Source organism: Archocentrus centrarchus, chromosome 4 (genome assembly GCF_007364275.1).
Source record: "Archocentrus centrarchus isolate MPI-CPG fArcCen1 chromosome 4, fArcCen1, whole genome shotgun sequence".
NCBI classification, from domain to species: domain Eukaryota; kingdom Metazoa; phylum Chordata; class Actinopteri; order Cichliformes; family Cichlidae; genus Archocentrus; species Archocentrus centrarchus.
In genome coordinates this window covers 4,362,235-4,470,612 of record NC_044349.1, presented here as the reverse complement: position 1 = coordinate 4,470,612, position 108,378 = coordinate 4,362,235, and the positions used below count along the sequence as shown (strand labels likewise).

The following is a 108,378-nucleotide window of genomic DNA, read 5'->3' as shown; positions in this document are numbered from 1 at the left end:
CAGTCGCCTTTTTCAAGCTCCAGAGACTAAAATTCAGTTTGATTCAACTCGGGCAAAATTTTAAGGGACACTGAGCCAGTGGCCTCAGTTGTTTAATCCCCACTACCAAAATTCAGATTTTTTTTCCAGTAACAGATACTGTAGGCAGCATATGTACTAATAAGGGTTGTCTAAAAATTTATACTAGTAATTACTATCAGATTAGATACTCATTTTTTAAAAAAAACCTTTATTTTACCAGGTAAAATGTTTAAGAACTTGTTCACTTTCAAAAGTACCGACAGTGCCGTCTTCGCCACTTCCAGCTTATACACAACTTCACACAGCAACTCTGCACACAGGCAGGCACTAGCCCCCCCCCCCCCCCCCCCCCCCCCCCCCACCCCCCCACCCCCCCTAAACGAACCGGCAACATTCATGTCTTTATTTTTTTTAAATTATGCCTCTTGCCATTTTTCCCTTGTGGTATCAAAAATGGCATTGACTACTGATTATCTTCCTGGGTATGGGTATCGAGTCTGATTGTGACAACCCTGGCCTCTACTGCTGTTTTACAGCATCCTCTGTTCTCTGTTACAGCCATAGACTGTATATAAAAGATGGACATAAAATGCACCATTACATCACACATTGGTTTCTTTTTCTTTTTAAAATTTTTATTTTTATTGATTCCCAAGGAAGCAAATTTTACAGAACATATACTCACAGTATCATAATGGCAATTTCAATATATAAAATGAAAAGGTAAGTAAGTCTGTGCCTCATGATAGATAAAACAACCGTTACAGCTCTGTTTCCCAGGGAGAGATTACAATGTTCTTAATACAAAATAGAACAGTATAAGGGTAAAAAACAATTAAATGGTAAGAAATACAAAGAAATAAAAGAATACACAGACTAAGAACATAATATTAAACAATGATAAAGTGTATCTATTATTGGGGAGTGGATTATCAGGGTGGTTTTATCAAGCTTGGTCTCTAAAAATAAAATCAGATCTTCTGAGTTTCGCATAGTCTACCCAACTTTGCCACCATAAGTTAAATTGTTTGGTCTTGTGGTTGAGAGAGGCTGTTATTTTTTCCATTTTATACATGTTAAGTGCTATACCCATCCAGTCATCTAGGGTTGGTTTGTCCTGTGATAACCACTTCCTTGTAATGGTCTTTTTACTTGCTGTTAATAAAATGGTCATTAGATATTTGTTTCGTTTTGAAACTTATTGAGGTATATTTCCAAACTTGAGCTTGCTATCTAAAGGAATGTTCCGATTGAAAATATCTTGTAGGGCATTATTTATCTCTTTCTAGTAATCTTTAATAATTGGACAGTCCCAAAAAACATGATAATGGTTAGCAATTTGATTTCCACATTTCCTCCAGCAAGTAGGAGGATTTCTATAATAATGGCATTTCTGGGCAGGTGTGATAAAAAATCTTATGAGTTTTTTCCATCCAAATTCTTGCTGTTGTAGTGACTTATTATATGTCCACTGGTATTTCCATATTGTTGCCCATTCCTCCTCGGTTATTGTTAAGTTGCCCTCTCTTTCCCACCTTGCTTTGATATGAAGGGTCGAATTGTTTTTAAAAACTAATAGATTTTTATAGATAATTTAAATAATTTCCTCCTTAATTTTTTAATTATAGGCTTTAATAAAATTTTACATTAGATTTATATTATCAGAAATTGGCTTCATTTTTAAGTTAACAAAATTTCGCATTTGGAAGTATCGATAGAAATCCTGTTTGTCCAGAAGATATTTTCTCTTGTGTTTCAAAATCACTTAAAGTCTCGTTTTTCATTATTGTGCAGAGAGCAGTAATCCCTTTGGACCTGATATGGAGTTTGTTTGGTGTAAAGTCTGAGTCATATGCAATCCACTTTAGAACTGTAATATTGTTCTCTAATGTATTTTCTTTTATGATGGTTTTCCACACTCTAAGGGTTGTTTTCATCCACTGATTATCTTTATTTATGAAACTTTGTAGGTTTGCGTCAGCCAGAGCTGCCTGTCAATATTTTTTCATTGAGTATTATATTTTGGGTCACACCTGTATATCAATGCTCTTGCTTGTGATGCTAAATAATAGTCTCTAAGGGAAGGTAATCCCCAACCTCCCTTTTTCTTTTCCAATTGTAAAATCTTATATCCAGTTCTGGGTCTTTTACCCTGCCACATATACCTTGATAGTAATTTGTCTCATTCACACACATTGGTTTCTTGAAATCAGAAAGCTTCTAATCCGACCACTTTCATGTCCACATCTAAAATTTCACCACAAACCTCAAACTTGCAATGGCTCAGCATTGGTGATGAGCACTGGGTCCATAGCTAAGACCCAGCGATAAAACATCTGTTTTCAATGGAGCACAACCAAGGTTAGTTTTATTTATTTATCTATTTTTAACACTATGCACCTTGAATTAGTCCTACAGGATTGGACTGCAGTTCAACTGTAATGTCCTGAGTCATCTGAGAAATATTCCACACAAACACAGCTGTGGCACATGCCACTATGCACCCACTCACAGCACAAAGAGCTCTTGAAAGTTGCCATTGTGATATAGTGGAGGAGATCCAGCATGCGTATCAGTTACAAAAGTGTCGACCTCGAAAGGAAAAGTGGCCAAATTTTATTAAGGTATGGTTACGGCACAGTCGCATCGCACCTATCTGAACAACAGAACAAAGTGGAGGACTTCTCATCAAATACCAACTTTGCTGGAAAGGCATTTCTGTAATTCAATGTGATATTAAATTTTGACCAGCAGGAAACAGTTTTAAGATACAAACCCCAGAAGTTAGAACTGCAATAATTTGCAATGATTTGCAAGTCTCATAAACCCATATTTTATTCCCAACAGAAGATAGAAAACACGTCAGATGTCTAAAGTGAGACACTTTACTATTTCATAATAAATATAAGCTTATTTTGAATTTGATGGCAGCAACATATCTTTAAAAAGTTGGGACAGAAGCAAAAAAAGGCTGGAAAAGTAAGTGGTGCTGAAAAGAAACAGCTGGAGGAACTTTGCAAGAATTTTACATCTAATTAGGTTCATTTAGCAACAGGCCAATATTAAACTGGATATAACAAGATCTTGGAGGGGCAGAATGTCTCAGAAGTAAAGATGAGCAGAGGTTCACCAATCTGTAAAAAACTGCATCTACAAATTGCAGAACAATTTCAGAATAATGTTTTTTGAGACTTTGAGTATCTCATCATCTACAGTACATAATCACAAAAATTCAGAGAATCTGGAGAAATTACTGGATGCCTGTGAACTTTGGGCCCTCAGGTAGCACTGAATAAAAACAGGCATGATTCTGTCATGGAAATCACTGACTGGAAATATTGTCTGTGAGCACAGTTCGCCGTGCCATCCACAAATGCAGGTTAAAGCTCTATCATGCAAAGAAGAAGCCACATGTGAACATGATAAAGAAACGCTGCAGCCTTCTCTGGGCTGAAGCTCATTTAAAGTGGAAAACTGATCTGGGGTCAGACCAATTGAAATTCTTTTGTTTTGAAAACATGGATGCTGCATCCTCTGGATTAAAGAGGAAGGGGCGGGGGGGGGGGGGGTATATGAGTGCCTATGGAACTGGCAGCTTACACTTCTGGAAAGGCGCCATCATTGCTGAAAGGCATATACCAGTTTTAGAGCTCCCATCCAGATAATGTCTTTTTCAAGGAAGGCCTTACATATTTCAGCAGGACAATGCTGAACCTCATACTGCATCTATTACAACCCAGACTCTTCTTTGTCCTGGTGCTGAGTTAGCCTCCCTGCAGTCCAGACCTTTCACCAGCTGAGAACATTTGGCACATGATTAAACAAAAAATACGACAAAGAAGACCCGGGACTTTTGAGCAGCTAGAATCCTTATCAAAGTAGCCTGGGAAAACATTCCTCTCCCAAAAGTCCAGCAGCTGCTCTTCTCAGTTCCTAAATGTCTGTTGTTAAAAGAAGAGATGCTACGCAGTGGTAAACATGGTCATGTCCCACCTTTTTGAGATGTGTTGCAGCCATCAAATTTAAAATGAGCTAATATTTTTCTAAAATAATACCTTTTCTCACTTTGAATATTTGATATGTTTTCTATGTTCTGTTGCTGATATGAACTTTTATGAGATTTGCAAACCACTCCAGTTTTTTTGGAATTATAGTTTTTAATGCAAAAACTAAACAGCCAAATCCTTAGATTGTCTTTTAGTTCAGTTGAAGTTGAACAAGGCCAAACAGCATGCTACCCAGCAAACATGTCCCCTTGGGGCCCATATGGGGGCATTGTGGGCAGACCCACACAGCCCCCTGTGGGCCACAGTACACGGAACTGTAGGGCACAACTGGGCCCTGTACTGTGGGGTTCAGCAGAGAGGGGCCCACTTTGGACCATTGCAGTGTACCCACAGTATGCCACACAAGTGTGGACTAACCTACTGTGCCCCCACAGTGTGGGGCACAAACATGCCCCATATTTCACACTGGTACCAAGGCCCATAATGAGCTTCTCACCTGGGCCCCACAGTGCATGGTCCACATGTACCCCTTGGCCTATTACTTTTAGCCACTCAACTCAATTACTATCAAACAAGTTAATCTGACTTAGTAAATGAAATATGACCTGATAGCTTTCACTTGTGAATGAGATCCGGTTTCACGTCCATTTTTACTGAGGTTTTGAATCAGTCACCTTGCCTAATCTTTCTGGCAGTGTAATAAAACATGTTCTATGGTGTCATCTTTTTCACAATAGTCACGTTTTCCTGTAAATTGTTTCCGTATTATAAATGATGTGCCAGCAAACATGCTCATGTGGGCCCACAGTGAGTAGATGTGGGTGGACCCCGTACTGTGTGGGCAGGGCAGGCCTCAAGTGTCTATACATGCCTACACAAGTCCAACATCAGTTTTGCCCTTTGGGGTCTTTATATGATGGGGGACCAGAGGGGTAAAACTACTGTGGGGCCTGCATGGGCTAACCCAATGAGAGTTTTCCATGGGCAACCAACTGTGGGTCCACAGAAAACCCTCACAAAAGGGCAAAATTGCTATGGGCCCCACATGGGCTATCCTACCCCACATGGGTTTGCCCATAGAAAACCCATATAGGGAGCCCAAAAGGCAAAACTGCTGATGGCCCTGTGTGGCCACACCCAGTTGGGGCCAACATGGGATTAGTGTGGGTTTTCCCTGGCGACACAGCCTCACTGGGGCCCCACATGGACATGTTTACTGGGTAGTTGTACTAAAACTGATCAAGCTCTAAAATATGCATAATCTTTAGCTCTAATATAATTTAAATGGGTCATCTAAAACAATCAGCTCCTGTATAGTTGCAATTAACAGGGAAAAAAAGCTAAGGCGACCGTGTGTGTCTGCAGTTCTGAGAAAATGTCTGGGTTGTTAAATAAGAAAGCATCTGTGTGAGCATGTCACAGGTGTGTAGGACTTTTCAGTAGAAACCAATGGTAGGATATCGGCTAGGAAAGGAAAAGGTGTTAAAAAAAATGTATGATAGTTTTTATTGGTTGGGCATCGATGCCAATCACCAAGAGTACTATGAGCAAAATATAAATTCTGTGATATTTGTTGTTGTGTATTTTGTTTTTTTAACACCATGGTGTGCCTTGCTTATCTCAAACCCTTATCTGTAGGAAAATGGACTGACCTTAGTGACACTCAGAGACACAACAAAGTAAACAAAGCATGCCTACCCCAGTGTTAGATGCTGAGATGGAAGAGTTGAAATAAAAACACAGATTGCACCAGGATTATCTCCTTTTCCCGCAAACAAAGACTTATATCTCTGGAATAATTTGAAAGATGCTATGGGCTTCATGGATGGATAGACATAATCCTATAAAAGACTACAGCAAGGGGCTTTAAACCATGTGAATACCCCCTGCTCTGTCAGTCAGTCAGAGATAGAAACCAGAGTGACTTCCTTCATAAAATAATGTTGGTTGCTTAAACTAGAGCAAGCGTCACAATGAAAAGACAAATTACAGTGTCTTCTCCTCTTGAGCCAAAATCAGAGCAAGGTTACGGTAAATATTTCCATCAATGTCACCATGTCACCAGCAACCACGTCAGTATGGTTACATTCCTTCCCGCTGCAGCCCCTCTCGACAGGTTTTATGAGCTATGTGCCCACATGTGACCTCTAATGCACAGGGGCTTGTGTTTGTCTGTGTGTCTGCCAGTGGCCGAAGGATGGAAACAGTGTAGCTGATTTCCCAGAAGTTTGTGAGCTTTATTTTGTCCAAACATTTGAAAATATTTAACGATTATTTGTTCAGAATTATCACCTCTGGCCGCGTGTTTGCCTTTCTGTATTTCTGTAACCGTCAGGGTCATTAAAAGTAGAGAACATAAGATGCCAAATAACAGTGGAGACCAGATTAGGTTGTGGAAATCTGTATATATAAAATAATATTTAAAAAGCAAATGATTGCAATAAGGCAATTTTGTCCTATTTAGATTGATGGAGATGTTCATATTCCCACATCCCCGAGGATGTAGCTTAATGCCAGCCCCTTGGCTTACCTAATGGACCAACTTGATTAAATGTACAGTGTGTGTGTGTCGTCTATGTGTGAATAATTTGTCCTCCCACAACTTCTCATTCAGCGGACAGAAATTCCAATTAGAGAATCTTTCCCCCTTTTCTCCTTCTTTGCAAACTGGAGCGTCATATTTTATTCATTGGTTTGGCAAACTGTGAAAGTGAATTAACTTTGAGCCACGATTCCACAGATGCCCAGCCCTCTATCCACTGACATACCTGCAACTCTCGAAGCTATCGATTTTTAATTCACACTCAGGAAAACTTATACTTTATTCATTCTAAAGAAGAAAAAAAAGAGCCAGAGGATCCACAGTAAGATATATCCAGTGTGTGTATGGAGTGTTAATTTATTTTTACAGTTCTCTTCTTGTAAAGACCTCAGGTATATGCACTTGGAAAGTCTTTAAGGAAGAAATATGTGGTTATTTAACACTTTAAAATCTTTAGAGGTACAGGTTAATGTGAGATGTAGCCCTCAAAGGTAGTAATCAGTGCATCTACTCATGTATGTGTGCATTCATGTATTGATAGGCAAATGTATATACGGTACAGGAAATGTGATTTCAATTTTTACTCCTTTAAAAAAACCCTCATGCATAAAACTGTCGTCATTTTTGCAAAAAAAAAAGTTTTTGTTACAAAATGTGTCGATCTAGATAAATTTTCTAAAAGTTCTAAGTAATCCACGGATGGCATGCCTTTAAAATGTCAGAATGGTAAATAGAGTGGTTCTTATATAGCACTTTTCGACTCTACTTGACCACTCAAAGCTCTTTATACAACATGCCTCATTCAGTTATTCACACAAGCACCTTTTTGTACACCTAAGTGCTTTTTATCTAACATTCACACACAGTCACACTCCAATGAACATAACTTGGGGTTCAGTATCTTGCCCAAGGATACTTTGACATGCAGACTGGAGGAGCCAGGAATTGAACCACCAACCTTCCAATTAATTGATGATCTGCTATATCTCCAGAGCTACAGCCAGCTCCCCCACATGAATTTTAAGCTATTAATTTTGCTCCAGGTACAAACCCAATTTAAAAAAAAAAACATGGTGTTAAATTAAAAAAAAAAAAAAAAAGCAACATTTTGCAAATCTCACGAACCCATATTTGATTCATAATAGAACACAGAAAACATATCAAATGCTTATAGCACACATTTTACAATTTCATGCATCTCTAAGGCTGAGTTTATCAGAATTAAAGATGGGTAGAGGTTCACCAATCTGAAAAATACTGCCTGTAAATTGTGGAACATTCATCCATCGATCCATTTTCAACTGGTTATCTGAGAAAATGGAAAGAAGTTTAGAATAATGTTCTTCAATGTAAAATTGTGAAGCTTTGAACACCTCGTCATCAACAGTACATAACTGTCATGATCCTGGGTCTGTTGACACAGTGTTTTTTGTTGGATTTTGATTTGAGTGTTGTGTTCATTGTTCATTCCCTGCCATTGTTTCGTGTTTATGTGTCCTAGTCTTGGTTACTTCCTGTTTCATTTTGGTATGTTTTGGTCCTTGTGCTTTGGGTTTAGTTTTGCTTCCTGTGTTTCCCTCCCAGCTGTTTACCATTTGCCCATTACACACCGCCTCTCAAGTCCTGCACTGGGGTCCTCAATCCTGCCTGCCACAGCGGCACATGACACATAACTGTAAATTGACTAGTTCTTACAGCGCTTTTCTACTCTAGCTGAACACTCAAAGTGCTTTATACAGCACACACATTCATATTCCAATGGTTGCACCGGAGAGCAACTTGGGGTTCAGTACCTTGCCCAAGGATACTTTGGCACACAGACTGGAGCAGCCAGAAATTGAACTACCAACCTTCCGATTAGTAGGTGACCTGCTCTACCTCCTGAGCCACAGCCACCCCATAATATAATTACAAAATTTTGAGAATCTGGAGAAATCTCTGTGCACAAGGGACAAAGCTGAAAATCAATATTGGATGCCATCAGGCAACCCTGCAATAAAAACAGGCACGATTCTGTTATGGAAATCATTGCATGGCCTCAGGAACGCTTCCAGAAATCACTATCTGAACACAGTTCGCCATGCTATCCACAAATACAGGTTAAAGTTACAGTGTATAAAATCTCACCACTAGATGTCCGTAGATTGCAGATTTCAGTCAGCTAAGTTCTGTTCTCTTACCCCTCCCAATCCAAGTGCATAATCCTAGCTGCGGAGGCTGCCGTAGGACAAACATCTCTGGACGCCATTCATCTGTAGTTAGTCCACTGTTTACCTCAGCTGTCAGTGTGTGTCCACGTCTATTTAGTCTGGAGGAGGCTGTGAAAGGAGTCTGATGAGTCAGTGAAGCTCACTTTTGTTCAGTGACAGTGATACTGAGATGAGCTGTTGAGGATTTCTTGAACTTTTCTGTTGGCAAGTGCTGCTGTTAGCGGAAGTAGATTTAACATTGTTGGACTTGTACACTTTCATATGACGTGAGCATGTAATCAAACTGTTTATCTGAGGGAAAGGGATTTTTTTTAGGATACTCAAGCCTAACATTAGCTTAGGTGCTTCAATTATCTAACATTCACACTCCAACAGTTGCATCAAAGAGCAACTTGGGGCTAAGTATGTTGCCCAAGGATATATTGGCATGCAACCTGGAGTAGCCAGGAATTGAACTGCTGACCTTCCAATCAGTAGGTGACCTGCTCTACCTCCTGAGCTACAGCCACCCCAATCAAGTATGGATCTGGAACAAATTTTGTTTTTTAAAGACACAGTCCTACAAGTTTTGATTGCATGTCTTAAGTAAGCATTAAGAAAAGCACTCAATATCAGAGCAAAGACAATAATTTATGTAAGAATCTTTATTATGATCCATTGTTGCTTTTCATTGTGACATTTCCCTCGTGGTTATTATTCAAATGGTAGCAAAAAATGGTAAGAGGTGACCACAGATGTATATAAAAGATTGATGAAGTCACAAGGACATCACCCAATGGTTTCTGCGCTCACATTTTGAAGTCTCAATCTTATTTTTCTGGCTGCTGCCAATTTGAGTTTTTGGACTCAGACATGACTATATTTGGAGGATGTGCAAATCCAACAGCGAAGGACAGCAAACTTGGTTAACAAGCTGGATACATAAGCTCATGAACATAGATTGTTACGTAACAAAATATAAAATATGACCATTTTACTCATTAAAACTGAAGCAGACTTCTTAGTCTACACCTCACAGCAGGTCAGGTTTTTTAATCAGATAAAAATGTTCATCATTGGTGTATGGGAAATGACTTCATTTTCAGATCTGGTTTCCTCTTGATGGTGGTGAGGTGGAGTTGGGTGTGTTTGTGTAGGGGAATGGACTGACTAAAACTAAACTGACTAAACAAGTAATATGAGTAATACAAACTATTACTGTGCTACTAACTATTACTAACTATTACTCGAGCTACCCCTCATTCCTTTATATTTTGTTTCCAGGGAGCCAGACTTTCTTGTAGTTGCTTTTAAAGTGATCCTGAGCTGTAGTTCTTCAGGCTTTCTGAAGGTCTTTCAAAGATTTTTTTTGGATATTGGTTGCTTTTTCACTCATTTTATTATAGTCCTTGTACCTGACAGTTTCCAGAGCAATGTGTTTTTTGTTTGTTAAGCCTCTTAACACTGAATGATGAATCATTCAAGCATACAAAAGGCACCTAACTCAAAGGATGAACCAGTGCTGTGTCTATACATAACAGACAACTTAGCAAATAACCAGTTTTAAATTGTATATTTAGGCACTGTCACAAAAACGCACAATTTGTTCCCATTTCTCTAGTTAAATCTATGAAAAATGCCAAAGATAACATTGTTTGACAGACATAAAATAGTACTTTTGCATTAAAAAGAGTTATTAGCTTAAAACTTGGAATATCTTGGCACGGTGTGCAGTGTGTCTTTAAAAAACCCTGGATACTGGATGAGTGGAGAATCTACAGCAGATGAACAGTGTCTGAAAGCAATGTCCTTAAGAAAAAATCCAGCAAAGACCTGAAACGGGACCAGAGAGATAGATCTGGAACTTCAGTTGATCCACCTACTGTTTGCTAAATCGTCATCAAAAATAGTGTCAGTGCAAGAATGGCTGTCACAAAGCCAATCTTTATTCAATTCTATTCAATTTTATGTAACACCAAATCACAACAACAGTTGGCTCAAAGTGCTTTACATTGTAAGGTAAAGACCCTACAATAATACAGAGAAAACACCAACAACAGAACAATCCCCTATGAGCAAGTACTTGGTGACAGTGGGAAAGAAAAACTTCCTTTTAACAGCAAGAAACCTGTGGCAGAACAAGGCATGGGATCAACTGAAGGCTTTTAGGACAACCTGATAGTAATGAATTACAACAGTCCAGCCTAGAAGTAATAAATACATGAGCTAGTTTTTCAGCATAACTCTGAGACAGGATGTACTTGTTACATACTTGTTTAATATGTGCACTGAAGGACATATTCTGGTCAAAAATTACTCCAAGATTTCTCACAGTGTTACTGGAGGCCAAGGTAAATATCTGGTTAGACACAATGCTTCTAAGATTTGTAGGGCCAAGTACAATAACTTCAGTTTTCTCTGAATTTAAAACAGGAAGTTAAAGGTCATCCAGGCCTTAATGTCTTTAAGACATTCCTGCAGTTTAACTAATTTATGTCATCTGGCTTCATGGATAGATAGAGCTGGGTATCATCTGCATAGCAATGAAAATGTGTGCTATATCTTCTAATAATACTGCCTAAGGGGAGCACGTGTAATATGAATAGAATTGGACCTAGCACAGAACCCTGTGGAACTCCATAATTAACCTTAATGTGTGAAAAAGACTCTCCATTTACATGCAAAAATTGGATTTGAGTCAAACCACTTCAGTGCAGTACCTTTAGTACCTATGGCACAGTCTAATCTCTGTAATAAAATATTATGGTCAGCAGTCCTGAAGGCTGCACTGAGGTCAAGCACGGACAAGCACGGTGATGAGTCTACCGTCAGAGGACATATGATCGTTTGTAACCTTCACTAATGCTGTTTCTGTACTGTGATGATTTCCGAAACCTGACTGAAACTCATCAAATAAACTGTTCCTCTGCAGATGATCAGTTAGCTGTTTTACAACTACTCTTTCAAGAATTTTGGAGATAAAAAGAAGATTGGAGATTGGCCTATAATTAGCTAAAACTGTTGGGTCAAGTGATGGCTTTTTAAGTAATGGTTACTTTACTGCCACTGTTGTGTCCCCAAAATGAGGTCAATATATTTCTGTGGCCCACACTATTCACTAGTAGCAACCAAAACCACACAGCTCTGAAACAACAGAAACTCCCTTGTTAATATATTACTAGCAAACTGCACACTGCTCTCAAAAACAGCCACTTGAAGCAGTCACACCACTGGAGCGCTCCTTCCTTCACCACTGCACACACTGGCTTTTGTAATATTTGAAGCTGATTGCTGAGTGAGCCCAGGTGCAGACTGGAGAAAATGAGGGACACCTGGGTCCTGGAGAGAGAGAATGAGAGAGTGAGCGAGGAAGAGAAAGAAAAAGAGAGCCCCTCCGACTCACACACACACACACACACACACACACACACACACACACACACACACACACACACACACACACACACACACACAACTCCACAGCATGTGGTCCGTAGCCCATTAATAGAGATGGATTGATCATATTTAAGATTCAAGTGTTAATTAAGGGTAGGACTTCTTTGACCAGTCTTGTATGAATGGGGTCTGATAATATGGAAGCTTGTTTCCACCACTAAAAAAAAAAAAATTCCCATCGTGCAATACCATCCTGAAAGCATCAACAGCTTCAGTTGGCAATGGCTTCAGTTTTCAGCATGATCACAATGATCCCAAATACACTATCAATGCAGTAAAAACATACCTGGATAGAAAAACACATAATGGAATTCCCCAGAGCCCGGACCTCAACATTATTGAAGCAGTGTGGGATCGTCTCTATACAGAATGGAACAAAGGCAGCCAACATCCAAAGAACAATCTTGGAATGTCCTTCAAGAAGCCTGGAGACTGCTGAAGACTACCTGAAGAAATTACAATAAAGCTTGCCTAAGCGAGTTCAGGTTGTGCTAAAGGTCACGCTAAATGTTGACTTTCAAGCTTGTTAAAATTGTATTGCCTTATTTACTGTACTTTTCATATATGTTTGCACCTATTTCAATATAATACCGCACCTATTTCCCATTTTTTGAACAAAATATAAAGAAAAGGGTGACAGTATTGTACGAAAAAAAGTTTTACAATTTTCTATAATATTCAGTTCTCCAATATTGAAGATGGATGAATAGACCCATGTATCAAGCCCCATAATTTCTAGTGATTGCAGCACGCATGGAAGCACACACAGCAGCTTCTGATTAGAAAAAGATTTCTCCACAGCCCACATTATTGCTTGCCTTTCAAAAGCAGCCGACGTCTTGTTAAAAAGAACCTCTTGGATTCAGTAATGTTATCCAATGTTACCAGTTCTTGGAAAAAAAAAAAGGTTTATCAGCTAAAAACTCTGCTAGGACACTGGTATAGCTAACTTGCTTGAGCAAGTGAACAATATGCCAAAAGGCTTACTGCAGAGGCCTGGGTGTGAGTCTGTGTTTCATTCCCTCCTTTCCTGTTTGCTACTGTCTTGTCAATAAAGACTAAAAACCAAAAATATCGCTGCTAATTTTAAAGAAGCAAAATTGAAACAGCAGATAAACTATGACATGCAGGTGGAAGCTGGCATTTTTAAAAAGGTAAGCTGATCTGAATATAATGTCAGTGTTACTTTGTGTCAGATATCTTTCATATTGCTGTTAGAAAGAATGAGTAAGTTTCAGAAATAATGGCAACCATCTAAAGCTAACTAAATACTACCATATTAATGTCATCTAATGATTATCAATCGCTTCTTACCTATAACCACTCAGTGAAAGGTATTTCATGAACAAGTGAGTGAATCATCTTTGTTACAAGTTGCTGCTCTTTTAAACAAATACAGCTGAAAAATGTCTGTGCTGTAAAAATATCTGTGCTATTATTTACTGCAGCCGGTAAGGCTTCCATTTTAGGAGCTTCTATGAATTGTATGTCAGGGAAGGAACATAGAACAGCCAGTGTACTATCATTCAGGTTGGAACAATCCCATCAAATTGCTGTTGCTTTACAAACACATCCTTACTTAGGAGGAATATCTTCATTTTACAACATGCCCATTGCTCAGCTAAAACTTCACTTTCAGTGTTCATATTTAGATATATTTCCTCATTCCTGCTACATTCCCCTCAATTCCCGAGCTGAGTGACTCAAACAGTCCCTTTGAAGATAGAATTTAAAGAGTGCATACATGCAGATTGTTTATTGACTTTACCATGGCAGAGTTGCAGCTAATGTGTTGCTGTGGGAACTGAAACGTGTGGAGCACTTTAGCAGAAGGAAGCCTGAAGCACTTATACTCTATACACATTTCTCAAATGCTGTTGAGTAGCAAAGTCCTAACATATAGTACTTTCAAGTTTTTTGGGATGATGCAAGTTTTTTCTGGAGGGCTTTACCAGTTAGAAGAACTGAAAATGTTTTACGGGACGTTGACTGCATGGTTTCGTTTCAAGGTCTCCATCGCCTGTTTTCAACAAGCAAGCCGTCGTAAACCCACCTACACCACCTGGTCAGCACCAAAATGATGTGTGTGATTAGTGTATTATGTTTGCTTTCATCAGTTTGAAGCCTGAACCCTGACAAAAGCCAAATTTACCCAGCACGGTTCATCACACACAGGCCGGTGTGATGCAGTTTTAAGATTTTATTTGTGATCACTTAAGACCACATCCTGAAAATTAAATAAATAAAACCACATCCTGGGGTGGTGACACATATATTAAAATGAGGTTTTAACGCCAAGTAGAACAACAATCTTTCCCTGCATTATGTAAACTACCCTTTTTACATTTTACAATTACAATTTTTTGCTAAATGACTTTTACCTTTAAATCCAGATCGATATGCCACAAACACATGATGTATTCTTAGAGGTTGTTGTCATTTCATGTATTTCATGTGCGATCTGGTTGAACGTGAGAGATTTTGCAAGCTGTTGTGACCTATGGTTACCCATGAAATCCTTCAGTGCATTTATCCGTGGAGACATTTAAAGCCTTTTTGCTTGAGGTTAGTATTACCAGTGTGATTTAAAAATGTACCCCCTTCATCTGCGTTTCATGTGGTATGTTTGCACAGGATGAACAATGTCTGTGTTTTACCAACATTATCTCCAGATATGATGAAAAATAATGATTGGAAAGTGTCTGGCTGCTAGTAACTATTAATAGGGTGCCATGTGATTAATATTGGGCCTGTTGAAAGGCACCAAAATGTTCCTTAAATGCTGCCAATTATGTCATCCAACTTATCATCCTTTAAGATTTTGCTCTCAGTGAATTTGAGATTGATATGTGTGTGAGTGGGTGTCCATGCTGTACAATTAGATGGAGCCTTATAATTTCACTAGTCGTGATACTTCATTCAGCACACAATCAGCAGAATATGAGCTGTGTAAGCAGTAGGTGAATCGTGCCAAAGGCTGATATCTTGTGTAAACCACCACAGTATGGAGTCACTCTAATACTGTAGGTTTATTTTTTCATGTCTCCTCCTAATGAGGGCATCCTTTACTTGCATCCACATCTCTTTGAACCTCATATTGAGAGTTCCAGGGAACCGATACCAAATACAACACTCGGAATCACCTCCGGATATTTTGTCTTCTTAATATTTCATGGAGTAACAGAGGAATAGTGTTCACCTGGCAAAGAAACTCTTCATTCATAAGCTTCTGAAAATGGGGAATATTTATAAAAATGTCTGTAATTCCTGAGCTTTTCTTAAATCCCTTCAATTAAAGCTGAAAATTTGCACTTCAATCACATCTTGATTGTTTGATTTAAAATCCAGTGTGGTGGTGTAGAGAGTCAAATGTCCAAAGATGAATGGATCTCAGTGTGTTGGTGTACAAAATATGCTATCAGAAATGCATAAATCCACTGTTAAATGGTTTTTTTTTTTTTTTTTAATTTACTCATTGGGTCATTTTTTGCTGGAGCAGCAGTAGATCAGAAGTCAGCATCAGAGGCGTACACTACAAATAAAGTCAAACACAGCCAGCTGGACTGACAAAACCTAAAACCCCCAGCTGAGTGTGACAGCAGTTATCAGCTTTCTCTGTTACCTCTTAAGAACCCACACCCATTTCTCCTTGGAGTAAATTATGGGGTCATAATTCTGAATGAACAGATCACAAAGAAAATATTTCTGACATTTTTTTCAAAATACCACCCCCCAGTGTCAGAGCTCTGAAATGTGACGATACGTCACGCTGGGCGTTAAAGGTAAATCTTATCCTCAATATAAAATTAATTTGCTTGACAGCCTTTTCTCGCTTAGTAACACATACTGTCTTTTTTATTATCATTTCCACAACAGTGTGTCAAAATTAAAACTTTAGCTCCTAGATTCAACAACAGAATCCGCCTTAGAGTTGCTTTACAACACAAAAATTTGCGCACCGTTACATATTAGAGGTCGTCTTCACAAATAATTGTAACTGTTAACAAAACTGAGAAAGTGACCAATAAACTACTCTTGGTCAAAACCAAAATGCATTAAAAGCACAAAAACATTAACTTTTATGTCATCTGCATCATGTTCGAACTGTTGTTAACACCACTTTTGGCACTTTAGCCTAGACTGGATGGTAACACTTGAAGCAATTTCTTTCGTCTGTGAAGTAAAGACGCACATCACATTTCTCACAGAGGGTCGTGGTTGCATTTATCTTGTATAATTTGCAGCGGCCACGCTTGTCACATTTCACAGGCCAGTGTGAAACCTGGTCTAAGCGAACATTTTCAAGAAGTCCAACTCGAACTCTCTTCGGTGGCGGAGATGTGGCGCCGAGTGATGGTCGACCCCTTTGTGAGTGCGAGAGAATTAAGCTTGATGCCACCTCTGCCTGGAAGCTCCTTTGTTTCACTGGCTTGTTGACTTCATGTAGTTTACAGTCACGACGGTAGAGCAGCCATGCATTTACCATGGGCAGCATTATGGTCTGCCAAAACAGGTACAGGTACCACCTCCGAGACCTCATCTGGTACTTGTGGCTACCAACACATGCATCTAGGAGGTCTACCCCTCCCATGTATGTGTTGTACTCCTTCACAATTTGTGGCCTGTTGACTTCCACAAAAGCTTTGTCTGATTTGCTCCAGTGTTGATCTTTGTCTTGAGGTTCTGTGGCATGGTAAGAGGAGATCAGGGTAACACATTTGTTGTTGTACCACTTGACAATGGCAACCTTCTTTTTTGCCATTCCGACAACAACAGCCCCTCTGCCTCTCTTGGCAAGACTTTTCTCATCCTCAAGCTGACACCCAGCCAAGCGATTGCTTTTGAGTGTTCCTACAAAGTCGCTGCTGCTGTAGAAGCTCAAGAACCAGCGCCGCTGAAGTGAAAAAGTTGTCTGCAAACAGTTTGTAGTTTTGGTTTGAGTTTCACACAGCTTGACCACAACATCACCTCCCATGCCAAGTGAGGTTTTCTTTCTGGTTACACCGTCATAGACTAGAAAATCACAGTAGATTCCAGATGAAGAGCATATAATTTGTTTTATATCAAATATTTGAAAGAATTTGATCAGGACAGAATAAATGCTATCAAGGACTTGTAATTGAATGAAAACAACTGATAAATGGCTGAATCTTACCTTTTGAAACAAAAACAAGCTTTTTAAAATTAGGTAGCTCTGTGGTATGAGCCAGTCGAGGACATCTTGGAAATGTTGTCATCCATAAACTCACATGACCTGTCACATGACCACATCAGGTTGTTCAGTACGTGTCACTTAGGGACTCCATGGGTTAAAATAGGGAAACAGTTTGAAAAGGAAAATTTCCAGAACATTTAAAGGGGTGGTGACGCCTGTGTCACAGTGGGTTCTTATGGTTAAACAGGGTTTTCTGCTTCAGGCTCTGTGTATGCCGCATTTCACAGGTCATGTGACTCCTTCCATACAAAATGATCCTTATGAGTGACACTGTTGGATGCCTGTTTATCGACCCGAGTCTGAGAAAATGGTTGTGGTCTGATGTTTGAAGAGATCCACTGGCAGATGAGGCAAAACCATCACATAAATGTAGTAAATACCACAGGGCTGGAGTCAGGATTTTAACTAAGTTAACAAACTTCTTAATGCTTTTCTTTTTCTGTAATTTCTCTCTCCCAAAATGCTGTTTTTAAAGTGGTCTTTCTTTGAGAAATGCTAAACTGCTTAACTTCACTCGAGTATATTTGTTGCACTGTGTAACATGTAACATTTCAGTGGTCTTTTGAAATACACTGCACCCTGGGCACGTCAGCAGTTGATTGCAGGATCAGGTGCTGAGTACAGTAATCTTCTCTCACAGCTGTGTGTGTGTGTGGCACATGTACATGTAATATATATACCCAACATCCCCCATACTTTGCTCTTCTGCTACCGTATGTGTATTTGTATTTACTGTGTGCCTACATGTATGTATATGCGTGCAAACATAAATAGATCTATGTTTTCTATCTGTGCTCGGTAGGGTTTAACTGAATTAAGATGACTGAGGCTGGTGCTCTTCCCAATCGCCCCAGATTGGGCTTTTGGAGTCAAAATCCTCCAGGGAAGCCACTAATCCCTGACTGTCGGGAGCAATTTTTATTCCGTAAGCAAAGCTTTCTCACTCTATCCCACTCTTGCTTGCTCTCTCTCTTGCTTCATTGCTCTATTTATAGCCCTCTTAAGCTGCTCTGTGTTCCACTGTTTACATTTAGAGCCCCCACTCTTAGATTCAGAGCCCCCCTCGCCCCCACCTTCTCCTTTTGCTTGCGGTCCTCCCTTGGTCTCCAGCTGAAGAAATAAAGGCAGGAAATCTCTACTGACTAGCATGCTCAAAAAAGTAGGGGATGAGATGGACAGATAGAGAGATTATGAGAAAGAGTGCTAGACAGACAGAAGTAGAGAGAGGAGGAGGAAAGACAAAGACAAGGAAGATGTGAAGTGACAAGCAGATCTGAATGTGTATTCAAGGCGGTTAGGCAAGCTGTCTGTGTTGAGTAGACGGACTGTGATATAGAAAGGAGGAAGAGGAGGAAGAGGCTGTGTTTTGAAGGGGAAGGGAGGCAGAGATTGTTTATATGTTTATGGAGTGACAGGATAAATGAAAAAAAAGAGGACGTTGATATTCTCTTTTATGGTCTCTAGGAATTGGAAGGCTTTGACCGTTATGAAAATGCTCGTTTTGCTTTTGTGCTGGCAAAGAGTAAAAAGACTGATTACTTCTGCAGGGTCTGTTATGGAGAACATTAATGCAGCTACTCTGTTTCTGTTCAGAGGTAGCAAACTCCCCATTTCTCCTTGTACTTCTAAGGACCAGTGTCCAGGAGCTCCCAAGAAAATAAGGATTCCTCCAGGCCTTTGGTTTTTTGCCCACAGCAGCTTTTGTGGGCAGTGGAGAGAGACAGGAAACAGGCAAATTGTCGACGGGCCGGGACTCGAGCCACCCGCACTGACACGCAGCATGTGCATGTGGTCGCCGGCTTCACCACTAAGCCACCCAGGTGCCCCTCCAGGCCTTTGTTGCTATCCATCATGGTATACTTTAACTTCTCAGCTTAGACAAACAGGTCCAACCAGAAGAAAGCATTCTAAAAGGTACAAAATGGAGACGAAATTAATGCAGGAGTGTTTGCAGATGTGTTGCAGTGCCACCTCAGGCTGCCCTGTGGTCATCCCCCTGCCTTAATGACCTGTTAAGACTGACTTTCAAAATGTGAATTTAAATTTGAACTTAAAAATATTGGACACATTCACAGTCTGGACAATAGTGAACTGCTTTAAAAAACCTTGTTTAACATCAGAATGACATCCCAAGTGATGTAGAAGAGGTTTGAGAATCTGTTGGGAGTGGATGCCCGGCAGATTAGAACACAGACGATGTCTAAATCAGACTTAGCACTAGTGCTGCATCAACCGCTCTGTAGGCCTGCATGCCTGGGGCCTTATACATGCTAGTTGGTGGGTTTTGTTACCTCTGGAAAGAGCTGGGTTAGATGTTTCCTCTACATCTGTTACTTATGCTAAGCTAAGCAGTTAGAACAGTAATCAGTCTTATTGCCTAACAGGCTGGCAGGAAATCATATGGGCTGCCAAACAATGATTTGGCAATAAATACTTAGTGTTCGGTGGCATTTTCAGGGCTTTCAAGCACACTGAATGATAGTCCTGAAGATGAGCTCAAATGATAGAAATTCATCCAAACTTGTCATTTGAGGCCTTCTAATAATGCTTTCATAACCAATTATCTGTTTTAGAATGTTTACTGCTGCCTTGTGAAAAAATATGTATATTAATGAATCCAAATATATAAAATATAAAATGGCCTAAATTGAATCTAGCACTATCAAGGTGACGGTGACTAGGCATTTAACCACAAAAGAAATATATGTACTTCACACTGAAATTCTGGTCATTCTAAAATGACACACATTTATTTTGCACTGTTGCTCTGTTGGTTAAAGGATGAGGCTGGCTATATTCAGTATTTTGTTGTTGTCGACAATTCCCAATGACAAACATGTGTACTTCTGACCTCCCTAATCTGTCTGTGGCTCTGATTCTTATGCTCTTCTATTCACGCAGAAGATGTAAATAATAACAGCGAACAACAGGCACAGAGAATAATTATTCAAAAACAGCTGATCACTTTAGTTATTTGTAAAACTCGACTCAATCAGGAAGATACCAATCTAGTCGGGGAATACTTTCACCAGCAGATTAATCAGCATTCATGCTCTTTTTAAGTAATCGGGGCTGCAGGATGGTCTACGTGAGGAAAGCAGAGCAACGGGTAGTTCATTAATGTGTTTTCAATATTCTGTATTTCCCTGTGAGACAAAAGACTAAGAACATCAGGCTTTAGTTGTTTTTAGAATTTTTTGATGTGTTGGTCTCTCCCTGAATTTTCTAAATAATAAAATTAATATAGTATATATTTATGGATACATTAATATAAAAAAAACTATTTCCCTCAGGACATCTACTATTTTGAACCTGAACATTGTCCTGCTCTGTCTCTGCTTATTCCAGCCCCTTCATGGTGCCTTTGTGTTCGTTTCTGTGGAGGTCAGCTTGCCCCCCACAGCTGAGGAGTAGCAGTTTAAGGCAGCAGCTAACATTTAGCTCATTATGTAAATGCTAATCATCAGTTGTAGCACAGACCCCGGGGCTTTAGAGATGCTCAGACACAACTAAGGCTGGCAAACCAGCACGCTGCATTAACAATTCTCGTGCAGCAAACTGATTTATGGATTGCAGAGATCCACTGTGCTAATCTGTCAGTTTTGTTCCCCGCACACAGAAAAGCAGCAGTGATGTAAACCAGTTATGTCATTTAGTATGATGGAGCAGCCTCGTCCTCTGTGTATTTTACACTCAGCTGAGGCACGCTTCCACTTGTGTTTCCTGCCCAGTGTCAATAACGTAATCAGATGTGGTGCTCACAGCTGTTCTACCGTGTGAGGGTGTGTGTGTTGTGTGTGTGTGTGTGTGTGGTGTGTGTGTGTGGTGTGTGTGTGTGTGTGTGTGTGTGAGGGTGTGTGTGTGTGTGTGTGTGTGTGTGTGTTCAGGGAACAGACAGAAGGATATGGTACAGTATTTGGACAGGGAGATGGCTGTATTAGCTCCAGCACATTAGACTTGAAGTGAAGCTGCTTTTCTGTAAAGATCTTTAGCTCACATTGGCTAAATTGTTTGGGAACTGTAGCGCCGACACTGTTTTGCTGCATTGTCCAAAGATTAAGGGCTGCTGTCGTCCCAGAATGGATGTAGATACCCTGAGACACCAAATTGGTTTCATGTTTCTGTAATTGTTTTCACTTTGGACATCTGCACAGCTCACAGTTTATGTCCACTGCCACTGTATGCCAACCATGGTTGTGTTGGGTAGTAAATTAGAGATGGTTCAGTGGCGGAAATGAATAAGCACACAACCTGCGTAGGAAAAATATATAGCCAAAGTATCTTCCCAAGAAATCATTAGAGATGAGGAAGGAGTTGTGTTTTTTGTTTTTTTTTCATCTAATTTTGGGTCATGCAACAGATTCTAAACTAACATTTTAATGTACTGTTTGGTAAAACCAAGCCAAAAACCAAGGCTAAAGAAATGAAGCTGACATGAAGGTGATAAAATCAAACTGCAGTTCCTCTAGCGGCCACCTGAGGGTGACCCCCGAAGTGAATGAGTAAGTTTCTTTATATAGCACTTTCAACATAAAATCAGAAGGTGCTTCACATCAAATAAAACAACCAAATAGGAAATCGACAGTAAGAAAAAAAAAATAATAAAATGTCAAAGAGATTTTGAAATTTAAAATTCTAGCATTTCATTGGCCTGTTACCTTGCACTAACTAGTAGATATGTCTCTGTATGTTGCATCAGCACAACCAAACTAACCAGTGTTAGCTGAGATTCTTGTCCAAATGTAGGGCTGCATAAAACGATTATTTTAGTAATCGAGTATTCTATCGATTATTCCAGCGATTAATCGAGTAATCGGATAAGAAATACTTTTTTTTATTAACAGTTTATCTGCATATTTTAACTTCCGTAATGCAGTTTCTCGCCATGTGAACAAACAGCGGTGAATGGAGCAGCTACAAAGTTCTCTTTTCTTCACCTTAACACTTGCTGATCAGGTGCTTGATGAAGGACCTCCAGCTGTTTCACAGATTTAATGGTGGTTACTAAAAGAAAAAGCTGCTGTTTTGGACGCTGGAAAAACGTTTCCTTTTTCACTACTTGAGCTCACCGTCACAGCTTCGCCTCTTTGCGCTTGCGCAGTTAAAAACCGCTGCCTGCTATGAGTGTTTTGAAAAACTAGCCATGGTGCATGTGTGAGTAATGGTGAATGCTTTGTATTCACAAGCATTCTCGAAAATACGTTTCTACTGCAGGTCTATATTTAGTCACTAATAAGGGATTAAAGTATAAAAAATATTTGAAGGAGCCCCTCGGTCCTGGGGGCGGGCCTTCCGGTACCGAACCATCGCTAGTGCGACACAGAGAGCAGTGAGGCGTGGAAATGCATGTCAGCAACAGTTGCCACCCGTCCCGTAAAGTACGGAACACGGCATGTTACGGAGCCGTATTCCACAGAGTCCCGTAACATACGGGTTCTGTATTTTACGAGACAGGTGGCAACTCTAGTGATGATCCACTCTGTGTTAAATGAAATCCATCGCAGCGACGGAGAGCTTTTTAGAATGTGTGCTTGTGTATACGTGAGTGATTCACACTCCAGTCCAGTAGGTGGCGGTAATGCAGTTCTATGTTGGTTTGCCAGCCCCCAATAAACCCACAAAAAAAACGTCAGCACTAATGCTGCTAATGCTAGTGAGGAGCGCCGCTTACACCGAGACAGCTGAGTGCTGCAGAGTTTAAAAACGAAGCATCGACACAGTAAATTTGTGTCGATAAATTTTTAGAATCGATTTAATCGAGTTAATCGATGAATCGTTGCAGCCCTATCCAAATGTGGTCACTTTTGGCTCCAAAAGTCAACACAGCAGTGACCTAAATGCTAAAGGTTAAGGCTTCAGAATGTGAATGTGAATGTGAACTCCAAAACATCATGATGCCCATGTCCATCTTTTATATACAGTCTGTGGGTATGGTATTGTGGAAAAATGGCAGGAATTATGGACATCCGATTTCAAATATCTCAAGGGCAGGCTGATTTTTAAGCTAATCCTTGCAACATGCTGATCACAAATATATCATACATAATTTAAATCTATTGGTTATAAGCCTAAAATACACAAGCTGTCGGCATGATCACCATGAGGTTAATCATAAAGGTTAAATGTATCAGTACCTCTGTACAGCAGCAGTGTATCCTAGGCTCCACGTGCTACCTACTCAGCTGCCTGTGTAGCACACACTCATTAGTTCTCCTTGGCGCTGAGAGCTCTGATCTGCAATCATTGATTGGAATCAATAATTCACACAGCTGGTTTAATATTTGGATGTATGGAGCTATAATCTGCTGGGGATAAGTGTCAGCATTAAGTGTTAAAACACACAGCTCCTCGTGATAATGAGTATTTGTGATTATGTCCCTTGCTCTCCCTCCTCTCAATCCCAGTGTGAGCGGTTTCACGGTGCCACCGAGGCCGCTGCTGAATATTTGATGCGTCAGGTTGATTGGTGGAGTTGACCCCAGACCACGGTCACTGTGAGCTTCTCCAGCTCCTGCATTGATCCAAATGGCCACCTGCTACTCCCGCAACCAAAAATTATTAAACTATTGAACTGCACTCTCAGTACAGGTGGTACAAAATAAAATACTTTCAACTCATGTAAAGATCAGGAATGCAAAATCTGAGCTGCTGTTGCAGTCATTACTGCTTTATTAGCTCTGAGTATTCTTTTGACTTACAGGGAAATTATGAGATGTGACAAGAAATTTTGACACCCTTAAAAATCAACAACCATTCCCGATTTAAATTTGGCCAAATTTTCCTGTCAGCATCATTTCCATCTGCACCTCTGGACAGCTTCCAGAGCTGATGCTATTTTTTTTTTTTTTTACAGCACTCCATGAAGGTCTCTTTTGACCACCGCTTCACTTCACCTTGGATATCAAACTTATTCTGGGAGAAAACATCGAGTTCTGTGAACTTCTAAACTGAACAAACCTTCAAGTTGGAGATCGTCACTGCTGATGAGAGCTGGCTTTGAGTTTATAGTGGAAATGACTTTGAAATGAGCAAACTTTGATGTGTGCGCTGTGTATACTGACAAGATGCGTTGAAAATGTGATTTTTTTGGGGGGGGCCACAAAAATGAGCAGAATCTTTGCTCACCATCCACCTTACTTCTCAGTTTTAGCTCCATGCGACATTGTATTCTTATCTGAAATTAAATTCAAGTTGAATGGTTAAAAAAATTATTTTGGATAAAATTAAAATTCATTTGGCGGCCCTGAGGTCTCAGGTGACCCTATATAAGTGGACGGAAGCTGAAAGGTCACTTTGTTGACACTGTTGATGTCACAACAGTGCCTTTATTTTAAAGCCTTATTAATCTTTATTTTAAAGCTAGAATTTGCCAACTTACAAAAACACAGTGTATTTATAGATTCTTGGCCATCCAGTCAGAGGATGTCTTTATTAAAGAGGTTTACCTGCCTCCCCCTGGCCTCTCTATCATAAACAGGTCCCTTTCATTTGGATGCATTCTAGATAGAGTCCCCCCGGGATCGATCCTTGGACCACTTCTGTTTTCTATATACATTCCTGCAGCAAGAGCAGCATGGAGATTGGAGGTGTCCATCTTTTGTGGACACCTCCAGTAGTCCACAAAAGATGGCGATTAACTTGTCCTCCATTTCTTCCTGTGGGTTTTGGTTAGGGTTAGGACAACAGTTTGGGTGCTGCAACAAGAAGAGTTTGAGTTCTCTCTGGGGGCTCCAGCTTCATCTCACATCCAAAGACATGTTAGGTTCATTGGTGATTCTAAATTGGCCGTAGGTTTGTCTGTGTGTTGGTTCTGTGATAGACTGGCGCCCTGCCTATGGTGTACTCTACCTTTTACCCTATGACGGGTGGGATTGGTTAAAAAATGCACTGATGGAGTTGGTACATTCAAAGGGTGGGTTTGAGGTAAAAAAAAAAAAAATACAGAATTAACACAGCACTTTATAAAACATAACACCGCTTAGAAAAATGAAAAAAAATTTGGTCTTTGGCAACAGGTCAGTGTAACCTTTTGTTTCTATACTACATGGCATTACACAAAAGTAAGATATTGTTGTTTTCAATTTTTGTTATATTTTACTGTGTATTTTGTGCATCAGGGCCACCGTTACTGAATTTTTACAGAATCATTTAAGGAATCATACTTTCCCGCGAGTGTTCAGCAGCCCTGATGCAGTGTGGATGAAGTGCTTGTGCATTAGCAGACAGAGGAAAATGTCATGTTGGGGTTTTAATTCAGATTTTCGACTGCACATACACTGTTTCATGTCTAGATAGTCAAATAGAACAGGATGTCTTTCCTGCTCGGGGGAGGGGGAGCCACATGAAGTGAGTATGCATCCCGCTGTGCTCTGTGTGATTGAGACAATTGTGCTGTTTCACAAGCTTCACTGAAAATAGGAGTGTGAGCAAAATCCATTTACCTTCTACTTGAGAGAAATCCTGTAGCGTATTCCACCAGGATGACCTTAATCCTACTTTGGAGTCCACTGCGGTTTCACATGCACCTAAAAGCAATGGCATGGAAGAAAGTCATTAGGTTGATGATGGCTGCTCCACAGGGAATTATTATTGTCATCATCTGCCATATGGTGAAGTATTATTTAGTCACCGGGGCTCTGAGGTGTCAGGGGAATTGAAAAACCTTACTTCTCTTTCTAAACACCAGAAGTTGTTGATTTCTTTTATGGGTGACGAGGAACAGTTAGTCTGTTTAATCTTTTAACGCCTTCAGTAGCAGATTGAAGTGTGGCTTTTTTGTGTGTGTATGTGTGCGTGCGTGCGTGCGTGCATGCATGTGTTTGTGTGGCTTGACAGGCAGATTTTGGCATTCACTTGGATTCATGAGGAATTGTATCCATCCGGGATTGCATTCATGTTTTAATCTTGTTCATGTAAAAATTCCCTCACAAGCACTTGGAGGGGAAATTGAGAAAAAACACTGACAATCTGGCAGGCTTTTTTTTTTTAACTTTCAAAAACGCAACTGGTGCCATATGAAAGACTTCTGAAACTGTACGTGTTTGCACCAGTGTGTGTGTGTGTGTGTGTGTGTGTGTGTGTGTGTGTGTGTGTGTGTGTTTAAATGATAGTTGCATTGGAAATGTTTTTCTGCTTCCCTCCGACGTCTCTTGCTGAGGGAGATGAGAGGAGCTGACACACAGAATTAAAAATATCTCTCAATAACACTCCCACACACACACTGCAACCCAAGAGACCACACACACACACACACACACACACACACACACACACACACACACACACACACACACACACACACACACACATACACAGCCTACTGCTGAAGACTCTCTTTTTGTGTCTCTCTCTCTCATCTTTTTCATTTCCTCTCTTGTGCATATGGATGCATATGTACAATCTGCTGGCTTGAAAAAGACATTAAAGCAACAAGACTGAAGTGTCAGTGAGATCTTTAGATGCCTTTTTTTTATTACTATTTAAGCATGTTCCTATTATGTAAAGATGGAAGAATAAAATCACTTAGGATTGCAGGGAGATTATGCGGATGATAGTGTTCACAAGGTCCTTCAGTGCTTGTATAAATGCCGTCATTTATGTATGAGAGCAGGCTTGTGTGTTCATCTATTTCTGTCTAGCACATGAGAAGCATGGAGCTAATTGTATTTGTATGAATGACAGCAAGCAGGTTTTTATTCATGAATGCAAACAGCACTGAAGCAGCAGCAGCAGCAACCGCAGCCCCGCTGAAGGGCTCCTATTCATGAATTTACTTAAGAGCCCCATTTATATGTTCCTATGTCTCCCTGCCAACTGGTTCCAATCACACACACACACACACACACACACACACACACACACACACACACACACACACACACACACACACACACACACACACACACACACACACACACACAGGGCCCATTGACCAGGAAATCACCTGTCTGTGATTACTGGAGCACCTCACAAATCAAAGCAACAATCTCTGCCTCACCTGGTTTGAGGCAGTGCTAGGTTTGCTCTGGTATTTTCAAAGTTAACATCAAATTTATGGATTTTCCTTTGCACATATGTGCACACAGTTTCCACTGCATGCCTGTGTCTTCCCACACTGCCTGTGTGTTTTTTTGCTTTGTTTTGTTTTTTTTTGCAGTGGTCTGTGTGAAGGTTTGGGTGGTTTGGTCACCACTGAAGCTTCGTTCTTGCTGCCCTGTCCTTCATGTCAGATCCTCAATTTGGAGAAATGTCAACAAGCACAATGAGCCAGCAGGGCACGGTGCTGTGTCACCCCCGTGCAGACGGATAGAAACACAAACACATCAGCTGTGCTCATCAGCTCAAATCACCTGACAGAACATCAGACAGGAAAAGAGGGAGAGGGAGAGGGGGAGACAGCAACACATGGGAGGCAAAGGGATTGGGAGAGGGAGTCAGAGTGTCAGATTGGGAAACACCTCAGCAGCATATCAGTCACAACTGCTAGCCTTACTGCCTCTGTTGCCATGACAACGGAGGACTGTCAGGCATCCTGGAGGGAGGGATGGTCCAAAAAATCTGCAGCTGTCACTTACTTCAGGAGAGAGAAGAAATGGAGCTGGTGTATGAGTGTATGTGCTGCCTGACTGCTGTATCACTTCCCAACATGGAGAAGATGCTAAGCAGGAAAAATTAGACAGTGAATGAACCAGTAGGGATGTGAAGATGGAAAATAATTCTGCATTTTATGCTCTAAAACGACCTCAAACAGAACTGCAGCATGGGCTGGTTAAATAATATAACACTGCATAGGAAGGGGATGTAGCTCAGAGTGCTGTTATTAGAGAGTGCATAAAGGATCAATGTAGCCGCCATGATGTCATCTATTGTTTTTAGATTTTGCATTTTGAAGCCTCAGTCTTAGCGTTGAGGTCACTGGTTGCTGGTTTCTTGTAGCCAGAAGTCACCATATTTGGAAAGGGTAATGCTACCAAGCTTAGTTAGCTAGCTACAACCATGCCACCACCTTGGGCGCTTTGAGCCTCACAGCAAGTCATCTTATTTGTCAGATAATCCAATAAAAAAATGCTCCAGTAGAGACCAACGGCACAAACATTGCAGATGGGTCCAGTTCAACAAATTGAATTAGTGAAAGTGAGGCATAGCAGGCAACAACTGGCTACAGCTGGCTGTGCTAGGACATCTGGCAGCGGCAGACACCCCCCAACTCCAGCATGCAGGTGGATGAGTTGGTTATTTTTGGGTCCTCCGGTTTGGCTTCATTTTTGGCCCTGGGGGTTGACGCTCGCTTTATACCAGCTGACAGTTAGTCAGTTAGTAAAAGAACATACAGAAAAAGGAAAAAAGGAAAGGAAGTAAAAAACAAACAAACAAAACAAAAAACAGGCCAAGGCTTTAAACTGTAAAGAGGCGCTTAGAAGTATCTTAAAACTTAGTACAAAAAGTAAGGAAATTTGTGTTTTGGTTGATTAGTTCTTTGTCTTCTTTCTTTGCTTCTTGACAATGAATCTTATATCATTGAAAAGCCTGTTTATTTCCCCTTAAATGCCACATTTGTAAGGAAAATGCATTTGTGGGTTGAGCAGCAGAGTTGAGTATGTGGGCTGTGCCCATGAAAAACTTTTCTCTGCCAATGCCAAACAGATTATTCTCCAGTGTGGGAGGAGTTCAGTGAAGCCATGGAGCAAGACTTTTGGTCAGCCTTCAGCATAACATTTTTTTTTTATTATTATCAATTAGCACACAAAGTAAGGAAACGAGGATCAGTAGGAGTTTTTGCTACTGGTAGAGACACACTCCACTTGGCGGTACCTGTCAGCTGCCTCTGGACTCTCATGAGCCAACCAAGCTTGACAGGACTCCTTCTTCAGCTTGACGATCGCTTTGCCTCCGATGTCCACCATCTACGCTGCTCAGAAAGATTAACAGAACACTTTGAAAACATATCAGATCTGAATGGGGGAAAAATCATGCTGGATATCTATACTGATATGGAAGGGGTAATGTATTAGGAACAAAGGATCCTACCTTGATTTTCATTGGTGTCTTTGAATTCAGCCCTCTGTAGGTTAATCTTTTTAATTTCCATCAAACAAAGTAAAAAAAAAATCATGCAGCAGGCTACTCCATATTGCTAAAATTTCAGCGCAGCAACTTGCATGCATGCCTGACATCGCTCCCAATGAGATGACCTCCCTGATCTGGACCAGGACATCACTTAACTCCTGGACAGTCTGAGGTGCAACCTGGCAGCGGTGTTGTGCAGAAAAGCCAAGCCAAGCCAATTTTATTTATAAAGCACTTTAAAAACAGCAAGCACTGACCAAAGTGCTGAACAAGGAAAACAAGACAACAATACACAAGGGAAGTGCAGATAAAAATAAATAAATAAATAAAAATAACAAAGGATAAAAGCAACAATAACATACATAGTTTATCAAGAATCAAATAATAAAACAGTATAAAATAACTAGGTAAAATAAAATACAAAATAAATACACAACAACTAAAATCAGCATCTCAAACCTGGTCAAAAGCCAGGTGAAATAAGTGGGTCTTAAGAGAGGTTTTAAAAGTTGTCAGTGAAGAGGCCTGTCTAATATGCAATGGGAGCGAGTTCCATAGATTAGGGGCTACCACTGCAAAGGCTCTGTCCCCCCTAAGCTTCCGCTTAGTCCTCGGCACGTCCAAGAGCAGTTTATCAGCTGTATTACCATAATTATGGACAAATAAGTTCTTGAAAAGCTTTATAGACCGGTTTGGATCTTAGCAGAGAATGAAGAATCAAAAGCAGTGTGTTTTTATTCTGTTAGCAGGGCCACTAGACATAATCTTCCTATTCTCGCCTTAGAAGACAGTCAGATTGTCTCTCTTCTCACTATTGATCTCAACTCTGCAGTCTATTGATTACAGGCGTGCTGGACGATAGTGGATATTGACCATGTAGTAATTGACTGTGTGTATGTAGAGACTTTTTGTTAAGAGGGCCCAAAGTGCTTCACATTGACTTCTTTATTGATGAGCCAGTTGGCTGACTTCGGCAGAGATCTTGGCAATCTAAAACAAATGTTTAACAGCAAACAAGGTCATCACTGAAGGCACCAAAACACCTGCATTTGTCCTCTGAAGATATGTATGTGCACTCAGGAGCAGCTTTTTTTAGATTTTAAAAGCTTGTTATTTTTGGCTTTGTCTGATCTCACAGTTGCTGAGAAGAAGCCTCACACTGCCGAGGAGAGTTTATGTATCATTGGAAGGCAGCCACATACAGATTTATGTTTCCTTTGCTTAGACTATTTCTGAATGATAAATATAACCATAGACATCAGCCTTTTCTGTTGTTTAAGGTGGAAGTGTATGCATATAAGAGCAGAAGCTCATGTTAGAAGCTTGCTTGATAGGAGCCTTAAGGCCTGATGCAGTACAATAATGAAAGGAAAGTCCAAACCCAGAAAAAGTGAAGAGTGGGAGTGGAAACTGCACAATAAAAGAACACTATAACAATACTCTACAAATAAAGATTTTATTTTTTTATTATTATTCCATATGCTATACTCATATCTCTAGTTTCAGACGCATTCAGTGGGCATTTCACTTCCCACTGAATGAACTGCGGGTGTCTCGTGGTGTCTGGCACTGGAACTTTGGTGGCGGATCCTTTAGATTGTGAAGTGGGGCCTTTGTGGATCAAGCTTGTTCAGGCACATGTCATGAATGTTCAGTGGGAGCAAAGACTGTATATAAAAGATGGAGCTAGCCACCATGATGTCACTAATTGGTTTTCAGATTTTGCCTAAATCATCGCGTTTTCGCCACCACCATGTTGTTTCTCTTTTGGAGCCAGAAGGTACCAGCTTGGTTAGCATATATTATAGCAGCAGAACAATAAATACTAGAATAAAAAATACTAGATTTTATCTCTCCAAAACATAACCATTTACTTCTTGGACAATCTGTACCACAAAGGAAGTCATATCATCAGGTATTTCCCTTAGAAATGCTCCAAAAGGAAACAAAGCCCAGCGCAGTGACTCAGATCAGGGGCGGTGCAGCCTAGCAGAAGGCTATTACAAACCGAATATTCAGCAGGATCCAAATGGCTGGGAAAAACTCAGTCACTGTACTGTTGTTATAAAGCAATGAATGTTTGATGGGCAATGTGAAGACATATAATTTACATATCACTAACATGCATGTACATAATGTTTTATAGCAAACCATTCATTGAAGACTCCTGCTGAGCATCTGCATATTTCACTCCAAATTCAAATATTTCACCTCTTTGATATGTAATTTTCAAACCCTGCATGGTTTCATTTCCTGCTGCTAATCTTTGAGTTTTATATTTTTACATATTCTTCTTTGGCAGTATTATTTTCACTAATTCAGGCCATTATTATTTTTGAAATGGTTCTGCAACATGAAAACTGCTATTAGAATAGCTTTATGCACATAAAAACTGGCTTCTGCTTATGACTGATCTCAGTTTGGACATAAACATATTTTTAGGTGTCCTCAGGATCTATGTTCACTATATTCTTCTTTCATTTTTTTTTTTTTTAAAGAAACTTGTCATGTCAGAGCGTCAGAGTGTGTTTCTGCTTCGGCAGATGCTGCTGTACTGCAGACCTTTTAGTCTCACTTTCTTCACTCCAGTTTGTCATAAATTAATACACAATTATTCCAAAGTTAAGGGACTTTTACTTCTCTTCTGAACTGGAGGGAAAGATATCCCCACATGTACACCATAAATTAAACGTACTGCATTGTTATAAAGTCTGGAAAACGCATTTGCTTGTGCATAGTGATAAGATACTTTATGACATAGCACACACACATATTAGTAATATGTAATGACAATGTAAGAAGGGGAGATTATGATACTCTATAATACAGCCCACATCCTTATTAGTAATGTGTAATTATAATGTCAGAATTGGAGGTTAGGATCCTCTATAATACACCCCCAAACTTAATGATACTGTGTCATTACAATGTTACAATGTATTTATTGTCCTTTCTGCTAAAATATCTCCAAAGCCCTCTTTGCATAAATATACCGACTCCACAGTTTGCATCTCTCTTTTTTTTTTTAAAACATTCTCCAAAGGTAGGCTGCTCATTAAAAAAACACACAGTATAATTTGCCTTTCCTTCCCTTGTTCTACTTTCGCTATATTTTAAGAATCAACACGAACCAGCCCTAAATTTAGAACAATTCCACATTAAATGTTGGTAAATTATTTTTGTATTGCTTGTCTTCAGCAGTACTGATTTATCCAGGTAAGCGGAAGTTCCAAAACTTGAAGTACAAACTCAGACTCACATTAGATAACCTGCAGCACAATGCACCGAGATGCAAATATCAAGGTCAAATATTTTAATTTCTGCAATATAAGCACGTATGCAAACGTGAAAAAAAAAATGCCCTCAACCGCAACGGTCGGTGCGCCACATTTTGAGGAGCACGTCATCATTGTTCAGTTTATATTAAGATTGTTGTTAATTCGGGCTTTTAAAAATAAAACCCTCTGCACGATTATCAGCTCATCTGCCTAAGCACATTTTCTCCTATTAATTGTCTGTGTAAAATGAGCGCTTGACTGCAATAAAACACATGAGGTGTTGAGCTGCGGGAAAGACCAAATTGTTGCTATATTGGAACATCCACCGGTGCAGCTGGTCTATTTATAGCAGGGAACTACATCAGCTATGACTGCAGACACTGTGAGGGGAAATCACCAGCGCTGTTTTGCCGCTGTCTTCACCCAGTCACTGACATTTCACTGAAGCAAATGAAACCAGGAGAAGGTCGCAGTGTAGAATACAATAATATTTACTCTCTGTCCCAGATGGGAAAACGAAAGGAAAGTGCACACAGCAAAGGGATGACTAATTTATTTTTGTGTTGAATGATGTCCGCTGAACCTCGTGGTGGTGTGTTTTGATTATCACCGCAAGTGTGACCCATCCACTGAAACCTGCTGAAGCGCAGGATCGCTGGTGACCCAGTGTGAAGCAAGGCAGGTGGTCCGAGAGAGAGAGAGAGAGAGAGAGAGAGAGAGAGAGAGAGAGAGAGAGAGAGAGAGAGAGAGAGAGAGAGAGAGAGAGAGGGGCGTGCGGCACACACTGGTCGGGCTACCCGACAGATCAACAATCGTCAACCTGTGGATAGAGCGCGCGGTGCTGTGCTGTCTCCTTCACCACCCCCCTCTTCCCTCCGCCGCCGACCCCGACTCTCGGACATCCAGGACGCATGAACTGGGAGATGGTGCCGGGTCGATTCCCTAAAAGTTGAGCGGCTCGTACGCCATCCCCGTTTCATGAATGGCCGGAACATGGAGGAGATGCCATTCGAAAGAGTCAAGACGCGGCGGAGGAAGGGTCACTGCCCGGCCGGTGCACCTTTGGGTGCCATCGCCTGCGAGGACGAGTTCAACAGCCACGAGCTGGAGGCTCTCTTCCAGAACTACAACCTGAAACTGGAACAGACCGCTACCCTCAAAGCGCTGGCGGTACTCATCGTGGCCGCGTCGTCGCTGTCCCTCGTGGAGTTGCTGTCCAGCCCGCGTCTCACCTTGTCCAAGGGCTCCAACCCGGTTCACTGCGTGGTGTTCCTGTCGCTGTTCATCGTCACCAATGTCAAATACCTGCAGGTGACGCAGCTGCAGCAAATAGCGAAGCTGGCCCTGCTATTCAGCTTCACCTTCGCGCTGCTCTGTTGCCCGTTCCCGCTGGCGTTGGGCACGTCGGAGCTGGTGAACGCCGCTGCCCCTGAGCAAGGTGTGTGGCAGCTCATGCTGGTCACTCTCGTGGCTTACGTGCTGCTGCCGGTGCGGACCCTGCTGGCTGTGCTGTTCGGGGTGATGCTGGCTGCATCCCACTTCATTGTCATAGCGACGTCGGTCACGGGGAGGAAACAGAGGCTGTGGAGACCAGTAAGTGCTGCACTTGCATCCCGGTCAGTCACTCATCCAACTCAGTTGCTTGATGAATTTATAACAGTTTCAGCACTTAAGCAACGACTGGTAGTGGGTTTGATTTCCAACAAGTTCGTCAAAGTCTGTTTAAGCAACTTACTCCAGTGCTGTGTGGGAAGCTCCCATTTGGACTCTGAAGTAACTGCATGAATGTACAGTGGCGCCGGGAGGCAGCATGCTTACTCAGCCGACTTTCCCAGGAGAAGACAAGGTTAAAAACCTTCTCTGCGATCGATTTTAGCTGCAAGGTAGTGTAGTTGTAAAGCTGGAAACGAGCAGTTTCACTTTCGCGCACCAGCAGTAATGAAGTAGACGAGGAGCTGTCCAACTGCCGGTGCTGAAACAAAGATACTGCAGAGCCTCCTATACATCTCAGTGCGAGTTCCTGCAAATCAGATTGTAGATAGAAGTAAAAAATAAAACAAAAAACAAACAAACATATCTTTAAGTCTTAGATCTCACTGACCTCTTGGCTTTTGACTTCTTAAAGTGAAGCTGGGTCAACGTGTGCAGTTTACAACACAAAAAAATGGTCAAATCTTTCTGTGGCGATCTACAAGCACGCAGTGTTCACCAAGCAAAACGCATGGGATAGAAAAAGGTTCTCAGAGGCACCACACTCTCAGGAAAAAATGTTATTGTACCTTTAGAGGTATGAACAACTCATCACTGGGGAGGTACCCTATAAGATGCCGACCCTGTACTCTTAGTGGGGTACTTATTTGCACTCTTGTGGTTTATTCCATACTGAGGACCAGTCTTTAACCACTGGTACTCTGAAATGTACTACATTTGTAATGTCTCTTAATATAATAGAAGAAAAATGAGCAGAATTAAATACATGATACCCCTTTCATTTATACAGGTACCTTGCAATTTATATACTTACACAGTCATTCATTCATGGTCTGGTGTTTGGTGTCTGGTGTTGTATCTGAACCTATGCAGAGGGAAAACAAAGACGGACTCAAACCCAGAACCTTCTTGATGTGAAGTGACAGCGCTAACCTTTGCACCACTGTTCTACCAATGTACAAGACAGATACAGAATAAAACCTATCAAAATGTATTAAATGCTTTTCACTTGTCATGGAACAGTGGAAAGGTGCATATACAGTAAGGTTCATATACAGTATGCACCTTTTGGGTCTCAAAAAATTATATATAGTTAGCATAAAGGGGTGCTTATTTGTACCCTTTTAATTTGTACCTTACCGAGACCTATTTTGGACCTCTGGTGTTTGTACCTTAATGCAATGGCACAAGCACTTTAAAGTATTATATTTTCTATTACTGGAAATGGACTGGTATTTGTATAGTGCCTTTGTAGGTTCACTGAGCTTTGTTTTTCCTCACATCTGAACCTTGGCACCACCATACCATCAATGCACAACCCTGATATACTGTAGAATGAATGTTAGGGTTGGGGTCATAGACCTCAGAGGTTTGAAGGAAACAGTAAACCTTCAAATCTAGGGGTAAAATGAGCATTGTGCTGTATGTAGTTTCTTTTTATTTGGTTGAACACAAACTGAATGCTGATATTGCACAGTTTACTATCTAGAAGAAACGGTGCAAATATGTAGCTTTTACTGCTTGAAAACATATATGAACCTATTTTGGCCTTTAGAAAGTTACACGTAATTACCTTGAGGTCCAGTAATTAGCTCTTGGAGATGGGGTGGGGGTATTCGTGCACCTGCAGTGACAAAAAAATGGACTTTTCTGTGCTCCTTCTTAAGAAACTGCAGAATTTCCTATGTTAGCAAACACAGTTAAGCCTGTGTGACACATTAAAGCAGTTTTTCCTCAGCTTTTTTGGCTTGTGACCTCTTGAACTGTAGCATTTATGGCCTAATGAACACATATGACCTGGTCAACCAAAAGGCAATCTTTTTCTGTTTTCATATTAGAAGCCTGAGGGTGGAAAATCACCCAGTAACCAGGGAAAACTGAATTTACTGTTGATCATCCCTAACACAATTTATCTTCTGTCTTAACCCCTTAATTGTAAGCTATCATGCTAAAGCTGTTTGGTTATTACCTGGATTAAAGTGGATTTTGCTTATGAGTTGGTAATTTGCTGGTCACAGTACAGAGAAAGTATCATTCTTGTGGCAGTGCTGGATTACACTGTGTGTCTGAGCTTTCACCTTTGACCCTATTGAGAATCGAAGACATAGAGTGACTATAGGGCTCATTCTCCAAATTAGGTGTCTGGCAAGATCAATAGCCTATAATGCACTTTGTCTGCCAGCCATTCCTCTGTAGAGCTTTTGATGCTTAAATCATACCTAACATTCATTTTTTAATCCCACGTTGACCTTCAAGTTTGCCGTTCAATTTATCCTACCATCTAATCTAGCAATATGCAAGACAGACACACACAAACCCACATGCATGTACAAAAAAGCATCTGGATGCTGCCAGCTTTGTTTGGCATGTCTGTTCTTGTCTGTGTGCAGCTGGTGGCCAATGCCGTGCTCTTCACCAGTGTCAACTTGTCAGGGGTGTTTGTGAGGATTTTCACTGAACGCACCCAGAGGAAAGTTTTCCTGCAAGCCCGCAACTGTATCGAAGAGCGGCTGAGACTGGAGGACGAAAACGAGAAGCAGGTGAGGCAGCGCACAGGGATGCACTGATGGACAGTAGCCATATGTTTTAGCTCATCTTTTAAGCGTGTGTTTATAAAAACCTTTGCAGTCTTTGAAGAGTTTTTTTTTTTTTTTATATGACGGTTTCAGGTGCCAATGCATTCTCACAGCCTGCCCACGGGCACGCAGTAACTATGACAGCAGCTATTTAAGGAAAGAACAATTACTGTGGCACATGCACCAGCGCCACACATTCCACCCCCTCTGTGCACACCTACATGGATTTAACTGTGGAACCATCAGGCAACTTTAACACACCAGAAACACTTTCTTTTGCACGGCACCCTCCTCACCCACCACAGGCACGAACCCCACAGGCTGTTATAGAGTACTGATTATCTCATGTGCAGTATAAAATATGCCTGAATACGAATCTCACCTTTGCTATAAGTAACATTTGTAAGTGCACATGCACAGTTAGCACCTGTGCTTTGTAGATCAGGTGATGATATGCTGTGTTTTCCCCAGCAGTAGCAGCCTCCCTTCTGACAGGTAATTACACAAGCAGATTGCTTTCATGGCCTTCCTACTCCAATAAAGGTCACGGTTTATCTGGGTGAGAGAAAAACACACAGAACCCTGATTTGGATCTTTCAACAGCCAGCAACCAGGCTTCTGCTGATGTGCCCATGAACAAAAAGTCTCCCATCACGTGGGTGAAATGAGCTTTTAGCTTTTGCTTTCAGGTGTGTCTACCAGTGCATCTCGGACACGTGTGGACAATGTGCTGCACTTGGTGGCGAATTGATTTTCCCGTTCAATAGTGAAGCTTCCTCTTCCTTTGCGTAAGCCAGGAGAGGCAGAATATTTAATTTGCCAGTGACTGCAACAAACCGGTCCTGACACAAGGTCCACTCATGAGAATTATCTGAAGCATTCAGCAATATCCCACAGCCTTCATCAGTCTTCATCAGTGGGCTCTGTTGTCAAGGAGATGGATCCGTTATGGGAACTCAGTATCTGTTATGACTTCATCCATTGAGCACTGAAAAGCACTGAAGGGCATTCTTGACTTTGGAAATTGTAGTTCAGTAAGGCAACGACAGATTGGATTATCATTATTACACTCCATGATATCAGTGAAAATTCTGTTTTAAGATGAAAACTGTGAGACACTGATGGAAGGGCCACAAAAAAACTATCAGTGGAATTGTTGAATTTCAGTTGAGCTGGATCCAAATCCAATCTCAATCCAAAGTCAGTCCGCAGACTCTCATGTTAAAATGCCAAACTTTACAACATTTTAAATCATGTTATATATATATATATATATATATATATATATATATATATATATATATATATATATATATATATATATATATATATATATATATATATATATATATATATATATATATATATATATATATATATATAGGCTGTTAACAAGTGTAAGGAGGCTCTACTTTTTTAGAAATCATCCATCTGGATAAGACTTAAAGTTATTGGCGTGGCTGCTTTGATTGACAGGTGAACTGTAAACAATAGCTGTCTGTTAGGCTTCATCTCCACTATTCCAACTCTCTGAAGCGGACCCCTGTACTCTGTTTGCACTGTTGGTGCTTTTTAGAGCACGTTTAATGGAAGTGTCTGATAAATAATACAGCCTGTTGGGTGGTAAAGATCATGGAAGAAGTTTGTGCTTCAGTTTTGAGTGATATTCCAAAAGGCTAACCACAGAGTCTATAGTTGAGGTAAGCTTGTTAAAGTGTCGTTACCAAAGTGAAGAATGATCAATAAATGCCATTCACATGAGCAGTTTCTAATCTGAAGCTTCTTTGATTAACATTTGGTTCCGTTTTTGGCATCTAATGCTACTTACTAAGGGATTGTGGCCAAAAACCATACAAAGTGTCCACACTTCCCTTTTCTCTAAGATGTTTTGAGTTTCCATAACAAAAACAGAATTCTGTATTTGGTAACTTTCAATAGACTGCCAAAAATAGTAATTTATTTGTTTTATTAATTTGTTGCTTTCCAGAGTGTTCAACTGTATTTGCGGTCATGTGATGTGGGTAAATGAGATTCTTTCCTTCAGATTTTATAGTCATATAAGCTCTGCCCGCTTATCACATGACTGTGACAAGCAAGCAGAGATTTCATAGGCTGCAGAAGATATGGCACACTTAAATTTAGGCTGGATTTTAGCATTGTTTGTTTTTTGAGGCAGAGGTGATCATATTATGATGAGACAGTGGAGTTCTGAATTATCAGGTAATGGCTAACAAGCTTGGTTATAAAGGTGGTATAACACAGATAATTAGTGCTGAGAAACACAAAAATATCATACTAGAAATTCACTAAAAACTCAGGTCACACCACAATAAACATGGTCCAGTTGGTTTCACAGAGGTGGCCTCTCACAGTCAGCGACCACCTTTCAGTCAAAGCAGTTACACTGCAAATAATATGTCATTTTTTTGGTCATTTTTTTTGTGTGAATAGGTGACTTATTAAAAACCCAAACCAAATATATATGGTTATCATAAAAGGGAAAGTCAACTATAGACTAATAGAGTTTCTTATACAGGCTGTAGGCATGTGACCCAAGTTTCTGCTTACTCAGTTCTGGTTAAAAAAACAAAACTAAACAAAAACTAAACAAAAAAGCCCAATAGAACCTATTAAGTGAACCTTGAATAATGATGCTTTTGTCATGTGCAGCAACAGCACAGCAAACTAAAACACACATTTTAGTAAGTGGTATTTTAAATGCTAAGTGTGAGTGTTTCCTTATTGCAGTATATAAGATTGTGGTTAAACTTTGGTCATTCATGCACTGAATGTGAGTAAAATTTGGATCCAAATATTTCTCACAAGCCAATAATTGTTGTACTTCTTTCTGTGATTTCAAGGGAAGCTATAAGTAAACCCCATTACAGTCCCCATACTGAAATCCAATAAAATCCAACATCTTCATAAAGGAGAATCTGTTACATTGAGGTTTAGTTTATCATTCAACATGATAATCAGTAAGCTGGTATTTTGATGTGATTTGTGACCCATTTAATTCACTGGACTGTGGTTGCCTTCTGAGAAAAGAGAACCATGCGTTGTTATAAAGCATTCTTTATTATTATTATTACAAATGCTTATTTAATACATTATTATTTATTAATAGCTTCCACAGAAGTCAAAGATATTAATAAAGCAAGCAAATTCATTATTATTCAAATGACCACACACTCACACTGTGGTCATTATGATCTGCACACCTTGCATAATAGGAAAGATGGCACACATGCACACACACAGACACAATGACAGACTCACAGTCTCATGGAGCATGATGGCTGTTTTTAAAAGCTGCTCTCCGGTGTCCCTTTTTCTTATTCTCAGGTGAGGAGCAGTGGTATGAATGGAAGTATCGTGTGAAAAAGAGTTGGAGGGAGACACGGGAGAGCCCCGGCTGCTTTTATAACCCTGCCTCTCAACAGCTATTCACTATAGCCGCCTGATGATTCATTGTGCATTTACAACCGCTTGACATCCTGCTCGAGTTTCAAGCGTACTTCATGCTGCTGCAACTGAGACTATTCACACAAACAAATACAAATATGCTTCTTGCTGTAAATGCCTGTGCTGAAAGGATTCATTGATGAAGACATTGTTAGTCTTCAGATGTTTTCTGAACTGCAACCTGGACACACAGGGACATAGAATATACTCTGCAGAGTGAGAATCAGGCAAACCATTTGAAGAAAGTGCTGCCTGTGATCTTGTAATCTTTTTTGCAGAGTCAAAAACTAATCAATTCATAAAAAAATACTGGCAAAATAATTATCTACAACAATTAATATATTTTTTATATTAGTGATTATCTGGAACAATTGTTTAGTCTATAAAATGTGTAATCAATATCTGTCCCAAGAGTTCAAGGGTAGAAGCCTGTTTCTGTTTTCTGTCACTCCGGCACTCTTAAACTGATACTTCTAGGCCACTAGTGGATACATTTAACAAGACTGATTTAGCTGGTGGCTAAGCTATCCACTAAGGTAATCTAGATCCTTTTTAAAACCCTTAGTCTGATTTCGTGGCTAATTTAGTGGCTAAATTAGCCACCATTAAATCTTCTTCAATAAAGGATGTTTCTTCTTCTTCTTCTTCTTCTTCTAAGTGCCTAGCTTAGCCAATTAGCTAGTGGCTAGCCTAACCTCTTAGCCACCTAGTGCTTGGTGTTTCCAGGTTTGTTTGTACAGTTGCTGACAAACTTCTTTGCTGTAAATTGAATCTGATGTGGAAGGGGGGGGGGGGGGGGGGGGGGGGGGGGATTTTAGCCTGGTGGCATGCTGGTGCCAGCAATGGAATAAAGATTTATTGAGGTTTTGCAGTCATGTGATCGCTAACCACATGGCATTAACTTGTCTGACATTTTGAACATGTGACAATGGGTGTCAAATAAAAAAGGCCTCAATCATACAGGCCTATATACTGATCCACAACCACTGGGCAACAATTGGTCATGAGGGAAAAATGTAAATTCCCCAAGAGGTGACTTGATGCAAACTGTAAACGGTGACCATTTGTAAAAGCAGCAGAAGCTGCTTCTTTTGTTGCAGTGCTCAGGCACAATGCTTACCTTGAAAACAAACATTCTTTTGTTTCCAGTTTGTGCCACACTTCTTCAAGTTTGCAGACAAGTTGGCATCTGCCATGCAAACTACAGGTGACCACAGCAATCTGCCAATAACCAAAGCAATCACAAGAAGGGTTATTTTTTTGGTGCTTTTCAACCGATTTCACCTGGTGTCAGCCAGCAACCTCCGGGAACTACTCACCAACCATTCGAGGAATATACGTTTTTCCTTCATGACCGAGGGTTGTACCACGTCCGACATAGCGGACAACCCTCGAGCAATGTGTGCATGGTGTTGCTGTACAGGAAAAACATCTATAAACAGTCTAAACATTGATTCAATTTTATAGCCTGTGGCTATTACAACGAACAAACACAATAGATTCTAAAAAGTTTAAGCAAAAATGCTAATGTCTCTTAGAACGTCACAATCTCCTAAAATCCAAAATTCAGTAATCAGATTGCTTGTTGCAGTCTGCCACGAAAACACAAATGAAAAATCACTATTGATGAAGACAAAGCAACTTCCAAAGTCTGAATGTTTGTGCTGTATGACTAACGAAATCAGTTCAGCCTTAATTCAGTTTACAGTCAGAAAATGCAGAAATGACTTGTTAAAGCAATGCTTTCTCATCCTGTAATATAAAGCCATTATGCCAGATGCCTCCCATATCTCCCCATTACACACATTATGTCCTCTGCCGTGGCAATATTGGCTGCCACAAAATAAAAGTCTCCTTTTAAAGACCTACAAAGTTTGCATTAGAGGTTGGAGAGGTGGTAGTTGCATAAATCACTGGTGTGTCAGTCACACAAGACACTTTGTGCGTAAAATGGCACTAGTTATACACCAGGGATGAATATGACCTGGCTATTCAAGAACACAGCATTTTGTATTTAGCTTGACATTTTCCCATATTAGTCTCTCTTCATTGTCTCCCTGTCTCTTACAGAGACCGGATCCTCGTATTATCCTAATAGAGCAGTTTGCTCTCAGAATGCAGGCTTATTTGTGGTTCCTAGAGTTCCTAGAATGGGAGGCAGTCTCCTCTCCTGTGGAACTGGTTCCCAGGGTTTCCTTACATTACATCCTTACATTATTTCCTCTCCATTCTGATGCTCACAGCAAGAGACAGAATGCATTATTGTGCTTGAATACAAAGATACACTTTATGAACTCGCAGTTTAAAGTTCTAACATGGCCTTCGTTCCTCTTTTAACCCTTTCTTCTTCAGGAGCGTCTACTAATGAGCCTACTGCCCAGGAATGTTGCCATGGAGATGAAGGAGGACTTCCTGAAGCCGCCTGAGAGGATCTTTCACAAGATCTACATCCAACGTCATGACAATGTCAGGTACGGGGGTGTCATGACAACTGTGGACCTCAAAGGTGTGCGGAGGGGCTGGAGTGTTTTGATCCTGGTCTCACTGGCTGTGACGTCAAGGTCAAGAATAGAAGCAGAGCAATTAAGATTAGCCATTAACGTAGACGCAATCAGGCAGCGTAAAGGTTAGAGAGGGCAATGGGCTGGAGCGCTGTTGCCACCATAAGCAGATTAAAAATAATTGTCTCCCCTGCCTCACACACCCTATTGAAAATGCAAAAAATGGTTTTGAAAACAGATTTTCTTTGTTTCTGCATGAGAAATGTATTTAAATAAGTGTAATTAATTGAAACCCTGAGCCTGTTTTATTAGAAGCCCTGATGAGATCAATACATGTCATGCAGGAGATATATTGGACACCGAACCTTCTTAATTACTCTAAAGCTAAAGTTCCATTAAGAGTTAGACACAAGTTTATTCACAGTCATGTGAAAAAGAAAGTTTTCATGGGATTCTATGCAGTCCTGTGAAAAAATAAGTACATCAAATGATTCAGTAACTTGGAGAACCACCTTTACCTGCAATGACTTGAGTATCAGTCTTTCACATCATTTTGGAGAAAATTTGACCCATTCTTTTTTACTTCAGTTCACTGAGGTTTACAGGCCTTTGTTTATGCACAGCTCTCTTAAGGTCCTGCCACAGAATTTCAGTCAGGTTGAGGTCTGGACTTTGTGTTTGGGATTGTTGTCCTGTTGCATGACCCAAGTTTAGCTTTAGCTGTCAGACAGATGGCTTCACATTTGACTCTAGAATACTTTGGTGCACAGAGGAGGTCATGGTTGATTCAATTGCTGCAAGTTGTTCAGGTACTGTGGCTGCAAAATAAGCTCAAATCACCACCCCCCCTCCACCACCGTGCTTTACAGCTGGTATGAGGTGTTTGTGCTGATGTGCTTCAAACATGGCGCTGTACATCATGGTCAAACATAGCCCATTTGGTCTTGTTTTGGTCTCTTGTTCTACTGGAAGCCCTTCCAAACAAAACATACTTGTTCAGTCTTTTTCTAATTGTACTGTCATGAACTTTAACATTTAAGGCCTGAGTGTGAATGGCTGTCTGTCACTCTGTGTTGACCCTGCGACAGGCTGGCAACCTGTACAGGGTGTACCCTGCCTCTTGCCCTATGACAGCTGGGGTAGGTACCAGCCCCCCACAACCCTGAAAAGGATAAGTGGAAGAATGGATGGATGGATGGATGGATGGATGGATGGATGGATGGATGGATGGATGGATGGATGAGATATAGCTTTGGGGTTTTTGGCAATTCTCTGACCATTGTCTGTCCTTGGGTTAAATTTGCTGGGACGTCCACTATTGGGTTAATATACACCTGAATGCTCCAGACCAGTCCCTGAAGAAAACTTCTTTTTTTATAGAGCTGGTCAGCAACACCTGGCTGCTACTTACCCTCTTAATACTTGTGTACTTAGTTTTTCACAGGTCTGCATCGGATCCTGTGAAAACCTTCTTTTCACATGACTGTAGCTTGTTAAATTACAATTTCAAGACAAAAAAGTTTGAGAAAGCAGACTCGGTCAAACCTTTGTTTCCATTAAACATAAACTGATGAAAGCACAGAGTTTTTCCAGGTTCCATCTCACTTTTGTTGCTTTAGAGTCGGTTTAAGCTCATTATTTTTGCTGTTTTGTTTCACAGTCACTGTTTTCATGGGACCATTTTTAAATCAGCATGAAGCTTTTTTTTTTTTTTTTTTTTTTTAGTGAAAGAGCTCTAAAACCTGTTGTTTCAGTAGGCAAATACTGTCAGCAGCTATATTTTAAACACAGTGGTTCCACTGAGCAACTGAAAGGGCTAGATATGTAACATTTTGAGCTGATGATCAAGTGGTCCCTATTGCACCAAAGGAGACAAGACGACAGTTAAAACACTTCAGTTTAAAAATTCACTCACTAAATAAAAGGTGCTGCAAATAATAGGCAGGAGGCACACGGTCCAAAAGTGCAAACAGTGTTGAAACGAACTCTGGAAATAAACTGGAAACATGAGCGTGTGGGTTCAAGGACACAAGTGAGTCAAAGGAGGAAAGTTTAAAACATAGAAAGCTACACAAGGAACTAAACTTAAAAAAAAAAAAAAAAAAGAAACAGGATGTTACTGCAAACCCCCCTCCCCAAAAAACAACAACTCAGAAACAAGAACATATAGACCATTTAATAATAATAATAATACCAAAATAAAATCTAAGGGTGAGTTCACAGCAAAGCAAAAAGAAGTTTCGTTTTGTGTTACTAAAGCAAATACAGTCATGTTGGAAATGGATTAATATTTGACTCTAACTGCCAACAAAAGGAGGAAAAGTACAACCAATAGATGCAATCAAAGTATAACAAAATATTTTCACAGCTTACTAAGAAGGGTCTGTGGTTTCTCTCACATTTCTTCAAGTCTTTTAATTTTTAACCTGACTGTATGAAAGTGAAGTTGAACCATTCAGCTGCAGGTAAACTTGCCCTCTGATTGTCACATGCATCTATTGGATAATCCATATGACGGCCTTCTGCAAAGTAGCACTAAGCTAATTCTTCACCAAAGTTGAAATATTTTTAGCTCACACCAACACAGATTTGCCTCTGTTCATGTTGTGCAGTGTAACTTGTTGCCTTAAAGTTGGTATTGTCAGCAGTTAGAGGGCTCCTCCAGTTTGGGCTGGAAGGCAGTCATTCAAGCAGTTTATCAAGAATAAAAGTCAATATAGATATACAGTACCAGTCAAAGCTTTGGATACATTTACCTATTCATATGAATGGGCAAGTGTGTCCAAACTTTTGACTGGTACTGTACACATTGGACTTATCAGAGGCAAAAAGCCTTGTCAGCTGACTGACAAAATTCAGCCAAATATTCAAGTATTTGGCTCTCTGATTTATCATTTAAGTTTATTTAAAAATTCAAAGGTAAATATGACATCTTTGGGCTTTTTGACTATTGATTGTGCATAAAAAAATCAGTCTGAGCACGATTTGATTCTAAGAACTTGTGTTGGGCATTTTTTAACATTCTGTAAATCAAACAATCAATAAGTGAGCTACCAGTCGAACAAGGATTAATCAGTAATATTCACAGGTATTCTTAAAACTATTTAATAGGTCACCACTAATGGGCTTGTAATGAAAAAATATGTGTGAGAACTTGGCTTGACTTTGAGCTGATCACATTCCAACGAGGCAGTAAAAAAGAATAGGAGAGCTGTATTAGTGCTGCTGAGTGTAGGAGTCAAGGGCTAGGTAGCATATCAACAGCACTCCTGTCAAGAGACAATCCTCCCCACTCTCTTCTTGCTCATACTGTCTGCCTGTCTGTCTGCTCGGCTCCCACACTCACTCACGGCTCAGGAACATCACCGCCCGTTCACCAGCCTCGGCTGGCACTCCGCCAAACATCACGGGGCTGCTCTCAGTGAGCACGCTCCCGCTCCTCTCAGGGGAGCTGCTAGAAGCACACACATACACACATAGCAGCAAAAAACAAACAAACAAAAAAACACCTTTATGCTCCCGAGCAGGGGTATACAACCCCCCCAGATTTGGTCCTCCCTTTGATGTGACCCTGAGAACGTTTGATCGCATGCCTATTTAGCTGCGGTGCCACCGCCACCTCCTCTTTCTCCCCTGCTGTCCCCCACACACCAACACGACCTGCAGCACAGCACCATTCAAAGACAAATGGCACAACAGAGCTCTTCTGTCGAGCGACAGTCGTGATCCCAGCTTTGCATACATCAGACTCCTCAAGAACTATAGTGTGCTGCCAAAAAAGAGCGCAGTGCCTCAGTCACGATGCAGAAAATAGGCCCTCCTCATGCTATCAAACCTTAACTCTTTTTAGTGACTGAGAAAAATGTGTCTGCCTGTGTAACAAAAACAGTTTGTCATCATGTAATTGGTCTGATGTGTAGCCTTGTTCATTTATTCTATGACTATTTTGCAAGCTCTTGGACACCATTTGAGAAAACAGAAGCTACAGCACTGTCATTTGTTCAAATCAAAAGGATAATCTGTGCTTAATTGCACCTCAGAACAATCCCTGGTGCTCAGGTTTGAAGTAATTGTTCCCTGAGCCTCCCCTCCCTCAAACAGAATTAATTTAGAACATAGCTTAGCAACTGTAATCAGGCAAGATTTATCCACAGGATGAAGAGGATTGCCCAAGAATCCTAACACTAATGGCCTAGTTCTGCTGGAGGTCTCCTCCTGTTAAAATCAGCTTCTTCTTCTTCCCCACTGTCACCAAGTTCTTGCTCATAGACGATCGTCGTAAGGGTTTTCTCTCTAATACTGTGGTCTCCAGCTTCCAATATAAAGAGCTACAGTATGAGAAGGCTTGTTGTAAATGGTGAAAAATGGTAACATGTAGCATTATTGGCTCTGCCTTCTTTATTTCATCTGGGAAGGTGTGCTTTCCAGCAAAAGATAGTAAGATGTGCTGAAAAAAATGAGCTCTGTCTTGGAAAACCTGTACAAACTGTGCACCTGAATTTGCCGTACTAAGGATTAAACCTTCTCACATCACACAGAACCAAGAGTAAAAACCAGAGGCCTCATTATTTGGAACTTTCCATGTTTAATATGATGATCCAGTAACAGTAAATATTTGATAGAAAATAAGACTGATCTTATAGATTAGTCAACTGAAAATTTAAAAAATCTGCAAGAAAAGTATGTTAATCAACTCCTGGAGCTAAAATTAGCTTGGTCTGCTGAATGATATGCAAACAGCTGTTGTTTGGCTATAAATCAGATGCCTGATTATGACTGCCTCTGTCTAAAATCAAACAGTAATCTGTCACTATTATCCCTGTAAAAGGTGTCACACAAGAATGGAAGGCTTAACAGATGCAGCATGATATCGTTATTACTACTTAAAAACTTTACAGGCAGGAGGTTATGGGGAAAACATGTTTCATTATTTCCTCAAGAGGTATCTAAAAAAGTAAAGCTCTGCTATTATGATCAGCTTCACACAGCACACGCCAGCTCTGAGCCCTTTACTCCACTGAGAGCAGTGATTTTTTCCACTGAGTCAATAAGATCCATAACACCTTGTTTTGCTGCCATCTGGCCTGCCTCTGAGCAAATGAATGAGGGGCTAAGTAGCTTTCAACACCTTCCTCCACCCCACTTCAGCATCTAGCCAGCAGCAGGCAATTTAGCACCGTAATTGATTTAGTGGTTGGCCTAAAAGATGCTTTCACTTATTAGAGATTGGATTATAGCATTTGCTGTTTGCTCACTATTAGCCAATTTGTTGCTCCTATGTGATCTCTTGGTATTATTTTGCTAAAGAAAAACATTGCTCTCTACAGTTAACATATCCCATCACTGTTTGTTTGTGTGTTTTTTTCATATAACTGAGAACCACAGCATGTTTGGTTGCTGGTGAACATTGGGAGCTGGGCGAATCAAAATCAGCTGTCATCGTGAATCGAGCGCTTCACTTTAAATCAAATCGCTTTATCATTTTGTCTTCACAGCATCCTGTTTGCAGACATCGTGGGTTTCACCAGCTTGGCTTCTCAGTGTACTGCTCAGGAACTGGTCAAGCTGCTCAATGAACTCTTTGGGAAGTTTGATGAACTGGCTACAGTAAGTGCTCTCTCTTTTTCTTTTTGGCTGCTACCGCTCTATTCAAATTCAGACAATATGACAATAACAAAGTGTCACTGACATGCAAAAAAAAAAATCTATAATTAATTCATTGCATTGATCGTTAAAAAACAGAATAAGCCATTTTTTCCAGCAGTAAAAATAACGGTAATTTAATAAGTAGGAAGGACCACAGTTGCAAGTGACTTACTGATAATCATACAACTAGTTTACCGCTCTCAATAGAACACCCAACCACTGAAACTCTGTATATGGAAAAGAAACCCAAAAAACAAAGTAAATATTTACAGATTATGCATCTTTGAATATGCATAATATGTGTAATTTACTCATAGAGGTGCCTTTTTCTTATGCAACATGGTTATAAGAATTGCTCTAAGTAGAAATCAACTAAGCATTATGTTGCGTGAGAACAATTTGAAAGGCGCTAAAAACTGCTCCACAATGTGAGCGTACCCCAGTCCACACTGTCCCCACAGCACAGAGGCTAAACTTACATCAACCCTGTAGCTTCCAGGGATACAGGGAAATAGCCAAGCCAAAGTAACAGAGTATTACTGGGGCTAGTAGCTATAATTTATTAATGGACGTCAGCCTGGGAGCTAGTTGAAGCAGGCAACTTGAGCTGCACACACACACAACATGCCTCAGTCTCCAATTACAAAATACATCCTTCCAATTTTGGTGGCAGGATTTTCCATCTCTCCCTCTGACATGTAGACATGTAAGTACTGCTGTGCCCTGCATTGCTGCTGTTCATCAACATCCACCTGGAGGCTCTGGTGAGAAGGTGGGGGTATGTTTCACTAATCACTCCCTAATTTAATATATAGCAAAAAATGATGAACACGGAGCCTAGAAGCAAAACTCTAACTCTATTCTGCTGCTGTTATGGTTTAATCATTTTGATCACGACTTGTTCGCATTAACGCACAGCTGGTGACAGTGACGAGACCTAAAATGAACCAAAAATGGTGAGCTGAAAGGCATTAGTGATTATTCACTATTCACATTCACTTCTGATACTCATATTTTAACCCTTTAGAAATTCCTGTTGTCAACAATTTGCTCACAAACTCCTCCACAGCTGGGATGTGGAGGGCACTTGGCTGTTTGCGGTCTCCAGTGCAGAGAAGTCCAGTCTCTCATCAGCCTCAGCCAGTAAATTTTTGAAAGAAGAATTATAGGTGAACGACTGGATTGGCTTCTTTGCTCTGGCTCATTCAGTCTATACACACAGTACAGGGTGATGTTGTGATGTGTAGGTAATGCTGTTCTCTGATTGGCTTTTCAGTGAGATCCACGAGCGAACTCAAAGTAAGGAGAACAAAACATGAGGAAAAGGCCTGAAGGGCTTGTTCAGTCCATTACACCACTAAATGACACCATACAGCTCAGAGGGAGATTTGAGATGTTTTGAGATAATTGATGTTTTGTTGTTCAAGTATGTACTGAAAGTCAAGCTCTGACACAATCCCAGCCGATTGTATCACCCGAGTGCTCATACTTGCTTTTGTCTGCGCACGCTTGCTGTGCATCTGTAAGCTGCTTTGCAACCCCCAACCCCCAAAGTTTGTAGTGAAGCACCTCTTAACCAAAATGTTGTTAAAGCCGAGTCTACACTGAGTCCAGGTGAATTTTTTTTTTCAAATTATTGGAGATTGAAATTGAAACTGTGTAAATTACTTAAAACATATTAGTGGGAATTCTAAAAAATTCTTCTTACTCATCAGCTGACAAATACAGTACAGTGAAGCCTCACATGCAGGATGAACGATCCTGTAAATACCCTTTGAATATTAATGCACCATTATACATTTTACTTTATTGTCATAGAATCATCCAAAATTCAAACACTGTTTAGAGCATGAGCAAAAGTTCATTCTGCAGAGGTGGATTTGTCTCTTTAAAAATCAATAAAATGAAAAATCTGCATACAAATGTTATGCTTATGAGTCTGTTTGGCTTTAGTTACAGTGAGAAAAATATATGGGATGGTGAAACTTACAAAACAAAGTTGGTTTAAAAAGTGAAATTCTAACTTCTGTTTTGAAATGATGTCGCTGAGCCATCACACTCAACCTACAGTGAGGGAGGAAGGCTGGCTGCAGTGACTCCACACAGTTGGTGAGCTCCTGATTCAGCATGTTGTTCCGAAGAAGCCTCCAAGAAAACAAAATGTATTATTTAGTCCTGGAGCTCATTTATTATGCCAAGTCATATATTGATCTAAAAAGTGAAAGTAAAGCTGGAGAGGTTAACTGACATGTAGGAGGAGGAGGAGGAAGTCAAGAAAGAGAAGGAACAGGGAGGTCGAGAGAAGAATAGATGACAGGATCGATTTTTAGGCAGAGAGGAGATAAGGAGAGCTGAGGAGGTGGAGTGTGTGTGTGTGTGTGTGTGTGTGTGTGTGTGTGTTTGTGTGTGTGTGTGTGTGTGTGTGTGAGAAGAACTTCTGGGAACACTGAGAGGGTGTATAGTAGCATCCACTGTCTGTCAGTAAGCCTGTGGACAGTAGTGTTGTTCTCTGGCAAAGGCGATTATGTGAGTGATAGGTTATCTGCTGCCAGACCACTGTAATCATATTAATACTACATGAGCCACGCGCGCGCGCGCACACACACACACACACACACACACACACACACACACACACACACACACACACACACACACACACACACACAGCCATGTTTTTTACCACTTTAGAGGACACTGCATTCACTTGCAATGCATTCCTTTTCTGGACAGTTTAGCTAAAACTCCCCATAGTTAATATCTGCCTAACCCAAAGAATAACCCTAACCTTAAAACCAAGTCTTCACACTAAAATGAAAAGATTTACATTATGGCGACTTGCTTTTTGACCCCAGAGGAATGCCAGGTCCCCACAATGTGACAGAAAACTTATTCATGTCTTAAAAACATGCAACAATTAATTCAAGCGCAAAACACACAGTAGTTGCATTATCATCACCGCTTAATCAGTATCGCCTGACCTGTGTAAATTTGGCCACACAGTAACTGTCGTGTGTGGTGCTGGATGAATATCAAACCATTCATCTTTTGAGACTCAATCTACCGATGAATGCTGTAAGATGCAGCTGGTGGAGCCCAAATCAGAGCTAAAAAAAAGAGAGTGACTAATTGACTCACATTTATCCAGTAGACACAAACACCCCTCCAGGTAAATTTACCAGCATGTTAATCATATAACAAACACTCATGAATGTACTGAAGGCCTGCACTTTTCTACAACTTACTTGACAGATGTGCATGTGAGAATGAAAATGGCCATTGCAGTAGTTTTGGACATTAGCTGGTCTTTAATGTGCCAGTTTCCTATTACAATGCTCCTGTGATGTGGAATTGCACCAGTCTGTGACTAGAGCAGTAGTGTATTCATAGTGAGCATTTCATGTGCTGTCTCCTGCATGCTCTTTCAAAGCACCTTCCTTGCTTTCTTGGCAAGAAATATCCTGACCCGATTCTTCTTCAGAAATTAGCCCAAAGTTCACGTGTAAATGACTCCAGTTTTGCAGCTGACCACTGGCCCAAAAAAATCCCCTTAAAATGGCTTTAAAAATAACCCAATTTAGTAATATTTGATTAATTATAAGATTTAAAAAGCTTTCCTTCTGCCTAAATAGTGGTTGAAAATCAGTAAATGCAACTGTAAAATTTTAAAAAAGTAGTGAAGTAACAACTGAAGCTTACTCTAGCTTTCCCTTTTCATGTTTTACTACAAAAGATTTGCTGTTAAATTTTAAATGGCAACTTCAGATCCTTTATTTTTTTTTATAAATTCCATTTTTGTAACAGTTTATGTGCTGTTTCAAGGACCTTTACTACATGTAAAAATGTGAAAAAATATGTGAAATACTGCAGTGTGTTCTACATATCAAAGCAGGGGTTATTTTTTCATATGACATAATGTGTACTACAAAGGTGTTAGTAGAAGCAGTGGTCACTTTTATGAGTAAATGATAGTATGACACAGTTTTCAAGACAAACTCATCAAGTAAAATGTTCTTATTTTTTAGTTATTATTCAACGATTTCTAAAGATCAAATACAATCATGTGAAAAAGAAAGTTTTTCACAGGACGCTGTGTAGTCCAGTGAATGGCTAAGTACACCTTTACTGCTTCCACAGGGAGTTAAGAGGGTAAAATGCACTTGATTAATTGATCATCCGCAGGTGTGAGCACCTCTATCAAAGCAGAAGTTTTGGCAGTTTGGAGCATTCAGGTGTGTCAACATGTCACAACTGTACAAAAAACCCAAGAGCTCCACCTCAGACTTTGACGGCCTCAGTTATTGCAAAGTCGCATCTCAACAAACTACAAAACTTTGGAACAAACAAGTGGAGACATTTGGCCAAGCACAGCACCACATTTGGAGAAACTCAAACCCAGCAGATCAGCACAAATACCTCATACCAACTGTCAAGCAAGGCGGTGGAGGGGTGGTAATTTGGGATTTTGATTTGTTTTACAGCCACAGGATGTGGACACCTTGCAATCATTGGGTTGACCATGAACTCCTCTGTATACCAAGTATTCTAGAGTCAAATGCGAGGCCGTGTGTCTGACAGCTAAAGTCTGCACAGCAGCAAACCTACAACAGAATGATTGAAAAAAAAGAGAAAAGAATCAAAGTGCTGCAAAGTCAAAGTCCAGACCTCAACCTGACTGAAAAGCTGTGGTGGGACCTTTAAAGAGCTGAAGCAATGCTGTGAAGAAGCAGAGCTGCAAAGATTCTTCCACAACAATGTGGGAGACTTAAAGTCATACAGTAAATGATTATAGTTTCATTAAAGGCAGTTCTACAGGCTGCTGAATCACAGGGTGTACTTAGTTTTTTGGAGGACTGCATAGAATCCTGTAAAAATGTTCTTTATCACATGACTGTATACAGTCATGGTAAACATGCAGTGTTAACATTATGAATCTTGATCTTTTCTTTGAACTAACCAAGATGCATTGGTCGCTGCTCCTGCCTGTGATGTTTGCTGCTTTTTTAAACAGTACTGTTGTTAATGGTCAGTGCTGCTCTGGCCCTTGTGTCACTGCAGCAATACAAAAGGCCCCTTTATATGTATCAGAGATACAAAGACACTGTGGCTTTGAGAAAACAGTAATATGAGAACACACTGTACCATTAGAACTCTGTCCAAGATGTCACAGTCACACCCAACCATCACTTTGCCACATGCTTGACCTCTTCCATGAAGCCAAGAGTCAGTTTACTCCTGCTTTCTACATGCAGACACGCACACAAGTCACATGACCAGCAGGATTATCCCTCATGAGCTCATTCTGCATCTCAGCAATCAGTTGTGGCTTAACGTGGAGAGAGACCAAGGGTGAGAAAAAGCAAGATATTAGTTGATATATGGCTTGCTATCAGCGCTCCAGCACTCAGCAAGCTATCATATAGAAACCTTGTGATGGGGATATATTGGGTGCATGCGTGTGAGCGTGTGTGCGTAGCTGCAGCTGCATCCTAATTGAGATTTATATCCCGTCGTGTTAGCGAGGGAGAAATTCACTTTCAAACCAGCTCTTTCACAGCTGCTGAGCTTGTCTGGCTGCTGTATGCTACACAACACATTAGTTCCCTGCGGGCTCGACTTAAACTTAACCACAACAGACACATGCCTAACACCAAACTTCACCTAACCACAGTGAAGACAGCATCAAGCCAAACAGGGAACACTGATTTTGCCCTCAAATCAGGTGGCTTTAGTCTCAAACGTGTCTCCCAAAGCAAGCACAGACACCTTTTCTCTTGAGACATGGCTTGCTGTCAGCAGAAAATTTCTGTTCACACACATGTGCGCACATGCACACACACACACACGCACACTTCTCTCTGTTCCGAGTGCTGGGATAATCATCCACGTTCTGAATTCTCATATCCTCCCACGCCAGAATCTTTCTGCTCCCGTGAGCAGAAAACCAGAGCACCCCATCTTCTCTCTTCTCATCTCTGCCTCTTACCCCGCAGTTGTCATGAATCTTCTGTATATATGAATGTGTGTGTTTGTGTGTGTGCATATGTGTTTGTCACTCAGAGGCTGCCTGCAGGCTAAGCTTTGTAGGGTCTACCATTACAATTTTCTGATGACTCTGTGTGATACAGTGCCAAAAGGAAACCCTGTGTATGCTGCTAAATCTTGTGTGGTACAGTATGTTTGCATGTTACCATGCAGCTGTTTTTTTGCAGGTATGCGTCCGGGTGATGATTTGCGTGTCTGCAAAGGTGTCTGTGTGCACTAGCAATTGTGTGTGTGGCATCATTGCTGAGTTTGTGCACAATGTGCACTGTGACAAATAGCGGATCTGTCTGGAAATGTGGGGGCGGGATTCTACTTCAAGAGCATGTCGGAGCAATTAGAGTTGGCCTGAACTACAAATACACAAATAGTTGCACAAGCACACACATCTGATTAAAATGAGTCAAAATGCAGCTGCAGCTTCCATGCAGTTTCTGCAGAAGAAAGGGTTTAAAATAGCATAGGCCTTGTCATAATTAGCAATTTGCGGGGCATTCAACTTTATAAAATCTGTGATCCAGATGGAAATAAAAGGTAGTCACACCAGCACATGCCAAAGAAGAACTAGATCATGCTGTCTAAGCTGGATTATTTCATTGCCTATAAAAGAGAAAGTAGTGATAACTATGCTAGTCATCATCACTTTGGCCCACACTCTCTGTAGTGGGTAGTTTTATGAACTCAGATTTTGAACACTCAAATAAGATCAGGCCAAGTGTCAATATTTTACAAGCCCAAGGACTCTCCAGGCCTTAGCTGATCCCCCCCACCAAGCTTATCCCCTGGGGATTTTTATTATGCATTACACAAATGCTGCAACCCTTAAGTTAGCCTACAGCTAATGTTAACTGTTTTACACATAAAATACACATAAAAACTATGAAGAAGGAAAAATAGGATTAGAAAATAAGTTAAATCAAAAGAAATTCTACTTTCAGCTACTCCGTTATTCACAAGGGGTCAGCGCAGCGGGTAGCTCTGCATCTTTGATTAGGCAGATTTCTCTAATCTCACTGACACATTTGGTGGACTACAACTGGTTGTTAAAGATGCTAACCTTTTTGTTTCTCATCGTGTCTGTAGGAGAACCACTGCAGGCGTATAAAGATACTGGGGGACTGTTACTACTGTGTGTCAGGGCTGACCCAACCCAAGGCAGACCATGCCCACTGCTGTGTTGAGATGGGGCTCGATATGATTGACACGATCGCGTAAGTCACAAACTGACATGCAGACAAAAATGTCTTTCTATTGATGGATCTGGGGAAGTACCAGACGTCCACAGTTTCCCTACAATATATGGGCATCTGAATGCAAGTTGTTCTAAGAAGTGAACAATTTTATCCTTTTAATTTGCTTTCAGTGTAATGCTTCTATGACAACAGTTTCTAGGTAATCAGGAAAAAGCTCCTTCTAGTTCTGTTTCATTCATTTGGCATCTAAAAACACTCAGTTGCACAAACCTGTAGTCTACATCCCTCTCTCTTTAAGCATGTTGACACCACATACACAGAGCACCTTTACCTCACTTTCTTGTGTGAACCCTTGCCTGTCATGTTCTTTACCCCACCGCTCTGTCTGAGCGGATGGATGCCACAGTGGTAGTCCTTTATCTCAAAGGACAGGTGCTGCCACACACACCCAGCCCTCAGTATGTGTGTGAGTGTAAGATGTCCCTTCTTCAACCTTATGGGAAAGCCACATTTTCTTTTCTGCTATCCTGTAAACACACACACACACACACACACACACACACACACACACACACACACACACACACACACACACACACACACACACACACACACACACACACTTTGTCAACCATTGGCCATTCTCAATTTCCTTTCATGGCTGTGTCCATGACTCTGTCTCACATCTGAAGTGGGTGACCTCCCGCTGGTGACCAGGTGGTTTACCAGAGAGAAGAGGCTCTGGAAAAGTTCTGCTTTATCTTCATTGTCCCACAGTACAGCTGAGTGAAGGCGGTCCACACATGTACACACACGTGAACATAAACTCATACAGCACACACTCATAGTGCTTAGGTAAGATGTGAAATGAGGGTGCATTTCAGAGTAGTTTGTGCTTTGGGGAAGCATGGGGTCACAGATGAGCCTTTTTACATCAAAGATTTTGTATTGGAAAAAAACAAAACAAACCTGAATCAGGTTTTCCACATGATTCAGAACTTTAAGATTCAAGATTCACTTCATTATCATTATACAGCACAAGGCAGTACAACAACATCCACAAAAATAACAATAAAAAGAGATTTTGTGCTGAAATGTGATTGTACCAGAGTAGATGCTTCCATTTGGAAGATGGCAGGAAGGTACACAGGCTGTGGCAGGGGTAGGTATTGGCCTTTATTATCCTTTGGGCTCTACTCTAACATCTAACCTCACCTTATGGATATTACTGATGCTTGGTATGCTTGGATGTATGGGATGTGTTGGAACAGTTAGTGACATTTCCTTCTTGGAAACAGCTATTGGTTCTTTTGTAAACATTAATAAGAACTTGGCATGAAAACTTATCTTCCTTAACTTTCCTTAGAGTGGAGATATGTGAGGATTATGACAGATTCTCTGTGATATTGATTTTCACTGGTGTAAATCAGAGACTGTACATAAAAGATGGACATAGTCAAAGTGACATCACACGGTCCTGTACCAATGCGTGATGTCACTTTTTAGTATCACTGCTCTGACATGATGTCAAACAAACAAACAAACAAACAACCAAACAAGCAAGCAAGCAAGCAAAAAAACAAACAAACAAAAACACTTATTGTACAGTTGTTAGGGAAACTATCCATGGAGATCAGGCTATAATCATGTTTGTTTTCTTTTTTTGTTTGTTTTCTTTTGTTTTGTTTTTCACAGCACTTCAGCTTTGGCCATTTTAACATGCACTATATTGCCAAAAGTATTTGCTCGTCTGCCTTCACACACATGAACTTGAGTAACATCCCATTCTTAATCCATAGGGTTTACTATGATGTCGGCCCACCCTTTGCAGCTATAACTCTTCTGGGAAATATAACCATGGGATTTCCACAGGTTTAGGAGTGTTTATGGGAATTTTTGTCCACCCTTCCAGAAGCACATTTATGAGGTCAGACACTGATGTTGGAGAGAAGGCCTGGCTCACAGACTCTGCTCTAATTCATCCCAAAGGTGTTCTGTCACGTTGAGGTCAGGACTGCAGGCCAGTCAAGTTGCTCCACACCAAATTCACTCATCCATGTCTTTATGGAGCTGCTTTGTGCACTGGCGTGCAATCATGTTGGAACAGAAAGGGGCCATCCCCAAACTGTTCCCACAAAGTTGGGAGCAAGAAACTGTCCAAAATGTCTTGGTATGCTGAAGTATTAAGAGTTCCTTTCAGTGGAATTAAGGGGCAGAGCCCAACTCCTGAAAAACACCCCAACACCATAATCCCCCCTCCACCAAACTTTACACTTGGCACAATGTAGTCAGACAAGTATCGTTCTCCTGGCAACCACTAAACCCAGACTCATCCATCAGATTGCCAGAGGGAGAAGCGTGATTGGTCACTCCAGAGAACATGTCTCCATGTCTCATGAATCCAGTGGTGGCGTGCTTTACACCACTGCATCCGACACTCTGCATTGTGCTTGGAGATGTAAGGCTTGAATGCAGCTGCTCGGCCACAGAAACCCATTCATGAAGCTCTCTACACACTGTTCTTAAGCTAATCTGAAGGCCACGAGAAGTTTGGAAGTCTGCATGCCTTGGTACCTGATTTTATACACCTGTGGCCATGGAAGTGATTGGAACATCTGAATGACTTGGATGAGTGAATACTTTTGACAATATAGTGTAGGAGTCTCTGAGGATTTACTTTTGGAGAAGGCCTCACACTTGGCCACTAGAGAAACTGTAGTTTTTGGCTCCTCCATGTCAGCCCTGGATGTTGGCCCTTTTAATGTATACAGGGCTGTGTATCTGTTCCTTCTAATATCAGCAATCCTGCTGCAAGACTGCTGATTTTCTCTTATTCTCACACTGTAACCTCACCAATGATGGAGTGGAACTTGTATAAATTACACAAATGAAATTGAATCGAATTGTAATAAACACTCAAACATGTTTCAGTGAAAACCATATTTCCAAGCTCATGGTGGTGTTGGAGGAAGACTAACAAGTAGTAGGAATAAGCCTCTGGTGGCCAAGAATGTATGAACTGAAGTTCATTGTGGTCCAAAAGTTGTTCAGAATTTGTAGGCTGGAAAAAATTGTTGGGCATGTTTTTCTTATGATCATTGTTATCACTACAGCCACAAGAAAAAAGAAAAAAAAAAGAAAAATACTTTAAACATTGAATTTTCTTGGTTTGTCTTTAAGCAGTTATACATCAGTTTCTTTCCTGCCTGCAGGTCGGTGGTGGAGGCCACGGAGGTGGACCTGAACATGCGCGTGGGCCTGCACACAGGACGGGTGCTGTGTGGTGTGCTGGGCCTGAGGAAATGGCAGTATGATGTCTGGTCAAACGATGTCACACTGGCAAATGTGATGGAAGCTGGAGGGCTGCCTGGGTCAGTACTCACTGCTACATCCACTGTAAACTAGACTGAAACACAGCTCACACACTCATGCAAAGACACAGATGCCAGCGACAGTATTATAACACAGCCTTATGACAGACTTTCTGTATCTCTACGTACACAACTATAGGACTTCTAAAATGTTTATTATACATAACAGGGGCATTTATATGTATAGTTACAATCAAATCAAATACAAAAGACAACAAGGAATTTAGCCACATGTCAGTTAATGAAGTATTTTTCAAAAATTATAAAATTGTAGAATCACATCTGATCATCCATCCATTTTCCATCCATTAATTTGATTGACAAAGATTGAAAAACTGTACAAAGTAGTATGTTTGAGCATGAGCAGGTATTTGTAATTATTATTTGAAAAGAGAGTTGACATTTTTACAGTCATGTTAAAAATAAAGTTTTCATAGGGCTTTATTCAGTCCTATAGAAAACTAAATATATATATGACTCAGTAGCTTGTAGAACCACCTTAAGCAGCAATAAGTTGAAGTAATAGTTTTCTGTATGACTTTATCAGTTTGTCACAGAAGAAGGAAGAAAGAATTTTGGGCCTCTCTTCTTTACGACGTTGTTTTAGTTCGTTGAGGTTTGTGGGCATTCGTTTATGCACAGCTCTCTTAAGGTCCCACCAAATCAGTTCAATCAGGTTGAAGTCAGGACTTAGACTGGGCTATCACAACACCTAGATTCTTTTTTTTTTTCAGCCATTCTGTTGCAGATTTGCTGCTGTGCTTGGGATCATTGTCCTGTTGCATGACTCAATTTCAGCCAAGCTTTAGCTGTCAGACAGATGACCTCACATTTGACTTTAGAATACTTTGATATACAGAGGAGTTCATGGTAGATTCAATGACTGCAAGGTATCCAGGCACTGTGTCAGCCAGCAACCACTGTGCTTGACATGAGGTATTTGTGCTGATATGCTGTGCTTGGTTTTCTTTAAACGTGGTGCTGTGCATCATGGCTAAACATCTCCACTTTGGTCTCATCTGTCCAAAGGTCATTGTTCCAGAAGTCTTGATTTCTTTAGCTACTGTACAACTTTGCAAAGCTAAGCTGTGATGCCATTTTTTTTTTTTTTTTTAAATAGAGAAGAAACTTTCTCGTGGCAACCCTTCTAAACAAGCCATACTTGTTCAGACTTTTTGTAATTGTACTGTCACAAACTTTAACGTTTAACATCCTAACTGAGGCCTGTAGAGTCTGAGATGCAGCTCTGCATCCAGTGTGAAAGTCTGCCAGATCAAATATGCAGAGATACCCAGAGCTTGTGGAAAGTAGGTTTCTCTCAGCCATAGTCGTGCCATAGTCTGACTTTGGGGTGAATTAGGTGGGTTGTCCATACCTGGGAAGATTGTGGCATTGTGTTAACACACACCTGAATGCTCCAGACCAGCAAAAGAAGAAAACTTCTGCTTTTACAAAGGTGCACTCACTGATGATCACTCAGTACATTTGATCAGTAGCACCTGGGTGCTACTAACTCTCTTAATTCTCATAGAGGCAGTTGGGTGAACTGCGTGGCACTCTCTTTAACAGAAAAGGTGATCCAGGTCCTATTGAATGAGAGGACATTTAAGGATGCATTTTCCAACACTTGTATCTTACAAGTGTTGGAAGATGCATCCTTATACTCACGATGCCAATCTGACCCAGAAACAGCTGAACAAAATATCAAAAATATCAAAGCAATGTAAACATAAAACAGCATCCCTGAGCAGGCACAGCAACATCTACTCAACAAGTAACTGATACATCACAAACAATGTTAGCTTACAGAGTACCAGAATAAATAACACTTGACATCCTGATATTCAGCTAAATGCTTTTAATTGTTTTCATACAACATTTGGGTTTATTGGCACAGAGACTAAGCTTACTGCAGTTATTAGTGGGATCATTTTCTTAGTGTTCATTTTCTTGCTTTGGTGTTCATGCTAATTGTTAATGAATTATTAAATAAAGTTATCCTTTAAGAGGTCAACTCATCCCGCGCTCAGCCCTGAAAAATCATGGTGACAAAATTACTCTGATTTAAAGCAGTTGCATAAATATTCTAAAAAGGACAGAAACAGCAGCTAAAAATAAAGCTGACCACTACTATTAAATTAATGTCACTTCATTAAACTGGCGTACAGTAACAAGCTGATTTGCATTTAAAAAGCACTGAAATGAGGTCACCTCTTTGGCTAAATTTGGTCCTGTTTCAAGTGAAGTAATAAGACTTTAGGACTCGTTACCAGACGAGATGAGTCGTCAGGATGAAAATTTCTATCATGTGAAGAGTTCTGAGCAGGCTGAGGGGCTATTAAGCTGATAAAAATAATGAGGGGATAATGATTTGAGACCTTAGCACCTGACTTTTATCACTAACTGCTTTTTTCCCTCTGCTGTGCTTGTGCTCTCAGCAAGGTGCACATTACAAGGACCACCCTGGAGTGTTTGAATGGAGACTACGAGGTGGAACCGGGCTTTGGCCACGAGAGACATGCCTTCCTACAGAAACATCACATTGAAACATTTTTCATCGTGCCATCACACAGACGGAAAGTATGACACTGATTTCTGCTCTGTAAATTCCCTTACAACCGTACAACTTGAGAGGTGACGCAGCTGTCAGTGTTGTAATAGTTAATCCTCTGATGCAGGGAGAGGGAGGCAAGCCATGTGCTAAGCTGGCATACACATGACTAGTATCAATATCTCACACCAGCTGCACATGTGCACCAGAGCTGGGTGTTCGTGTCTATGGCAGGAGAAATGTTTTAAATCCTTCGTAAAATGCACACGCACGGTGCTCACGCCAGCAAACACACTTGATCCAGGTTTTGCAATATCGCACATTCACAGTTTACTGTAAAAATCCTGCTCAAGCCTACTTTATTTCCATGAATGAGCCAATTCTCTAATTTCATGCCACGTCACCCTTTTCCTCCTGTCCTTTACTGGAGAATGTAAATTTTTGAATTTAAAATTTTGTTAATAAAAAAAAAAAAGAAGATGGTTTTCAGAATAATAAAATGGAAGGAAGATGCAATTGGAAATGTTGAGGTCAAATTGAAATTTTAGAATTGCATCCTACGCCAAATTACCCGGGAGGCTTCAGGGAGGAAAATTTAAGTTGTGAAGGGTTTGTGGGTTCCAAACTGATTGCTTTTGAAAGTGATGTATTATATTTTTGGCTTTTTCTCAGCAAGTCATAACTGTTACTTGGGTGTACAACTAATCAACAGTGCAATCATTGCTATCACACAGTATATGATGCTTTTCTTTTCCACACGTGACAGTGAAGTAAATTTCTTTGGATTCTGTTGGTCAGACAAAACAAGGAATTTGAAGCCCTCACTTTGATTTCTTCTGTTTTGAGTTTCTGCCAGTAAATCAAAAGTCTCTCAGCCTGCCTAACGTAAAATGACCCATTGTATTGGTGACTAATTGCATTAGGGAATTCTTTTTTTTGGTAGATTTAAAGTACCACTTCAAGCTAGATGCATCTTATTCACTTGCTATTGGAGCCCTACTAATTTTGGAGCTACATAGTTGTTATTGTTGTCATTTTAATTTTAGTCATATTGCTTTTATAATGATTGGTCAGACCTACTGTGCATTATCATGATTAATTTTCTTTATTTGTAATAGATGTAGAGTAACATGCATGTCCTAAGGGCCAATGGCGATACATAACTTTGATTAACGAGGACTTAAAGGCTGCCACTGGCACAGTGTGGCTCAGTGTGGCGTGACACAGTTTTTGTGTTACTGCTATGCTGTTGATAATAGTTGACTGTTGGAGAATTTTATTGACTCTGTAGAATACCACGAAAAAAATTGCACATTTTTGAATTGAAATATTTGAATTTCTTTTTTTAAAAGGAAACTCAATGTCTATAATTCCTTTGCCACCAGTTTGAAAAATACCACCTGGAAAACAAATTTACATGCATTATAAGACATTTATAGGACTTACAATTTATTTTATCTTAATTTCAGACTTTTTAATGAGCCACATGGACCCTGAGTTTAATCTTGCCATTAAATGTAGAACTGAGATTCATGGTGTAAGCTTGCTAGTCTTTTAGGACCCTTAAAACAGCAAGAACACAGTAACCATCACATTCACATCGTATTTTAACTAACTTTTAGTTAGTTAAAAGTTTAAGTACCTCTAAAATATATGCCCAAAATCAATATATAATAATAATATTAATTCCAGCCCATATAACACAATGCAGTGCATGCTACAATGATACTAATAATGTATATCACAAGGCGAAGTGTAACTTAGAAGTCTAACACATGACATGCTAAATGGTGTAATCAATTTGACTTTGGTGTGTTTCAGTTTTGTATATTTTACTTTTTAGCTAGCTAGCTAAAAGAAAAAAGTGATATTGTGTTTAATCTGAATAGGTGGCTGTAATAATTATAGGTCTTTGTGTTTACTGTTGCATTTTTATTTCTTTAATTGTTGTGCTGTTATAGCATTGTATATTGTGTATATGTGTACGATATTCAAGCTGTTATGCTAGCATACTTATAGCATGTTTAATGCTAGCACAGCGACTGCTAAATGTTAGCTTTTTTACTTCCTGAAGTTCCATCCATCCATAAAAATTAAAGTTTTACTCTTGTAGCTCATGAAGCCTGTGCTTATAGTATATCAAATCAAACCTTAAATGTGTTCTGTATGTCTCTGAGTAGTCTACTTCATTATTTAACGTAATTTTTATTTTTTATTTCCAGATCTTTCCTGGTATTATTCTATCAGACATTAAACCAGCCAAGAGGATGAAGTTTAAGACAGTGTGCTACCTGCTAGTGCAGCTCATGCACTGTAGGAAAATGTTCAAGGCCGAGATCCCCTTCTCCAATGTCATGACCTGTGAGGATGACGATAAGGTGTGTGTCAAAAGCGCCAAAGGAAACATCAGCATCTCTTTGGTTTCATATGAAAAAGTAATTTGCGGTGCTTGTATAAATTTCTGGGTCACCTAGTGAAAAAAGAGAAATCCTCTCAATGGCTAGTATGTATGTTTTTTTGATGGACTGAAATCCTGCTTGGATCCATAATCTGCACAGCATACAGTGACTCGTAAGCACAAACAAACGTTAATATGCATTTCTACATTTCACATCTTTAGAAGTACAGGAGTACTTCTGCTTTATGACAGATTGTTGAAAAGTAAGCCAGTGGGACAGAGACAATACACAACCACTGACGTTGCTTAACCTTGACTTTGTGCCAGATGATATTTTCATGCACATGTGAGCATTAACTGGTGCTTGCTGATGTCTTTCTCCTTAGCTCAGCGTGTAGCTTTGCTTTTAAACCAGTATGACGCACCAGTGAGTCAGACACAAAGTCACCGGGTGTTTGGGTGTTTGGTGTTGTGGCATCACAGGGTCTGGCTGTTAGAAATAGCCTGCTAGCTCTAATCCGCCCAACTCTGTGAGCTCGACCAGGCATTAGTACTTCATGATTCTGATGAGGTTGCATTATGACTGCTGGTAATCACCCACTGCCTGGTATCATCTCCTATAATAGCATTAGACACATTGTTATATGATTATCCAAGTAGCTAAAATCCTTGCATTGTGACACATAGGAAATTTATAATAGAATTATGGCTGTGAATTGTTTGGTGCTATTTAAAAGATCCCGTCTTGCTATACACGACAAATTAAAAGTGGTGAATCTTGCTTCAGTGGCACCTGTCCAAGGCTCGGACATATTGGGCAGCAAGCAAACAGTCAGTTCTTGATACTGATGTGTTGGAGGGAGGAAAAAAAGGCCAAGCATGAGGATCTGAGAGACTTTGTCAAGCCAAAGTGTAACAGCTAAGTGACTGACCACTCCAGGAGTGTCTTGGTAGTTAGTACATACTAAAAGTTGTCCAAAGAACCTGTTGACTGACAACACAGTCATTGTGAGGTTCTTCTGGGAAACTTTGTTTTCTAAGATGTTACTTTGACACCTATTCCCTCCCCTCCTTGTTACAGACTTGTTCGGGAATGGTTTCACAAACATGACAGAGAGCTCAAGCTGTAGCCGTAGAATGCAGATTTTAAATATCTCAGTCTGAGACTGAGCATCTGTGGAATATGCTAAAAACATACCCAACTAAGGGAGGCTTCACCTGGCAACTTTGTAGTTGCATCTTGATGCCACAGGACACCTTCAGACACCATTCCCCAACAAGTAAGAGCTGTTTTGAAGCCAAAAGGGGGGCTTAAAGTGCTTGCATGCACTGTGTTTTGAGACACATTATCTAGATTGGATTGCACTCATTTTGGGGGCACCGTGGTCAACGTTAGGAATAACGTTGATTGCTGCACACTGTGAAAGGAATAGGAAGGCATCCAGCTGGCAGCACGCACAGAAGGCAAAATGGAGGAAAAGTCAATATTGTTTGCCTGAATTAACTAAATTATTCAACACAGGTTTATACTTGTATTGAGACCATAGGACCATGAGCTTGTTGTAGGTCAGCAGTAAATGTAAAGAACTTAGATTTGTTATGTGTTCTTCCAAATAGGTCAATAGATCTAGTACACCTCCAGACGTAATGAGGAGCAGGAGTTGTTAAAACAGATGTAAAACAAAATGTTCACCATATAAATACTACACTATAGCTGTCAAGTAGCAGTAACTTTATATTTACTTTACGATGGATATAGCACATATAATAACATCCTTTAAAAATGTTCTCGAATATTATGTGATATTTTTTTCATGAAAGTGAAAACTAGACAAACCTTTATTGCACGTAATGTAAAGTGTTCTAAGTATTTAAAATATACTTTGTTATAACTTTCAAATTGGGCATTATTTTATTCATTTATGGCATCACGGTGACTGAGTTCCATCTCCCTGGAATCCACCCACAGGATCAATAAAAGGAACTATCACAGAAAAAGCAATTAAAACACACCAATGTGTTCTCTGTGTTCCTGCTTCTTATTTTCTGATTAACTGCTGTCTGAAACTTGAGTGTGATGTGGCATTAGCACTATTATTTTATTACTAGCAGCAGATGAGTATTTATAAACTCATCATCAGATTGTAAATTAGGCCTTTGACTTAAGCACCATCAGGTCAAAAGCTAATGACAAGACAGAAGTAAAGTACTCATTCTAATTAGGGTCAGCTCAGATGTTATTTTACACATTAAAATAACATCTTAATTTCTTACATATAACTTGTAGTTAGTTAAGAGTTTCCAGGCTGTACAACAAACTTCTCAATTATAAAAAAAAAATATTTAAGGTTCTGTAGTTTTGATTGATTGGGTTTGGACCCCTTTGCATAACACCACAGATTTATTCATTTCATAATAAATCTTTTTCATTATGTTTTTTCCAAACTTTGGTCACCTGAATTTAGATTTCACCATTCTTTGCATTTATGAATTTATATGTATTTGTGTACACATAACGTGCATGTGCACATCTCTGTGTCTGTTGGCTTTTGTGTAAAACCCTTTTGAGCTGCTATTGGTGGGGTCGTTTACTGGTACGTAATGGGTATCCTATCCTCGGATATTCAGACAAGCATGTCTGCAGACCTTTTTGTCTTTTTTTTATAGAGTTAAATCAAATTCTCCTGTGCTCAGGAGCTGTGTAAATGCTGAGCTCACAAAACTCTTCATTTGTATGCCTCACCACATCAGCTGGGAGCCAGTCAGCCTTAAAGCATAAGGCAGGCCTCTGATTGTGTTGTCTTCTTTGCTGTTTGACAGCGGCGAGCCTTGCGTACCGCATCAGAGAAGCTGAGGAATCGCACGTCTTTCTCAGCCACTGCCGTGCAGCACTCGCCAGGAACGCGAGTCAACCGCTACATTGGGCGGCTCATTGAAGCCCGGCAGACCGAGTCCGAGACATCAGACCTCAACTACATCACCCTGTTCTACAGGAGCAGAGACAGGGAGCGCAGGGTGAGGACGCACGAGCACTGAACATCTGGCAGAGAAAATAGTAACTTTTTCAACAAATTTAATAAATATATACTTTGCTCATTACACACACAAGATACAACATGCTTCGTGACTGTTCTCCCTCCCTTCTGTCTTGTTCTCACACATACGCTCCCTATACAATCTCTAATTCTCTTTCTCCCCTTTTCCCTCTCTCCCACGCCTGTTGTCTATGATGTGTGTGTGCGTGCGTGTGTGTGTGTGTGTGTGTGTGTGCGTGTAAGAGGAATCCACCCACCCTCTCAGGAGGGGGTGCAGATAATGATTTGGGAACGTCTGAGCGGCACACGTGATATCTTTCTCCCGTGTGTGCGTGGGTAGCCATAAAAGAGACACAGAACAGAGATGGGTGCGTGTGTATGTGTAAGTGCGTGTCAGTGTCTGCAATCTAGACATCCAAACTTGTTTCAGAAGAAATAAAACCTGTGCAAAGTAAAAACTTAATTAACTGTGTATCATGTTTAACATGTTTTAGATGCCTGATCCTTGAGGGGGGGGGGGTGTTAAATACAGAAGACACAAATGAGTATAATGAGGTTTTTTTTTTTTATTCCTGCATAACAAGATTTCTTTCAGTGTGTTGGCTGCGTTCAGGACACATCCTTGTTTTACAAATGTACACATCACCTTTCCTTTTTTCTGCGAAAGATAAGTGAACTTTTATTGGTACAAACATGAGACCATTTAAACACAAAAATTATTCCAAAAAGCCTCCTTCACAATTTAATAAACACAATGGTGGCATGCTATATTCTGTAAAAAAAAAATTATTTTTATAGTAAATGGCTGTGATCGTAAATGGCTTATGGCTCTCACTTGTTGAGGTTATAATCATGTGAGGATCCAACTGCAGACACCGTAGGAGATGGAAAAATCAAATTCTGTATTTTCAAAGGGTAAACAGAAGGCGTTGCAGATATGAGGCAGGATGTCTGTAGTTCAAAATATGTCCAAAAATCCAGATAGGGTAGAAGGAAACCAAACTCTGGAAATATGCTGAGAGCACAAGTCTAGGGATTAGTTTTTTAAATAACAGTGTGTTGTGATAATGACAAATACTGAGGGAGAACACGCAAAATAAATGCACACAAGAGGGAGAGGGATAATAAGGCACAGGTGAACTAAATCAGGACAATAAGCAGGGCGGGCAAAGGGGGATGGTGAGAACACAGAAAGCCACATCAGAAACCATTTTTCAAAATAAAGCAGGAAGTAGATTGAAAGAAGGAAAAAGATTGAACTCACAGACAAACAGTAAAGACAAGGTGAATACTAAATAAAAGCTAAGTGTAGTGTCCAGGTCTGTGGAAGTGCCTTAATCCTGCATTCTTTCTAAAGGCCAGCAGGGGGCGACTCCTCTGGTTTCAAAAAGAAATCTGATCGTATAGAAATCTGTCCCACTGCTCTCCTCAGTAAAGACTTTTCGGGTGAGATTAGGTGCTCACTCACTAGTTTCAAATCATATTGAAACCATCAGGTTTGTTTTATGAATTCTGATCAAATTGAGATCAAATCAAGGTATGCTTTACTGTGTGATTAACCATGTGCAGCATCCCTTAGTTTCTCAGATTAAAGAATCACTCCTCGCTTATCACCTGTGGCTTCCGGGCTCCAAGATGATGACAAACAAAACATCGCAAAGACGCTGCTAACTAATGTGTGATGTCATGTTGGCTACATCCATCTTTCATATTCAATCAATGGGAATTACAGACTGTACTGAAACAAAGGAACCAACATTCAAAACCACAAAGGGAATAAAACTAAGAATTATGGCAAAAAAACATCATAATTAAAAAGACGATGACAGAAAAAGTATAAATACCTTTGAATAGATTTTCAGTTGGGCTATTTTAAAATATCTTCCAGAGACTCTTTGAATTATACTTTTATGGCATACAAACCAACAGCAGCACCGTTAAACTTTATAATAATCATATTAATATTTGTACCTTGTCAGTTTCTAATAATATTGAAATGACCATACAGTTGTCTTCAAATGAGCCCTATATACAGTACTTCTCCTACACCCTTTAGCAGCATGCTCTGGCATGACATGAAAAAGGATTGTCAGTGGTAAACTAACCCTCCTCTGAATGGACCTGGAGCAGTTTTACATTGGACACATGGATGGATGCTTAGTGCTTCTGGTTATATTTACATTTTAAGTCTATGTTTGCTCTTTTTTTTTAGTATCACCAGATATACGATGACCAGTTCATCAGCGCCGTGGTTTCTTTCACTGATCCTCGCTGCCCTGTTTGGCCTTATCTATCTGCTAATGATCCCACAGTACGTAGACACAGTTTGTCCATTCATGTAACGTAACTGGATCAGTCTTGCTAGGGTTTAGTGGAACAATTAGACAGGAAGGTGTTTTTCACTGCAGTCAGTGGAAACTGGGAAAGCCCTTCTCCTTCTGTTGTCTCTTTGGCTCTCAGGGGTATGCTGGTGCTGCTGCTGCTGGTGCTGTGTGTGTGTTTCCATGTGGCCTGTGTCATGTACCTTCATCTCACCAGTGTTCAGGTAAGACTTACAGACCTCACCCAGCAGCCTCACGTGTATGAAGACTGCACTCTGAATCCTCTCTTTGTCATTGGTTTTAGTTGCATGTTTTGAGCCTCTTAGTGGCTCAGCTTCACATTGAATCACTATGATTTTTGCATAGTGACATTGAATGGATAACTTCTATATGACAGTGTGGTATCATGCTACATTGAACTATCATCATACCCTTTAAGTGTCTCCTCTAATAGACCTGCACATAATGAGCCGCACTACAAAATGCACTCATTTCATTCCCAGTCCTGGCTAATGATGTGTCCAAAATGCATTTAAAGTAGATAAACAGGTGCTTCATTTACTCACTCGTTCTATTTTCCACCCCCACCCCTTCCGTTCCCTCTCCTCTGGCTTTAGTGCCAACCGGGCTGCCTCACCATTCAGATCCGAACAGTGTTGTGTGTCTTCCTCGTTCTGCTCACCTACTCTGTTACCCAGGCCTGTGTGGTAAGTGTGTACGTTGGATCCTTTACATAAATTGTATCATGTATATAATAACTGTTAATCGAAAGGAGCCAGACCCAGCCAGGAGCAGATCCAGGACATGCTGGAGAGATTATATCTCTCGGCTGGCCTGGGAACACCTTGGGGTCCCCCCGGATGAGCTGGTAGAGGTGGCTGGGAAGAGGGAGGTCTGGGCTTCTCTGCTTAGGCTGCTGCCCCTGTGACCCGACCCTGGATAAGTGGAAGAAAATGGATGGATGCATGGATGGATGATAACTGCTTTCAGGTCATTTATGGAGCGCATTTTCATTTTTTACTTTTCATTACTTTACACTCATAAAACAATAAAGAATAAAATCATAAAAATATTAGCTGAAAAAAAGAAAAATAAATGAACTCATGTGTTCTTTAGATGGTGGTTTTGCTTTGATGTCATGGGATGTGTCCAAAATCAATCACTATCAGTGGACATAGAATAGTAATCTTGAGCGAAAGGTGTTAGAAACTGTGTCATCATTTCAGTTCTGATCCAGTACACTGTTTACAAGTCTCTGCAGTACATGAGTTGGCAGAATAATATATCACAGCTGAACAGATGGTGCTGCAGAGTCTCAGAAGAATAAAACAGTACTTGTTCAAGTGTAAAATATCCATTAAAATATTTTAAACACAAATCAGGTGGTGTCAGCTTTAGCTTTAGAAGTTGGTCAGACTCAAATGTGTGTGTGTGTGTGTGTGTGTGTAAAAAACAGCAAAGGTTTTGCAGCTGGGACTCAGTGAAGGGTTAGACCTGCCATCTATAGCTTTTAGTGATTTTCATGATTTGTAATTGTATGTGTGTTTTTATTAAGATTACAAAATATCAAAGATGAATCAGAGCCTAATCAGATCAGGTTGTATTGTAAAATATACAAAGCCAAAAACCTATGAAAGTGAATTTTAAATAATATTTTAGATGCAAGACTAAGCCTCTAGTCATGCTACTGGCTCTGCGTTCACAGTGACAATGCTAACTTTTCATCTGTCACCATCAAGCCAGTAAGTAAGCATAATTTGTGTTTGTTGATAGTTGTAACAAATTTGTAACAAAGTCCAGAGCCATGCTTGCAAATGTTTGAGTCTAGAGCACTGCTTTGAGGAAACTTAAGTATTCAGAAGTGCAAGCAGCTTTGTAAGGCTCCCCGAACCATAGACATATAAATGTAGACGCCTTTTTGACTGGGTTGGCCCGCTGATGTTACATAACTGCGTGTCCACCATATTGGAGGAGGCAAAGCTGCGCTGTGAACTAATACAAGTGAATGGACCGATCTTTATAAAGCGCCTTTCTACAAAGTTATTTAAGTTAATGTGTTCATGCACACATTCAAATGTGCACTAATATACACTGGGAAACTGTTAGGCACAAAAAAGTAATTTTGTTTTCAAAATGTTAGAATGGCCAAATACGATCAAAAACAATTCCTCAGTCTTACCTGTGAAAGGTAATCCCATGTGATCCCGCTTTGACTGTAAAATGGTTCGAACCAGAGTGCAGCATCTCTCTCGCTACGTTGGCTGCTTTTGCCACCTCCAATATGGCAGCGACGTGGCGTCTAGGTATATATGTCTATGCCCCAAACTCCCACAGGCACAGTGCAGCTTTGAGCTAAATGCTATTGTTAGTATGCTAACATGCTTTTATGCTAATGTTTAACTGGTGTACTCATTGTTTATACTCTTTATATCATGCATCCTGCCTTTGGTGTGTTACCATGCTAATTTTCGCTAACTAGCATTAACACAAAATGGGATACAGTTTGTGCTCACTGGTATATCATTAGATTTTTGGAGAGCTAAGGCCGTTACACACCGGACGCAAAAATTTCACGTGAATGTGCATTAAAAATATTTTTTGGACTCGCCCGTTCTTAATGCAGCCGTTCGCACCGACCGCGTCATTTCACAGGACGAGTTTACAGCATTTATTTTTTCTGATCAAGTTCAGTTTTTCTGACTTTTGCAAGCGAGCAAACTGATCTGACCAATCAGAGCTCTGCATTTAGCAACATGTGAGCTCACAGCTCAAAACGTGCACCGATGTACTGAATATACAGTGATGTGGGAACAGTAATATACAGTTTTTCCACAAACACACAGCTACATCTGCTGCGGGTCAGTCAGCTGTCTGAAATTATTTCTCTGCCTCCTCAGATGTGATCCCAACTCTGTCAACAAGAGCTCAATCTGCCCCACTGACATCCTGAAATATGCGTGAAAGCGGCAGTGATGCAGCTTCAACTCCGGAATCAAACCACAAAACTCTCCCTGCTGCTGCTTTCTCATGAGTTGAATGAACCCAGAGTCTGTTTCTTCCTTCTGTTGTTTAGAAACATCAGGACCGCATTACATCATTGCTTGATGTCGACTGTATTTTTTCCACAGTGTGTTTTATGAGGATGATTTATTTGCAAAAACACAATGCGTCTGGTGTGTATGTAGTTTACATGACACGTTTGCATCCAAAAGATTCTGAATTTTGTGTAATTTTTACGCAACACGTCCAGTGTGTAAAGGCCTTTAGAGGTGAGAGATGACAATCAGAGGGATCACCAACAATATCATAACTTTTTAAGTTTCTCTAGCATGCTAATAAGCTAAGCTTGAGTGACACTTATCTATCCATTCATCCATTTTGCTTCTGCTTATCCGATTCAGGGTTGTAGGAGAGATGGGGCCCATCCCAGCTATCATAGGGTGAGGCGGGATACACCCCAGACAGTTTCCCCAGTCCATCGCAGGGCCAAAACCTATTAATGCTAAATGTCAGCATGTTTGAATTTTCATTGCAAGCACACTAATTAGCACAAAGCCACAGCTGAGAGCCATTACCGTGACTACAGCATAGCTAGCTTAGCATGGCAGAAGAAGAAAAATGCTACGTTCAGCTACTACCTTACACACAAGCGGCTGCCACAGGAGATAGCTCCAAATATTACAAATATACACCACTTTTTTATACCATATCTTTCCTGATGCAACCCCAAATGGATTTATACCTCCTCCTGGGATCAAACTGGAGATCTTTTGCTTGTTAAGCAGCTATATAAACTAATACATTATTGAGCCACTAGGGTCATTTTGTCATGCTGTGAACATTCAGCTTGATCAGCAAACAGTTTATGGACTGTGCAGAATCTGTACAGAACCACAGACTGTGTGCTCTCCAGTCTCCATGATGCGCAGGTGTGCACTCCAAAGACTCACATAAATGCGCACATGCTGTCTTGCTCTGCAACACAGACAATATGACAGACAGGTCAGTCTTTGCCACCACAGCTGAGAGAGTTCTCCATTACTGTTTAGAGCAGACAAGGCTATAAGGTTGGAACTGTACCCCAGAAGTCATGTTGTAAAATATTTAGCTGAGAATGGAACAATAAATCAGGTGCATAGATTGCTAAATTGTGTATTCAGTTTTCTAACCTTAGCCCGATCGGGTTTTATCAGTGATAAGTGATATCAATGTTAACCACAACACTTGTGTATAACTGGTTAATATATCCTCTTGTAACTTCATATTTTTTATTAAATATTTATGGAGTTTTGAAGATAAATTATCAAGGTAATTTTCTTCTAGGTGGGTTGTGTTCCCTGGGGTAAAGTTGGGACAAACTCCAACCGCTCTATGGAGAACATCCCTGCAGATAATCTCGCAGTTAGATCTGCTAACACCACAGCAATGGAGCGGGCTTGTCCGAACATGGCCTACGCCTTACTATCCTGTGTGGCCGGCACCCTCACCGTGGTCCCTTACATCCGAGTCTCCTCGCTCCCCAAGATCCTCCTCCTCTTCCTACTCTCTGTCGCCTACACAGTTGTCATGGAGACCAGTGGTTACCGCCAAGCTGTGGGGTAAGATTGTTGAAAAAAATTATATATATATATATATATATATATATATATATATATATATATATACATACATTTTTTTTCTCATATATCTTATTATATGTTTCACTGTACAGCAGTTTCCTGATTGACAGTTTGACTTTGCAAACAAAATGTAAAATTTAAATTAAGCACGAGTATATACGTGAAGAGGAAGAAAATAATTAGCAGATTGATCAATCATTTATTTAAGATTCTTTTTTTTTTTTTTAAATGATGTCCATACAAATTAGGTGCAAAATCATTTCCAGTTCAATCTAGTTGGAGGATTTTCCTCTGCCTTCACTAGCATGTATACATAAATTTGTGTTTTTGTTAGTTCTTCTCTTCATAACAGAAATAATTAAAGATAAAAAACAGTGTTTCCATGTCTGCATCTTCCAGTGGTGGCTTTCTCCACACACGAGGTTATGACCCTGTTTTGGCAGTGCTGCTGTTTTCTGGAGCTCTGGCTCTTCATTCAAGACAACTGGACCTTAAACTGCGACTTGACTATCTCTGGGCAACTCAGGTGTGTGGATATTGCTACATTTAACAACCTGTTACTGTTTCTAGCATTCAGGTTTAGTCAGGAATTGATTATTGTAATGCTTATTTTTTTTCTCTCTTTAGTGTATATGCTGAGTCTTGTGTTGTCTCAGTGGATCATCAAAGCCTGGCTGTTTCTATTTTGGGAATGATGATGCATGTTTGTCTTGTCTGCAAATCATTATCTCCCTCTAGTGATAAGGACCAGCAATTACATCTCCTCTCCTCTGGCTTTAAGCCACAGTAAACCTTCATAGTACCAAGAATGCACAGGATCAGTCTCACTTTTTAAAAGATCTGGTTCTCCTCCGTGTGTGTGTGTGTGTGTGTGTGTGTGTGTGTGTGTGTGTGTGTGTGTGTGTGTGTGTGTGTGTGTGTGTGTGCGCGTTGCGTGACTGCTGATGACATCCAGGCGGAGGAGGAAAGAGACGACATGGAAAAGGTGAAGCTAGACAACAAGAGGATCCTGTTCAACCTGCTGCCAGCTCACGTGGCTCAGCATTTCCTCATGTCAAACCCCAGGAACATGGTGAGCATCTGCAGGCATGCCCAGGCTCATCCAACAGGGATCATCAGCCTAAAGTGCATAAGCACCTTTAAAACCAGAAAGCACACCTAGGAGGTGTTTCAGGAAACTCTGAGGTTCAGGTTGGGTGAGTTACAGCTCAGAAGATTTTTAGGTGAAAAGTCGAGACTTTTAAACATCTATATGTTAATGCAAATTTGAAGGCTGAAGAGTAAGCACAAATGAGGGAAAAAATATAAAATGCAGAATTTCTTCATTTTGTTATATTTTATCAATATTTTTAATATGTATTCTTATACTGCTAATGTAAATCTATTTTTTAAACTACCAAATAGAGTAATAGTAATTCCAGACATTCTGCTCTAAGAGGAAATCGGATGAAATAAGCTTTTAAAAACCCAAATAACCAAGTCTAATGCCACCCCCCTGAAGTTCTTCATTTTATCAAATGTGAAGCGCATTCTTATGTAACATAGATGTATGGTTTGCTGGCTAAAATTGGGTCAGGTTGCAGATTCTATGTGGGACCACCTCTCATTGTTGGGAAAAAATATCCCAGCTGTTCAGCATTGTTATCCTGACCATGTGTGATGGTGTTAAAGTGGAAGTGTGAGCTGTTCCATGTGCCCCTCTCCCCCACCACAGGAAGTGATGAAAACATATTTAGCCTGCAAATTAGGGAGCACATAACTCTTCATTGGGAATAAACTGAGAAGTAGTAACAGTAAATTCAGGTTATGTATTCATATTAATCATAGACTGTATTTAAAAGATGGAGACATTAGTTTTGAACTGGATTTAAAAGCCTTGATTTGAACATTTTGGCTACCACCATGCTGTTTTTTCTGGAGCAAGAAGTGACCTCATTTAGAAAAGTGTGTGGAGTGCTAAGCTATCAGCTAAGGCTGACAAGTTTGCCTAGCAAGTTAAATTTAATTGTCTGTGTTGGGTACAACACACAGATAACAACACCTGCTAATTAGTGTTAAGTAACACACCAAGAAAATACCAGAATTTCACTCACCAAAACTGAAGTAAATTTCAGGGAAGGTCTACAGAGCAAGCCATGTTTCTTGTCAGATTATTCCTTAAAGCTGCTTCAAAAGGCACCAAAGAAAGTTTCTTATAAATTCAGTCAGTAGCAACACTGTGACCTAATGTTCTGCCAAAATTATTTTCTGGTTATTATTCAACACAATAACTCAGGATCATAAGGTGAAATTAATGTAAGCTGCAGCTTGGCTTGTTTGCAGAGACACATAAACGTGTTATATGGTAGTGCTGCATGATCCAAAGAGTAAAATGTCCTTATTCATTTTATAGTGGGCCTAGGTTCATCCTATGTCTGAAACATGGCCTTATAGCTCTCTTCCCTTTCCCCTCAAGCCAGGTTAATTCTCATTGGCTGCCCTTCGTAAGCAGAAGGTTTGACTAAGAAATAGGTAAAGCTTCTGTGCTCACACTGTGCCTGAGATGACTATAATGAAGGTAACCGTTCTCAGTGACATCATGCAGAGCCAACAGTAGAGTAAACTGTGTGAAACTGCATATAGAGAAGCCTGAGCTTTTGCCTCATATGTATTGCTTTTACATGTGACCTCATTATTTCAAACTTGGATATGGCAGTAAATATGAAAACACATGATAGGTTCCCTTTCATCTTCAATACCATTTAGAACAATAGAGGAGTTTTATGGCTACTCTGAGAGTACTGGACGGTGGAATTTGTTAATAATGATAAAAAGATAAAATCGTTTATGCTCCAACAATCGGTGGGGCTATACATGAGACGGTGCAGGGATAGTCTGAGGCCGAGCCTCGTAAACACAGGGAGCAGGAAGTCAGGAAGTATGTTTCCAGCACATTGGTAACCCCACAGAGTTACGGTGTATAGAAAGGCTTCCTCTCTTTCCTCTGGGCTAAAGTTCACTCATATACTGTATTCATAACACAACGCAGTGGGACTCCGCTGCCTGGAAGTTGTGCAGCTCCAGCATAATAATTGAACCAACATTTTCTTTGCATCTGCAACTGCAGCTTTGACCTGCAAACATGCTGATTTCATCTGTCGCTATGTAGCTATAATATATGGACAATATTCTGATTCACAGTAGCTGAGCTACTTTGCTTTTTTCTTTATTTTCTAGCACTGTTACCTGTTTTAATTTTGTCCCCTTTGCAAAGTGTCTCTCCTGAGGATCACTGCATTCTCATTTTTTAAAGGGGGAATTTAACCACATGTCACAAAATATGTTGTGAATGCACATGTGCTATTAAAATGCTTTAAAAATATTGTCTTAAATTCAGAGCTTAAAGGGCTTAAATACTTTTAGTCGCGTTACTGCAAGAATTCCCAGCACCGAATACTTCTATTTTCACCCCTTCTACACGCAACTGCATTTTTAAGTACATGCTATTTTTGGAACAGTTTGTCCTCAAATTCAGAAGCCAAAGAGAACACAGGATCACTGCTAACCTCGTTCACATAACCTTAGGTATCCTTAGATTTAATGAAAATCAGCAGGTAGATATCAGCTGAACAACTCAAGGTCAAATTATAAGTCATAACATTTCTATCTTATTTTTAGTTTTAACTTTTATTTTAATGTTAACATTTTAAAACTTCACATTGTTTTTACATAAAAAATGGCTCACTGGGACGAGGAGGTGACCCATATGCCGAAAGACTATTGCATGGGCACAGGTTTGAGTCCACCCTCTGTAATTTCCTGTGTGTTGTCAGGAATAGTATTAATAGTATTACATGGAGAAGCTAGTTGACAGTTGGTTACAAAGTGGCAGCCTAAATAGCATGCCTCATATGAGCATTACCAATCAGCCATCAGTTGATGTGGGCTGGATTTGACATCAGCTGATCTGCCAGGGTTGCTAACTAAACTTGAAAAAACTAATGCAAACACATGTATTATAATAGAGGAAAACAAGTGGGGTTTGACTTTATTGTCAGTGAAGAAAAATAAAACGTATCTTGGGGATGTTCTTCAGGGGTTAGTGGTACACAGTGAAAAAGTTTGGGACAATTTAGGGGATAAATGCAGAAGAAATATAATGGCACTGTAGTGTTATTGTATAATCACTGGGTTAGTTATTTACACTGTACTAAGACAGTGGAAATAAACCAAGAAGTTTAATTGGAACTGCTTCCTAAAAATGTTTCCTTTAAAAACTGTACACAGTTCTTCTTAAGATTAATCAGAGGATGAGAACTGTCACACTCTGAGGAGAGCAAACCAGCTTGCTTTACAAGCCAATGCATCGAGCTACAGGCAGAAATTACAGAGACGGTTAAAAACAAAAATAAGTGCATGACTACAAACCACCATAGACATGAGGAAAAAACATGTTTCAGTTGCACCTGTGACTGCCCAAATTCCACACTCACTGTAGGGTATGTCATGATGACACTGAGTCAGTGCTACTTAATACTGACAAAGGTGAGAAGTGGTTCAAAGGTTCAGTAAGCTAGCACAATTTTCCATGCACAAACATTTCTTCTTCTTTAGTAATTTGGGTGGTTGACTAGCTCTTATTGGATTGTTCTACCCCGCAGGACCTCTACTACCAGTCATACGCTCAGGTTGGAGTGTTGTTCGCCTCTATCGCCAACTTCAATGACTTCTACATCGAGCTCGATGGGAACAACATGGGAGTTGAGTGTCTGAGGCTGCTCAATGAGATCATCGCTGACTTTGATGAGGTGACTAAAATAGTTTGTTCCATCAGTCCATCCATAAATCTTTAGTATTTTATATGTTTTTCATGTCTGCTTACTTTGCCTTTAGTGAATCTGTTGGGCAGCAATGATGCTGTGGCCATGACCGCGGGTTTAAAAAATACTGTTTATTGATGGAATATAAAAAGCAATGTGGCGGCTGGGAAAGTTTGTCAAAATAAGGAATTACTTACAGATGATTTTTGGCCAACTTGAATCTATAATCAGCAGCACAAAGCATTCCTTTACTCAGCCATGCCAAAAGACTCCATTTTAGGTTGCATTCAGATTTGTTTGCCAGAAGAACTTATACACTCACACTCACCACTTCATTAGGTACACCTGTTTAACTGGTTGTTAAATGCAAATATCTAATCAGCCAGTCATGTGGCAGCAACTCAGTCATTTAGGTGTTCAGACATTGTCAAGACAACCTACTGAAGTTCAAACGAAGCATCAGAATGGGGAAGAAAGGTGATTTAAGTCATTTTAGACATGGTGTATTTGTTGGTGCCAGACAGACTGGCCTGAGTATTTCAGAAACTGCTGATCTACTTTTCCTGCACAACCATCTCTGGAGTTTACAGAGGTTGGTTTGAAGAAGAGAAAATATCCAGTGAGCCGCAGTTCTCTGGGTGGAAATGTCTTGTTGATGTCAGAGCCAGACTGCTTCAAGCAGAAAAAAAGGCAACAATGACTCAGTCACTGACTGCAAGGTATGCAGAAGAGCATCTCTGAATGCACAACATGTTGAACCTTAAAGCAGAAGGCCACACCGGGTGCCACTCCTGCTAGCTAGCAATGGGAACCTGAGGCTACAATTTGCATGGGTTCACCAAAACTGGACAGCAGAAGACTGGAAAACATTTCCCTGTATGATGAGTCTCAATTTCTGTTGCAACATTTGGATAGTAAGGTCAGAATTTGGCAACTTGAAAACTTGGAGCCATCCTGCCTTGTAATGTATCAGGTTGGTTGTGGTGGTGTAATGATGTGGGGGTATATTTGTTTTGGCACCTTTGGGCCCCTTAATACCAACTAAGCATTAAACGCCACAGCCTACCTGAGTATTGCTGCTGACCATGTCCATCCCTTTATGACCGCAGTGTACCCATCTAATGATGGCTGCTTCCAGCAGGATAATGTGACTTATCAGAAAGCTCAGATCGTCTCATTTCTTGAACATGACAGTGTGTTCACTGCTCAAATGGCCTCCACAGTCACCAGATCTCAATCCAATAGAGCAACTTTGGGATGTGGTGGAACGGGAGATTCACATTAACAATGTGCAGCTCACCAGTCAGCAGCAACTGCATGATGCTTTCATGCTAGTAGAGAACAAAATCTCTGAGAAATGTTTCCAGCAACTTGATGAATCAATGCCAGAAAGGGCTAAGGTATTTCTGAAGGAAAAATGGGGTACACCCTACACTAGCAAGGTATACCTAATGAAGTGGCTGGTGGGTGCATATGGCGCCTAAGCTGACAATTTACTCCAATTTGATTTGACATTTCTAATAATAGTAATCTCTTCCTCCTGCTTACATTCTGTTTTTTTTCCCTTCCAGCTGATGGACAAAGAGTGCTACAGGGATATTGAGAAAATTAAGACCATTGGCAGTACATACATGGCTGCAGTTGGGCTGGTTCCTACAACTGCTTCCAAGGTAGACTTCACTGATTATATTTACCCCCTGAATCAGGTTTTTGCACTTCAGAACTACTCAGAATGTCCAGTGCACTGTTGAGAGGCCTAGCATTTCCTAGTACGTGTTCACCGGGTGTTTATAATTTAAACACTGCCACATTTCACTCCACAAAATCCTCTGTGGGGGATTACTGACATCTGTGGCGTCAGCATATTCGGCATTTATAAAGTGCCTTTAAACCACACAAAGCTGACAAACAAAAGGGCCCCTTATGCAACTTATGCACAACTTTACCCAAACTTCACCGGTTTTGTTTTGGGAAACCCTGGGGCTTTGTGGCTCTTGCAGATACATATGTATGTAATCGCATCAGGGAAACACAAATGGAGGCTAATATTGGTTTCTATGTCAGATGTATTTCTGCATTAATGTGTCACATATGTGCTTTTTTTCTGACTTCTAGTCAAAAAGGTCCATCACTTCACATTTATGCACCGTGTCAGATTTTGCCATCGAGATGTTCGATGTCCTGGATGCTATCAACTACCAGTCCTATAACGACTTTGTCCTGAGAGTAGGTGAGTGAAGAGATGCACATACACACTCTATGGCCTATATAAACATGGATGTCAAAGCTTCTGACTTATTGCATTGGACACCGTGGACACTCATTGCCGGTAAGCTTGGGAGGAAATGCATCACAGAAAGAGCGTTCCCTGCAGGAAGCTCGTCACAGCGAGAGCTGAAGCTCTGGGTTCCATTGTATTGGGTATCCTGTGGGGAGCTTGCGCCTAGAGCCCTTGTTTAATCCCAGTGTAACCTGGTGTACACAGTGCCATCCTGTCTGCAGCCTGTGGGGCTCCATGTGTAAAAAGTGCCTGTGTTTGTGCGCTTGGCTGGACTCTCATTGCAGAAATGCAACTTGTGGTCATTTGCGCAATTCTGGATTTCCAGTAATGAAAGAAAACAAAGTTAGAACCTCGATATGCTCACTGAAGTCATTGGTGACTAGCTGTAGAGATGATGCAATACCCTTGTCTTGCAAACATGGCATCATAGTTTTAGAAATGAAAATACTATTGCAATTTCTTTTTTTTTTTTTTCCATTTTAGGTACAGTCATCCTAATATCCTAAACACGCCACTAAAGCTCCATTTGAACAGGATTAACATTATATCGAATTGGTAGATAAAATAATCCCTTTGGTCCCTGTTGGGTTAACATATTTCTTTGCATATGAGTTAAAATGTGAAATTACAGGAGGTATAAACGTTCTTTTGACATTATATAAAGAAAGGTGGTCCGAATGTTTAGATACTTTGTCAAAATGACAGTGGACTTTAGATGTGTGTTTGCTATTGTCTAATTTCCCAACATTCTTGTGCTACATGTTTTCTATGAGACGGAAAGTGTATCGTGTAAAGTGTAACCTATATAATATATCACAGCACTCAGTACTCTTCAGATATTAACATTAAGAGCAGTAGGATTTACACTCGACTTTGCAAACAAACAGCACTGTCATCTGCTTGAATTTAGTTCTAATAGTCAGAGAAAACAGTGAACTACAGTTATAGTAAGAGAAGAAGAAGAAAACATCCAGCATGGAACAAAACACTGGCTTACTATGTGCAATAATATGTTACAGTAACAAACCAGAGCTGAGAGTCACTTCAGTCCCTAATTACCTCAGAATCTCATCAGCCTCATACTTAATACGCTCCTCTGCAGTGTAACTGGGAAAGAACCACTGTGTGTGAGACAGACATCCTCTGGACTGATGTCTTTGGCTTGCAGCACTGCTGCACATTCACATATACACATACTCCTTTTCGTCTTACTCCAGCAGCATATTGTTCTGCTTGGAAGATGTTTTTCTGAGCAGCTCCTCCATCTTCATAAACGACTGTAACTCTGTTGCACTCAGCCTCTGTAGACATGTTTTACAGTACTCATAGTGACTTAAACCTGTGGGCTTGGTAGATTTTGACAGTTAGATGGACTTTCCTGCATGCAGTGATTTACATAATGAAAACATGGTAACATGTTTTAGAAATTTAGGCTATTTAGCTCATCTGTTTTACTCGCAAAGTCCTATACAGCAATATTTGTTCAAACTGTAGGCAGGTGTCCTTATTTATTTGCCGTCATTTCCTGAAATATTTGAAAATGTTATCAAACAATCTGAAATGTTCTTTCTGATGTGCACAAGTAAGAAAATGTTTTTACAGGATTTCACATATTCTTTTGAAAGCTTTCAAAGCCAGTCAAGAAATGAGCCTAAGCAGAGAAAAACTGTAACATGTCAGACAGAGTGACTTTCACACGGATGTGGAGAAGATGGTCTCTCAGAAATATACTCCAGTATAAAATTTATGAAGAAGATAAACCGATTTTGTAATTTTGTCTGTTCATGTTACTGAACTGAATCCTGTCGGTATGCATGCACAGGTCTGGTTTGAGTGTTCGAGGAGCGCTAACTAACACCCGGTGATGCAATCACAACACTAAAGTTTGTGGTTCCAGGAGAGGCATGAACGGCACAAATAGTCCATACTCCACAGAGTCAATAAGCACACCAGAGGGAGTCTGTTATTTAGCTCAGCAGCACATTACACTGATCAATTATACTGTATATAGTAATGATAATCTTCTTTGTTACACTAGAAGTAGAGTAAAAATATAAGACCTGACCTTAGACCTGTTTGAAATGCCAGTCATAAAAAAGATCTTATTATTAGGTGTGCAGTGTGTATCCAGTCAGTGTTATGTTAAAAGAAAAAGAAAATGTAAAAAAAAAAAATCTGGATATTTTCCACTAAAAAATGACCTAGGCATCACATGCTTTGTTAATGTTCACACCAGGTATCAATGTGGGCCCAGTGGTGGCAGGAGTGATTGGAGCCCGGAGGCCACAGTATGACATCTGGGGAAACACAGTGAATGTAGCCAGCAGGATGGACAGTACTGGAGTACAAGGAAAGATCCAGGTACAGCTCTTCAGTTAACACGTATGTCTCCTCTGTATCCCTTTCTTCTTCTTTCTATTCCCAAATGTAACAATGTACAAATCTCACTGCAGCTTAACCACTGTATTATGACAACAAATGCGACAGAGGCCAATAATATAGTCACACATGTAACAAAAGAGCAGAAGACAGACAGAAGGTGTCCAGATAAGGTATTTACAGCGCTATTTGAACTAGATGTGGGTTTTGGGTGACTATTTGCTGGGTGGGGTCGTTTTCGCTGGACTTATCTAAATATAAAGGATTTTCCTTGAAAGCACTGCATAGACTCATAACATATCTCCCTCAGTCATCACTTAAAACCCACCACAAGGGTGTGGTTGTGTATCTACCTGTAGAGACCGTGCCCTCTGCATGTTTTTTTTGTTTTGCTTTTCTGGGCTGCAGCCGTTTGGCAGTGAGTGTCTTGCCTACAGCTAATAACAGCACAGGATGGGGCTTTGAATGTAGCAACCAGGACGCACCGCTGCCTCTTTTGCTCTCCGTCAGTGAAGCATGTGCTTTGGCTGCATGCACACAAAGTCCAGCAACACTACGCCGTCCCGATTTTTTGTGAAGGTGTGGGCGTGTTTATTCTGTGCTAGAAAACATAACCGCTGTGAAGCAATCAGAAAACAACAGGTTACTTTGCTGCTCTGTTCTCACTTACACCACTTGACTACATCATTTGTTCTCTAGCTCGCTGCTAAACTGCTGCTTTATTTCTTTCTCTGTTTAGTCTTTTCTGCTGAAACTCAGAGCTGTTCTAACCATGAATGAGCACCGTCTAATTACAAATTAGGGGGAAAAAAGCATGTTTTTAGTGATCAACGCAGGAATCCGACAGGATTCTGTTCTTGGCCCACTTCTCTTTTATATGTAAATGACTTCACCAGAATCTTTTTTTTTTAAGGAGTTTTTTTTTTTTATGATAAACTCCTGTATCAACTGGGTAGGTCTGCTTTTGGAAACTTGTAGTATAGCTAATGTTGTGTTCACACCATTTGCCGCATATTATTTGTGTGGATGCAGTCACTGGTTTTGTAAAGCCACAAATGTTTGCCTATAACAATGAATGGTAGGTGGAGGAAAGCAACTGATAGCTGGAATCAGTGTAACGTATTTTCAGAAATTACCAGGAGTGATTTCACTCAGTTTTCTCTCCTTTTTCTCGTGTGTAAAAGCAAAAACATACAGCTCCAGCTGTCTATAGGTGACAGTAAGATCACCCTTCATTTCTGACTGTCCAGAGTTTATAGGAGATTTTAAGCTGATTTTTTTTTTTTAATCTGTTTGAAATATTTTTCAACTTAACGTAGGTTTGGAAAAGTAATAAAAGGCTTTTCTTGCACCTTGAGGAAGGCGTCAGTGCATCACTTTATTTTTGAATGACTCTAACCTAATAAAATAAAGGTTTTTCATTACTTGTAAACCTACTTTGATGGACTTGCCATATTTTCATGTTTTTTTTTTCCCTTGTTCGTTTAGTAGGAAATTTGTTTTTCTGTTTGGTTTTTCTCCCAGTGCTTGTCAAAATTTAATAAGTTGCATTGTAAATGAAATGGCCTGATTTTGGAAGTATAACAACTGAAGTTGCATTCCGAGAGAGAATTTGAGGAACTTTTAAAAGGGCAGAGATATCCAGCAAACTACTTACATTTAGGCTTATTCAGGTCTCTGTTTCCCTTCAGCTGAATTTTACTGATAGCCTTCTACAACTACATGCTAAATTAAGTTAATTTGTTAATGAAAAAAACCCACATTAGTTACTGCAGCTCAAACTCAAGTTAGGTAATTGGCTAACAGTAGTTTAGTGCTTCTGCAGCAGTCCCATAATTAGTATCACTGACTTTGGAGCGGATGAGCCTGCGCAGGTCAGACTTTGGGAAGTACCCCTCCTGTTTCTTTGGCGCTAAAAAGAGGTCATTCAACAAGCTTGCGTGGTGCCACTACACTATGTGCAAAAATATTACCTGTTAAAATTTAAATTCAGGTGTTTTCAGCCTCAGGTGTCGAAAATAAAGCACCTAACCATGCAGTCTGCCTTTATAAACATTTGTCAAAAAATGGGTCATTTCAAAGAGCTCACTGAATTTGAGCACAGTACTGTAATAAGAGGCCACCGCTGCAACAAGTCAGTTTGTGAGATTTCCTCCATTCTAGATGCTCCACAATCAGCTGTAAATGCTGTTACTGCAATGTGGAAGCATCTGAGAACCACAGAACTCAGCCATGAAGTGGCAGCCCACGTAAAGTTAGAGAGCTTGGTCGCTGAGTGCTGAGGTGCACGGTGTGTAAAAGTCACCAACACTGTGCTGCTGGCTCAGTATCCTCCAAACCTCCTCTGGCATTAACCTTTGCTCAAAAACTGTGTACTGGGAGCTTTATGACTGAGCAGCTCCCACAGGTGTAATGTGTAGGTGGCCCAGCATTTGTGTCCATATAGTACAGTGTATTATTTAAGCAAGTACAAAAACCAAACTAACTCTAATTATAATACATAGTCAAGCACTTAAGTATACTTAGGAGGCAGAAGTTACTGGCTACAATTCCTAAAGCCTAAAAAAGTTCCTCCTCCAGTAAGATGCACTTTTATCAGTCCTCATTTCTTTTAGTGTTTGGGTGCTCAGCATGTGTAATTATTTGCCAGTGTAATACTCTGATTTGTCTTTTCTTTTCGTAAATTGTTGTTGCTATAAGTGTTTGCAAATCCCTTGTGTGTTGTACTTGTTTTTGTTGGCAATTTCTTAATTTTTGTCACGCAGGTGTGTTATGGTTAAGGATTTGGCTTCTGCGTGTCCCCTCCAGGTTACAGAGGACGTCTATCGCCTCATCACCGACTACTACAACTTTGTGTGCCGTGGCCAGGTCAGTGTGAAAGGCAAAGGTCAGATGCTTACGTACCTCCTGGAGGGGCGCAAACAAAGCAGCAGACCATCTCAAACCCAGCAGCAGCAGCCTGGCAATGGAGAACGCCGGGCGAGCACATTCGCCCACGGCAGTGTGTGCACTAGGCTGAGCCCCGCCCCGACGGTGACCACCTACGCTTCTATCAGGACCCCAAGCCCGAGTGTGGCTAAACCGACCACATCCACCAGCACCACCAGGTACCTGCCCTCTGTTCCCACAGCAGTGGTGTAAAGGGCACTGTCTCCATCGTGAATATGAAAAATAAGAATGTAAGAGTGGAGGTGGGTACATAACACAGATGGCTGTAGCAGAGAAAGCCTATTTAAAGAGGAAAGGCTGTTCTCCACTCTTCTTCTGTCTGTGGAAGGCAGGCAGGCTGAGACACTGATCATCCAATGGGAGGCCCAGACGCAGGCCTGAACCCTGGAGCCTGAGGCGTCCTCAATCAGACTGTCCCTCCACATTCGAGCCCTGTTTGTTGTTTCACACGGTGGGATGTCAAGAACAGGATACAGGATGCTTTAGCCACGTTGCTCTGTCATCAATCAAAGGCCAAGGATGTCTCCAGGATTTCAGAGCCGACTGCCAAAAACTGTATCGACAACTACAAAAAAATTAAATAAGCATAAAAACAAACAAACAAAAAAAAACACATTGCAATGCACAATTGAAATTGTAGCACACAGGCCTGTCACAGCAACTGTGTCCGGAAATTCGTCTAACAACTTAAGCTAACCCTTTTTTCTCCCTATAAAACCAAAACAGTGCTGCTGCCTTAGCGACCACTCCTCACAATGAGTTTGTTTTGGGGATTTTTTTGCCATTTTTGTTGCCTTTTAGATCCTTTATTGATTAGTTTATCAGATAAATTCATTGTTGGGACATCGTTGTCCTAGACGCAACTGTTTTTAAAGTGGATGAAGCCAAATGTATAATTGTAGATGGCGGCTCATGACGCAAACTTGCCAAAACGCAACAGGGCGTTGCCTTCGATCGTTTCCGATCGTTTCGATGCCGCACGGTCCATTTTTGCCCCTTTGGTGAACCCCTCGTACACGAGGCAAACTCTTGATTCAGTGAGCCGAGCTGCTCGGCGTCTTTAAGTGCATGATGCCACTGCTGCATTTCAGTCACGTGTGCTGTCTGTTTCCCTGTGATGCTTGACTTCCAGATTCTTCCTTGTTAAAGTGTAGCAATAAAGCGGTTTGTCTCCTATCTCAGCCTATTCACTCCTTGCATGCTGTAGCCAGCTGGATCCTACTTTGACCTGATAGTGTTTGTAGCCAATAGAGTGTGCATAGCTAGCCACACCAGTCCGTATCTCTGTGGAGTTGAAGCATGACTTAGAAAACTTATTTTTAGTATTGTGCGGGTGTGATTCCTTCTTCCTCACTAAATTATATTTAAAAAAAAAAAAAAAAAGAGAACTTTTTTCTGTGTGCTTGTTTACAAAGAAATATTTCTAGTGTGAAAAATATTCTGTTCTACTATTTTTTTGAACTAAAAGCTGCTTTGGTAGGGAAAAAAGAAACCTTCTGTTTATGAGGAGATTCCCACAAAACCTCTGTGTCTGGATTCCTCATGCAAACCCAGATGATTTATTTTATGGTATAGCATGCTACTCACAGTACGGCTTACCACAGCCATTAACTTTCCTCTAATCTGTACTAGCATGCACTGCCTGCAAGTCTGCGGATCATACATGCATGCTTTGATGAAGCACTAATGCAGGCGGAGCAGCGGACACACACTGACTGTGTTTTAATATAGTCCTCATGCATGCGCTAAAGGTAGCGGTCCTCTTGAATGTAAGGTGCTTTATTGACCCGTGTCTTCTTCATGAGCTTGGTGTGGGAACCTTTTTGAGGACATATTTCAGGATAGATAGACTTCAGGCCTGGGAGGAGGGGTTCCTGCTCCTCCTCCTCCCTGCTCCTGCTGTAATCAACAGGTAGCTGGTTTTCTAATGTGCCAACCTATTTTCATAAACATATCAGACTTTTTCATGTCGAGCTGTAGCACAACTGAATGCGTTGCTACGGTTGTTGTGGATTTCCTTTTGTTGGATGCCTGTATTTTTACTGTTCGAGCTGATTGAGTTTTGTTACTCAAAATGATGGCAAGTGTTGATTTTGATCAGATTTGTTTGGAACCTGATGGAAATTACGTTGGACTTCTTATCATATTTAAAATATATATAGTAGCTTGAATGCTTACTTTAAGTTTGTAAGAGGTTTAAAATGAGGATTTTTATACACTTGCTTTAAACAAATGATTGAAAGTTGATGAAAAGGAATTGTGTACAATATTTTTCCTGTAAATTGGCTATTTTCATACTGTATGATACGGGTTTCAATTGTTATATGTAGGTATTACTAACTATTATTGTACATTGTAGAGATATATTATGGATGATACAATATTTGTCAAGTTCTTTTGTTGAAGATGTATTTATTGAGATGTTTTATGTGAATGTAAATTTTGGTAAAGAAAATATTTTATACTAAAACATAAGTGTTTGCACTCCGATGATATTGACGTACAATAATTATAAAGAATAAAGCCAGTGGGGACGTGTCTCCTGGAGTAAGAGCTCTCAACCTGTGCTCATTTTAAACACACACACACACACACACACACACACACACACACACTGAGTGCACATGGAGAGGGCATCAAACTCAGTTAAACAGTTACGTAATAGCAGAAAAACAGTAGCTCATGTAAGAAGTTGGAGCAACACTGGGTCAGTGTCAGTCTGATTACAGTGGTGCTGCTCAGCGTTGTCGACCTCATGCTGAAGATACATACACATCTGCTATAATGAAAACATGTCAAAGGACTTAAAAAATTAATTACTTAAGAACTTGTATGTAAAGAATCAGCAGTAAAATCTGATTTAAAAAAAACACTTGTAAGGTTTGTGACTTTGTATGAAAATAAGTTAAAAAAAAAAACCTCTTTTCTCCTGGAAGTTACTGTATACTTCAACTGTTATCATTGCTGTTACAGACGTCTCCAATAGATGTTAGTTCAGAATTTATCTCATAATATCTCTGTCTCAGGGCACTTTATATATTAAGGTTAAGACATCAACCACTGGCTTCTGGATACCATCATGTAAAATTTTTGGAACCAGCAGTTTGGATCATTACAATTACATTAAATTACAAGTCCTGATTAGGCACAACTAACACTAAAAATCTATAGTTTTTCAGATCTCACTAGTGTTTTGATGAGGAAAGTGAGAATTAAGTTTTCAGAAGAAGTACCGATATAGCCATTTTTTTAAAAATTGAATTCATAGTTGTGAATTCACAGGTTCTTTATGTTCAGGGCAAGAAAAGTCCTCTGTTTGTTCTCAGGTACTTGCTGCCAGCATAATCTGTTTGATGCTGAGCTGCCGGTTCACCACTTTGTTTGGCCTCACTCCCATACACAAATGTAGTTACTTTAGTAGCAGCAAATGTTACATCTGTTAATAACAGACACAGACACTGTTTTGGCAGTCAGGTTGTGTTTTTCCTCACTCACTCCAGTGTCCAAATTCCAGCAAAGTTTACAGTAAGGGATGTTATGGCACACAGGGTCATTGGGTAAGCAGTGTGAGGGAGGGGTAGTAAAACTACCCATAACCCCGCAGAGTGTCTCAGTCTGTTAGCTTCGTCATTCATGCTAATGCACAGTTGTGAATTTAAAAATTAGCTGACTCTGGGGGTTTTCAGGTGGAAATTTATAGCCTTGGGATAATCAGGAACTTTGAATAATCTGCTTATGAGGAAAATGTCATTTTCTCATTGTTCCAATGAGCCCTCTCTCCTTTCAGTGTATGAAAGGCATCAGGACCTCATATTTGTTTCTGTCTTTTCCTACTCTCACCCACCACCTCCTCACCCCACCCCACTACAGGGGGTGGTGAGAGAAAAGGGATGTTTCAAGTCCTGTCCCAGGAAGAGCCGACCTCCAAACATTCATCAATGCTGTGAAGATGTGTGGATGTGTGCTTGCCACTGGTGTGGAAATGCCATGGCATGTGGAGCATCCTGAGTGACAGGTTGTCGTGGCAACACCACAAGAATGCTCCCTGACATGTAACCAAGGTTGTGTTTTTCAGCGGGTAAATGATAAACCAGTAACCCCCGCCTCTGTTCTTCTTCTGTTAGCTTTGTGATTCATGCTAATTGTGTGCAATCACCACAGAGGATGTCAATATTCCACTTGTTGCTAACCGAAAAATTTACAACTGTGTGTGTGCGTGCGTGCATGCGTGTGCGTGTGTGTTTGTTAGTGCATGCCTATGTGTGTGTTTACCACCTGCTGGACTCTCCGATATGATCAAAGACGCCTGGCTCAGGAGTGCCGAGGTAAACACTCACACACAGCGAGATAAGCGGCGGAAATGGGAATTTTTGGGCCCCACTAACAGCTGTGGTGTAGTGGAACAGCCATCTATCAGCAGCCCGAATCAGAGACTGCAGAGCTGAGAACATGGCGGTGATGTGGCTGACCGAGACACTCAGCAGGGTTGTGGATAGTTTTACTACCCCTCCCTCACACTGCTTACCCAATGACCCTGTGTGCCATAACATCCCTTACTGTAAACTTTGCTGGAATTTGGACACTGGAGTGTGTGAGGAAAAACACAACCTGACTGCCAAAACAATGTCTGTGTCTGTTATTAACTGCACAGATGTAACATTTGCTGCTACTAAAGTAACTGCATTTGTGTATGGGAGTGAGGCCAAACAAAGTGGTGAACCGGCAGCTCAGCATCAAACGTAAATTATGCTGGCAGCAAGTACCTGAGAACAAACAGAGGACTTTTCTTGCCCTGAACATAAAGAACCTGTGATCATATTTATAGTTCACACAATCATGATGTTCTTTTAAAGTATTACTTTCAGACGTCTTTAAAGCAATGCTACACAACTTTTTCCTAGCAGCAATGGGGAGAAGTGTTAATTACAGGATTTGGGTGCATTCTGGTCTGGGTTGCACTTATTAGGCCGTACTTTGTTTGAAATTGGACAAAACTAGAAATAAATTGCTGTTTAATTCAATTCAATTCAATTTTATTTATATAGTGCCAAATCAAAACAGTCTCCTCAATTATATCGTAAGGGTAAAGACCCTACAATAGTTTCAGAGAAAACCCAACAGTAAAAATGACCCCCTATGAGCAGCACTTGGAAACAGTGGGAAGGAAAAACTCCCTTTTAACAGGAAGAAACCTCCAGCAGAACCAGGCTCAGGGAGGGGCAGTCATCTGCTGTGACTGGTTGAGGCTAAAGGGGAGAGAGACAGGACAAAAGACACACTGTGGAAGAGAGCGAGAGATTAATAATAACTAATGATTAAATGCAGAGTGGGGTATAAACAGAGTAAAAAGAGGTGAATGAAAAGCAACACTCACTGCATCATGGGAATCCCCCAGCAGCTTAGGCCTATAGCAGCACAACTAAGGGATGGTTCAGGGTCACCTGATCCAGCCCTAACTATAAGCTTAATCAAAAAGGTAAGTCTGAAAAATATAAAGAGGGTGTCTGTCTCCTGAATCCAAATTGGAATCCAAATCTGATTCTGATTCTGGAAGCTGATTGCACAGAAGAGGGGGCCTAAGGTATGGTAGTGCTGTTAGATCCAAGATATAATACACCAAGACACTCTTATACCATCATTAGCCCTTTATTTACCATGGGCCATTTTACATGACTGTAGCTCTGTTACCGTTTGTGCCAGAGAAAAAATTCAAACTGATATTTGGTGTATCATGGTGGCACAAATGATTCACAGGGTACTGCTGTCTGTGTCATGGTCCTGTTGGCCCAGTGTTTTCTGTTTTTTGTATAAGGTTCGGTTTCTTTTGTATTTCCAGTTGTGTTTTTTAGTTGAGATTTTTGTCATTCTGTTTTCCCTTTGTTCGTGTCTTCCTGTGTCTCTGTGTCTGTTTTCCTCAGTGTGTCTGTCTCTCCGTGTCTTGGCCACTTGTCCCATGTTTTGTGTTTAGATTGACCTACTGTTGTTTTCCTGAGTGTTGTGTTTAGATTTCCCTTTCATCATGTTCACTTCCTGTTTTATTTTGGCAGTTCCTTGTCCTGTGTGCTTTGTGTTTAGTTTTACGTCCTTCGTGCCATTAGTGTCATTTTGGTCACCTGTGCCTCGTCCTCCCCAGCTGTCTCTCTTTTTCCCGATTACCTAGTGTGTATTTAAGGTCTCAGTGTTGTTTAGCTCTTTATTGTGTTGTTTAGCTCTTTATTGTGTTGTAGGCTGCCCCCCCCCCCCCCCCCCCCCCCCCCCCCGATTGCTATTTTGTCATTTTCAGCTTTGGGTGAGATTTTGTTTTTGTATTTCGAGTTTTGTACCTTTTGAGCCTCCAGCAATAAAAGCTGTTTTGAGTTTAGCTCTGCCTCATGCATCCTGCATTTGGGTCCACCCCTGCCAGCCATACAGCCTAACTGAGACAGTGTGAACACAAACAGAAAAGTCAGCTCCTCCTAGATGTTACCACGTGCACTTCACATTACCATAACTCCTCAACAATTTTGGCAAAAGAGAAACCTCAATTGGACCCTGAGAATAATTTTGTAATTTTACAGCTAAAATTGCAAAATAAGTCGAGGTGGCCCGTATGATAAAGGTGATAAAGGATTAGAAGAAAAACAGTACCATAAACTGAAGTCAAGCGTTAGGGAAGAGTTGCTGCCTCAGTTGTAGCACAATCTTGGGGTCTTGTTGACAAGTGTTGTCAGAGTGGGATCGATTATTCACAAACCGATTAACTGCAGTAATCTGTATGCCGTGTCAGTCTGTTGAGATGCAGAGAGAGCTCAGTGTGAAGGTGATGTTGATTTCCTCACCAATCCATGTTCCTATCCTTACCTATGGCCACCAACTCTGCAAGCAGCAGAAATGAGCTTCCTCTAAAGAGCTCTGCTTCAGTATTGAATCAGTAGAGCTGGAAGAGGTGGCTGGGGAAAGGGAGCTGGGTGTCTCTGCTTAGACTGCTGCTGCCCCTGCACCCCAGATCAAGCTAAATGGATGGGTGGGTGAATGAATGAATGAATGAATGAATAGTACATGTGGTGGCTAACAAATTTGATTCCTTTCTGAGTTGTGTAATTCTTTCTTATATCTCATAATATAATTCCAGTGTTGTTTTGACTGTGTTGCTGTAGAGAATATGCAGCAGAAACGAGCAGTAAGGGTTTTGTCTGGTTTGATTGTATGCTGACACACTCGTAATGCCTTAGCGGTCCAGTAGGGGGAATCGTGCCTTTTTTTCCTCACTCAATACAGACGAGTGAAGGCGAGAGCTGCACATTGATGTCTTCAGTCATCTCCTTCAATATTTCACCCTGTTTAAGGGCACAACATTTGGCAGCACTGCTGGGATGATTGGCTGGAGGACCATCCCGGACCTGGAAGAGAAATCCTCTGGTCAATCACCCTACCACCACCCTCCCAAGACGACCCAGGCTTCAGAAGGGACCGTAGCAGAGGTGTTACTAGACAGACATTGGTGATTGTATCCTGAAGTGAACAGAGTGACCACTACGGGACAGTAAAAGCCAAACAAGTCTGAGAAACACTTATTTCACTGCTTATGTGAACTCCTCTTACAACATGGAGTCTGAATTAGAGAAACTATGGCTGTATCAACTGACTGTGGAGCACCTGATTAAACTGTGTGATGTACTTGAAATCACAGGACCAGGAAAAGGGTATGAGACTAATAAATCACACACCTTGAATAGGCAGAGGTGGCTACCTTAGAAGATAAAAGTATGTTAGACCTTCTTGATGTTCAGAAAGGAATAACATGAATGGCATTGAGTCCTTGCACCCCAGTAAAAAATATTGTTCCAACACAGCCAAATGGCTCTATGTGGTGCAAAGATTTTAAGCTATCAGGCCAAATAGGGGAGCCTGGACAAATAGACTCACATTTTCTAGTCTGGTCGGACAAATTGAAAACAGGCCCAATAAAGGCTATCCAGAGTCAAAAATCACTGATGATGTAATTTGTGCTATCACACTAGGCCTGCAGTTAAGGAGTTATTCTTCTTGAAGGGAAAGAGAACCTCACATTACCTGCCCTTTGTAGAATTCTCACATCTCATTACCAGGAGAAAAGTACCACAGAGTTATATAACCAGCTCACCTCTGAGGACCAGAGTAGTAAACTGGCCCCCCCAAAAATTCCTGATCAGAGCGATGAACTTGAGACAGAAAATCCTGTTTGCATCTCAAGTCTAAAATATCTAGTTCAGAGCCTCCTTTGTGCGTACCGTCCTGTCTGGTCTTCAAAATGATGAAATTAAAAGTGACCTGCAACCTTACCTACTGCAAACAAATACTTCAGATGAGCTGTTGCTCTAAAAGGTAAACATTGCAGTCTCCAATGAAAAGGAGAGGCAGGACAAAAAGAAACATTCGCCTCCATCACGAGTACCACTGTAAATACTTTCCAGTCTAGTGATTTTTGGGTGGAAAAGAAAAGCACAGCGCAAGAAAGAAACCGTTCAGAAGTCAACACTTGCACCCCTGTAGTGCAGGCTGAGCAAAATTGCATGCAGTTTTACCACCACCAGCAATAGCACAGGAATATATCCAGCACATGGGCTGAGGCATGTGCAGGGAACAGCACAGTTTTAACAAAGATTTGCACCAGTGATATTATCCACCACTGTAGTAGTAGTGGTGGTAGTATGACTACTATTCCCAGAATGCCTTGCAGGTACTGTGCCACTTCCCATCAGTTAAGTGTTCCTTACCTACAACCTGGGCATCCCAAGTACTCTTTATACAAGCACCATGCCACTGCCCCAGGTGTTTTACATGTGTACAGGCAGGTGATGAGTATTGTCAGCATTGTTGTAGGTGTGGGAGTAGTGAGCATTTTCGTGCAGGTTGTAAAACAACAAAACTCAGATGGCTGCCATGGGGTCTGGGGCAACTGACAGGTCCTAGTATTGTGCTAACTGTAGGGAGGGAAAGAAGGTACATTAAAGTAAGTTAAAATGTTGTTTTGCTTGTAAAATAACACTGTACTGCTCAAAAGAATGCCAAGAGATACACTGGTCTGCACAAAAAAGATACTGTAGGCCATGCACATGCTCAGACATGAAGACACAGGGAAGACTGTCATGTTGGAAACCACAGCATAAGAAAATTAGTAATTCAGTGGAGACACCTACTGTATGGGAGCTGGTAGGAGAGCCATGTCACATTAAGTGTTTTCTGCACAGAGAATTCAGGCACTTTGGGACACAGGTTCACAAATTTGTGCTGTAGATGAGGCCTGGAAATAGGGCCATTTGCCTGATGCTAAGCTAAGGGATATATCAGAATTAGTCAATTAAGCTGAATCACTGCAACTTGAAACAGCCAGTGGAACAGAAATACCATATACTTGTTGGCTTGAGGTGAGCTTCAAACTTGTCAAACTTCAAAATTGTCGTCAATGTACAAAATCCCACAACGTCACACTTACAAGTAGGACTGTTATTGGAACTGTGCAGTCTGTTGGATTAATATATTCTGCCTATATATTCAAACCTGACTGCATGCCTACTGCATCAGTCCACCACGTCCAGGCTAAGAGCCCCAGTGAGAATACACCTACCAATGAACAATGGGATCCACCTGGCAATCTGACTCACCTGAATGAAGATTAGAAACAAATTGTTAGTCGGATTTTAAGAGAAGAATCAATCATTCTCCAGGTCTGACAATGACATAGGCTGTGTGGAAAACCTTCAAATGAAGTTAATGACCAAGTGACATGGACATATCTCTCTGTACCAAAGCCATGTATCAGGAGATGGAAAACCACCTACAGGGCCTGAACTCTGGGTGGAAAAATCCACTTTGTCTTACTCCTCCCTGGTAGTCTGTGTGAGGAAAAAAGATGGTTCACTGCATTTAAGCACTGACTACAAGGGGTTCAATGGGAAGACTCACCCAGACCACCACCCCATTCCCAGAGTACAGGACATTATGGACAATTTGGGCAGAAACACTATTTTCACTGCTGTTCTATGGTAAGGCCTCCCACCAGGGGTTCATAGGCAAAGACGGTAAACATCTAACCGCTTTTGTGGCCACTGGGGTCTGTATGAGAGGGGTCAGAATCCCATTTGGATTGATTAATGCACCTGCAGGATTTCACTGCTGCATGGAGGAGTACTTAGAGGGCTTACTTTGTGTGCCTTACTTTGACATCCTAGTGTTTTAGCAGAACATTTGAGGATCATGTTGAGAATGTCAGATAGGTACTGCGATCATTGAGGGAGTATGAAATCAAACTAAAACCAATAAAGTGTGACCTATTTAGTCAAATCAAATTTATTTCTAAAGCACTTTAAAAAACAAAAAACAAAACAAAAAAAACAGTTGACAAAGTGCTGTACAAAAACAATACAGTACATAAAATAACATAACACAAACATCAGTTAAGACAAAAAGATAAAATAGTTAAAATAGCATATCAGGACTCAGTAAAAGCTATGGTATAAAAGTGAGTTTTCAACTCGGTTTTAAAAGTGTCGACTGCTGGGGAGGTCTTGATGTGAAGAGGCGATGTATTCCATAATTTTGGGGCAACAACTGCAAAGTATGTTGTTGCCCCGTTTAGTGTAGAAGTATGGTACCCTGGCAAGATCTGCTGAAGGAAGCAGGATAGAGCCCATTGATATCGCTGCAGTGACAGCTTTGAAAAACATCCATCCATCCTCTTCCACTTATCCAATTCAGGGTCACGGGGGGTGTGACCCTGAATTGGATAAGGGTGTACCCTGCCTCTAAGCTGCGAGAGGCAGGGTACACCCTGGACAGGTCTCCAGCCTGTCACAGGACTGAAAAACAGTCATGGGTAGCAGAAATAGTTGATTTCCACTTCACAATTAAATATCACCCTGGTAAGGAAAATGTGGATGCAGACAGCCTGTCCAGGACGCCTGGAGACACAAAAATGTATATGAAAGAGTGCATGGAGGAAATGACATATGGTGTGATTGGGGCAGTCACACAGGCAGCAGAAAGGCAGGATGAATTCAGTGTGTCATGGTCCATGGGAGCAAGGTGAGAGGCTCAGTATTACAGCTAGGTGACTGTGTTTAAATTAGAAGGAGGTCGGGACAAGCTGAGGAACCACTGGGAGGATGCAGTTCACACAGTTGTCTGTGAAGTCATTAAAGATATCAAAGTTTATGAACACAGACCTGAGAAGGAAAAAGGGAATATTACATCGCAATTTTCTCCTACCATGTGAGCATCTGCCAATCCAAATAGAAGTGCGACCACTAGCAAAAAAAAGAGCTTTATTTATATAACGCCAAATCACAGCAAACAGTTGTCTCAAGGTGCTGCCAAGCAAAGTCAGACGGAGCAATGAGCAAGAGCCTCAGCAACCAAGTAGACAGCGCAAGTCACCAAAGATCTTCAAATATGATTGACTTGGTTCACATGCTTGTTATAATCTGAGAACACCACCACATCAAACACACTTTCTGGTGCCATGGACACACACTTTGAAGGCATACTACCACTGATAACTATGTGGACATGGTTGGCAAAAAACTCTGTGATCGCGCACATTACTGAACTGAGTCAAACCAAATGGACTGTTCAGCACAGAATTCACATTTAAAGGGACTCTTGAACACTAAGTAGATTTATACATTGCTTGCAGCTTAACACACACCCAAAGCACATCACATGGCTGCAGTCACTTCTATAATTGTCATGGACTTTTTTCAAAGGAGAGTGTAGCTGCTTTGGACATGCTGCACTAACAGGACATTGTCACAAGCCAGCAGCAGAATGTGTTAACTGTGTGTAGCTGAATGGACACTAATTCACGCAGACCGTAAGCGCACACTGAAAGAGGTATTAACCCATATTAAAGAATGTATGAAGAGTTCCAGCCTGTGAAACTATACATGTATGAGCTATATGGTCCAATAACAGTTATAATATGCAGTGACTTGATACTAGTACTATTGATACTAGTAACTCCACATTTGTGCTGAAAGTCAACCATTATGATAATGTTAAGGACAACAGCTATCCAGAGGGGGATAATGTATTGGATAAGAAATTTGATTTCTTTCCCAGTTGTGTAATTCAGTTTCTTATATCTCATAACATAATTTCATTCTTAATTTGACTGTGTTACTGTAGAGAATATGCAGTGGGAGTGTAAAGAACAGAAATGAGTAGTAACGGTTTTCTCTGGGTTGATTGTGCGCTGGCCTGTTGGTAATGCCTTAGCGCTCCAGTAGGGGAAATCACGATTTTCTTTCCTCACTCAGTACAGACAAGTGAAGGTGAGAACTTCATGCCGAGCCCTGTTTAAGGTAATCACTATACACAAAATCCTATAAACGCAGCAACACATCTTACACTTTGTTACTTAATTGTGAATTTTAAAATCTTTATTTTGCTAAGACGCTTTAGACAAACTCCGTCATCATGTAAGCTAGCTTGCGTTGTCATCTCACCATATTGTACCGTATGACAGTTATTATGCTGCGGCATGCATTCATGTTAAACACTGAAAGCTGCATAACACACATATTATACAACATGCTCATTCGCAATTCATACTGTACAAGCACTTTCTTCTATGCCCAAGTGCTTTTCTGTCTAACATTCCAACTCTGCATTGGAGAGGTTCAGTATCTTGCCCAAGGATACTTTGGAGTAGCCAGGGATCAAACCACCAACCTTCCGATTAGCCGGTGACCTGCCTCCTGAGCTACAGCCACCCCACCAGCACAATGGTACACTGAGAAGTACGCTGGTGTACACAGCACCCCTCCATCCAGCTAAAAACAAAACAAAACAAAAAAAAGAAACCTTTTCTCACTGAGAAAATAGCACTGTAAGGTGAGCTTTGTGCTCACTTTTAACCTTATAAGGCCTTCACACAGTATTGTCAGAACAAATCATGGAGCTCAAGCACATGATTCACCCTTCAGGTTTGTTGTTTTTTCCAGATTTCATCAAACCCACATGCAAGCCCTACATCTTCAAATGCTTCCAGTGGACAAAACATAAAAATGACCTTCCAAGAAAAGTTGTTTCACAGCCAAGCTTCTGCAAAGGTTGTGAAACCAAATGCTTCCTAGGGGTATGCAACAGGAGTCCAAAACACAAACTGTCTTTTCTGATTAGCAGAGAAAAAAACATCCTCCCACTAGATTGTTTCTCATCACGGATTTCCCCACTGCATGAGTGTTATCCTCTGTCTTCTACGAGATGTTTTTCCTACAAGCACATCAGCACAGATACACGAAGGGTCAGTGAACTCCATGTTGTGTAAGAACTGCAGTGACCCTTGCTAACCGTCTCCTACCACTCCTGCATGTTTGGTCTCTTCTGAACATCCACGAAGATGGAATGTGACGAGCTGAAAGAAAACACCTTTAAACATTCGAGAAGTGTTATAATAACCTCTGCGAACAGAGCAAATCAAGATGACCTGTAGCAGACTGATAAATCCTGTGAAAAACAGAGCGGCAGAACAAAAGTTTGACCTAGACACCTACATCTGTAGACACACACAGGATGTCTCAACTGTTACAAAACACATTTTTCCCCCTTAATCTAGTCAAGCAGGTAGTGCGGAGTTTATTTGCCAAGACTTTGAAATATCTGAAGTTTCTGCCTCCACCCCAAAACAACAGAGGTGCTCACAGGCACATCTTTCAAGGAACCACATGTTGGTTTCTTAGGATAATCTACAGGCAAACAGCCTGTCCTGTGGACTATCCTATACATGGTTTCTGTAATACAAGATGCTACTGAATTATGGGCATTTTCAGTACTTTAGTTGCAAATTTGTTTTCACTTCTGTGTCATCTGTAAATATCTAAATTCTGACATGTGAAGTAGAAATCCTCTACACTATGTCCTGTGGTGAGAAAATAAGGCTTGTTTTTTGTTATTTGGGTGAAACAGTCCTTTATCTGTTATGGTTACTGATGAGACTGTTGACAGTCTGTTGGACTTCCCTTTCACAAAGGTTGTTTTTATTCCTCTGGTTAAAGATATCAAACAAGCCACTTCCAGCAAACATGAAAGTGATGCTCTGAAAGAACTTTATTAAACTTTTACTTTATACAGCATGAAGTAACAGTACCAGTTAAAAGTCTGGACATAAGGAAGAACAATATCAAAAACATCTATAGTAAGCAGAAAATGCTTTTTTTTTTTTTTTTTTAAATAAAAGAATTATCATTATTATTTTATTCTTCAAAGTCATCATGTTTTGCTTTATATCTGACATCAGTTCTTTGAGCATAAATTTTGAAGTCATTCCAAACACTCACATTTTTGACACCTGGTGTGGTTGACACTTGTAAGACTGTTTACACGTCCCTGTCACAGTGTAGGTTCAGTTAATGTCAGAGGAGGACTGTCAAACACTGAGATTAAATGATCTTGCTTGAAAATGGCATTTATGAAAACAGCATGATGGTCAGTTGAAGCTTCACAAAGGGAGTACATTAACCAGTGGGTGATGATACATATACAGTCTACAGTTGGATTACAATTGCTTATTTCATGAGCTACTTAGGATTTTTAGAATTATTATTTTTAAAAACAAAGGATTCAAATACTTATTTGAATGTTGATCACCATGGCACAGTGACATATCATTAACATATTGCCAATAGTCAAAGTTTTTAGTAGCAGAAACTGGATTCCATATACATTCAAGGTGTTGATATTGTTGCAGAAATACATCAAATCATAAAATGTATGGATCTGTTTGAACTTATTACCTCTTTGTTTTTGTGTTGGATTCAAAATTAATCTGGGGCATGTTTAAAAACAAAAAAAACCCAATGCCCTTTTACTGTTAAAAAACCCTTCAATCTCCATGTGAATGGGTGAGTGTGTTATGAGTGTGTTATTCACCCCATTTGAAGATAATAAAGTTGAAAGTGAATAGAAGTGAAGTCGAAGCTTTGTCAATATCACAAAGGGTGGTGACTGTGTTTATCCGCTGTAGCTCTTCCTCACCGTACATGAGCCTTCAGTTTCTATTTACTTGAGTGGGGATTCTTTGATGTGGATGTTTTGGACAGATTGTTCTATTGTGAATAAAGAAAGGATCTGTGGACATAGATTGGATGGAAGGAAAGGGGAGGAGTGTATCTTAAGTAACTGTGAGTTTGGATGGAAAACTCCATTCTGTTGCACAGGGAGATAATAACAGCTAATCCTACCAACACAGCTCCCCTGACCCATTCATGAGACTGTTTCCAGTTAACTTTGCCAAGTGCAATCCTCTGGCCTGGGCTTCCTCCTACTTCTCATTAGAGCCACAGCGAGAGAGGGAAGCATTGCAGCTAAACACACACAGTCACTCAGAAAGAGTGCGAGAGAGGAGGAAACTAAACACAATGGATGCTGGCGCATGGGAGACTGGATTTCCTGGGTTTCCCACACAAAAGTGTACAATCACAAGCTCGCAAACATATACACTCATTCGGAAACACACTGTCAGACACACACATGAGCCATCATGCAACATGACAAGATGCCAGAGTCTAACGGATAAATCCGTTCCCTCATTCACAACCTTAAAGTGGTGAGGAGCTCCCAATCCCAGACCCCAATCTATGATCTGCACTGGCTGTTAAATAAGACATGAATTATCCGATTAAGGAAATCTTGTGAGAAGGGGAGGAGAAGGAAAAGAACAACTTTGCTGGGGATTAGCGTCATTGTGCCCACTCACATCACATTCCTGACTGCTGATTCTCAGCCCTGGGAGAGGATAGGACTACTGGTTAACCCGAACATGCCACTGATGTGTCCTGGGACCAGACACAGCATGGAAATGAGAGCATCCATCTGCAGCAGTACACCAGCTTTAGACGTTCAAAACTAGACTGCCCTACAGTACATGTACTACTGTACTTTTCACAAGGACAGAAAAGAAAAAAAGCATAGGGAGACTAGACAAAACAGACTGAGAGAGTGAAGACAAAATGTAATGGCATGCTGCAGTGGTGTATAAATATGTGGGGAGTGAAAAGAGGTGAACAGAGAAGAACTCATATATAAAGTCCTGACAGGCTGAGCCTATATCAGCAAAACTAAGGGATGGTTCAGGGTCACCTGATCCAACCTAACTAAGTTTTATCAAAAAAAGTTTTAAGTCTAATCTTAAAAGTAATGCCTCACAGTTCCAAACTGGGAGCTGGTTCGACAAGAGTGGGGCCTGATGGATGAAAGCTCTGTCTCCCATTCTACTTTTAAGTATCCTAGGAACCACAAGTAAGCCTGCTGTCTAAAAGCAAAGTGCTCTATTAGGACAATATGGTACTATGAGGTCTTTAAGTTATGAGACTTGATTATTTAAAACTTTGCATGTGAGGAGAAGGATTTTAGGGGAAAGGAGCCAATGATTTTACACAAAGGGAGCCAATGACACAGCCAATATGGGAGAAATATAATCTTTCTTGCCCCTGCTAGCATTCTCAGTGCAACATTTTGGATCAACTGGAGGCTTTTTAGTGAACTTTTAGAACAATCTGATAAGAATTTACAACGGTTCAGCCTAGAAGTAATAAATACATTAGCTAGTTTTTCAGCATAGCTGAGACAGGATGTTTCTAATTTCTGAGATATTGTGGAGATGAAAAAAAGCAGTCCTACATACCCACCCCTCCAAAAGTATTGGAACACTGAAGGGATTATTTTACTTTTGCTGTAGACTGAAAAAAAAAAACTGGGTCTGACATTAAAAGAAGAATATGAGACAAAAGTCCAACATCTCAGCTGTTCCAAACACCATTAGACACCATGTTTCTAAGATTTTTAGGTGCAAATATAACAGGGTATTATCTGCATAGAAATGAAAAATGTTTGCAATGTTTTCTAATAATACTGCCCAGGGGGAGCATGTAAAATGTAAATAGAATTGGTCCAAGCACAGAACCCTGTGGCACTCCATGAATAACTTTCGTGTGTGAAGACTCCCAATTTACATGAACAAATTGGCGTCTATCGATAGATATTGCAATGCATTTCTTTTAATACCAACAGTGTATTCTAGTCTGTATTAAAATGTTATGATCAGCAGTATCAAATGCTGCACTGAGGTCTAACAGGGCAAGCACAGAGATGAGTCCACTGTCAGAGGCCATAAGAAGGTGACTCATAATCTTCACTAGTGCTGTTTCTGTGGTATGTTGAATTCTGAAACCTGACAGAAACTCTTCAAATAGGTCATTCCTCTGCAAATGGTCACCCAACTGTTTTTCAACTGGATGGTTGACTCCAGGTATTTAAACTCATCTAAATCAAGATGGCTGCGCCTCCCTCAGCCTTGTCCTGCTGGAGGTTTTTTTTTTAAGAGTTTTCCCTTCTCACTGTTGCCAAGTGCTTGCTCATAGAGGGCCATTTTTTGATTGTTTGGTTTTTCTCTGTAATTATTGTATGGTCTTTATCTTCCAATATAAAGCACCTTGAGGCAACTGTTTGTTGTGATTTGGTGCTATATAAATAAAATTGAATGGAACTGAATTGAATCTTCCTTCCCGGTACTTGACCGGTGACTGTGACAGTTAGGTGGTACATGTGAGCAGCCAGAGAAAGGTGGAGCTTGCAACTGCTGTAAAAAATAAGATACACTGCTCAAAAAAATAAAGGGAACACTCAAATAACATCCTAGATCTGAATGAATGAAATATTCTCATTGAATACTTTGTTCTGTACAAAGTTGAATGTGCTGACAACAAAATCAAACAAAAATCATCAATGGAAATCAAATTTATTAACCAATGGAAGCCTGGATTTGGAGTCACACACAAAATTAAAGTGGAAAAACACACTACAGGCTGATCCAACTTTGATGTAATGTCTTTAAAACAAGTCAAAATGAGGCTCAGTATTGTGTGTGTGGCCTCCACGTGCCTGTTTGACCTCCCTACAACACCTGGGCATGCTCCTGATGAGATGGCGGATGGTCTCCTGAGGGATCTCCTCCCAGACCTGGACTAAAGCATTCGCCAACTCCTGGACAGTCTGTGGTGCAACGTGACGTTGGTGGATGGAACGAGACATGATGTCCCAGATGTGCTCAATTGGATTCAGGTCTGGGGAACGGGCGGGCCAGTCCATAGCTTCAATGCCTTCATCTTGCAGGAACTGCTGACACACTCCAGCCACATGAGGTCTAGCATTGTCCTGCATTAGGAGGAACCCAGGGTCAACCACACCAGTATATGGTCTCACGAGGGGTCTGAGGATCTCATCTCGGTACCTAATGGCAGTCATGCTACCTCTGGCGAGCACATGGAGGGGTGTACGGCCCTCCAAAGAAATGCCACACCATTACTGTGATAGGTTCAGATCATTTTAATAACTCAGAGAACAAACACACAACTCTTTTGAACTTGCGCAAGGAGGAGAGATCCGTTCCTTGAACTCAGCTCGCGGCTGAGCGGAAGTTATCTGTCCTGAAGGACCGCTTCCTGCGCAGCGCTTTTATTCGGATTTTCACAATAAGATCACGTGGGTTACACCAAACGCAGTTTACAGCATGTAATAAACAACATTCTTGGCTTTTTCCTTACCATATATGGTCGTAAGCATACTGTGACATGTGCGCATGTAACATGGCGTATACGAGACACGTATCCTATATGTGTTCTCTGCAGGCTGAGAGCAGCCTGCAGGTAACTACAACTTCCTTTGTAAAAAATGTCACCACGTGTTTCCATTTCAAACATAAAAACAACAGTATCATATGTACATAAAACAACTTATAGAAAATATACAAACAGAAGATATGATAATTTATAATAAACAGAATGGAATTTATACCATAACTCCAACAACTGACCCACTGCCAAACCGGTCATGCTGAAGGATGTTGCAGGCAGCAGATCGCTCTCCACGGCGTCTCCAGACTCTGTCACGTCTGTCACATGTGCTCAGTGTGAACCTGCTTTCATCTGTGAAGAGCACAGAGCACCAGTGGCGAATTTGCCAATCCTGGTGTTCTCTGGCAAATGCCAAGCGTCCCGCACGGTGTTGTGCTGTGAGCAAAACCCCCATCTGTTGCCCTCATACCATCCTCATGGAGTCGGTTTCTAACAGTTTGTGCAGACACATGCACATTTGTGGCCTGCTGGAGGTCATTTTGCAGGGCTCTGGCAGTGCTCCTCCTGTTCCTCCTCGCACAAAAGCGAAGGTAGCGCTCCTGCTGCTGGGTTGTTGCCCTCCTACGGCCTCCTCCACGACTCCAGGTGTACTGGCCTGTCTCCCGGTAGCGCCTCCAGCCTCTGGACACTACGCTGACAGACACAGCAAACCTTCTTGCCACAGCTCGCATTGATGTGCCATCCTGAATGAGCTGCACTACCTGAGCCACTTGTGTGGGTTGTAGAGTCCATCTCATGCTACCACGAGTGTGAAAGCACCACCAACATTCAAAAGTGACCAAAACATCAGCCAGAAAGCATAGGTACTGAGAAGTGGTCTGTGGTCCCCACCTGCAGAACCACTCCTTTGAGTGTGTCTTGCTAATTGCAAATAATTTCCACCTGTTATTCCATTTGCACAACAGCATGTGAAATTGATTGTCAGTCAGTGTTGCTTCCTAAGTGGGCAGCTTGATTTCACAGAAGTTTGATTTACTTGGAGTTATATTGTGTTGTTTAAGTGTTCCTTTTATTTTTTTGAGCAGTGTATTTGCCAAGAACATACGAGAACCAGCTCAATTAGGGTGTAGACTGTCCCTGTAGTAAAGCCCCCTATGCTCCCAAAACAAGTTATCTATAAAAGTCACCTTGTACTCGCTACAGACTGATGACATCCAGGTGTGTAAACTCACGTGGATGCAACTGAAACAACCCACCCCACGAGCAAAAGGAATTGTACCAGAGATAAAAGTGTGGCAGTTCAGAGACTCCAGGATGTTAAACAAAAGCAAAAAGTCCTATTTAAGTTATTCAGACTGTTGGCATCCAATATAATTTACCACATCAACTACAACCTGCATCAACTTGGGATGCTCACATATAATCTGAGATTTTGCCAGCTAATTCCAGAACTCATAAACTACAGTATACAAAACAGTATACTATTGAAAAGTTGCAGGCTGGTAGATAGATGAACTGCAAGTCTAATTTCAAAAACCAAAACTTTGGACAGGATGCAAGCCCAACTTCCCTGGTTTAAAATCTAGTGTTTGACCCAGTCTTTCAGCTCAACCTACTCCATGGGCTTTGTTCCTCTTTATACTACCTCACTTGACATCCTTGAGCCTTTTTGAAAGCTTTCTGGAAAAATTCCAACCTCTTTCAAAGATGAGTGAAAATGAATTAAAAAAAAAAAAAGACTAGTATTTCAGAAGCTAAAAATATGATTAAAATCTGGTGATGTCAAAAAATATTTTAAAGAACTGGAGTCTTTGTCACAATATAAACTAATATGGGATAACCAGTGCAACAGGAACCTAGATTCAAGATCTCCATCATCCAAACTTTTGATCTTATCATAGCTTATGAAGCACTGAGGTATAAGATTACTTTGAATAGGAAGTATTTTTTCTTTATTTTTTCTTAAATAGCTACATCTAAGAAGTTTCCTATAAGCACATCAACATAACTCACTAACTAGACCCCTAACAAGCAGCTGCTGAAATATTGATGACATGGGAATTTTTTAGAGTGCATAATATCAGAGGTTTACAATCTTTTTTCCATCATAGTGTTAATGCTACAAGTTGAATCTGTGAAACAAAGGTTTGGACACTGGAATCTCAGCAGAGGACAAGAAATCAGCTTGTGCTGGAGCTCAGAGTCTGATTATACACCTCTCGTTAATGTCAACATATGTAACTCCTGCAAGGCTAAATGTCAGAAAGACTAAAATATTTTAAGCAAGAGGTCAGATTGACATGTGAGAAGATTATTTCAAACTGGAAATCGGCTTGTGCTGGAGCTCAGTCTGATTATACACCTCTCGTTAATGTTAACATATGTAACTCTTGCAAAGCTAAATGTCAGATTAAAATATTTTGAGCAAGAGCTCAGATTGACATGTGAGAAGATTATTTCAAAAGAAATCCCACTAGACTCAAAGCTGTTTCTACCTGGTTTGTATGCAGGAGGACACAATTATAATAAGACCGCATTTGTCAAAATGCATGACAGACTCATGGGCCTTGGTCAGCATGTAGCCTTTGTGATAGTGAACAAGTGTGTGAAGCTTGATGTGTCTAGCTTGAACAGTATGTATCTATGGTGTGAATTTGAACATCCTACGTCATATCGTTCTTGAGTTGTGGCCAAAGTTAAAGTTTTTGTAGAACAGGCAGCGACTCCAGGGATATAAAAATAGCTCAACTTTTTCTTCAAAACTGCCAACCTAAAAGAATGAACAGACATTAATGGACCTCAGACTTTGAAATGCCTAAAGAAGCAGTGTATTGTGGTGTTGGGGATACTCATAGACCAAATTTTACACACAGGATAAAAAAAAATAAATGATGTGAAACCTTCTCTAGAAAGAATAACAATTTTTGTGGGACAAAGGTCAGTTATTTAAAAAGGTCTTGTTGCCCTTTGTTAAGTTTGCAAAGGATTTAGATCTGGGAGAGGGTAAACCATAACAGTTGTTAGTTGTGGCTCAAAATGGTTTATGAAATGTGTACAGTTGGGTGATAATGTGTTCATCTGTCTCATACATGTGCTGCTGTACAGCAGAGTCTGGGGAGGGGGATCAGGCCCATCACTGGGGGTGAAGTCACAGAGGTGGTTAAACAACTCCTTGGCA

The 108,378-nt window shown here is 40.6% G+C and overlaps 1 protein-coding gene across 1 annotated transcript; it reads left to right on the top strand.

Moving 5' to 3' along the window:
* Positions 1-33,734: 33,734 nt before the first annotated feature.
* Positions 33,735-87,375, top strand: adcy1a (adenylate cyclase 1a). The gene is given in 21 exon segments (XM_030727801.1): positions 33,735-34,367; positions 36,875-37,024; positions 42,878-42,996; positions 48,522-48,633; positions 55,798-55,925; positions 59,120-59,278; positions 61,717-61,858; positions 64,052-64,207; positions 67,048-67,242; positions 69,475-69,516; positions 69,518-69,573; positions 69,723-69,807; positions 70,201-70,290; positions 73,907-74,181; positions 74,602-74,728; positions 75,158-75,274; positions 78,843-78,989; positions 80,573-80,671; positions 81,117-81,231; positions 83,519-83,643; positions 86,470-87,375. Coding segments are annotated over 21 exon segments (3,387 nt in total). The 5' UTR covers positions 33,735-33,752; the 3' UTR covers positions 86,803-87,375.
* The last annotated feature ends 21,003 nt before the right edge of the window (positions 87,376-108,378 follow it).